The sequence below is a fragment of the Rutilus rutilus genome (genome assembly GCF_951802725.1).
Source record: "Rutilus rutilus genome assembly, chromosome: 7".
NCBI classification, from domain to species: Eukaryota; Metazoa; Chordata; class Actinopteri; order Cypriniformes; family Leuciscidae; genus Rutilus; species Rutilus rutilus.
Genome location: NC_140221.1, coordinates 8,209,091 through 8,353,269, shown reverse-complemented (window position 1 = coordinate 8,353,269; position 144,179 = coordinate 8,209,091). Strand labels below are relative to the sequence as shown.

Sequence of the window (144,179 nt, the reverse complement as noted above, 5' to 3'; positions counted from 1 at the left end):
CTGGATATTTATTAGCTAATATTAACAAAGATTATTAAATACTGTAACAAATGTATTGCTCAATGTTAGTTAAGTAATGCATTAACTAAAGTTAACAAATGGGACCTTTTTGTAAAGTGTTGCAAGCTTTTTATGACAAAACAAGGTTATACTGAATATTTGTAAATAAATAATGAATTACTTGTGAATAATAATAACTTTTTACCTTGAAAATTATTATTTTACACTTTGCCGAATAAATGGCTAATTTGTATGAATTTGTAAAATCTCATTCATATGGTTTCATACATTTGCTATCTTTTTTCTGTTTTCATACACATCAATAATAATTCATGCAAAATCGGCACCTCATAAAATAAAGTCTTCATGGAAAATAATTTGCGATGTACTGTATATATAAGTGAAACAGCTTAATCAACAACAACAAAAAAGTAGGGCGGGACATTTTGTTCATTGTATTGATTGGGTTGATTTGATTTAGTTGATGATGTCATGTGAGTGACAGGTTGCCCCGCCCTCGTGCCAGTAAACATGTCATCAGAGAAGAAAAGAGATGTCTCTGCAAGAGGGAGGGGAAGCTATTTTGAATTAAGATTACGAGGGCAGATTAATTTAAAAAACAGTAATGATGTGCATGGGTAAATCATTTATAATATATAGCTACTGCAATGTTCCATAAAAAAAAAGAATTGTCAATTTTGATTTCGTGGTTCTCATCAGATCGAGTTGGTTTTGAACCAAATTATGAAAATGTCTTTCCTTTTCTTTATGAAAATATATCAAAAATGATCCAAATATTCAACAGATTACCTTGAGAAATGTGTCAATTGTGGGGTCAGAAATAGCTACAGTATAAAGAAATGGAATTAATCAGAGCTCTGTTTTCCTGATGCTGTGATGAATCCAGCCTCAGTATGACATGAAACTCACTTAGATCATCTACTAAAGGAGCATGACATCACTGTTCAAGAATTAGCATGAAGCCTAGAGGCACAGTGGTTTCTAAGAACTCAAAGTCTCTTCTCTGAGTCCATGACCCTTCAGACATCCCGTCATGTAGCTAGCAGCATCGGTTCGCGAGGTCATACAGAGTCCACATCTGTCGACTCATCATCGGCACATCTAGCACAAGGTGACCTCGAACATGATATCCCTGATCCTATTCCCCCTCCTCAGAGACCCTCAAATCCTGAAACTCCAACATGTCTTCATTTTCATTCCACTACACTGGACATGCAGAGGGGTGATTTGACTCTTAAAAGCCAGAGTTCGTTTATAAGTCTGCAGGGTTTTATTCGCGCTGTGGATTAGCTTGTTCTAGCATGTGCTTATCGTGGAGCAGATCAGTGTTTTCCATTATGGAGGCAGGAGGAATGTTGTCAACACATAAACAGGAAGGTGTCTCTGTTCTTTAATGATTTCATTTGGTCGATTTCATGCTGCAGATTTCAACCGGGTGTAAACACAACAGATGTCAATCAAGGAAATGCACAAGGGCAATATCTGTAATGCATTATTTTACCTTATTTTCATGCTTCCATCATTTTTAACATATTTTCATATTTTTGTTATATTTAAGAAATTACCTTTTATAAATGTATATCATATTCATTTCATCATCACAAACTATGGTTCAAAACTTTAGGGTCAGTAAGATTTTTTAATGTTATACAAAAAAAACTGTAAAACAGTGAAATATGATAAGAATTAAATAACTGGTTTCTAATTTAATATAATTTAAAATGTAATTTATTCCTGTGATGTCAAAGCTGAATTTTCTGCATCATTACTCCAGTCTTCAGCGTCACATGATGATTCTTCAGAAATCTTTGTAATATGTTGATTTGCTGTTCAAAAACATTATTATTATTATAATGTTGAAAACAGCTGTGCTGCTTAATATTTTGTTTGGAAACAGTGATTCTTTATATATATATATATATTGTTTCTCATCAAAAACTTGTGATTTCTCATTCAAGAATCACTGAATCATTGAGAAACTTTTTCTCAGTCACCTCAATGGCAAAAAGTGTCCCAATCAGACTATACAATATACATACACAGACATATATATTTAAAACTGTAATCAAAATTATTCAACCCCCATTGCAAATCAGGTATATTGGCAAAATGTACAGACTTTCAGCTGTTCAAAATGAACAAATAAAAAAAAAGTCATTGAAATAGCTCAATACAACAAATGTTTCAAGTGGTTTCTCCAAAATCATCTGAAAATGCAACTTTGTATTATTAGATGTTATTTTCTGGGTTTTGAAAGGCCATGAAAGGTGTGGTCCTCTGCAACCAAGATATTATTGAAATGGCTAAATCTGGTCAATTGGGATATTGCTCATGTGCTGGATGTAAATGTCACAATGTCCACAGAATTATTTCAAAGCACAGTGACACCATGCCACTACCATGCAGAATGTAAAGTGCTGTGACTGGTCAAGGAAGATAGTGAGCATTTTGACAGGAGGATGAAAATGCCCTGAATGTGGGACCTCAAAGATCTGGGGTAAGCCAACGGCTATAAGAGGCTGGATTGAGAGGTTGTGTACCAGTTAAGAAAACATTAATAAGTTTTATCTACCACAAAAAAAAATAAAAAAAATAATAATCACCTTATACATTTGCCAAAGAATATAAGGATTGGAATGTGGAAGATTGGAGCCATGCATGTTCTGTACAGTCCAGAACCCTAACATTGGAGTCAGGTATGTTCGTAGGAGACGACTGGAGAGTTTTAATACTAAATGCATGTGTGGCACCTTTAAGCATTTTCTGAGTTTGAATGTTCTCCCTGTGTCTGCATGGGTTTCCTCCGGTGTTCTGGTTTCCCCTGCAATCCAAAGACATGCAGTATAGGTGAATTGGAGAAGCTAAATTGTCTGTAGGTGTGAACATGTGAGTCCCAATCCATGTAATGGGGAGGTTTAGGGGAAAGACCTGGCAACCTAACCCCTGAAAGGTCATTGCCGATGCAGTCTCTCGCGTATATGGCAAGAGATGGCCTATAAAATCACCAAGAGTCAGATATAATTTCAATGGTTAATGAATATATATAGTGTTTTGTTTTCAAGGTAACACTTTACAATAAGGTTCATTAGTTAACATTAGTTAACATGAACTAAGAATGAACAAAGCATTTATTAATCTTAGTTAATATTAATTTCAACATTTACTGATACATTATTAAAATTAAAGGTTGTATTTGTTTAAAATGCACTGTGAACTAATATGAATAAACAATGAACAGCTGGATATTTATTAACATGAACAAATATTAAGAAATACTGTAACAAATGTATTGCTCATTGTTAGTTCATTAATGCACTAACTAATGTAAACTAATAAACCTTATTGTAAAGGATTACTGTTTTCATTTTGTAAATGACTGAGTAAATTCCATAAGTCCATAACCATAAATGCAGCTTGGCATTAATGTGATTCAATCACGCTGTATGCCAAGGCACAGACAGATTTCACAGTGTGCTTTGCATAAAAAAGGAAGATGGATGCTTTCTCATGAACAGAACTGCTTTGTTCAGCCAGATGACAGCTCTGAGAAACATCAAATGGCGTGCTCTCGGCCTTTGACGTCCTGTGGTAAATTTCAGTCACAGCAGCATTATTATACATTTCAACACAGCATTATTTGATCAGTGTGAAGCCAGTGTATTGTGTTGCTGCTTTATGAATGCTGAACTCGCCATGAAATGACTGCTTACTGCTCTTGCAGACAAACACACACATTATTGTGTACAGGGCCGTTGGAAAGTGGACGTCAAGACCAAATGACGCCCAGACCATCTGGTGTGCATTCAAACTGCTGTTTTGGGGGAAGCGTAATGTTTTACCTAATCGTTCTGTAATCTTCTCCTAAATATCGAAGGCTTTTAGTTGGTGTTTCTCATTGTATTCTGGATGGTGACTGATGTAGTGCCCCCTGGAGTAAAGAAGAAGGGCTCTGACCTTCTTTCGCTCTCAGACTGTGTCCCTTCAGGCTGTTTGTTTTGGTCAAATGGTTCAAATCAGGGCTCAGCTTGTTTCTGGATGGGCTGTTCCCCTTATTTAATGCTGAGGATGAAATGAAGGACTATGGAAGTCATGTCATGTCATGTCATCTCATGGCAATTATGTTTTGGGAGACTCATTTGGACAGCAATTCACAATGCACTACACTGCATAAGTGTTCTATCGGGTGAATTTTACCTAAATAAAAAAAAGAAAAATCATTAAGAATTCATTAAGAACTAATGCAATGATGGCACTGTACATTTTCTCACATTGTCTGCTTTGTTTTGCACCAAATTCACAGTAAAAATACAGTATAATATTATAATATATTATGAGAAATATTATTACAATGTAAAATAACTTTTAATTTATTTATGTGATGCAGAACTGAATTTTCAGTATCATTACTCCAGTCTTTATGATCCTTCAGAAATCATTTTAATATGCTGATTTGCTGCTCAAGAAACATTTCTTATTATCAATTTTGAAAATGGTTGTGCTGCTTAATATTTTGGTGGAAACTGATAAAAAATCAGTCGTTTTTTTTTTTCAGGATTCTTTGATTAATAGAAGTTTCAAAAGATCAGCATTCATTTAAAATATAACTGTTTTAATAAATGTCTTTTCAGCAACTTTGATCAATTTAATGCATCCTTGCAAAATAAAAGTCATTTTAATTTCACTGACCCTAAACTTTAAAAAGAAAAATTGTGCAGAGTAGATTAATGCTATTATACTAAAAATATACTATTGCTCTTTGTCAATTTATGTTCATTTATAATACATTGATGTTAAACTAACATCCGTAACCGTAACCGTAAATGTCAGTATACGTACAAATGAACATTAATGTATTATTTATTTATTTAGCATTTGTATCTTCTCATATTGCTGTTGCCTCCATTTTATAAAAGCAATAAGCCCCTCGAGTGTGTTGCAGTGATTTTAACATGGCTAAGATGGTTGCATCACAACAAAGAGGTTGAGTATCTTTCAATCTACAGATTGGCCTCTGCCACTTTGAAACCTCAGATTATCCTTATCGTGTCCTGTGTCCTAAAAGCTATAAGCCTTTAAATTCAAAGGTTTCTGTTTCATTCTCTATCCTAAGTCATTCTCTATCCTTTTGACAATGTCTTATAGTAATACACACAGACAGAAAGGCTTGATGTTTAAGGGTAGATGATATATTAAAGTATAAGAGCTCATCATATCTCACTATCCTCAGGATGGGCTATGTGAAAAGATACAAACAGTAAAAATGGTTCCTTGTTTTGATGGATGTTGGGTAGGCAGACTGCTGAATGCAGTATCAGCTGCAAGGTAATGAGAAAATGAGAAGGGGGATGATATAAAGTCACCTTTGATCCCGCACTGCTTTTATCAACTGAATCGACTAGCCGCAGTGGACCAGGTTGTAAATTTGACAAGCTATATATATGAGTGTGTTAGAGAGAAAGAAATATGGAGAGAAGGAAGAATGACAAGGCCATTTATCACAAACCACTGAGGCATGTTAGATGCGATAAGTCAGATCCATCCATACTAATGTCTCTGTTTAGATGAGATGCTGCCGTTTTTGAACAATGTTTGATTAAGAGTAGTCAGGTTCACACGGCGGCCATCTTGGTAATACAAACAATACAGCCATTTTAGGAAAGCTACTTTGTAGCTCTCCAAACTACCAGCTACTCATATCAGACTGACCTCTGGTGTAGGTTAAGTAATATGCCCTCTGGCATCAGGACTGCTTACCTGAACCCCGATCGGATGACGGTACTCAGATCTGTCCGCCCTTGGCAAGGCTTCACTGTTAATGCCACCTCAATCCCCAGTTTCTTTCTTGGCCTCCTGAAACCTTTCGATGACAGCATTGACTGTGTCGCCAAAGAGGCAAGGAGGAGAAAGTAAAGTCTCTAGCAAGAATGACCTGTCCCTCTCTCTTATTCCTGAGAGGTTTAACCAGAGATGCCCCTCCATGGACGCCATAGCTGCCTTAGAACGGCCGATTGTGGGGTGTCTATTTGGTGTCCCTGGGCAGTGGCGTGCACAGACCTCTGTGGGAGCAGAGGCGAAATCATGTTCCGCAGGGCACCATGATACGACCGAAAAGAGCACTTCCGATTTCCAGATTAAAGGGGCAGGAGCTGAAGCTGTCATGGGTCCGAATTTCATTCATACTACACACATTCATACTATATAGAACATACTTTTTTAACGGTCGCAAAGTAAGTTTCAAACCAAATGTAGTACCAACTATACAGTATGCGATTTCGGACACAGTGCCTGTTTAGGTGTGTTTGATTAGGGTTGGAGCTTATATTTCTAAAGGAAAGTAGATCTTGAGATTGCCCACCCCTGGTCTATGTCATTTAAAAAGGCCAAATTAAAAAAAGTTGAGTAGCTTGCATCACCTTGTTACTTTCTGTCTTTTAACATTTCTGTCATAAAACAGTTGTCAAATATGTTTAGCTCTTACCTTGCACTCTTTCACCAATGCTGGCACAGCAAAGCCTGCCTTTTTTATTTTATACCACTGACCCCTCGATTTTGACAGAAGAAACGAGACCATAGTGCAACACGATTGTGACATCACAACAGCAACTCGCAGTGCTCGCACTTAATTTACCCACAAGTGATCAAGGGCTTCAGGCGTTCCATTTCAAGGGTTCTGTCTGTAGTGGAATGCAAGCAATGATGTACCGTACATCCGAGTAAATGAGGCGGATGGAAGTTAGCAAGGGAAGAGCATAAAAAAGTGGACTTAAATGCAGCCCTGCGAAGCTGAAACTCACGGTTATGGTAAGGAGCGTGACAAAACACACTGGAAGCGGTTGACCAATCACAAAACACTGGTCCAGTCGACCAATCAGAGCACATTGCACTACTGGAAGGAGGGACTTCATAGAGACAGGAACTAAACAGAGCTTAACTGACAGACTGGGAAAAGAGGTGCTGCAACAATGTAAAATATGTGAACATACTGTGTTTTTGAACATTAAAGGGATACTCCACTTTTTTTGGAAATAGGCTCATTTTACAACTCCCCCAGAGTTAAACAGTTGAGTTTTACCGTTTTCGAATCCATTCACTTTTAGCATAGCTTAGCATAGATCATTGAATCGGACAGGACCATTAGCATCTCTCTCAAAAAAATGATTTTTTTGAGAGAGATGCTAATGGTCCTGTCCGATTCAATGATCTATGCTAAGCTATGCTAAAAGTGGTACCGCCAGACCCGGAGATCGGCTGAATGGATTCGAAAACGGTAAAACTCAACTGTTTAACTCTGGGGGTGTTGTAAAATGAGCCTATTTCCAAAAAAAAGTGGAGTATCCCTTTAAAGCAGGAAAACCTATTCTAGTAGAACCTAAAAAATCAAGACTTGCCAAAAAAAAATTGCCATATCTGATTATAGGAACATATGGGGGACCTGTCAATGTGGTTGTTATGGCCTTGCATAAATATTGCTACTTTCTTTACTATTTTTTATTTTTAAGGCTGGTCTAGCTAATGCTATACAATAAAGAGCAAATAAACTCTGTAACAAAGGCTATTTCACCTGAAAGGCAAGACTTCCATTGCTTCAGTCGTCATATTTGTGCCATCTTGTGCCATCTTTCTCCTTCCCCTTGTACTGTTTTGATATCCGCATCAGCTTGCACATGTTAGAGTACACATAATGTGCATAGTGTTACATGATTAGTGTCTAATTGTGTTAGCATGCTTCATGCTTCTATAAGGGCACATCATTCTATAGAGCGGACGCACTTGCCCTGGAGGCATATAGTCAACACACAGGCAGTGACATGCTAGTCCTAAGAAGTGACACTATGAGCTTTTATGAGAGCAGGATTGGTTTGAGTCACATAGTGTGTAAAGAATGTGCTTTACAAGTTGACGTTCAAGGGCATTAATGAATTAAGACAGCAAGTGCACTCAACCGGCTCAGGCAGGATTCAACATCTCACTGAATGCTAACAAACACAGAAAACAAATGCATACTGAGCTACAACTGAAAGTCAATTATATATAAATAGAAAGAAAACCTTTTGTCACACTTTGTGTATGTGGCAATTTTTTATAATGGTCAGAAACTTCACTTGTACGTCAAACTTTACAGTTGCATTTAAATTTACTGTTCTGGAGGTTATATGTAATTTATAATTTGCCTGATTTATTTGCCTGATTTAATTAATGTTTTAGTCCTAAATCCCTTTTAAAAACCTTTTAATCTAAATGTCAACAACATTTTGAATCTTGCTTTATCCAATGGTCAGATATCTGGTATGGAAATGTATGCAAATTAGTGCATATTTAATTAGATAATGCCTCAATTGTCTATTTAAACACTTAAGTATGAACTTGTCATACTCAACTTGGAATTATGGTGATTTCAGTTAAACTTTTTACACTATTCATACGCAATTTTAGAAATATGTAACACTTTATTTCAAAAGTCCACTTTACACATTCTAGGCCTACTAAGTAACTTTGCACCTACATCAGCTAGCTCTCATAGACTGTCTGCTTAATATCTGCTAACAGTTTATTTTGATGATCCACCAACAGACATTCCCTGACTATAAGTTACTTTGCAACTACGTCAACTTATTCTACCAACCTGAACCCTATCGCTAACCTAACAGTCTACTAATACTCTAATGAGAGTTAGGTGAGTTGCAAAGCTACTTATAGTTAGAAGAATGTCCAAAGTGGGCCATCTAAATAAAATGTAACCTGGTATTTTACTGTAAAACAAGAGAAAAAAAAAGAAGAGACAAATGCTGTATGGGGGCAATATCATGATGCTAGCTCGCTCCAGCATGTTTGAGGAATTACCCTACACAAACCGTTTGTGATTATAATCGGAAAATCAACAGCGGCATTGTGTGGATCTGTTAGGCTGGGCCAGATCTGGCAAACACGGCCGAGTGGAGATGTGAGATACTGCTATGGTTGAATTCTGCTAAATATTTCACTGCAATGATAACTATAAAATCAAAACAGCCTCTCTCTGCTGAGATATCATGTTCAAAAAACACTATACGCGATGATTATAATGTTGCAGCCTGGGAACTAATGCATTTAACATCACATACCGCTGGCATTGCCATAATGTGCAAATTATGTCCCCCTAGCATAACAAGGACACAAAACACCTTTCTGTTTTCACACTTAATTTATTTTATTTCATTTTATTTCAAATAAAACATTCTCTGTTGCCTCACCACTCACTAATGTCTGTGTTCACTTCCTGCCACAAAAGCGGGAAAGACGGTATACGGCGACAGTTATGTCATTGTGAAAACATGTCAGTGCTTTATGAGTTGACTGTGGTGAATCACATGGTGACTATGTTGGCTAATGTGGACCATCTAATAGGCCTGTTGGGTCACAAGACATGTTGGGAGAAAAAATAGTTTCCAAACCAGTTCTGAATGATGCTGGGAGTATTTTGAATGAAAGGATTTGCAAGTGAATATGGTATTGCATGAAATAAACATACAATTATGTTCCAGTTTGGAAATACATACAGGTGGTTTTAGGATCTAAAAAAAGATGTGGCAGATATGCATCCTAATTTATATATGCATCTAAATACAACTCTGAACAAATAGGGGTGGCAACTGGCAAGCAATGGAAATGCTGATGACCTTGCCCTGCCTGTGTGCATCCTGTTGACGAAGGGTGAGGTGATATCTATAATAAGGATGATATTCCTGGATGAACTGCTGCTTCTCTGGAATGACTAGCACTAATAAAAAATGAGTAAATAAAATCATGTTTTTGGGCATATAGCATGAGATATGATATGATATGATATGATATGATATGATATGATATGATATGATATGATGAAACAAAAAGGAAATTATATTAGCAAGATTAAGACAGTGGAAAACGAGGTTTAAATCTTTAAGTGTATCACATGAACGATGTGAATGATGTTTGCAGGATTTCAGAAAATAAGTTGTGAATATGAACACTGAACACAATGATAAACATACTTTTAAAGGGACAAGATTTAGTAACTTTCTCCAAGACTTTGCAGTGTTGTGGAAGCTAAAGTCAATCAATCAACCAATCATCCAATCATCCTGTCAATCATCCAATCATCCTGTCAATCAACCAATCAACCAACCAATCAACCAATCAATAAACCAATCAATCAATCAATCAATCAATCAATCAATCAATCAATCAATCAATCAATCAATCAGCCAGCCAGCCAAACAAACAATCAATCAATCAATCAATCAATCAATCAATCAATTAGAGGACAAAGACAACATCAAAACTATAATGTACCTAATCTTGTTCTGGAACAAAAACATTTTCGAAAAGAATGATCTCTATTAGGATTAATCTGTTTATTTGCATGAACCGACCGAACAAATCATTTCAGAATGAATCGAATCACGTAATCTATCAAAATGTATTTGTAATATTTTTATTACAAAAAAACTAAACAAAGGCAAAGTCAAAGCAACTCAGGAGAAGAAAAAGCCCAGTTACAAAGACACGGGATACTTTATCCTCCATTTGCAAAGGCTATATCAAAGAATATTTTGTACATGTTAAGGAATTTCCCATTTCTTCATAAAAGAGGGAAATTAAAAGAATAGTTCACTTAAAATTTAAATTCTGTCATTATTTACTCACCCTCAAGTTGAGGGTGAATTAATTTCTTTCTTCTGCTGAACACAAAGGAAGACATTTTGAAGAATGTCAGTAACCAGACAGTTGATGGACCTCACTGACTTCTATAGGGGGGAAATACTATGGAAGTCAATGGGGTCCATCAACTGTCTTGGTTACTGACATTCTTCCAAATATATTATTTTGTGTTCAGCAGAAGAAAGAAATTCATACAGGTTTGTGACAACTTGAGGGTGAGTGAATGATGACCAAATTTTCATTTTGTTTTTCCACTATTCTTTTAAGTAATTTTTAGCCCCTGCGACCTCCACGTAGCCAAGCTTACGACTGCCGCAACGCGCCCCCTACTGGTAGTCGTAATGAACTTTGAATTTGTTTGTGACATATGCATACAATTAAATTTAATTAAACATAAACATTCAAACATAATGCAGTGAAAAGGAATAACATGATAACTATAAATTAAATAAAAACTTAATAGAGGCACTTAACGTATGGAAAGCACAGTGGATTGTCACATCTTCACTAAAGCGGAAAGTTGAAGAAATTATGAATCGGATTTTCCAAAGCTGCATAGACGAGACACAAGAACAAACCGATTCATTCGAAACAGATTTACCGACAATTTGATAGGCCTACTATTACCTAATTACATTGTTACATGTCCAAAACAAATAATAATAAAAAAACATGGTAATTTTAGTGGGGATTATGGGGATGACATCTAGAGGATGAATGGTTGATTTTCTATTTAATTTCTTGTATATGCCTACTATATGTTTATTTGATATAATAACTCAAAACTGCATAAAAAAATAATGCAAAACTACATCCAGTCATTTGCATGTGCTATTTATTTTATACCCAAAATCGATGTAGATCCACATCAGTCCAATAGGTGGCAGTATGTGGGCTCGGATATGTGAACTGCCACAAAAAAGACTCGAAGATCTTCTCGAAGAAGAAGACGCTGGAAGGATCATGGCGGAGGAGAAGAAAGATGCCCGACCAGGGAAAGCTCCTAGAAAAGAGTCTCAGCCTCTCATTATCGCCAAAACTCCAGCAGAGGAGCAGCGCTTGAAGTTGGAGAGATTGATGCGAAATCCCGTGAGTTAAAGCTTTAACGTTACATCAAACTAACGTTAGCGGGTTTCATTGGAGTAGTAATGATGCTACCGAACTGTTTGCATTGCACACCAAACAGTGCTATGTTTTATATTGTTTTTTTTAAGGATAAACCTGCACCCATACCAGAGAGACCCAAGGATTGGAATCCACGCGCTCCACCAGAGTTTGTGCGGGATGTGATGGGTTTGTGTCGTTTGTTTACTCTCTCAGATCTAGGCATGGGAATCGAAAGAAATGTAAAGGTTCGCTCTCAGAACGACCCAGATGCCTTAATAGCACCATTACCAATTCTTTTAGTACTTTTGAGTTAGAAATATATATAATATGTATAGAAAAAAACATGATTTTTGAGTTTAGTGCTCTCAGAAAATGTTTCCAATTGAGAGAACTGCAGATTTTAGCAGGACCGGTATAGCGCAAAAGAAACTTGCAAAGAGTTTATTTAATAATGATCAATTATTGGCCATAATATATTTTAAGTAAAATATCATGTAATTAAACGTGTGGTTGTGGTAACCTCATTCATTTTCAACTGATTCACTTTCATAAATTAATGACAAACATACATCTCACAAATCGTAAGTCAGGTCAGTTTAACATATTAGTACCACTGCTTGGTTCAATCATATGTGACTAAATAATTTGCAATTGGAGTTTAGTGAATGAATGAAATGAATTCAGGAACGATTCAAATGTTTCACAAACGTTTTTGATTCACTAAAAAAGAACTGCTCATAAGAATCGGGAATCAGAAACAACAGTATGTATGTTTGGCTTGAAGAAACACTTTCAGAGTATTTGGAAAGTGCATTTCAAAGAATTGGTTTTAAACCACTAGTTTTGTTTGTTTGACGTGCATCAAATAGTAACTTCCCCATATTGTCACTGGCTGCACCAACAGGTAGTCCATCCCCAAACTCATGCCTTTGGCGCTGAGCTGTCTCCAGGATTTGAGACTGGATAACACCCTCGGTTTAAACCATTTTTATTTTTATTTTTTATTAATCAACTTATGGGATAATTTGTTAGTTTAACTGCCTCTATTGCTCTCCTCATTTGTAAGTTGCTTTGGATTAAAAGCGTCTGCTGCATGATTATATGTAAAGGGTTAGTTCACCCAAAAATGAAAAAATTGTCATCAGTTACTCGTTCTTATGTTGTTCCAAACCCGTAAGACTTTCGTTCATCTCCGAAACACAAATTTAGATCTTTTAAATGTAATCTGAGAGATTTGTCCCTCCATTGCAAACTACCACTTTGTCGCTTCATAAAGAAATAAAAAAAACTTGTGCGGTTCGTGCGGAAGCTCAAATGTGATGCGTAACACGAGAATGAACCTCATTGGTTCGTGCGGAAGCTCAAATGTGATGCGTAACACGAGAATGAACCTCATTGGTTCGTGCGGAAGCTCAAACGTGATGCGTGACACAAGAATGAACCTCACTGGTTCTTGCAGAAGCTCAAACGTGATGCGTAACACGAGAATGAACCTCACTGGTTCTTGCAGAAGCTCAAACGTGATGCGTAACACAAGAATGAACCTCACTGGTTCTTGCAGAAGCTCAAACGTGATGCGTAACACGAGAATGAACCTCACTGGTTCTTGCAGAAGCTCAAACGTGATGCGTAACACGAGAATGAACCTCACTGGTTCTTGCAGAAGCTCAAACGTGATGCGTAACACAAGAATGAACCTCACTGGTTCTTGCAGAAGCTCAAACGTGATGCGTAACACGAGAATGAACCTCACTGGTTCTTGCAGAAGCTCAAACGTGATGCGTAACACAAGAATGAACCTCACTGGTTCTCGCACGTCAAGCGAACATGCTTGAGCTTCCGTTTACCACAACTGATGTGTGAGTTGATGAATGTTTAAATGTGAATAAATGCCTAAATTCAGAGGCGGACAGAGTACACAGCTTCATTACTTGAGTAAAAGTACAGATACCCCTTGCTAAATTTTACTCAAGTACAAGTAAAAGTACTACAGTCAGATGTCTACTTAAGTAAAAGTACTAAAGTACTTGTTTTTAAAAGTACTTGAGTATCAAGAGTACAAGAGTACATTTTCTAAATATTGCATTACTACTGCCACAGTGCTTACATTGGTAAACACAGCAAACACTTGAAGCGAAAACTATCATTAACTTGTTCAGAAAATTGAAATAGTCTGGTGAGGTGGGGCCACGGGTTGGCACATTCCCGGGATGGACCTGCTGCGTCTTCATCCATTGTTTCGTCCATGGTTTCGTCTCTTATCTAAATCTGCCCATGGAGTTGACTTTGGCAGAATGCTGAAGGTGATTGCTGATAGGCTGTCCCAATCAGTGGCGCCTGCACAATCCAATCACGTTTGAGAGGGAAACAACAAATTGAGGGTTTCCGAGATTTTTTTTATTTCCTTTTTTATTTTTTTTATTTTTAGAAATAACGGGTACTCACAGTTATGGATAGAAATGTAGTGGAGTAAAGAGTACAATATTTGCCTCTCAAATGTACTTGAGTAAAGTCATGAGTACTCCCCAAAAATGATACTTGAGTAAAGTACAGATCCCTCAAAATTGTACTTAAGTACTGTACTCAAGTAAATGTACTCCGTTACAGTCCTGCTCTGCCTAAATTAAATCTGTTCATCATATAAAGCGGTCGTGTCTCTTTAAAATTGCTCTTAACCGCTATGGATTAGTTTTACAGTCTCTTTATGAATTTTAAGTTTCAAAGTGGTAGTTGCATAGCTGTCAATGGAGGGACAGAAATCTCTCAGATATTATTCAAATATCTTCATGTGTGTTTCGAAGATGAATGAAAGTCTTACGGGTTTGGAACGGACATGATGGTGAGTAAATGATGACAGAACTTTAATTTTTGGTTAAACTAACCATGAATGTCCCAATATGTTTGTTGATCTATGTAACTTGTAATATCAAGTTTTCATATGGGTTCATATTTTGTCTAATACATACTCTTTACTGTCCAATGCCTGTCCATTGATTCCAACATTCACAGAATTTCTGCCCACACAAATAATGTCAGGTTACCAGAATCTATTTATTAGTAATTTAATTGTATTTAACTCCACCCCACCACTCTTCAGGGCATGTGTCTTTAGTGAGTGCTCTTATGTTTGATTTTCTCAGGTTCCAGTGCTGGCGCTGGCAGTGGTGAATTCCATGTGTATAGACATCTGCGCCGTCGAGAGTATCAGAGACAAGACTTCCTGGAACGAATATCTGAGAAGGTAGGGTTGTTTCTGCCTAAAGCACATGTGGCAGCCAAAATAAATTATTGTTCAACCACTAGATGGCGGTGTGGACCAGTGGTGTAGGTGTAGGTCACCTGTTCAATTTCACATGTTTAAAGTCCCACTCCGATCATATTTTGAGCTATTTTTAAACATTCTCAGTGGTCTTTAAATTATGATTATGCCGTTTTTAGCCATAATCACAAAACCTGTGCCGTTTTCTGGGACTTTGCTTCAGCAGAGCGGCAGTAGCTCATTAGCAATTCGCCTCTGCGTTGTGGGCGGAGCCGTTGGCAGGGAGACGACCCTCCTCTCCCTCGACTTCGCCTCGATATTTCATCCCTCCCACAGTGATCAATCAGGACATATTTAGTATCAGTGGATTGCTCGGAATTTCGGGATTATTAAGATGCTACTGTCACCGCTCTATCTGAAAAACTGACTGACTCTCTCACGAGTGATGGGCTTGACACACGACTGCGACAGGCGAAACTCGTCGCCACCCGGCGTGTGCAAGTCTAACTTACTTGAACGAGCGTGGAATTTCACATGCACGAATGTCGTCTGTTGCTTGGCTGGAGGAGGCTGGCTGCCCTCTCTCATTATGTAATGATGTAATTACTGACGGGATCAGTCTGTGTTCTCCAAACTTTAGTTTTGACAATTGATAGACGGTGAAAAGTGACTTATTTGTTACAGTATGTGTTCCAATTTCAGCGCCACTATCGGAGCTCTGTTCACAATGACATGCAACGGCTTGTGTGTGTGTATCTGACCCTGCTGCGCTGCTGAGTAAAATTAAACACAAAACACAACTTCAAAAAAGCTGAGTATGAGCTTGTGGCCCCGCCCAGTGGAGTTACTAGGTCACAACTCCAGGTCACAACTCTTTAGCGTCTGCTACTGATTCACAGCCATTTGAATGCAGAAATACTCAGAAATACAACTTTAAGCTTATTTTTCTCAAGATATGTCCTCTAACATCAGAAAAATGCCACAAGAACATGTTAACACCTAGAAAAACATGATTTTCATCAGAGTGGGTCTTTAACTGGTTGTATCAGGAGGGACAGGTGGTGGGAACGAATGGTTCTTATCATAGATTATGTAAATTATGTTTTTGTGTGGACATTGTTTATTCCAAACTATGAGTGAATAACATCTTACTACCTTGACCTGGCTTATTGGAAAACCACTACAGCATATGATTATTAACTAGAAACTGCTTTAGCGTGTATGCATGTCACTAGTGCAGTTTACACTAGGGCTGTCAATAACAATTATTTTGGCAATCGAGTAATTGGTCGATTATTTTGACGATTAATCGAGTAATCAGATGAACTACCGTTTACAAACTGATGTATTCTCCTGTGTTGGCTTTAATGTGTGCTATATATATATATATATATATATATATATATATATATATATATAGTCTGTGATATCGTAATTGTTGTTTTAACGATGTGCGATTTGACATTACCGAGTATAGCCTATCCCTCTCACACACCCTGAGAGTGCATGCATACTCTTGTAGTCTTGTAGATTAGACCAGTGCAGGTACGCAGTGCACGCTTTCACTGCGTGATTTAGTCTTTATTTATATCATTTAGTAATAAATATCACAAGAGTGCAGTTTTTCTCCAAATATCAGCATAACAAATGTGATATTGATTTTATTAAACAAGTTAATATTACGTGACTTACATTTTAGACACCATATTGCCTGCTTTTGCTCTATTATGCCAACGAAAATAGTTCAAAGCACAGTTTAGCACAGCTTTATAAATTAATCTTTTCTTACAGCTTTATGAATGAATGAATCAGTTGAAGCTCAATGATTCGCTTATTACTAGTGACTTGCTGCCACCTACTGGCGGTTTCAGTTTCACATTTAAAGTGTCTTTTCTTGTTTTAAATCATTTTAAATATCAATATTCAATATTGCAAAGATGAATTTTGTTGATACTGATTTCATTTGATTGGCAACAGCCCTGTTGTGTCTTATTTTTATAATTGAATTTGATAACATTTATGAAATTAACACAAAAGATGATGCATACAGATAATTAGGTTTAAAAAATAGCTTTATAAAGGTAAAAATGCCCATATTAGGTCAAAATCAATTAACTTATTGGAAAAAATAATTTCTGTCACTGCTGTGAACTGACCACCACACAGAGTATGAAGAATATCAAAAACTTTGAGACGGCTGTCCACAACTGTCCTAAACCTGCCAAAGTACCATCACAATAAACACACTCAGCAAAATATCGTCTAAAATATCGTAAAAATATCGAGATGTCATTTTTTTTGGGTCAATATCGCACACCCCTTGTTGGCTTAGATTTATAAATTAAGTTACAAATCTGGTGAAATGGCACACACTGTGTACCTAGATTAACTTTATAAGCAACCCAAACATATGCAGAGATGGAATGCAGTTCTACCCGTTATTTGTAGAGGCTTAAATAACTGGATTTGGGTGTGGTGTCAGAGTAGCGATGGATCTGCTCTCCTCTCAAGCTCACGGGTTCAGAGGATCTACATTTTACTGTTGCTGTGACAATCAATATTAAGTTGAGTTTGCCAGTGTAATGTTTAGACGTTTATGTGTCTCTTCAGAAGACTTTAAACCGCTCTATTAAAATAAAATGTTGTTAAATATTTGTGGGGTCTGTCTGAGTAAAAAAAAATATATATTTCAAGATGGAGTTTAACTATTATTGGTTCACATTTAATTTTTCACTTTTGCAGCAAAAGCTGGATGAAGATTATATTGCGAAGGTGAAAGAAAACCAAGAGGCTGCTGTGGAAAGAACAGCCAAACGCAGAAAGAAGAGGTTTGCAAAATACCATCTTGTGTTTGATTCAGATACTAGAATCTCAAGATAGCTCTTAATTTATCTCATGTTTCTAAATCTCAGTGGTTCTTTTGTGTCATTTAGGGAAAAGTTGAAGCAAAAGAAGCTGATGGCCAAGAAAGCCAAGATGGAGAGCCAGAAAGAAGGTTAGAGATGATAAAATAGTTTGTGTTCTGTGGTATTACTGAATTTAATCACAGTGGCCTTTTGTTTTTATTAGCAAAAGCAGGAAGGTATCTAGTAAATAAGCAAATCAATATTTTATAAATCTTATATTAATAATAGTTAACAGTTAATTGATTTGGCAGTGCCTCAGTGTTGTAACATCATGAATGTGAATATTTAATATATATATATGCTGTTTTTGATTGACAGCACAGGTTATCATCATGAGTTTAGGTCATTTTAGCTTTCATCTAAGCGGTGTTTGTGTCAGCAGGCTCTGAGGAGTCGTCGTCTTCCTCGGCTTCTGAAGCAGAGGAACGAGACGATGATGCAGAAGTGCCCAGCTTCGTCATGGGGAAGAGGTGAACGAATGAAGGGATGGCGAAATCCAGCATATATTACCATGTGATGCCTAAAACACCTCAAGCAGAGACCGATTATCAAATTGTGTTCTGACAACACTCTTTGTAATGTTTCAGAAGTGCTCTGGCATCCTTTATGGTTGATGTTAAACGCTTGAGGCTGATGTTCAACACTGAAAACATTTGGACATTTGAAAAGCTGTATGTTTTTCTTCACTGGAGTGTCGATAAAATAATTTGGTAACACTTTACTTGAAGCCTTCATATATAATGCATTATAAAAGTGTTTTTAAAGCATTAACTATGCTTGTGATGCACCTTGTGTTGTATAATCTCATTAATAATAATAATCTCAGTTATAATATACTTATCTATTCATTGAACACACCTTTAGAAAGGATAATGCATTGAAAAACACGACAAACAATACTTACTTTGGCAATTATTTTTGAAAAGATATAATTCATTATAATGTGCACTATCAATACATTTATAGTGCATTATACATAAAGGCTTCAAGTAAAGTGCTACCAATAATTTGACCAGGATTGACTTTTATTCTGTTGTAAATATGTATTTTTTAAATAAACAGCAAAGGAACTATATGTGTTTGGCGTTTAATGAAACATTTTGTGGCTGCTGGAAGTTCAGCTTTGCAATTACAGAGATAAAGACAGTTATTTTAAAATGTAATATCTTATAATATTATTGTTTAACTACCGGTATTTTTGATCAATCAAACAACAATGCGGCATTGAGTATGAGACTTTTTTTTAAACAAACAAAAAATTTAAGGGTTAAAATAAATGTATGTACATGTATACATACACACATGTGTACAGTATATATAAATGAATGTATTTATGTATTATATATGCAGTATTTTTTATGCTATTTCCAGAGAATAACTTTGACATTGATGCACCAGATTAAATATATGGATATTGTATTACTATGTCATGATTTCAACTCTCCAGTCTTTGCAAATATATATTCTGAGTTTTACACATTCACATATATGCGTTTAGCAGAAAGAGAACGTTAGAGAAAATGTCAAAGACGTCTGACTATAAACAAATTCATATGCTTCATGTCTAAGCTGGTCTGGTTGAGCTGGTTTTACCTCAGACAAACAACACAATTATGTATTTTGATTAGTTTTTGGGGTTGCAGAATATGCGTATAGTTTGTCACAGAAAATATGATGGTGTAAATAAATAGTTTTCATGCTTATGTTATTAATGTTCTTCCCTCAAGATATTAGGAATTAAGAACTGCTTGTATTATTATTGGTATATTGTATGAGTAAACTCCACGCCCCTGCTTTTGGATATCGTGTCAACGCACGTCATCTGATTGTTTTGTGGTAATGGGGTTTGTTAACTTTAACATTACTCATCCAAACAGCCTTTCGTCCGACGGCTTTATTTTCCATTCAAGCATCAGATATGTTGGTCACATGCGGTGACTACACAATTGTAGGTAACTTGAGACTGTAATTGTGGCACTGTCAATTCAAAAATATTTAAGCAGAAATCATTTTAATATGATTCAAGCCTTTTTCAAAGCTTACAAATGAACAACCTTGGAATTTGGAATTTCAAAGCACTTTTTTGTGCCCAAAGTACCTCCCAGTTTCTACACACCCTCATGAGAAACTCCACTCCCTTCAGCTTCTTTTTATACGAGTTGCTTCGTATCTGCCAGGCTGATTATTGAATTTCACCAGCTAGGTGTGATTCTACTCTGGATTTGAATAATTAGAAACTATCTGCGTCCTTGTTCCAAGATGAACACAAATGCAATGATCCGTTTGATGTCATTGCTGTCTATATGGATGTGGACCGGACAAGGTAAGTGCATTTTAATTATCAATGTTTGTTTGGTCTTTTTATATGGTGGTTGTTGTTAGTAAAGAGATCTAGAGTAAAACTTAAGATTAGGATCCAATTCTCACTATTGACCACTTATTAGCATGCATATTACTAGAATATTGGCTGTTTATTAGTACATATTAATGCCTTATTCTGCATGACCATATTCTACATCCCTTAATCCTACCACATTAAGGATTAAGGATTAAGGATTTTTTATTGTCATTCCAAAGCATGGTACATGATCTGAAACGAAATTGGGTACTGAGGTCCGGTTAAAATCACTCACAATAAATAGCTAGAATACTCATCAATAAATACAATAATATAAGTTAAAAAAAACAAATACAGATAATAATAAATCACGCAAACCCAAATATACACTAAAACCCAGAAAATTAGCAGCATGGTAAACAAATAGCAGTGTAGTTTTTAGGGCAATAAGTTCAGTTTGCCAGTTCTGGGGTTGGCATTATTAAGAAGTCTCACGGCTTCTGGATAGAAGCTGTTTTTGAACCTTGATGTTCTGGTTCTGATACTGCGCAGCCTCCTGCTTGAAGGGAGATGTTCGAATATTCTATTGGCAGGGTGGGTGAAGTCTTTCATGATACTTACAGCCCTAATCCTGCATCTGTTTTTGTGTATGTCTCCGATTAGCGGGAGACTACACCCGATGACTTTCTCAGCAGTCTTAACCACACGCTGTAGGGCCTTCCTATCTGCAACAGTGCAGCTTCCATACCACACTGTGATACAAGATGTTAGGATGCTCTCCACCACACACCTATAAAAAGATGTGAGAACTGTAGTTCCTAAGCCAGCCTGTTTGAGCTTCCTCAGAAAATACAGTCTTTGATGAGCCTTTTTTACCAGGCTACTACAGTTGGGTTTCCACTTGAAGTCATCGTTGATGTGTACTCCTAGATATTTGTAACTGGAGACAACTTCCACCTCAGCCCCCTCAATGAAGATGGGTGGGGGGTGGTACCTGTTTGTTTTCCTGAAGTCCACAATCATTTCTTTTGTTTTTTCCACGTTGATGCAAAGATTGTTATCCTTGCACCAGGCCACCATTTGTTCCACCTCCAATCTATAGGCTGCCTCGTCATTCTGAGAGATGAGTCCCATCACAACCGTGTCGTCTGCAAATTTGACAACATGATTACTTGGATGTCTGGCGGAACAGTCATATGTCAGCAGTGTGTTTTACAACATTGGACTCAGTACACAACCCTGCGGCGAGCCGGTGTTGAGAGCAATGGTGGAAGAAAATGTGTTATGGATTTTGACAGACTGTTTTCTGTTTGTTAAAAAGTCCAGTACCCAGTTACACAGTGAATAGCTCAATCCTAGAATTTCCAGTTTGTGTATCAATGTCTGTGGAATAATTGTATTAAAAGCCGAACTAAAATCCATAAAAAGCAGTCTCACATAAGTGTCTTTGCTGTCCAAGTGGGTGAGAGCCAGATGTACAACTGATGAAACAGCATCTGCAGTGGACCTGTTCTTTCTATAAGCATACTGATTCTGGTCAGTGCTGGCATCAATTTCCTCACTGATTTGAGTCATGACCAGCCGCTCAAAGCACTTCATCACTATTGGGGTGAGTGCTATCGGGCGATAGTCATTCAAACATAACACTGTGTTAGTCTTAGGGACAGGAATAATAGTTGCAGATTTGAAGCACGATGGTACAACTGCTTTTGACAGTGAGATATTAAAAATGTCAGTAAATACCTCTGAGAGCTGATATGCACAGTCTTTCAGGACCCTGCCTGGGATGTTATCTGGGCCTGCAGCTTTCCGTGGTTTGACTCTCTGAAGGACCCTCCTGACATCATCTGTGGTTACACTGTGTGGCTGCTCACCAGGTGGTACAGTGAGTCTGGTGCTAGAAGTGGTATTAGAGGCCTCAAAACGAGCATAGAATGTGTTGAGAGCATCAGGAAGAGATGGGTCTCTGGGGCATTCAGCATCTCTTCTTTTATAATCAGTGATGCTCTTAATGCCGGCCCACATTCTCTGGGGGTCATTGGTAGAAAAATGACCTTGTATCCTAAGAGCATAACCAGCCTTAGCTCTTTTAATACCGGTACTCAGGTTTCTCCTTGCTACTCGAAGTGCCTCCGTATCGCCATTCCTGAATGCTGAGTCTCGTGCTCTCAGAAGTGATCTGACCTCAGCAGTCAGCCAGGGCTTCTGGTTTGGGTGGATAGTTATTGTTTTGGTGGTAGTAACATCATCCACACACTTACTTATGTAGCAGGTGACAGAGGATGCATACTCCTCCAAATCCACCCCTCCAGCATCTGTCGCTGCCTCCCTGAAGACCTGCCAGTCAGTGCTTCCAAAGCAGTGTTGCAGCATAGAGGCAGCATCACTGGGCCACACTGTGATTGTCTTTTGTGTTGGTTTCATTCTCTTCACTGCGGGGCTGTAGGAGGGGACAAGCATAAGAGAAATATGATCAGACAGTCCGAGGTTAGGAAGAGGGACCGCTCTGTAGGCTCCGCGTCTATTTGTATACACACGATCGAGGGTATTATTCCCTCGGGTCGCAAAAGTGACATGTTGATGAAACCTTGGTGAAATGTCCGTCATATTAGCATGGTTAAAATCTCCAGCAATCACATAAAATGCGTCCGGGTGCTTGTTTTGGAGAGAGACTACGTGTTCATGTAGTTCTGCTAGCGCCTCGCTAGCTTTTGCGCTAGGGGGGATGTAAACAACAACAATGAACACCGCTGTGAACTCTCGCGGCAGATAAAACGGCCGGCATTTGATGGACATGTATTCAACATTTCCAGAGCAATAAGTGCTAATAGTGGAACAATTTGTGCACCAACCTTTGTTGATATACATGCAGAGTCCACCTCCTCGAGTCTTTCCCGACAACCGACTCCGGTCGGCCCGGTGGAGTAGCATATCGCTAATCTGGAGTGCCGAATCTGGTATGTTGTCATTAAGCCATGTTTCCGTCAATAGAAGCACACAGCAGTTCCTCATCTCCTTGTACATATTAATCCGCAGCCTTAATAAATCCATTTTATTGTCCAGCGCCCGAACATTGGCCAGAAAGAGGGACGGAATTACCAGTCTGTTATTTTTAGCCTTTAGCTTAGCCAGGAGGCCCGCTCGCTTGCCTCTCTTCTCTTTCCGAGCACACCGCTTCCTCTTGCCTCTGATCCGGCATATGTTGTACTTCCATGCCGTTGTCCTCAGAAGTCCCCTCCTGCCCAGCTCTGACTTCAGGTGCTGCGGTAATCTTGCTTCATACTTGCTATTAATCTTGTAGAGTTCAAGTGGGTTGTACCTCAAAAACTTCCTTCCACACATAACATTACACTCAGTATTCATTACTGTAGCCAGCAAAGCTGGCAAAACTTGAGTTGAACCGGGAGCTCGAGAAGCCGCTGCACAGCTGCGCGCCGCCATCTTTAGCGCATAACTATTCATAGATGAATACCTCAACTAGTAAGGTAACATAAGGTTGCTAACTATTAATTTTCAGTAATTAGGATTTTATTGAGGTAAAAGTTATAGTTATTAGTTAATAGTGAGAATTGGACCCTAATCTAAAAACCCAGATCTGGTTTTAGCATTACATCACAAATACGCTTAATTTATTCTCTAATCATGCTGTTTATATTTAATCTCAGTTTAATCCTACTCCTCTCCTCTGGCCTTTATGACCTGAAATTAATATATTTTAAAAATCAGGTCTTCATCTGAAACTTTCACACTTGAAATGGGAATGTACACACACAAAGAAAAATGACTATTCTGTGAGCATAAAAATAGTAACACATCCTTTAATCACGGGTCAATTTGACCCACATAAGGAATGAATGGGAAATATGGGGAAACTTTTTATCAATTTGTTAAATGAATCTCACACACACACACACGAATGAATATATCAGACAACTGAACAGTCCAAGAACACACACACACAGATTCTATCAGTCACAATGCAGATCTCACAGATATGAAGTGGAACAGATTTACAATGCAGAACAAATATAGAACATAACATATAGTTCATAAAATCTTTTTGAATATTTGTACTAATGCCTCGCTTGTCTATTAAGATTTTTAGACCATGAAAAAAAATTTTTTCACTTATGAATTAAAAATAAAAATAGAAAAATGTGGTTAAATATTCCAGCTGCACTTTATTTTACAGTACATGCACTTTCGTGTACTTACCTAAGAAAGTACTGGTTAATATACGGTAACTACATGGGTTAAGGGTAGGTTCAGGGTTAGTACCTAGTTATTACCCAGTTATTGCAATTACTATAATAAGTACATATGTATATGGGGGACATGACTGTAAAATAAAGTGCTGCCAATATTCCTAATAAGCAATAGATAATTTATAATATGATGAATAGGGACATACAAATTGGCTGAATGTATTTATTTAATATATATTTGCAGAATCTGCTAAATGTTCATAGTTTTAACAAAGTAAGAGGATCATAAAATCAGATCATCCAGGTAGTGACCATGACCAAACAAACAGTATTAAGAATCAAGAGTATTTTAACTTTTAAATGGAGTCATTTTTTATAAAATCAGCTATTGTCATGAAACTGCTCAGAGACACAAGGTTGAGGATCCAAACACAGAAGTTTATTGAAAAGATAATCCACAATCGTAGTTCAAAACAGGCAAGAGGTCAAAAGCACAGGGTAAACGGTCCAAACAATGACAGAGTCCAAGGCACAGGCAAAAGATCAAAACCAAGACTCAAGGATACAAGGCTCAGAAATGCAGTACTGACACATAACAAACTTCACAATGAATGACCGAATGAACCAGGCTTATATAGACAGGGACTGACAAGGTAATGAGAACTAGCTGAGAACAATCAAGAGTGATGAGACCAGGCAGAGGATTGTGGGAAGTGTAGTCCGGGACAGAATGACAATGATTAAGAGGGTTAGGGTTAGAGTGCCCACCGGTGTACATCCAGGCCACAACAGCTGGTGATCGTGACATTTGTCTGGTGGGCTATGTGTTAACATCTGTTAGTTGAAATAGTTTATTCAGAGTAGTACTAACATTTTATGATACCTTTTTTGTTAAAACGTTAACATTTTGCAGATTCTGCAAGGTGTACTTGTATAACTTATATATAAATGCATTTTTATATTAAACTAGACTAAGTCAGATCTATTAAATAATATAGTAGCCTATTAAAGGGATAGTTCACCCAAAAGGAAAAATTCTGTCATCATTTACGCACCCTCAAGTTGTTCCAAACCTGTATGAACTTCTTTGTTCTGCTGAACACAAAAGAAGATATTTTGAAAAATATGGGTAACCAAACAGTTGATGGACCCCATTGACTTCCACAGTATGAAAAAATAATACTATCAAGCCAATTGGTTTCATCAATTGTTTGGTTACTGACATTCTTCAAAATATATTTTGAAGTAAAATATATACATATACAATTTTTTTTACTGCAGAAATGCATACAGAAATTTTACGAAATACACATATCAAAAAAAAAAAAAAAAAAAACACAGATGAACAACAATATAAGAATATAAGAGAAAAAAAAGGTAAAGAAAGAGAAGAAAAGAAAGACCTTATAATTTGAAATATATAGGCTATCCTTTGGGGGTGTTTTAAGGTATTCAGTAATTTAACAGCTTTTACCCTCACTCTCCTCTCTTCCCAATCCTCCAAACAATAACAATGATAATAAAGATAGTAATATGATTTTATGATTAATATGGGTATATGTGCACACCTCCACCCAACCCCTGCACAGCATACCCGCTATTACTTATAATTCCTCTTGTAATAGATAGTTCATTTTTGGGTGAACTATCCCTTTAAGTATCATTAATTATGACCGCAGCTAGCGTAGCTAGCGAAAGCGGTCATAGGGATTGTCAAAGTTTTTTTTTTTTTTTTTTTGTCATCTACTGAATTTTTCGTCAACGATACCAGGGACACCGAAACACCGGGGAACATGAAATTAGGTGAGCATGTAGCCCCACTAGACTTTTACGGAAAAATTTCGTTTGGTCCCCGGGGGCCACTCCCCCCCCGCGCTGGGCTCCCCCAAACCCAAAAAATGCAGTTTTTCCTAAATAACTACTTGAACCGTGGCACCGAGGATGAAGACATTTTTATGGTATGTTGGTCTTAAGGGCCCACATCAACCTAGCCCATAATCACTCATTTGTGATTTGCGCCCCTTCCCATAAAAAATGAAAATGCAATATTATTCTGCTTTAATCGCCCCTATCTTCAGTGGAGATGTTCAGAACTGCACCATATTTCATGTGTATGATTAACTTGACATCCTCTGGGGGTATGCTAAGTTTCGTAGAATTTCATCCATGGGGGGGTATAAAATAAATTAATTTATGTGCACATTTAGTGACTGTACACTCATCGGCCTGTAGATGGTGCTGTTGAGCGAAGGGTTGCTGGTTTAGGATGATACTGTCACACACACACATGCAGGAATACAAACAAACGCAAGCATGCACACACACTGACATCCACACGCACAGACACACACACGCGCACACACATGTACGCACGCATACATACACGCACAGACACACACACACACACAGACACACACATACACAAACACACACACATACACACACACACACAGACAGACATGCACATACTACTACTTTTTTTAGGTATCAGCCATATACCCGATTTACCAATACCCAATGTGTTATGCTTGGGCACTATACTAATGACGTGGGTGGGACATGTTTCATGCCATGTTAGATCACATCCTGAGAGTCTACGCTTTCAGAAAATATATAGTTTATATAGTTGAATCAGTTTTCTCTTCATGGTACAGACCAAAATGTATTATGTGTACACTTTCTTCACCTAAATTAATTTCAATGGGACATTTACTTAAGTGTTCTACTAGGTACAGTGGGAATGAGTTTAATTTTGTTTGTTTTTTGTTTAAAAAGCTGTTTGTTGTTAGCAATGTAGCATGAAAAAGACTTGCTTGAACACAATAAGTGTGTTTTTGAAACTCATTTTTAAAATACATTATGTAGCGGTACATCTAGTTATAGCAATATTTTATGGATTTAAATTGAATACATTTTGTTTTCATTCTTTTTTTTCTTGGTAAAATTTTATGAATTAAACGGCTCGTAAACATACTTTATCACTTGAAAAAATTGGGGAAAAACATTAAACATGAAAGTACTATGCAATGGTTCAAGACATTTTCCCTTAATGGTTCATATGGAACCTTTTTGGCATAAAGGGTTCTTTAAAATTGAGTAAAAAACCAAGGATTCTGTATAGAAACCCACTGAACCTTTGTTCTTAGAGCGATAAAGAAGCCTTTCGAACAGGAGTGTCCAATCCTGCTCCTGGAGGGCCGCTGTCCTGCAGAGTTCAGATCCAACCCCAATTAAACACACCTGAACCTGCTAACCAAGGCCTTAGGCATACTAGAAACTTGTTGCAAGCTGTAGCTAAACTGGGTAGCTAAACTCCAGGAGCAGGATTGGACACCCATGTCATGTTCATACAAGTCATAGAAATTCTAGATAGAGCCTCAGGAGAAACACACAAGAAAGCAAGGCTGAGCCTGTATGTTCTGTTCCTTGCCCAGTTTTTCAATCAATACACCTGTACCACTGCAAATATTTGGGGTTGTTAGGTGTAACGCAATACATTTTTTTCCCATGACAGGTGCAAGTGAATTAGGGCTGAACCTGCTATTATTCTGTGACAGACTAAAGTTGGAACAATGTGGTCATTTTAAAAATGTCTCTTTGAATGATTATTTTTCTGTCTACAGTTCAGACATTCCAGCCGCAGCTCTCACCTATTGATTTACAAGGCATAATCACCAGCAATACGGTAATACTGAAGCAGCCGTATTGTGTTTTTGATCAGACATGCATTGGCTGTGAGATATGGCTGGTAGCTGCGCTGAGCTCAGGTAAAATATATTTACAAATTAAGGTCAGGGTACAATAATTTAATAGATTTATTTTATTTTGTTTGCAGGCCATAGCACAGATTTTCTCTTGCTCTGCCAACTTGTAGACAAGTAGAATTTTAACACACACACACACATGTAATATACCATTTAAAAGTTTGGGAATTGTTGTTTTGGCATGCATTAATTTGATCAAAAGTGACAGTAAAAAAGACATATAATGTATAATTGTTTCACAACTTAAATTTTCAACATTGATAATAAGAGATGCTACTTGAGCACCAAATCAGCATATTCGAATGATTGCTGAACGATCGTTTCACACTGAATTTGGTGCTCAAGTGGCATTTCTTATTTTAAATGTTGAAAATTAAACAGTTTAACAGTTTAACGATTAATCGCATCCAATATAATATATACTACAATATAAAATCCAAAATATGTGTGTATACTGTGTATAATTATTTTGTATATATAAATACTCACACATGTACATATTTAAGAAAAATATTTATATATAGAATATTTATATATATAATATAAATTGTTTAAATATATATATAAGGTATATACATGAAAATATTTCTTAAATATATAAATTTGTGTATTTGTATATACAAATAGTACACACACATATATATTATGTAAACACAAACTTTGAATGCAATTAATTGTTGCCCCAGCACTATATATATATATATATATATATATATATATATATAGCAACTGATGTTGAAAAGACATCAAATTGATGTCAAAATCAACGTCAAAAAATTGTCAAATATGCAAATCAAATTGACGTCAAAACCAATCCATGGGCCGGCTTCACAAAGCTATTTTAGACCGGTCTATAGTGTTAGACAAGTCAAAGATTTGCTCATAGACTAGTCTAATGCAAGTTAGACTGTTTCACAAAAATAAAAGACTGACTTAATTTTACCCCCAGGCTAACTTAGGTCTAAGACTCTATGTTACCTTGGCAACCAGCAGTAACAATCAGTTACATTACAAACAGCCAAAAGAAAAGGGAAAATGGCTCATAATATAAACATTTCTTCTTGTTACTACATTCTCCGCTAAATTTCCCAAGTAAAATGTCCTTGTAACTGTTATACTCCTCCAACAAACACATATTTTCCACTGGGGTAAACTGCACTGAGCGGTTGAATGCGCCTACTCGATCCGCCATGTTTTTTGTTTTGAAAAGTGTCTTAATTTACCCAGAATGCATTGCAGTGTAGTCCTACTAGATAGTCAGAGACTTAAGTGCTTTGTGCAACGGTCTGATTTAGATGTCTATCTGAAGTCTGACTATCTACTATATCTAAGCCATAGTCAAAGTCTTGTGAAACCGGCCATGGACATTGATTTGATGTAAACCGAATGTCAAAATGCACCTGCATACATAAACCAATTTCAGTGTGGGTATTAACTTTCTCTTTTCACCTAATGACCACTGGGAGACATTGCCTTTCAAACTGACCTTAAAATGATATGCAGTATCTTGATCAAGTCTTGACTAACTTTTGACGTCAAATTGATATCAAGGTGCCCGCTGGGAGGACTTAGATTAAGCCAGGAATTCAATTAGGACATTTAAGTAGCTTTTATAAATGTGCATTTGAAAAACAAAACAAAAAAAATATTACTGGTATGCATCTTGAGACAAAACAATGGCAATGACATATTTTAAGATATGTCAGAGCAAGTTTCAGTCAGTTAATACAGCTCAAACATGCATTTTAATCTGGGCCTAGACTTAAGCCTTGTCTGTGAAACCGGGGGTTAGTGTTCTAAAATGTTGCAGGTCACTGAATATCTAATGCAAATGCTTCCATCTGTTTAAATGATCAAACCTCTTTCACCTTTAGCGACCGGCACCTTTGATGCTCAACTTGATGTTACAAATGCTCCAAACGTCCTCAACCGGTCACCCTACCCAACAGCGTTTGACCCATCATCGCCGAACTTCTTTGTGACCAAAGTTGGACCTCTGTCAGGCTTCCCCTGTAATCAGGCCTCCAATGATTTCTACTTCAGAGTTGGAGCCGAGGGGAAATGTACTGGCACCAACTGTAATGGAATATTACCTGATGGATCCAGTGTTAGGTAGGACCTTTTAATGTAGGACCTGCAATGTGAACCCCCGACTTATTTTTACATAGTTTAACATTTCTAAAAACCCACAGGAAATTCTAAAGACAATTCATGTAGACTCTAAAATGCTAATTCTTTTCCAGGATTTAAGATTACAAAAGCCAACACAACTCTCCTTTCGATGCCATGTCATCATTACTTAACTACATTTAGCTCAACTGTTAAAAAAACCCCCAGCTTTTACTGCGAGTAGCGTTGACAAAACACAGTGACAAGCAAAAGTTTCTCAGTGTATATTGTCAATAGTGTACCGATGAATGAAGCATAGGTCACACAGAAGTCACTCTCAAATAAAGAAGCTTTTTGTTGGTCAACGCAACGAGTCTGCATGACCAACTGAACCTGATGCAAAATCTGCATGCAAAAAATTTGTAACACTCCCAAATCTAAAATTTCAATTGACCGATAACATCTAAATTTTTCAATTGGCCCAAGTGAAATTCTGTAAATTCTAAAATTAAATGTACAGATTTTCACTTGGGCCAATTGAAAAATTTAGATGTTATCGGTCAATTGAAATTTTTGATTTGGGAGTGTTACAAATTTTTTACAGTGTGGGGAAATTTTTCGCCCTCGCATGAAATTCCCATTGACGTGAATTCCTATGGAAATTACTGAAATAAATTTAAAAATTCTCTTAACATTGGTAAATGTGAACAAATGCGACCACATTAGCGAAATTTAGGCTAAATTCATGAATCACAGCTCACACAGAAGTCACTTTCAAACCAAGCAGCTTTCTGTTGGTCAACATGGGGACTTTGATCAAACTGAACACAAGCAAAATCTGTTTCGCTCATGGAAACTGCCAAACATGCCTATTGTAATTACTTGATTTCTTTAACAATAAATTGATCATGGATTTATTTGAGCAATATCACATGAACGAGTGCCATTGCTGAATACCTGCATTGCTGTGATGATATTCAGATCTACAGAACGATTGCAAGTGTAAGATTTCTTTTATACAACAGCTAAAGCTAATTAGATTTAGACACAACATTGGCTGTTTTTTTACTTAAACCGAAAATAGTTTTAAAAGAAGTCAACCTTTGCCATTTTCTAATCAACAGACAGTAGTTGAATTCGTTCTTGAATGTGTTAGAACTAAACATTGAGTGAATAATTCAATGATTCACTCAAAAAGACAGTCACGTGTCGCCACCTACTGGTGTAACAATGTAACCTGCAGAAAGAGTCATTGAAAAATCCCCAACATAATGCACAGACTGTAATATTTATTTATTTACAAGATTCTACAAAAATATAATACTTCTTAAATGCTGGTATTCTTCTGCAATGCTGTCCTTTTTTTAAATATTGTAGTTTGTCAGAAGACTGCAGTTTCAAAGTAGCTTCTTAAACTCTGGATTTAAGATGTTAATGTATTGCAACTGTTTTTCACTTTTTTGTTTTTCACAGTTTCAAGTATCTTCTTATCGATGTGAACAACCAGAATATTTTTAATTCGTCAAACTGGTCTGAAAGCATTCCTCTTAAGACAAGTAAGAATTCATAATATCAAATCATTTGAATTACCACTCTGCTAAGTAATATTGGAGTAATTCATATCTTAATAATCTGTTCATACAGAACAAAGCCCTGAAAGCATTAACAATGGTCTAAGTGCAAGATCTGGTGCCATGGTTGTCATTACTACCATCCTATGTGTGGCTGCGGCTCTGCTTTTACTCCTTTTCTTCATCATGTTATGCGTAGCCTAGTAAGTAAATCATTTAAATCATGTCCACCTCACAAATACAGTGGTTCCAAAATATAGACACTTGAATCACACTTTAAAATGATTAAGATGACACGCAATTGCTAGTTTATATCTCGCAATTCTGACATCTTTTCTCAGAATTGTGAGATATAAACTCGCAATTGTGAGTTATAAAGTGCAATTCTAATTCTAATTCCTCAGAATTTTGTTAGTTTATTTCTTGCAATTTTGAGTTTATATCTCACAATTCTTTTCCTAACATCTGAATCTTGTCCATCCAGCTGTGGCAAGAAAGACAAATCCCAAGCGACATCTCCCATGAGAGTCATGAACTCAATCCGTATCCCCCGCTATGACATCCACAGCCTGAGGGGGCGAGCACACCCCTACGACAACCCAGGATACGTGTCGGAAGGGAAAGATTATTCCACATCTGAGACTCTGCCCAAGTCTGGAATGCAGACACAGAAGCTGTGAGCTCCATAGACACCATCATTGCATAGCCTATTCCAATGGAAGCTAAATTACTATGCAGTATTTCCTCTTTCAACATGTCACAAGGCAAAATAGAGGAACTCTATGACACTCACATCAGAACTATTCCCTGTAGAACTGTTTTCTGTGTAATATCAAACCAGAATGGTTGTGTTGAAAGTTGATATTTTAGCCATTATCTTTTGTAAACTCTTTTGGCCTCAGTATTGTACGTGATCAAAAGAACAGATTGACTACAACATGCAAATTCACTAGATGGCGCTGTCTAGTAACCAAGCAGATGTGGAACTGTGACAGTCATAATTTACTGGTATTTACTGGTGCAGTTTTTCCTAACCTTCATTGTTTTAGGGTTCAAATAGGCTTAAATATCCTTTCATCAACACCGAACCAGGAATTTGTTCCTTTTAACTGGATATTTGGTAACTATACAATATAGTCTCAATTGTATATAACTGTTGTCAAAGCGTTCATTAACTAATGTTAACTGATAAACATTTTTATCTTAATAAATGTATTAGTAAATGTTGAGATTAACATTAACTAAGATTAATAAATGCTGTAGAGTTGTTCATTGTTAGTTCATGTTAAAGTCCCCCTGTGGTGAAAATCAAGCTTTTAATGTAAGTGTGTGTTTTTTTTTATTTATTTTTTATTTTTTTAATATATATATAGGCTACTTTAAAGTGCCCCTATTATGCTATTTTAAAGTTTCTTAATGTTGTTTTGGAGTCTCCTACAACAGGTTTACATGCATCAAAGGTCAAAAAACATTAATTTTCTCATTATATACATTTGCACATCACTACATTTTCAATGATTCCTCAAACGACTCGTCAGATGAATCAATCTCTCGAAATCCCTCTTTTTCCACGAGCTACTTTGTTGTGATTGGTCTAAGTCGAGCCATGAGTTGACATGATTTATATTATAGTTTTAGCTTAAATTTTATATTTTATATAATAAAGTACATTTCCTGAAATCTAAATATTAATCTATATTTTCTTAAAACCGACTTTTATGACAAGTATAGGCTAGCCTACTTGGAGTAGGTAGGGCCTACTAGTCACTATTTCATTTACTATTTGATTTGTATTATTGTGTATATTATTATGCAATTGATACTACATTGTATTTGCTATTATTATTATTATTATTGTTATAATATTATACCACTTGCGATTATCAATCTATTATAGTTATGCTGTTAAAATATTGTACTATTCAATAGTCACTATTTAACTTATTATTTTTATATATATTCTGTCATTGATATTTCATATTCCATTGCTATTATTATAGTATTATAAAACTATATGCTATTATCAATATATTATATTATATTGTTGTACTTATATAGCCTAATTATACTATTCATTACTATTTTATTTGCTGTATACTGTTTTTCTATTTTATTGACTATACACTAAACTATTTACTATTACTTCTCACTTAATCTTATGTTTACTATTTGCATTGGACTGTAGTAGGCTACCATATCATATGTATTACCAAAAAGGATCCATCAGTTATCTTTGTTATTGTATATATCTATCTGTAAATATCTATCATTTAAGTGCTATAAAAATACAGAAAGCAGCCTACTGGTGTGATTTGTACTTTGCCGATTTGTTTCATTTTCTCAATCGCAGTCAATTCTAAGCACAAGAAAAGCTAAAATCGGGTTAAAGACAGAAAATGCTTTTTCCACAATAAGAAAACTTTATTTCATTTAATGTGAATTTTTTTATTATATCTCAGTATGGGGGGCTTCACAATTCTTATCCAAGAATAAAAGCCAAATACACGATTGAGCTTTGACAATTCCTTATTAAAAAAATATTTTATAAGTCTAACTATCAAGATTTTAAATAACTAGAGATGGAACTTTTTGTACACCACGTACAAACCACTGAAATCGGTTGATACATGTAAACATTATTTTTGTTTTTATCCAGAAAAACACAGCTCACCCGTTTACTTGAATTTGTTAACAGCGCCCTCAGCAATATGGCGGACGCGTTGACGTATCGCAGCAACGTTCCAAAGCGGCCAAAATGGCGTCTATGTATTTATTATATGTTATATCTATGCGTCCTACACCGTAAACAGTAACGAACAATGACGTCGATTTTACCATATCAATGCGAGCACGAATCCGATGATGGAACATTGGAAGGACTAGTTATTCCAACATCCATCGCCTCAAACAGGACGTTTCTCAGTGATAAATTAATGACCTTGTACAATTAGCAAAGTTAATTTAGATTCAGATATTTTTCTGTAAAGAGTGTTGCGTAATTGTTGCAAGCAATAATCATATGAAAATGATTTACATGCAAACGGGACAGTTATCAGCAGTGTAACTGATCTGATTATGACAAAATAACCGAGTATCTGATGTCATGTGACAAGTCAGATAAGCTTTTCCACTCTTGCAAACAGAGGTACAGTATGTTATGAGGTGTGGAGAGACATCATGTATCACTGGAACATAAACAGACGGGGAAACTTTCCAAGAAGGGGCGCAACTGATTTACAAATATCGCGATAAATATGTACAGGAATTGAGGCAGTAGCCAATGACAGCACTAGGAGTAAAAGCTGCAGGATTGTGTACGAGTATACAAATATGTACGAGTATCATACGAATTTGACAACTTGTTAAATCTTGTGAATTATTAAGACTTTCAGACTATGTTTGTACTGACTGGGCTATGGGTTTTTTAAGAAACAACAAATGCTTGATAAAATGTTTGATTTAGGGTTAAAACCAACACATACATACCATTGTGAATATTTGCCTTTGCAGCTGTCCGTCTCCTCCGTTTACTTCCAGGTCCTTTTGGTCTTTTCAGCTGAAAAAAGAGAAAATAAAATATCATTATGTATAATATATAGGATTATTTAAAGGAAAAAGGACTGATTTACCTTACAAATATTGGATGTTACATTATAAAGCATTAAAAGCATGGCAAGTGTTGTGGGTAATATGCATTTACAACAAATATCACTTTAAAACTATCAATACTGAGGTAAAAGCATGGTCAGTTTTGTGATTACTGTCCTTTGCTACACCAATCACAGTAAAACTAAGGTTACTGAGGTTTAAAGCATGGTACGTTTTGTGGTTACTGTCCTTTTACCACACATATCACAGTAAAACTAGGGTTACTGTGGTAAAAGCATGGTAAGTGTTGTGGTTACTGTGCATTTACAATAAGTATCACATTAAAACTACCAATAGTGTGATAAAAGCATGGTAGGTTTTGTGATTACTGTCTTTTTACTACACTTATCACAGTAAAACTAATATTACTGTGGTAAAAGCATGGTAAGTGTTGATTTTACTGTGCTTCTACTACAAATACAACTTTGGAACTAATTGTACTATTTTTAATCTGATATGAATATCTAGGCCTATAGCACGTCACGTGACAGGCAGTGTTTAATCACCCTATTTTGAATTAGAAAGCAATGAAGCAAAGTCTCCGTGGAAATGGCAGATATAATGGCAGATTAATATCGACAAACAGAAAATACATTATATCACACATTATTAGGACAGCGTATTTAGGTATTTACTACTTACCAACATCTGACACACGAACTGATGCCAAATGATGTGTTCGGAACGAGACTTCTTCAGCGCGATTTCCTACTGATAAAATATAATTAAAAAAATATCAATAAACAGCAAAGCAATCCAGCTTTCCTGGCAAAAAGACAGAAATAATAACATTAAAAAAATACATAAACCATGATAAGATAAGATCTCGTGTACAAATGTTGATTAAACAGCTTCTCTGCTGCAGCCGACAGGCAGAAAGAATCGTGCTGTGATAACGAAAGACGCTTCCCATTGAAAATACATTAGTTTAAAAAACGTGCTGGTATTACGAAAATAACGAAATAAACGTGTCTGTGACACGAATCAATAGATTAAATTACGTGACCATATCACGAACTGACGTGAGACGATTTGCGTTGGAATTATCCGTGGTCTCACCACAGACTCAATCCGTGCTCCTGTCACAGATTTTAGATACAGCCAAGCGAGCAATAGGTGTAAAACGCCATCAAACTGGATTGTATGATGACAGGACAAGACAAAATGTCAACTTAATTACATGCCATTGCAACAAGGTCGACATACAGCTTTTAAGTGTCTAAACAAGTGAGCAACGTTACAACATGGTCAGGTTGTTGAGGTCCGTGGTGCCATCACGGGACTTCAGTTAGGCTAACAGAATCAAACTGAATTTTTATGATGGCAGGACAATGCAATAGCTACAATAACAGAGAGGTTAACATCTTTATGGTATTTGGTGTTGGAAAATAAATAAATACTTAAAATGTTGTGTTTCCAAGTGATGGCACCGCATCACGGAATTTGGGGCGATTCCGTGATGGCTCCACGGATTTTGAGTTAAGGGCCCGTGGACATTTCACGGAATCCTGTGAGACCAGGTTGAAAATGGAATACCACATCTTCTAATGGTAATTTCCCATTGAGGAAAGTTGTACCATGTGCAAGTTGAAAAAATTTGTTTAGGGTTGTATGTCTTCCATTTGAATTTGTTATTCATAGAATTTCATGTATATCACTTTTTTTATACATATAGTTTCCTATAAAGGTATCTGCCACTATCAGGTAACCCAGCTTTATTTCCTCCCCAAAGCCATATTTGGCGTTTGGACCTTGTCTGCAGGTGAATCACATGCTGATTCTTTGGGCTTCAAATATTAAATGGAGGGCCTTATAGAGTAACTCTACTTTGAGATGTCACTTACCTGTTATTACTTACCTGGTGAAACTGGTAAAACGAGAGGCTTAATATCTCTAGAACTGAAGCATGATAGGAATGGTTAATGTTTCCAAATTATCACGTTTCCCTGATAAAACAACACATTGTGTTTATTTTCAGAAACATTTTGTTTTTAATGTGGCACACGGGTGTATATATAAATTGGCTGGAACTTCTATGGCAACTGTGGCATGAACCTCTGCACCATTGGGAGGAAACTTTGTGGTCATGTCAGGAACCTCTGGAAAGCTAAGCAACCTGAGCTTCTTTGACACGGAGCTCTAGAACCGAAGCAGGGACTGGAGTTGCAGCAGAATGAACCTTCACAGTGATTTCTGTGGGGCCTCGGCGGGTTTTGGAGCAGCAGTGACGGGAAACTTTATGGCTGTCTTCACTGGGAATTCTGGAGCAGCCCTGACAAGATCTCTGGGCCCAAGGCAGCTGAGAAAGAGAGCTATGTGAAACCCCCTCTCTGGGACCCGGATGCCAGTGGTAGAAACTTCTAGTGTGGCAGGGCGAGGAACTTGTGGGACGGGCTGAACAGAGAGCTCTGGGTGACTCCATTGTTAAAAATATGATTGGATGGAGCAGTACTTAACTAAAACTAAATGAACTATTTACAATATACATCACTAGGCGAGTAGTTCCGCAAGACGCTAAAACTACCACCTCAAGCCAAGGCGCCAGACGCAACCGAGACCTGCCAGCCCCGCAAGACGCTGAGGCTGGAGAGATGGAGGGGCTAACTTAACTAAGTAAAACTAAACTAACTATTTACAATATGTACATATCCCTAGGCAAGTAGTTCTGCAAGACGCTAAAACTACTGCCTCAAGCCAAGGCGCCAGACGCAACCGAGGCTTGCCAGCCCCGCAAGACGCTGAGGCTGGAGAGATGGAGGGTCATCTGTGTCAGCCCGCCAGACGCAAGGCTAAACCCTCTTCATGACCTGAAACACAATTAGAAAGCATTTTTCATTAGGTATAAAAATACATCTGTGCCATGTATAAGGATTCAGTATATGACAGTTACAGCAGGTACTGAATGGTAATGTAAAGAAGCTGATAGCCTTCAAAATCATTTTAGCTTAGTACCTTGAACCAGTCATGGGAGAGCATCTCATCCAGATGGAGTCTCCGCTTTGGGTTCCTCTTCAGGCAACCTCGAATAAAGCGACAGCATTCTGTGCAGAAAGATTGAGAGTTGTCTAATTATTTCCTTCAACTTTACACTTGCTCTCTAAGCTGTAAAAATGATAAAGATTCCTGCATTATCCATAAGAACATCTTTTTTGTTCTAACCATCTGAGAAGCCCGGCTGGTACCAGACATCAGGGTCCATCAAAGGTGGGAAACGGCCGGTGACCATGGCATACAGCAGCACCCCCAGCGACCACACCGTTGCCTGCTTCCCATAGTACTTGCCCTTCTCAAAGTACTCAGGAGGGCAATACCTTTCTGTGCCTGGAGATAGGAGTTTGCCACATGTGTAAGCTTGCTTTTTCTCACTTTAACTGAAATGGCATTTAATTTTAGTCAACAAAAATAATATTAGTATTGATTATTCTTTGAGAGATTTGTTAGTGTATTGTTAATATCTCACTGTGTGATGTCTGAGACGTGGTGTAACTGGTCACTAGAGTTTAAATCCCAAAATGTATGTTTTAAAGATAACACATACCAGAGTAGCTTTTGTAGGATGACCTTTTCATGAGGTCTCCGCAGCCGAAATCGATCAATTTGACCTCCAGGGTCTCTGTGTTGACCAGGAGGTTCTTCATTTTGATGTCTCGATGAAGCACCCCCCTGGAACAGCACAGGGCAGCAGCGGAAATCACCTGCTGCATGAAGTGACAGGCCAATTTCTCGATGAAGCAGCCTCTGTTATGCTGCCAAAAGCTGTGCATGTCCATGCAGGGTAAGGGCCGTTCTAAGACCATGATGTACTGGTCGAGATGGTCCTGCCAGTCCAGCACCTTTATAATGTGGCCACAGTTTGGGCCTTGATTGGCCATTACTGTCAGGGCCACCTCAAGTGGAACTGGTTTGGGATGGTCAGGCTAGAAGAATGACAGTTTTTATTATTGTTAGACATAGGATTGGTTTCTCAAATAAGGATTTAGCCCAGTCTGTCTATCTATTGAAATATTTGCACTCTGTGATTTACATTAAAATGTTATAAATTGCAAACATAGAGAGCACAGTCTACGTACAAGGCTGATGTATTGCTGGTTCTTTGTCTTCGCTGTGTATTTCACAGCTACCTTGAGGCCGTCCTTGCAACGGGTCCCTTCAAAGACAGAGCCAAATCCTCCTTCCCCCAATTTCTTGCCAATGGCGTATTTCGAGATGATGTGATCTATTAAAACATTATTATTTGTATTTGTTTATTGTTTGATAAAACAGTGTCCTGCAGTGAGGCCATACTGTCTGATGAAATGTTAATAGGGAAATATATTTGTAATATTTGTACTTTTAAAAATTCATTTGTCACATGACTATTTAAGTGAACTGCAAAAAAAGCCAAATGGTGATTTCAAATTATGGAGGAAAAAAAAAAACTAAAAGAAACCTTACAGCAGTATCAGCTGTATTATTTAAAACATATGCTTCCCTATATACATATTCACTTTCAGAGAGTGTGTGTGTGTTATATTTCATGTCAGACAGTAAACTTGCAGTAAACTCACCCTCAATCCTCACGATCTTGTCACAGTCCAGCTGTCTCAGCAGATGTGATCCAGTGTCACCTGGTGATGAACCGGCTGGACTGTCCTGATCTTGAGGCTTGATGTCCTCCACTTGCTGGTTTTCGGAAGTGTGGGGGACTTCAGGACTACTGGAAGGAGGTTCCTGATGATCATTATCCTCTGCAGTAAAGATTATGTCCTGTAAAGAAATCTGATCTAAAGAGAGGAATATCAACCACAAGCTTGTTTTAAAATCATCCACCACATCTTCAAACTATATTTCATCTATATTCAAACATTCATCACATCGTGGAATAAATTCATTTATCTGTCTTTTTATAATGTGTGATGTGTTTTTTTATATATTGTGTGTAAATGATTGGCCCCGAGCACACGTGACGCGTTTTTTGCAGTGAGAGGCCTTTTTTCAATTGGTTTCCTACATGGTTTTCTATGGCAGTGAGCGTTCTGCGCGTTGTTTAAGCGTTTTACCAGGTTACCAGGAGCTTAACGACTTCACGAACCAACTACCACAGTTTTAACAGAAAGTAAATAAAGTTAATAAAAGGCTGATTTGAGGTTTACTTGACTGACAGCACAGCTGTTTCGGTGGTTGCCTAGCAACATACATTTTTTTTAAAAAACACAACACAACAGAGCGCACTGCTCGTGTGATCAAAAGAGTAAAAAAAGAGAATAAAAGAGTGTTTTACAAGAGTGTAAAAGAGAGTTTGTGTTGTTCAGAGCTCATAATTTACCATCAGTACACCTCCTGGATGGGGCTTCATCAGTGTCCTCCTGGTCCACCTCACACTGCTCCACCTGCTCACCCTGAGCTTTGGTGGATTTGGGGCGAGACGAACAAAAGAAAAAAGAGGCAAACTTCCTAACTGTCCTCTTTTCCTGCCCCTTATTCTTTGTTTTCTCTGTCCATGCCTCCTTTCTCTCCGCCTCACCGATGCCCACAGGCGTCTCGTCGGGACGAGGATGGAGTTCCGCCTTGTGGTCGGTGGGTGTCAGTGTTGTTCGGGGATTTATCCCGTGCACACACTCACCTCCTCCCTCAACTCCCACTCTACGAAATTGTCGCTGTCCCATAATCAACACGATAAACCGCTATCAACAACTGCAAACACACCGCAAAAACTGCAAAAACGCTGTTGATATCTGTACTCCTAACTCGCTACAAAGTGATCAGGGAGTTTCACGCTTTTATATTGTCCTCAAGATGATGTCATAAGGGCTTATACAGGCTGAGAGCAGCAGATTCTCACAAACATTAAAGTAATGTCTAGTGATATCATTGACATATGTGAAGAGATGGGCATACATACATGGAAATGTAATGTATTTAAAATACAAATACAAAATACTGTGTGAATTTTTATTTATTTAAATACAAATACAAAATACTGTGTGAAAAAAATGTATTTAAATACAAATACAGTATTTTGTATTTTGAAAATACACAAAATACATGTGAAATTGGCCATCCAGTGCAGGTATTGAAGTGAATTGAGAAACTACATAGACCTACTGACTTTATATTCCTAACCTCATCTCTGCCCTCTCTTTCTTTCTTTCTTTCTTTCTTTCTTTCTTTCTTTCTTTCTTTCTTTCTTTCTTTCTTTCTTTCTTTCTTTCTTTCTTTCTTTCTTTCTTTCTTTCTTTCTTTCTTTCTTTCGGCAATTACAAATAAACTTATGCAAAATAGCAGCCATTTATATAGGCTACTTATTTCTGGTTACAATGTAGTCTATTACTTGTGGTGAACACTATTTAAAAAATTCATACTGTATGTAAAACTGTGGGAACCTTTTCTGCTATCTAGCAAAGAATATGGATGGTCAATATGACCAAAATCTCAATTTTACTTCACAGTAACAATATCATGGTTTCACAATTCTCAATATCAGTTTTGATTCCACAGCATAAACTGAATTTCAAACTCTTTTGAGTTTTCTTTTTTCTTCTTTTTTTGCAGGTAGTCCAATGCTTTTAAAGTATTTGTATTAAGTAATTTATTTGTTTCTATAAGTTTATTAAAATTAGAAAGTGTATCTAAAGTTTTAAATTAGAATTAATTTAGATTCATTTGACACTATTTACCCCTTTTTGATTATTATTTTTTTATGTACAATAAAACTAAAAGCTGAAGATTTTGGTGGTGATTCATCAGTGCTTCTTTTTCCACTCCAACGTTCCAATAATTCCTGCCCACTAAAAGCTGCAAGGATAAATTTGCTTACCCCACAAATAGGCCCATCTATGTAAAAGAATTAGAAAAAGTTCCATCAATTCAAACTTTATATCATCGCTATGATATATTATAGTGTCATATCACCCAGCCCTAACATGCAGTAATGCTGAAGTGAATAATGCACTATTTTAACTTTAATCAACAAGTAGAATTGATTATGACATTATCACCTTAAATTATTTTTACACAAGAAGTTACTGTCAGTGGCATAATTTGTCACCAACCATTTTGCCCCTAGTAAACAATTTTGTTTTTAATAGTACTTGTTTTCTAAGGAGACGACACGTCAATATCAGTAGACTATAGATAATGCTTGAAATGAGACGTGAAGAACCGCTGAATAAGTTGTTAGCTACTAATCCCGAGTCTTTGAAATGAACTGTTCAAAAGAACCGATTCGCGGGATGAGTAGGACTTCACAAGTGCACGAGCAGCAGGCCTCGCGCCAAAATGATTTCGACGCAATAAACAAATATTTTTATAATGCTAAAGAGTTAATACGGGATAAAACCACAGATACATCTTAAACAACCGAATGAGCGCTTCTAATTAACATATTTCTCTTCATTGACGCAATTTTGTACTGGTAAGTTAAGCACAATTTGATACGTAAATGAATGACCTTGTATAATTAGCAAAGTTAATTTAGCCAGCAAATCTTAAAAAAAAAACAGCTTGACTATTACATAGAAACTCATTATAGAAACATTTTAGTTCATATTTCTACCATACTTATCTTTTTGAGCTGAGTTGAATGAGTGAGAACAAACAAATTGTCATCGAGTCGACGCAATAAACACTGAATAGTAACATCAAATCTTTATGAGAAACCAGACTCGCCAATACAGCTGATATACATATACAAGATTAATTGATAGTAATATTTTTCATTTTTACACAATACTATTGCTACACCTCTCAGACAGTGTGAGGAGTGAGTGTGTCAAGATGTGGAGGAATCAAAACCAGAAACCAAATGCAGGTATGATTTACTGTCATATTATGAATTCCTACGTTACTTGTTTGGAAATACCTAAAAATAAGAGTTGGGTCAGTCTTAGTCTAACATCTACTATCTAGATAATACAATTACTTGCCATTTATTATTTCCAGAGAGCTTCATGTATATAAATCTGGCTAATAATTGAAAAACTGCTTATCTGCTAATACAACACTTTGCTGCAGTTATGTTATTCAGGTTGCTGGAGCCTGAAATCAAAGCAGACATTTGTCTCTCTGTGTTTCTGCAGGCTGTCTCTCCGTGCCTCTGTTTAATCAAAGGAAGAGGAGCAGGCTGCCTTTGACATCTAATCCCTCTGAGAGTGAGCTCTTCACTGCCAGTGCCAACCACTACAATGAGAGACAATCCTCCTCCTCCTCCTCCTCTTCTGCTCTTCCCAGTATGTGTTTCCACTGCGTCAGTCTCGTATCTAATGCTGAATAAACATGTACCAAGTTCTGATGCAGCACACTATGCATCAGATGTTCTTCCAATTCATTTTCCAACTCCATTTATTCTGTCATTATGTTACACTATAATACACTGAATAATCTTTGTCATGTAAGTTTAATTTGTGCAGCATTATAAAGTTGTTTCAAGTTAAATGAGTTATACAGTGTACAGAAAACAATCAATAGACAGATCATAGATTATATTTACAGATCATGTCAAGTAAATTTTATTATAGCGCCGTTTACTCTGTTTCAAAGCATCTTTACAAAAAGTCATGATGTTAATTTTGCACATTTAAATTAGCTCATTTTGCAGTTAAGAGCTGGGCGATAGGATAGTGTTTCATACGGTTACGATATAAACAATCAAGCATTTGAGCTTTTCTATATAATATATATCACTTTTTGTGAGTGTACTGTATGAATATAAAGCCACAGATATATTTATCAGGGTTTCTGTGGGTATTAAAAAGTCTTAATTTGCTCTTGCTCAAATTAAGCCTTTAAAAAGGTCTTAAATCAGAGCTGAAAGTCTTAAATTCATAAAGTTGTGGCATTACATGTTGCATGCATTGCAAAAAAAAATGCAATCCTGTTTTCTAATACAAATATCTAAATACCTTGAAATGAAGATGCAAAATAAAGTCTTGAAAAACTCAACAAAATGAAGCAAGTTTATAATAAAAACAAATATCTGTCAATGACTTGTGAAAACTTACCTTTAAATTACAGTAAGTTGGAGTAATTCATTCATTATTGGGTGATATGAAAATCTGTAAGGTTTCACACTGAAAGTTATGAGCTCTGCAGGGTTTTGTTCAATTTATAACAATTTGGTGTTATAAATTAGTGACGAGCCTAATTACAGTACGCTTGTTTGCAGACAAAGCTTATGATCTCTTGTCTTTTAATGATCATGTCTTATAAAATATAACCCTAGAGTTTTTTTTTGTTGTTTTTTTAGCTTTAGGTCAGAGTGGTCAGTGGAAACAGCAAGCCTATCTTTCACCTCAGCAAGCCAGCATGAGATCTGCTGCTTCACCTGGTGTGGCAGGACGAGGATATGCACCTTTACCTCACCCAAAAAAACCTGTCTATGCCCGGTACTAAACTGATACTCATACAGTATATGAAATAATGACTACACACCCAGAAGGGTCTTGAAGCTGCTGGGTCCGAATATGTGCATTATTTCTTCAGAAACGCAAGATTGCTAGATCAGTTGCCTTCCATAATTTGAAACAGTAAAACCAACATGAATGAAAATACCAAAATAAGATTTGCATTTTGTAAAAATAAAATAAAAACTGTAAAGGAGCTATTTCTTTCTGACCTGAGCCTTAGGAATTACTTTCATTTAAGTAACCTTAGTAAACACTTAAACTACATTAGTAAACATGAACTAACAATAAACCATTCTTAAAAATTATTTATTAAGCCTAGTTTATGTTCATTTCAACATTTATTTATACATAAAAATCAAAAGTTGTATCTATTAATATTTAAAGGTATAGTGGAGGATCTTTCCGAATTTTAGATAAGACCCGCCCTCTCCACTTTTTGAATAAGTTTGATTGATTTACCAGAATGATTGACAATTAGGAGGACCAATAGTATAGGTGATCCACCCGGAAGTAAAAAATCTTCCACTATACTTTTAATAGACCTGAGCTAACATGAACTAACAATGAACGGTTGTATTTTTTATTTAAGTAACTTTAACAAAATTATTTAGTACTGTACAGTAACAAATGTATTGGTCATGTTAGTAATGCATTAACTAATGTTAACTAATAGGACCTGATTGTAAAGTGTTACCTAACCCTACAGTACGTAGTCAAGTTGATTCAGTTTATTCGAAGGTGAATAAAACCAATTTCGTTCTCATCCTATTGCATTAAGCACATTTTATTTGTTATCCTGCAAAAGATTTGTGACAGTATATTTTGTATTTGTCACTGTTTTACCTCCAGGTCACAGGCAGAGCAACAAAGGCCTCCAGTGAGACAGGATTCATTGCCAGCGTTTGGATCCCAGCTTCATCGTTCGGCCAGCCCACATGGTCCAGCGGCATTCAGAATCAACAGTCGATTAGTAAACTGACAACTTCTCCCAGAATGCCGTACCGTTCCCAACAGTGTACACCCCCAGCAGGAAGCACTCAGAGTCAGAGCGGAAAGTGTATAAAAATAGTTTATCTGTGTCTGTTTGTGTGCAAATCATTTCTATTTTTGCCTTATTTTTAAGCTAAATATTGAAAACATGACAAATTTTAAAACAGGAAACCAATTTTATAGTAAAGGCAATGAAATGTGCTATCCAAACACATTAGTAGGGTTGTAGGTCTGCATCACTGTTGTGTCTAAAGGATGCACCTGTGTCATCAATCCTCAAATTTCTCATCTTCATAAAGATGGTTTATTTCACTGTGCCGTCTTTGGAATTTTTTATTTTAGCAACTCACTTCAAATGTAGTTTATCTTCCTTTTATGGAACACAATGTTGTTCCGACAGTGTTTTCTCTCTTGGTGCATTAGTGCCTGCCCACTTTTTAAGTGGCGTTGGTTCTGGAAGTATTTTTTCCATTCATTTTTCCCTTTGGGATTTTTAAAAAGTTTCTGTTAAAGTATTATAAGCAATGAACCAAACCAACCAGCTATGAGGTGAATCATAACATCACAAACTTTGAATTAAAGCAAAAAAGTATTTTAAAATTAGACAAAAATGCAAATGTACAAAACCGTGTACTTAACGGCTTTAGTGAGGAAAAGAACTACAATCCCACAAAGCATTATGAACAAATATTTAAGTATTTTGAGGGCCCTTATGACACAGCAGTTTTGACTCTCCAGTCAAAAGATTCCTCAAGGAAATGAATTATAAAGAAACAAGCAACCACTGTATTCTGAAGGCATATTGTTATACTCTATTATACAGCGAGTATTTGTTGTAAATTAGTTGTGTAAAAATGGTAGCTTGAAGGTTGGAGATAGGCTATTTCTGTCATTTAGAGATTTTTTTTTAATTGTATGTGTAATAAATTCAGACTCAGATTATGTAAAAAATAAAGTTTATTTGAAAATACAGCAAAATATTAACGATATGTGTAAAACTGGAATAATTAGCAAATGAACAAAATGGTCGAAAGACTGATAGAGAAGTTAACAAGACTGACTTTGTTCTGCCTTAATTCATTCTCCATTTTCACAATAGCAATTTTACAAAAAGGCAACAGAGTTAAAATAATTCATTTTTACATTATGACTGTCTGCCATCTCCTGGAGGGATATAAAATGGAATACCACATCTTCTAATGGTAATTTCCCATTGAGGAAAGTTGTACCATGTGCAAGTTGAAAAATTTTGTTTAGGGTTGTTTGTCTTCCATTTGAATTTGTTATTCATAGAATTTCATGTATATCACTTTTTTTATACATATAGTTTCTTGTAAAGGTATCTGCCACTATCAGGTAACCCAGCTTTATTTCCTCCCCAAAGCCAAATTTGGCGTTTGGACCTTGTCTGCAGGTGAATGCTGATTCTTTGGGCTTCAAATATTAAATGGAGGGCATTATATTCAATTCAATTCAATTCAAATTTATTTGTATAGCGCTTTTCACAATACATATTGTTTCAAAGCAGATTTACAGAAAGAGCATTTCAGAAATGTACATAGAGAAATACAGTTAGTTAATCATGTATTGATTTAGGGCATAAACATATCGCCAGCGTCGAGTCGTCTCTTCACAGGCGTCGAGTCGTCTCTTCACGGGCTTCGAGTCGTCTCTTCACGGGCTTCGAGTCGTCTCTTCACGGGTGTTGGGGCATCTGTAGTTTCCATGGGAGGCTGGATACAAACTGGAGCTGACGATCTGTATTTACCTCGGGACTAGCGTCCCGAGATAACAACAGAAAAGCAGATGGGAAATAATTAGCGTAGCTGCTGTTCATAATATTAATGCATTCAATCTGATTCAACTGTAGTATAAAAGGTAAGTATTATGTGAATGCTTGGCTAAAGAGATGCGTCTTTAATCTAGTTTTAAACTGGGACAGCGAGTCTGAGACTCGAACAATATCAGGAAGGCCATTCCAGAGTTTAGGAGCTAAATGTGAAAACGCCCTCCCTCCTTTAGTGGACTTAGATATCCTAGGAATGACCAGAAGCCTCGAATTTAGTGATCTTAAAGAGCGCGATGGATTGTAGGGCGATAGAAGATCCGTTAAATACCCAGGAGCTAAACCATTTAGGGCTTTATAGGTCAATAGTAATACTTTGTAATTGATACGGAATTTTATAGGTAACCAATGTAGAGACGATAGAATTGGTGTTATATGATCATATTTTCTTGATCTAGTAAGAACTCTAGCGGCTGCATTTTGCACTAACTGTAGCTTGTTTATTGAGGATGCAGGACAACCAGCTAATAAGGCATTACAGTAATCTAGTCTCGAGGTCATGAATGCATGAACTAACTTTTCTGCATCAGAAACAGATAGCATATTACGTAGCTTAGCAATGTTTCTAAGGTGGAAAAAGGCTGTTCTTGTAACATATGAAATATGATTTTCAAAAGACAAGTTGCGGTCTAATATAACACCCAGGTCTTTTACTGTAGTGGATAAAGTAACAGGACACCCTTCTAAATTAAAGTTGTATTGTAAGAGGTTTTGTGGGCAGTTTTTTGGACTAATAAGTAATACCTCCGTTTTATCTGAATTTAATAGCAGAAAATTACAGGTCATCCAGTATTTTATATCTTTAACACACTCTGTCAATTTAGATAATTTATTGTTTTCATCTGGTCGTGATGAAATATATAATTGAGTGTCATCCGCATAACAGTGGAAATTAATTCCATGTTTTCTTATAATATTACCAAGTGGCAGCATGTATATTGAGAATAGCAGAGGGCCTAACACAGATCCTTGCGGCACTCCATAGTTTACTGACGTTATCTTCGATTTTTCCCCATTTAAACAGACAAAATGGTAACGGTCTGATAAGTACGATCTGAACCAGTTTAATGCCTGTCCCTGAACACCAGTGTAGTTTTGTAGTCTATCTAAGAGTATTTTGTGATCTACAGTGTCGAACGCAGCACTAAGATCAAGTAAAACTAGTATTGAGATACAGCCTTGGTCAGAAGCTAGAAGTAAATCATTTGTAATTTTAACGAGCGCAGTTTCTGTGCTATGATGCGGCCTGAATCCTGACTGAAATTTTTCATAGATATCATTTTCTTGCAAGAAAGAGCCCAGTTGGGCGGACACAACTTTTTCTAGTATTTTAGACATAAATGGAAGATTTGAAATCGGTCTGTAATTTGCTAGATTATTATGATCTAATTGACCCTTCGCTAAGCCCCGCCCTCCTTAGTTACTGTTGCTACGCCTGTCAAGCTTTTGCGCCTGGCACGTCTATTACAGTATGTATGCACCGGTTTCAGACATTCCCAAGGAGATAATTAGTCATTTTTGGCGAACAGGTGAAAATCTGAGAGAGCAAGACAAAAGGGACTGCAGTATGCATTCGAGGGATATATCCACGACATAATATGCAAACGATTAGAGAATAATTTCATCAAAATTGAAGCTAAAGCCTATAACGTTAGGTCCCAACGCAAGCAGCAGCGCCTCATACGCTGACCATTCAAATGGGAAACACACAAATTGAGGAACAGCTATGTGCATGCACAGCAGGGTGGGTGAAATTTTTAAATCTAATATTTATAAATCAAACAGCTTATACATAAGTATTGTGGAATAAACACAAGACATTAGCCTGACCACTTTGCAATGATAACATTCTCCCGCTTATATTTTTAGTGCGCCAGGCTACAGCTCACACGTCGTGGGTCACATAAGTGACTAACGTTACTGTTATGAACTGATTAAGTTTGCATACCAACCTTTTCCTTGGAGATCTCCGGCAAGCCCCCTGGTTTACTTTTACTAGAACTAACACCGGGAGAGTCGCGATCGGATTGGGGTACTAGTTTAGCCGTCGATTAACAAAATGCTGAAATATATTTTTAAGTAACGTTAAGTTATGTCAGTGAGCCTCCGTCTTGCCTTTAATCACACTGCTTGATCCACGAGCTGGACAATAACTTTATTCTAGAGCTGCTATAAAGCCAAAACACTTTACTTTTAATTTCCTATTATTAATGTAAAGCTGCTTTGGAACAATCTACATTGTTAAAAACGCTATATAAATGAAGATGACGCCCGGCATTTCTCCCCTTGGGTTTTAGGTTTCGGGAAGGGAACAAAATCCACCACCCCGTCCAAACTTTTAGGATACCGGGTATCAGATTTGCACAATCCATACGCATAACGCATGGACATGTTTCCCTCGCTCGAAAGCTTGCCAGACCTCCCGCGCCTAGTTACGGTTGCTAAGCCACGATTGGCCAGTGGCGGTTTTCGGGCGTGGCTTAGCGAAGGGTCAATTGTGGTTTCTTAATAAGAGGTTTTATAACTGCCAACTTGAATATTCTTGGAACATGACCTAAAGATAAAGACGAGTTAATAATATTGAGGAGAGGCTCTGCCACTACAGGTAACACTTCTTTCAGTAGTTTAGTGGGTATTGGATCTAATAAACATGTTGTTGTTTTAGATGAAGTGATAAGTTTATTTAGCTCTTCCTGTCCTATAGTAGTAAAGCGGTGTAGTTGTTCTTGAGGGATAATTGAGGCTGAATCATAAGACACCATTAAAGATTGTACATTTACAATTGTGTTTCTGATGCTTTCTATTTTCTCAGTGAAGAAATTCATAAAATCATTACTACTAAACTGTAACGGAATATTTTGCTCAGGTAACGTCTGTTTATTTGTTAATCTAGCCACGGTGTTAAATAAAAACCTTGGATTGTTTTGGTTGTTTTCTATTAGTTTGCGGAGATGCTCAGCCCTGGCTGCTTTTAGGGCCTTTTTATAACGTGACATACTGTCTTTCCACGCGATTCTAAAGACCTCTAAATTAGTTTGTTTCCATTTACGCTCTAAATTACGAGTTTCTCTCTTGATAACATGCGTAGCACTGTTGTACCATGGTGCTTTCGTTTTCTCTCTAACCTTTTTTAATCTAATTGGTGCAACGATGTCTAATGTACTAGAGAAAATGGTGCTCATAGTGCTAGTCATTTCCTCTAGTTCATCTGTTTGTTTGGGTTCACTGAGCAGCTGAGATAGATCAGGTAAGCTATTTGAGAATCTATCTATAGTTGTTGGAAGGATTGTTCTGCCTGGTCGATAACGTGGCGCAACCTGACAAATTTTAGCAGTACGTAGTATGCAAGTGACCATGTAATGGTCAGTGACTTCATCACTTTGCTGTATAATATCTATATCGGTTGGATTGGTTCCATGTGATATAATTAAATCTAGCGTATGATTAAGACGATGAGTGGGACCAGTGACGTTTTGCTTGACCCCAAAGGAGTTTAATAAATCTGTAAACGCAGCCCCTAACGCATCATTTGTGTTATCTACGTGTATGTTAAAATCTCCAACAATTAATGCTTTATCAACATTGACCAATAGATCTGAGAGAAAGTCTGCAAACTCTTTTAGGAAATCAGCGTAAGGCCCTGGCGGTCTATATACAGTAGCCAAGGCTAGAGATAATAGGGATTTCTTTCTTACATCTAAGAGAGTAACATTTAGCACAAGTACTTCAAACAAATTAAACCTGTGACCTGTTTTCTGGGTAACATTAAGAATATCTCTGTAGATTGTTGCAACACCACCGCCACGACCAATCAGACGGGGCTCATGCTTATAACAGTATCCAGGAGGAGTAGACTCATTAAGACCGAAATAATCATTTGGTTTAAGCCAGGTTTCAGTAAGGCAAAGTACATCGAAACTATTATCTGTGACCATTTCATTTACAATAACTGCCTTAGGTGTGAGTGATCTAATGTTTAGAAGACCTAGCTTTATAAATTGTTTTTGTACACTAATATTGAGATTTTCTGGTTTAATCACAATTAGATTTTTCCTAGATTCTACAGTAGATTTAATGTTTGACCTCACTAAACGAGGAATAGACACAGTTTCAATATAATGTTCTACATTGGTACTTATATCAATTAAGTTTGGACAGCAAAGAGTGTGATTTGGACTTTGACTTACTAGTCATATGGTGTGTAGCGTCTTGGAGATGTTGTCCGACAGAATAGCCGCTCCGATTCTGCTGGGGTGAAGGCCATCAGCGCGGAAGAGCCTAGGTCGCTCCCAGAAAAGATTCCAATTATTTACAAAGAGCAGTCTCTGTTCATTACACCATGACATTAACCATTCATTTAGAGCAAATAATCTACTGCACCTTTCATGTCCTAGTCGGTACGTGGGAAGCGGTCGAGTTATAGAGTAACTCTACTTTGAGATGTCACTTACCTGTTATTACTTACCTGGTGAAACTGGTAAAACGAGAGGCTTAATATGAAGCATGATAGGAATGGTTAATGTTTCCAAATTATCACGTTTCCCTGATAAAACAATACATTGTGTTTATTTTCAGAAACATTTTGTTTTTAATGTGGCACACGGGTGTATATATAAATTGGCTGGAACTTCTATGGCAACTGTGGCATGAACCTCTGCACCATTGGGAGGAAACTTTGTGGTCATGTCAGGAACCTCTGGAAAGCTTAGCAACCTGAGCTTCTTTGACACGGAGCTCTAGAACCGAAGCAGGGACTGGAGTTGCAGCAGAATGAACCTTCACAGTGATTTCTGTGGGGCCTCGGCGGGGTTTGGAGCAGCAGTGACGGGAAACTTTATGGCTGTCTTCACTGGGAATTCTGGAGCAGCCCTGACAGGATCTCTGGGCCCAAGGCAGCTGAGAAAGAAAGCTATGTGAAACCCCCTCTCTGGGACCCGGATGCCAGTGGTAGAAACTTCTAGTGTGGCAGGGCGAGGAACTTGTGGGACGGGCTGAACAGAGAGCTCTGGGTGACTCCATTGTTAAAAATATGATTGGATGGAGCAGTACTTAACTAAAACTAAATGAACTATTTACAATACACATCACTAGGCGAGTAGTTCCGCAAGACGCTAAAACTACCACCTCAAGCCAAGGCACCAGACGCAACCGAGGCCTGCCAGCCCCGCAAGACGCTGAGGCTGGAGAGATGGAGGGGCTAACTTAACTAAGTAAAACTAAACTAACTATTTACAATATGTACATATCCCTAGGCAAGTAGTTCTGCAAGACGCTAAAACTACTGCCTCAAGCCAAGGCGCCAGACGCAACCGAGGCCTGCCAGCCCCGCAAGACGCTGAGGCTGGAGAGATGGAGGGTCATCTGTGTCAGCCCGCCAGACGCAAGGCTAAACCCTCTTCATGACCTGAAACACAATTAGAAAGCATTTTTCATTAGGTAAAATAATACATCTGTGCCATGTATAAGGATTCAGTATATGACAGTTACAGCAGGTACTGAATGGTAATGTAAAGAAGCTGATAGCCTTCAAAATCATTTTAGCTTAGTACCTTGAACCAGTCATGGGAGAGCATCTCATCCAGATGGAGTCTCCGCTTTGGGTTCCTCTTCAGGCAACCTCGAATAAAGCGACAGCATTCTGTGCAGAAAGATTGAGAGTTGTCTAATTATTTCCTTCAACTTTACACTTGCTCTCTAAGCTGTAAAAATGATAAAGATTCCTGCATTATCCATAAGAACATCTTTTTTGTTCTAACCATCTGAGAAGCCCGGCTGGTACCAGACATCAGGGTCCATCAAAGGTGGGAAACGGCCGGTGACCATGGCATACAGCAGCACCCCCAGCGACCACACCGTTGCCTGCTTCCCATAGTACTTGCCCTTCTCAAAGTACTCAGGAGGGCAATACCTTTCTGTGCCTGGAGATAGGAGTTTGCCACATGTGTAAGCTTGCTTTTTCTCACTTTAACTGAAATGGCATTTAATTTTAGTCAACAAAAATAATATTAATATTGATTATTCTTTGAGAGATTTGTTAGTGTATTGTTAATATCTCACTGTGTGATGTCTGAGACGTGGTGTAACTGGTCACTAGAGTTTAAATCCCAAAATGTATGTTTTAAAGATAACACATACCAGAGTAGCTTTTGTAGGATGACCTTTTCATGAGGTCTCCGCAGCCAAAATCGATCAATTTGACCTCCATGGTCTCTGTGTTGACCAGGAGGTTCTTCATTTTGATGTCTCGATGAAGCACCCCCCTGGAACAGCACAGGGCAGCAGCGGAAATCACCTGCTGCATGAAGTGACAGGCCAATTTCTCGATGAAGCAGCCTCTGTTATGCTGCCAAAAGCTGTGCATGTCCATGCAGGGTAAGGGCCGTTCTAAGACCATGATGTACTGGTCGAGATGGTCCTGCCAGTCCAGCACCTTTATAATGTGGCCACAGTTTGGGCCTTGATTGGCCATTACTGTCAGGGCCACCTCAAGTGGAACTGGTTTGGGATGGTCAGGCTAGAAGAATGACAGTTTTTATTATTGTTAGACATAGGATTGGTTTCTCAAATAAGGATTTAGCCCAGTCTGTCTATCTATTGAAATATTTGCACTCTGTGATTTACATTAAAATGTTATAAATTGCAAACATAGAGAGCAGTCTACGTACAAGGCTGATGTATAGCTGGTTCTTTGTCTTCGCTGTGTATTTCACAGCTACCTTGAGGCCGTCCTTGCAACGGGTCCCTTCAAAGACAGAGCCAAATCCTCCTTCCCCCAATTTCTTGCCAATGGCGTATTTCGAGATGATGTGATATATTAAAACATAATTATTTGTATTTGTTTATTGTTTGATAAAACAGTGTCCTGCAGTGAGGCCTTACTGTCTGATGAAATGTTAATAGGGAAATATATTTGTAATATTTGTACTTTTAAAAATTCATTTGTCACATGACTATTTAAGTGAACTGCAAAAAAAGCCAAATGGTGATTTCAAATTATGGAGGAAAAAAAAAACTAAAAGAAACCTTACAGCAGTATCAGCTGTATTACTTAAAACATATGCTTTCCTATATACATATTCACTTTCAGAGAGTGTGTGTGTGTTAAATTTCATGTCAGACAGTAAACTTGCAGTAAACTCACCCTCAATCCTCACGATCTTGTCACAGTCCAGCTGTCTCAGCAGATGTGATCCAGTGTCACCTGGTGATGAACCAGCTGGACTGTCCTGATCTTGAGGCTTGATGTCCTCCACTTGCTGGTTTTCGGAAGTGTGGGGGACTTCAGGACTACTGGAAGGAGGTTCCTGATGATCATTATCCTCTGCAGTAAAGATTATGTCCTGTAAAGAAATCTGATCTAAAGAGAGGAATATCAACCACAAGCTTGTTTTAAAATCATCCACCACATCTTCAAACTATATTTCATCTATATTCAAACATTCATCACATCGTGGAATAAATTCATTTATCTGTCTTTTTATAATGTGTGATGTGTTTTTTTTTTATATTGTGTGTAAATGATTGGCCCCGATCACACCTGACACGTTTTTTGCAGTCAGAGGCCTTTTTTCAATTGGTTTCCTACATGGTTTTCTATGGCAGTGAGCGTTCTGCGCGCTGTTTAAGCGTTTTACCAGGTTACCAGGAGCTTAACGACTTCACGAACCAACTACCACAGTTTTAACAGAAAGTAAATAAAGTTAATAAAAGGCTGATTTGAGCTTTACTTGACTGACAGCACGGCTGTTTCGGTGGTTGCCTAGCAACATAAAAAAAATAAAAAAAACACAACACAACAGAGCGCACTGCTCGTGTGATCAAAAGAGTAAAAAAAGAGAATAAAAGAGTGTTTTACAAGAGTGTAAAAGAGAGTTTGTGTTGTTCAGAGCTCATAATTTACCATCAGTACACCTCCTGGATGGGGCTTCATCAGTGTCCTTCTGGTCCACCTCACACTGCTCCACCTGCTCACCCTGAGCTTTGGTGGATTTGGGGCGAGACGAACGAAAGAAAAAAGAGGCAAACTTCCTAACTGTCCTCTTTTCCTGCCCCTTATTCTTTGTTTTCTTTGTCCATCCCTCCTTTCTCTCCGCCTCACCGATGCCCACAGGCGTCTCGTCGGGACGAGCTATGTGAAACCCCCTCTCTGGGACCCGGATGCCAGTGGTAGAAACTTCTAGTGTGGCAGGGCGAGGAACTTGTGGGACGGGCTGAACAGAGAGCTCTGGGTGACTCCATTGTTAAAAATATGATTGGATGGAGCAGTACTTAACTAAAACTAAATAAACTATTTACAATATACATCACTAGGCGAGTAGTTCCGCAAGACGCTAAAACTACCACCTCAAGCCAAGGCGCCAGACGCAACCGAGGCCTGCCAGCCCCGCAAGACGCTGAGGCTGGAGAGATGGAGGGGCTAACTTAACTAAGTAAAACTAAACTAACTATTTACAATATGTACATATCCCTAGGCAAGTAGTTCTGCAAGACGCTAAAACTACTGCCTCAAGCCAAGGCGCCAGACGCAACCGAGGCTTGCCAGCCCCGCAAGACGCTGAGGCTGGAGAGATGGAGGGTCATCTGTGTCAGCCCGCCAGACGCAAGGCTAAACCCTCTTCATGACCTGAAACACAATTAGAAAGCATTTTTCATTAGGTATAAAAATACATCTGTGCCATGTATAAGGATTCAGTATATGACAGTTACAGCAGGTACTGAATGGTAAAGTAAAGAAGCTGATAGCCTTCAAAATCATTTTAGCTTAGTACCTTGAACCAGTCATGGGAGAGCATCTCATCCAGATGGAGTCTCCGCTTTGGGTTCCTCTTCAGGCAACCTCGAATAAAGCGACAGCATTCTGTGCAGAAAGATTGAGAGTTGTCTAATTATTTCCTTCAACTTTACACTTGCTCTCTAAGCTGTAAAAATGATAAAGATTCCTGCATTATCCATAAGAACATCTTTTTTGTTCTAACCATCTGAGAAGCCCGGCTGGTACCAGACATCAGGGTCCATCAAAGGTGGGAAACGGCCGGTGACCATGGCATACAGCAGCACCCCCAGCGACCACACCGTTGCCTGCTTCCCATAGTACTTGCCCTTCTCAAAGTACTCAGGAGGGCAATACCTTTCTGTGCCTGGAGATAGGAGTTTGCCACATGTGTAAGCTTGCTTTTTCTCACTTTAACTGAAATGGCATTTAATTTTAGTCAACAAAAATAATATTAATATTGATTATTCTTTGAGAGATTTGTTAGTGTATTGTTAATATCTCACTGTGTGATGTCTGAGACGTGGTGTAACTGGTCACTAGAGTTTAAATCCCAAAATGTATGTTTTAAAGATAACACATACCAGAGTAGCTTTTGTAGGATGACCTTTTCATGATGTCTCCGCAGCCGAAATCGATCAATTTGACCTCCATGGTCTCTGTGTTTACCAGGAGGTTCTTCATTTTGATGTCTCGATGAAGCACCCCCCTGGAACAGCACAGGGCAGCAGCGGAAATCACCTGCTGCATGAAGTGACAGGCCAATTTCTCGATGAAGCAGCCTCTGTTATGCTGCCAAAAGCTGTGCATGTCCATGCAGGGTAAGGGCCGTTCTAAGACCATGATGTACTGGTCGAGATGGTCCTGCCAGTCCAGCACCTTTATAATGTGGCCACAGTTTGGGCCTTGATTGGCCATTACTGTCAGGGCCACCTCAAGTGGAACTGGTTTGGGATGGTCAGGCTAGAAGAATGACAGTTTTTATTATTGTTAGACATAGGATTGGTTTCTCAAATAAGGATTTAGCCCAGTCTGTCTATCTATTGAAATATTTGCACTCTGTGATTTACATTAAAATGTTATAAATTGCAAACATAGAGAGCACAGTCTACGTACAAGGCTGATGTATTGCTGGTTCCTTGTCTTCGCTGTGTATTTCACAGCTACCTTGAGGCCGTCCTTGCAACGGGTCCCTTCAAAGACAGAGCCAAATCCTCCTTCCCCCAATTTCTTGCCAATGGCGTATTTCGAGATGATGTGATCTATTAAAACATAATTATTTGTATTTGTTTATTGTTTGATAAAACAGTGTCCTGCAGTGAGGCCATACTGTCTGATGAAATGTTAATAGGGAAATATATTTGTAATATTTGTACTTTTAAAAATTCATTTGTCACATGACTATTTAAGTGAACTGCAAAAAAAGCCAAATGGTGATTTCAAATTATGGAGGAAAAAAAAAAACTAAAAGAAACCTTACAGCAGTATCAGCTGTATTATTTAAAACATATGCTTTCCTATATACATATTCACTTTCAGAGAGTGTGTGTGTGTTATATTTCATGTCAGACAGTAAACTTGCAGTAAACTCACCCTCAATCCTCACGATCTTGTCACAGTCCAGCTGTCTCAGCAGATGTGATCCAGTGTCACCTGGTGATGAACCGGCTGGACTGTCCTGATCTTGAGGCTTGATGTCCTCCACTTGCTGGTTTTCGGAAGTGTGGGGGACTTCAGGACTACTGGAAGGAGGTTCCTGATGATCATTATCCTCTGCAGTAAAGATTATGTCCTGTAAAGAAATCTGATCTAAAGAGAGGAATATCAACCACAAGCTTGTTTTAAAATCATCCACCACATCTTCAAACTATATTTCATCTATATTCAAACATTCATCACATCGTGGAATAAATTCATTTATCTGTCTTTTTATAATGTGTGATGTGTTTTTTTTTATATTGTGTGTAAATGATTGGCCCCGAGCACACGTGACGCGTTTTTTGCAGTGAGAGGCCTTTTTTCAATTGGTTTCCTACATGGTTTTCTATGGCAGTGAGCGTTCTGCGCGTTGTTTAAGCGTTTTACCAGGTTACCAGGAGCTTAACGACTTCACGAACCAACTACCACAGTTTTAACAGAAAGTAAATAAAGTTAATAAAAGGCTGATTTGAGGTTTACTTGACTGACAGCACAGCTGTTTCGGTGGTTGCCTAGCAACATACATTTTTTTTTTAAAACACAACACAACAGAGCGCACTGCTCGTGTGATCAAAAGAGTAAAAAAAGAGAATAAAAGAGTGTTTTACAAGAGTGTAAAAGAGAGTTTGTGTTGTTCAGAGCTCATAATTTACCATCAGTACACCTCCTGGATGGGGCTTCATCAGTGTCCTCCTGGTCCACCTCACACTGCTCCACCTGCTCACCCTGAGCTTTGGTGGATTTGGGGCGAGACGAACGAAAGAAAAAAGAGGCAAACTTCCTAACTGTCCTCTTTTCCTGCCCCTTATTCTTTGTTTTCTCTGTCCATGCCTCCTTTCTCTCCGCCTCACCGATGCCCACAGGCGTCTCGTCGGGACGAGGATGGAGTTCCGCCTTGTGGTCGGTGGGTGTCAGTGTTGTTCGGGGATTTATCCCGTGCACACACTCACCTCCTCCCTCAACTCCCACTCTACGAAATTGTCGCTGTCCCATAATCAACACGATAAACCGCTATCAACAACTGCAAACACACCGCAAAAACTGCAAAAACGCTGTTGATATCTGTACTCCTAACTCGCTACAAAGTGATCAGGGAGTTTCACGCTTTTATATTGTCCTCAAGATGATGTCATAAGGGCTTATACAGGCTGAGAGCAGCAGATTCTCACAAACATTAAAGTAATGTCTAGTGATATAATTGACATATGTGAAGAGATGGGCATACATACATGGAAATGTTATGTATTTAAAATACAAATACAAAATACTGTGTGAATTTTTATTTATTTAAATACAAATACAAAATACTGTGTGAAAAAATTTATTTAAATACAAATACAGTATTTTGTATTTTGAAAATACACAAAATACATGTGAAATTGGCCATCCAGTGCAGGTATTGAAGTGAATTGAGAAACTACATAGGCCTACTGACTTTATATTCCTATAACCTCATCTCTGCCCTCTCTTTCTTTCTTTCTTTCTTTCTTTCTTTCTGGCAATTACAAATAAACTTATGCAAAATAGCAGCCATTTATATAGGCTACTTATTTCTGGTTACAATGTAGTCTATTACTTGTGGTGAACACTATTAAAAAATTCATACTGTATGTAAAACTGTGGGAACCTTTTCTGCTATCTAGCAAAGAATATGGATGGTCAATATGACCAAAATCTCAATTTTACTTCACAGTAACAATATCATGGTTTCACAATTCTCAATATCAGTTTTGATTCCACAGCATAAACTGAATTTCAAACTCTTTTGAGTTTTCTTTGTTCTACTTTTTTTGCAGGTAGTCCAATGCTTTTAAAGTATTTTTATGTTTATTTTATGTAAAATTTATTTGTTTCTATAAGTTTATTAAAATTAGAAAGTGTATCTAAAGTTTTAAATTAGAATTAATTTAGATTCATTTGACACTATTTACCCCTTTTTGATTATTATTTTTTTATGTACAATAAAACTAAAAGCTGAAGATTTTGGTGGTGATTCATCAGTGCTTCTTTTTCCACTCCAACGTTCCAATAATTCAAAGCTGCACGGATAAATTTGCTTACCCCACAAATAGGCCCATCTATGTAAAAGAATTAGAAAAAGTTCCATCAATTCAAACTTTATATCATCGCTATGATATATTATAGTGTCATATCACCCAGCCCTAACATGCAGTAATGCTGAAGTGAATAATGCACTATTTTAACTTTAATCAACAAGTAGAATTGATTATGACATTATCACCTTAAATTATTTTTACACAAGAAGTTACTGTCAGTGGCATAATTTGTCACCAACCATTTTGCCCCAAGTAAACAATTTTGTTTTTAATAGTACTTGTTTTCTAAGGAGACGACACGTCAATATCAGTAGACTATAGATAATGCTTGAAATGAGACGTGAAGAACCGCTGAATAAGTTGTTAGCTACTAATCCCGAGTCTTTGAAATGAACTGTTCAAAAGAACCGATTCGCGGGATGAGTAGGACTTCACAAGTGCACGAGCAGCAGGCCTCGCGCCAAAATGATTTCGACGCAATAAACAAATATTTTTATAATGCTAAAGAGTTAATACGGGATAAAACCACAGATACATCTTAAACAACCGAATGAGCGCTTCTAATTAACATATTTCTCTTCATTGACGCAATTTTGTACTGGTAAGTTAAGCACAATTTGATACGTAAGTGAATGACCTTGTATAATTAGCAAAGTTAATTTAGCCAGCAAATCTTTAAAAAAAAACAGCTTGACTATTACATAGAAACTCATTATAGAAACATTTTAGTTCATATTTCTACCATACTTATCTTTTTGAGCTGAGTTGAATGAGTGAGAACAAACAAATTGTCATCGAGTCGACGCAACAAACACTGAATAGTAACGTCAAATCTTTATGAGAAACCAGACTCGCCAATACAGCTGATATACATATACAAGATTAATTGATAGTAATATTTTTCATTTTTACACAATACTATTGCTACACCTCTCAGACAGTGTGAGGAGTGAGTGTGTCAAGATGTGGAGGAATCAAAACCAGAAACCAAACGCAGGTATGATTTACTGTCATATTATGAATTCCTACGTTACTTGTTTGGAAATACCTAAAAATAAGAGTTGGGTCAGTCTTAGTCTTCCATCTACTATCTAGATCAGTGGTTCTCAATTCCAGTCCTCGTGACCCACTGCTCTGCACATTTTGTATGTCTCCCTTATTTAACACACCTGAACCAGATCATCAGCTCATTAAGAGAGACTCCATGAACTGAACTGAGTGTGTCAGATAAGAGAGACATACAAAATGTGCAGAGCAGTGGGTCACGAGGACTGGAATTGAGAACCACTGATCTAGATAATACAATTACTTGCCATTTATTATTTCCAGAGAGCTTCATGTATATAAATCTGGCTAATAATTGAAAAACTGCTTATCTGCTAATACAACACTTTGCTGCAGTTATGTTATTCAGGTTGCTGGAGCCTGAAATCAAAGCAGACATTTGTCTCTCTGTGTTTCTGCAGGCTGTCTCTCCGTGCCTCTGTTTAATCAAAGGAAGAGGAGCAGGCTGCCTTTGACATCTAATCCCTCTGAGAGTGAGCTCTTCACTGCCAGTGCCAACCACTACAATGAGAGACAATCCTCCTCCTCCTCCTCTTCTGCTCTTCCCAGTATGTGTTTCCACTGCGTCAGTCTCGTATCTAATGCTGAATAAACATGTACCAAGTTCTGATGCAGCACACTATGCATCAGATGTTCTTCCAATTCATTTTCCAACTCCATTTATTCTGTCATTATGTTACACTATAATACACTGAATAATCTTTGTCATGTAAGTTTAATTTGTGCAGCATTATAAAGTTGTTTCAAGTTAAATGAGTTATACAGTGTACAGAAAACAATCAATAGACAGATCATAGATTATATTTACAGATCATGTCAAGTCAATTTTATTATAGCGCCATTTACTCTGTTTCAAAGCATCTTTACAAAAAGTCATGATGTTAATTTTGCACATTTAAATTAGCTCATTTTGCAGTTAAGAGCTGGGCGATAGGATAGTGTTTCATACGGTTACGATATAAACAATCAAGCATTTGAGCTTTTCTATATAATATATATCACTTTTTGTGAGTGTACTGTATGAATATAAAGCCACAGATATATTTATCAGGGTTTCTGTGGGTATTAAAAAGTCTTAATTTGCTCTTGCTCAAATTAAGCCTTTAAAAAGGTCTTAAATCAGAGCTGAAAGTCTTAAATTCATAAAGTTGTGGCATTACATGTTGCATGCATTGCAAAAAAAAATGCAATCCTGTTTTCTAATACAAATATCTAAATACCTTGAAATGAAGATGCAAAATAAAGTCTTGAAAAACTCAACAAAATGAAGCAAGTTTATAATAAAAACAAATATCTGTCAATGACTTGTGAAAACTTACCTTTAAATTACAGTAAGTTGGAGTAATTCATTCATTATTGGGTGATATGAAAATCTGTAAGGTTTCACACTGAAAGTTATGAGCTCTACAGGGTTTTATTCAATTTATAACAATTTGGTGTTATAAATTAGTGACGAGCCTAATTACAGTACGTTTGTTTGCAGACAAAGCTTATGATGTCTTGTCTTTTCATGATCATGTCTTATAAAATATAACCCTAGAGTTTTTTGTTGTTGTTTTTTTAGCTTTAGGTCAGAGTGGTCAGTGGAAACAGCAAGCCTATCTTTCACCTCAGCAAGCCAGCATGAGATCTGCTGCTTCACCTGGTGTGGCAGGACAAGGATATGCACATTTACCTCACCCAAAAAAACCTGTCTATGCCCGGTACTCAACTGATACTCATATATGAAATAATGACTAAACACCCAGAAGGGTCTTGAAGCTGCTGGGTCCGAATATGTGCATTATTTCTTCAGAAACGCAAGATTGCTAGATCAGTTGCCTTCCATAATTTGAAACAGTAAAACCAACATGAATGAAAATACCAAAATAAGATTTGCATTTTGTAAAAATAAAATAAAAACTGTAAAGGAGCTATTTCTTTCTGACCTGAGCCTTAGGAATTACTTTCATTTAAGTAACCTTAGTAAACACTTAAACTACATTAGTAAACATGAACTAACAATAAACCATTCTTAAAAATTATTTATTAATCCTAGTTTATGTTCATTTCAACATTTATTTATACATTAAAATCAAAAGTTGTATCTATTAATATTTAAAGGTATAGTGGAGGATCTTTCCGAATTTTAGATAAGACCCGCCCTCTCCACTTTTTGAATAAGTTTGATTGATTTACCAGAATGATTGACAATTAGGAGGACCAATAGTATAGGTGATCCACCCGGAAGTAAAAAATCTTCCACTATACTTTTAATAGACCTGAGCTAACATGAACTAACAATGAACGGTTGTATTTTTTATTTAAGTAACTTTAACAAAATTATTTAGTACTGTACAGTAACAAATGTATTGGTCATGTTAGTAATGCATTAACTAATGTTAACTAATAGGACCTGATTGTAAAGTGTTACCTAACCCTACAGTACGTAGTCAAGTTGATTCAGTTTATTCGAAGGTGAATAAAACCAATTTCGTTCTCATCCTATTGCATTAAGCACATTTTATTTGTTATCCTGCAAAAGATTTGTGACAGTATATTTTGTATTTGTCACTGTTTTACCTCCAGGTCACAGGCAGAGCAACAAAGGCCTCCAGTGAGACAGGATTCATTGCCAGCGTTTGGATCCCAGCTTCATCGTTCGGCCAGCCCACATGGTCCAGCGGCATTCAGAATCAACAGTCGATTAGTAAACTGACAACTTCTCCCATAATGCCGTACCGTTCCCAACAGTGTACACCCACAGCAGGAAGCACTCAGAGTCAGAGCGGAAAGTGTATAAAAGTTTATCTGTGTCTGTTTGTGTGCAAATCATTTCTATTTTTGCCTTATTTTTAAGCTAAATATTGAAAACATGACAAATTTTAAAACAGGAAACCAATTTTATATTAAAGGCAATGTGCTATCCAAACACATTAGTAGGGTTGTAGGTCTGCATCACTGTTGTGTCTAAAGGATGCACCTGTGTCATCAATCCTCAAATTTCTCATCTTCATAAAGATGGTTTATTTCACTGTGCCGTCTTTGGATTTTTTTATTTTAGCAACTCACTTCAAATGTAGTTTATCTTCCTTTTATGGAACACAATGTTGTTCCGACAGTGTTTTCTCTCTTGGTGCATCTGTGCCTGCCCACTTTTTAAGTGGCGTTGGTTCTGGAAGTATTTTTTCCATTCATTTTTCCCTTTGGGATATTTAAAAAGTTTTTGTTAAAGTATTATAAGCAATGAACCAAACCAACCAGCAATGAGGTGAATCATAACATCACAAACTTTGAATTAAAGCAAAAAAGTATTTTAAAATTAGACAAAAATGCAAATGTACAAAACCGTGTACTTAACGGCTTTAGTGAGGAAAAGAACTACAATCCCACAAAGCATTATGAACAAATATTTAAGTATTTTGAGGGCCCTTATGACACAGCAGTTTTGACTCTCCAGTCAAAAGATTCCTCAAGGAAATGAATTATAAAGAAACAAGCAACCACTGTATTCTGAAGGCATATTGTTATACTCTATTATACAGCGAGTATTTGTTGTAAATTAGTTGTGTAAAAATGGTAGCTTGAAGGTTGGAGACAGGCTATTTCTGTCATTTAGAGATTTTTTTTTAATTGTATGTGTAATAAATTCAGACTCAGATTATGTAAAAAATTAAGTTTATTTGAAAATACAGCAAAATATTAACAATATGTGTAAAACTGGAATAATTAGCAAATTAACAAAATGGTCGAAAGACTGATAGAGAAGTTAACAAGACTGACTTTGTTCTGCCTTAATTCATTCTCCATTTTCACAATAGCAATTTTACAAAAAGGCAACAGAGTTAAAATAATACATTTTTACATTATGACTGTCTGCCATCTCCTGGAGGGATATAAAATGGAATACCACATCTTCTAATAGTAATTTCCCATTGAGGAAAGTTGTACCATGTGCAAGTTGAAAAATTTTGTTTAGGGTTGTTTGTCTTCCATTTGAATTTGTTATTCATAGAATTTCATGTATATCACTTTTTTTATACATAGGCCTATAGTTTCTTGTAAAGGTATCTGCCACTATCAGGTAACCCAGCTTTATTTCCTCCCCAAAGCCAAATTTGGCGTTTGGACCTTGTCTGCAGGTGAATCACATGCTGATTCTTTGGGCTTCAAATATTAAATGGAGGGCCTTATATTCAATTCAATTCAAATTTATTTGTATAGCGCTTTTGACAATACATATTGTTTCAAAGCAGATTTACAGAAAGAGCATTTCAGAAATGTACATAGAGAAATACAGTTAGTTAATCATGTATTGATTTAGGGCATAAACATATCGCCAGCGTCGAGTCGTCTCTTCACAGGCGTCGAGTCGTCTCTTCACGGGTGTTGTGGCATCTGTAGTTTCCATGGGAGGCTGGATACAAACTGGAGCTGACGATCTGTATTTACCTCGGGACTAGCGTCCCGAGATAACAGAAAAGCAGATGGGAAATAATTAGCGTAGCTGCTGTTCATAATATTAATGCATTCAATCTGATTCAACTGTAGTATAAAAGGTAAGTATTATGTGAATGCTTGGCTAAAGAGATGCGTCTTTAATCTAGTTTTAAACTGGGACAGCGAGTCTGAGACTCGAACAATATCAGGAAGGCCATTCCAGAGTTTAGGAGCTAAATGTGAAAACGCCCTCCCTCCTTTAGTGGACTTAGATATCCTAGGAATGACCAGAAGCCTCGAATTTAGTGATCTTAAAGAGCGCGATGGATTGTAGGGCGATAGAAGATCCGTTAAATACCCAGGAGCTAAACCATTTAGGGCTTTATAGGTCAATAGTAATACTTTGTAATTGATACGGAATTTTATAGGTAACCAATGTAGAGACGATAGAATTGGTGTTATATGATCATATTTTCTTGATCTAGTAAGAACTCTAGCGGCTGCATTTTGCACTAACTGTAGCTTGTTTATTGAGGATGCAGGACAACCAGCTAATAAGGCATTACAGTAATCTAGTTTCGAGGTCATGAATGCATGAACTAACTTTTCTGCATCAGAAACAGATAGCATATTACGTAGCTTAGCAATGTTTCTAAGGTGGAAAAAGGCTGTTCTTGTAACATATGAAATATGATTTTCAAAAGACAAGTTGCGGTCTAATATAACACCCAGGTCTTTTACTGTAGTGGATAAAGTAACAGGACACCCTTCTAAATTAAAGTTGTATTGTAAGAGGTTTTGTGGGCAGTTTTTTGGACTAATAAGTAATACCTCCGTTTTATCTGAATTTAATAGCAGAAAATTACAGGTCATCCAGTATTTTATATCTTTAACACACTCTGTCAATTTAGATAATTTATTGTTTTCATCTGGTCGTGATGAAATATATAATTGAGTGTCATCCGCATAACAGTGGAAATTAATTCCATGTTTTCTTATAATATTACCAAGTGGCAGCATGTATATTGAGAATAGCAGAGGGCCTAACACAGATCCTTGCGGCACTCCATAGTTTACTGACGTTATCTTCGATTTTTCCCCATTTAAACAGACAAAATGGTAACGGTCTGATAAGTACGATCTGAACCAGTTTAATGCCTGTCCCTGAACACCAGTGTAGTTTTGTAGTCTATCTAAGAGTATTTTGTGATCTACAGTGTCGAACGCAGCACTAAGATCAAGTAAAACTAGTATTGAGATACAGCCTTGGTCAGAAGCTAGAAGTAAATCATTTGTAATTTTAACGAGCGCAGTTTCTGTGCTATGATGCGGCCTGAATCCTGACTGAAATTTTTCATAGATATCATTTTCTTGCAAGAAAGAGCCCAGTTGGGCGGACACAACTTTTTCTAGTATTTTAGACATAAATGGAAGATTTGAAATCGGTCTGTAATTTGCTAGATTATTATGATCTAATTGTGGTTTCTTAATAAGAGGTTTTATAACTGCCAACTTGAATATTCTTGGAACATGACCTAAAGATAAAGACGAGTTAATAATATTGAGGAGAGGCTCTGCCACTACAGGTAACACTTCTTTCAGTAGTTTAGTGGGTATTGGATCTAATAAACATGTTGTTGTTTTAGATGAAGTGATAAGTTTATTTAGCTCTTCCTGTCCTATAGTAAGATAAGATAAGATAAGATAATCCTTTATTCGTCCCACAGTGGGGAAATTTCAGTGTTACAGCAGCAAAAATTTAGAAATAAAAATAAATAAATACAAATAAATAAAAAGAGAATATACACATACTATAATAATAACAGTATATACAGTATATACACAGTATAATGTATAAATACAAAAAGGGGGTGGGTCTACTGGGAACAGCTTTGGTTGTAGAATCTAACAGCAGCAGGGAGAAAAGACTTTCTGTACCGCTCCTTCAGACACTTAGGATGTATCAGTCTGTGACTGAAGGAGCTGCTCAGTGATGTAACGGTTACATACAGGGGGTGAGAGGCATTCTGCAGCAATGACGATAGTTTTGCTACCATCCTCCTTTCTCCCACCTCCTGTACAGTATCCAGGGGAATCCCCAGGACTGAGCTGGCCTTCCTGATCAACTTGTCTAGTCTCTTCCTGTCTGCAGTAGAGATGCTGCTGCCCCAGCAGACCACTCCATAGAATATGGCTGAGGCCACTACAGAGTCAAAAAAAGTCTTCAGTAGCTCTCCTTGCACTCCAAAAGACCTTAATCTCCTCAACAGAAAGAGTCTGCTCTGCCCTTTTTTATAAATTGCCTCAGTGTTGTTTGTCCAGTCCAATTTGTTGTTTAGGTGAACACCCAGGTATTTATAAGAGTCCACTCTCCCAATGTCCTTTCCCTGAATGTTCACTGGTGATAAAGTTTGTTTGTGCCTACGGAAATCCACTACCAGTTCTTTCGTTTTCCCCGCATTTATCTGGAGGCAGCTCCGTTGGCACCAGTCCACAAAGCTCTGAACAAGTCCTCTGTACTCCCTGTCATCATCATCCGTAATCAGACCGACGATGGCAGAGTCATCAGAGAACTTCTGTAGATGACAGGTTGCTGAGCTGAACATGAAGTCTGCCGTGTAGATGGTGAAGAGAAACGGGGCAAGAACCGTACCCTGCGGGGCTCCAGTGTTACAGACAATCATGTCAGACTCACAGCCACGAGTCCTCACATACTGTGGTCGGTCTGTGAGGTAGTCCAGAATCCAGGCAGACAGATGATGGTCCACTCCCATGCACACCATCTTATCCCTCAGGAGCGCAGGTTGGATAGTGTTAAAAGCACTAGAGAAGTCAAAGAACATGACTCTCACAGTGCTCCCAGCCTTTTCCAGGTGTGAAATAGCCCGATTTAGAAGGAAGATAATTGCATCTTCCACTCCAATGCCAGGCTGATAGGCAAACTGAAGTGGATCCATTGATGGACTCACCAGAGGTCGGAGATGAGTAAGCACCAGCCTCTCCAATGTTTTCATCAGATGAGAGGTCAGTGCTACTGGTCGATAGTCTCCGAAGTCTTTTGGGCGCGACGTCTTCGGAACAGGCACCACACAGGATGTTTTCCATATCTGTGGCACTTTTCCCAGCTTCAGGCTAAGGTCAAATATGTACAGCAATATGCCGCACAGCTGGTCTGCACAGGTCTTAAGGAGCCTGGAGCTGATACCGTCTGGGCCTGCAGCCTTCCTCGCCTTAATCTTCCTGAGCTCCATTCTCACCTGAGCTTCTGTAAGGGGCAGTGTGTATTGGATGGAGTGTTGACTGGAGGGAATCGACAGGGGGGAGAAGTTAGGTGTATTGTGTATTGTCTGCGAGCTGATGGCTGTGCAGAGAGAGGTGGGGCTGGAGCTGCCTGCTGTGTAGGCAGATAGTGGTGATTGCAGCAGGGGGGACTGGATGGGGGCAGGGGAGGGTAGCTGATCGAATCTGTTAAAAAATAGATTGAGATCATTCACCCACTTCTGGTCACCCTCAGCCTGGAAACTGGACTCCTTATGACCCGTGATGGTTTTGAGCCCCTTCCACACACCGATGACATTGTTCTGCTGTAGCTGATCCTCCATCCTCCTCTTGTAGCATGCTTTTCCCTCCCTTATCTTCTTTCTCAGTTCTCTCTGGACAGTTTTCAGCTCTTCTTTGTTTCCTGATCCAAACACCCTCTTCTTCTCTTTAAGTAGAGTCTTTATATCACGGTTAATCCACGGTTTATTGTTGGGAAAACACCGTACAATCCTGGTGGGTACAGTATTCTCCACACAGAAGTTAATGTAGTAGTAAAGCGGTGTAGCTGTTCTTGAGGGATAATTGAGGCTGAATCATAAGACACCATTAAAGATTGTACATTTACAATTGTGTTTCTGATGCTTTCTATTTTCTCAGTGAAGAAATTCATAAAATCATTACTACTAAACTGTAACGGAATATTTTGCTCAGGTAACGTCTGTTTATTTGTTAATCTAGCCACGGTGTTAAATAAAAACCTTGGATTGGTTTGGTTGTTTTCTATTAGTTTGCGGAGATGCTCAGCCCTGGCTGCTTTTAGGGCCTTTTTATAACGTGACATACTGTCTTTCCACGCGATTCTAAAGACCTCTAAATTAGTTTGTTTCCATTTACGCTCTAAATTACGAGTTTCTCTCTTGATAACATGCGTAGCACTGTTGTACCATGGTGCTTTCGTTTTCTCTCTAACCTTTTTTAATCTAATTGGTGCAACGATGTCTAATGTACTAGAGAAAATGGTGCTCATAGTGCTAGTCATTTCCTCTAGTTCATCTGTTTGTTTGGGTTCACTGAGCAGCTGAGATAGATCAGGTAAGCTATTTGAGAATCTATCTATAGTTGTTGGAAGGATTGTTCTGCCTGGTCGATAACGTGGCGCAACCTGACAAATTTTAGCAGTACGTAGTATGCAAGTGACCATGTAATGGTCAGTGACTTCATCACTTTGCTGTATAATATCTATATCGGTTGGATTGGTTCCATGTGATATAATTAAATCTAGCGTATGATTAAGACGATGAGTGGGACCAGTGACGTTTTGCTTGACCCCAAAGGAGTTTAATAAATCTGTAAACGCAGCCCCTAACGCATCATTTGTGTTATCTACGTGATCTCCAACAATTAATGCTTTATCAACATTGACCAATAGATCTGAGAGAAAGTCTGCAAACTCTTTTAGGAAATCAGCGTAAGGCCCTGGCGGTCTATATACAGTAGCCAAGGCTAGAGATAATAGGGATTTCTTTCTTACATCTAAGAGAGTAACATTTAGCACAAGTACTTCAAACGAATTAAACCTGTGACCTGTTTTCTGGGTAACATTAAGAATATCTCTGTAGATTGTTGCAACACCACCGCCACGACCAATCAGACGGGGCTCATGCTTATAACAGTATCCAGGAGGAGTAGACTCATTAAGACCGAAATAATCATTTGGTTTAAGCCAGGTTTCAGTAAGGCAAAGTACATCGAAACTATTATCTGTGACCATTTCATTTACAATAACTGCCTTAGGTGTGAGTGATCTAATGTTTAGAAGACCTAGCTTTATAAATTGTTTTTGTACACTAATATTGAGATTTTCTGGTTTAATCACAATTAGATTTTTCCTAGATTCTACAGTAGATTTAATGTTTGACCTCACTAAACGAGGAATAGACACAGTTTCAATATAATGTTCTACATTGGTACTTATATCAATTAAGTTTGGACAGCAAAGAGTGTGATTTGGACTTTGACTTACTAGTCATATGGTGTGTAGCGTCTTGGAGATGTTGTCCGACAGAATAGCCGCTCCGATTCTGCTGGGGTGAAGGCCATCAGCGTGGAAGAGCCTAGGTCGCTCCCAGAAAAGATTCCAATTATTTACAAAGAGCAGTCTCTGTTCATTACACCATGACATTAACCATTCATTTAGAGCAAATAATCTACTGCACCTTTCATGTCCTAGTCGGTACGTGGGAAGCGGTCGAGTTATAGAGTAACTCTACTTTGAGATGTCACTTACCTGTTATTACTTACCTGGTGAAACTGGTAAAACGAGAGGCTTAATATGAAGCATGATAGGAATGGTTAATGTTTCCAAATTATCACGTTTCCCTGATAAAACAATACATTGTGTTTATTTTCAGAAACATTTTGTTTTTAATGTGGCACACGGGTGTATATATAAATTGGCTGGAACTTCTATGGCAACTGTGGCATGAACCTCTGCACCATTGGGAGGAAACTTTGTGGTCATGTCAGGAACCTCTGGAAAGCTTAGCAACCTGAGCTTCTTTGACACGGAGCTCTAGAACCGAAGCAGGGACTGGAGTTGCAGCAGAATGAACCTTCACAGTGATTTCTGTGGGGCCTCGGCGGGTTTTGGAGCAGCAGTGACGGGAAACTTTATGGCTGTCTTCACTGGGAATTCTGGAGCAGCCCTGACAGGATCTCTGGGCCCAAGGCAGCTGAGAAAGAGAGCTATGTGAAACCCCCTCTCTGGGATCCGGATGCCAGTGGTAGAAACTTCTAGTGTGGCAGGGCGAGGAACTTGTGGGACGGGCTGAACAGAGAGCTCTGGGTGACTCCATTGTTAAAAATATGATTGGATGGAGCAGTACTTAACTAAAACTAAATAAACTATTTACAATATACATCACTAGGCGAGTAGTTCCGCAAGACGCTAAAACTACTGCCTCAAGCCAAGGCGCCAGACGCAACCGAGGCTTGCCAGCCCCGCAAGACGCTGAGGCTGGAGAGATGGAGGGTCATCTGTGTCAGCCCGCCAGACGCAAGGCTAAACCCTCTTCATGACCTGAAACACAATTAGAAAGCATTTTTCATTAGGTATAAAAATACATCTGTGCCATGTATAAGGATTCAGTATATGACAGTTACAGCAGGTACTGAATGGTAATGTAAAGAAGCTGATAGCCTTCAAAATCATTTTAGCTTAGTACCTTGAACCAGTCATGGGAGAGCATCTCATCCAGATGGAGTCTCCGCTTTGGGTTCCTCTTCAGGCAACCTCGAATAAAGCGACAGCATTCTGTGCAGAAAGATTGAGAGTTGTCTAATTATTTCCTTCAACTTTACACTTGCTCTCTAAGCTGTAAAAATGATAAAGATTCCTGCATTATCCATAAGAACATCTTTTTTGTTCTAACCATCTGAGAAGCCCGGCTGGTACCAGACATCAGGGTCCATCAAAGGTGGGAAACGGCCGGTGACCATGGCATACAGCAGCACCCCCAGCGACCACACCGTTGCCTGCTTCCCATAGTACTTGCCCTTCTCAAAGTACTCAGGAGGGCAATACCTTTCTGTGCCTGGAGATAGGAGTTTGCCACATGTGTAAGCTTGCTTTTTCTCACTTTAACTGAAATGGCATTTAATTTTAGTCAACAAAAATAATATTAATATTGATTATTCTTTGAGAGATTTGTTAGTGTATTGTTAATATCTCACTGTGTGATGTCTGAGACGTGGTGTAACTGGTCACTAGAGTTTAAATCCCAAAATGTATGTTTTAAAGATAACACATACCAGAGTAGCTTTTGTAGGATGACCTTTTCATGAGGTCTCCGCAGCCGAAATCGATCAATTTGACCTCCATGGTCTCTGTGTTTACCAGGAGGTTCTTCATTTTGATGTCTCGATGAAGCACCCCCCTGGAACAGCACAGGGCAGCAGCGGAAATCACCTGCTGCATGAAGTGACAGGCCAATTTCTCGATGAAGCAGCCTCTGTTATGCTGCCAAAAGCTGTGCATGTCCATGCAGGGTAAGGGCCGTTCTAAGACCATGATGTACTGGTCGAGATGGTCCTGCCAGTCCAGCACCTTTATAATGTGGCCACAGTTTGGGCCTTGATTGGCCATTACTGTCAGGGCCACCTCAAGTGGAACTGGTTTGGGATGGTCAGGCTAGAAGAATGACAGTTTTTATTTATTGTTAGACATAGGATTGGTTTCTCAAATAAGGATTTAGCCCAGTCTGTCTATCTATTGAAATATTTGCACTCTGTGATTTACATTAAAATGTTATAAATTGCAAACATAGAGAGCACAGTCTACGTACAAGGCTGATGTATTGCTGGTTCTTTGTCTTCGCTGTGTATTTCACAGCTACCTTGAGGCCGTCCTTGCAACGGGTCCCTTCAAAGACAGAGCCAAATCCTCCTTCCCCCAATTTCTTGCCAATGGCGTATTTCGAGATGATGTGATCTATTAAAACATAATTATTTGTATTTGTTTATTGTTTGATAAAACAGTGTCCTGCAGTGAGGCCATACTGTCTGATGAAATGTTAATAGGGAAATATATTTGTAATATTTGTACTTTTAAAAATTCATTTGTCACATGACTATTTAAGTGAACTGCAAAAAAAGCCAAATGGTGATTTCAAATTATGGAGGAAAAAAAAAACTAAAAGAAACCTTACAGCAGTATCAGCTGTATTATTTAAAACATATGCTTTCCTATATACATATTCACTTTCAGAGAGTGTGTGTGTGTTATATTTCATGTCAGACAGTAAACTTGCAGTAAACTCACCCTCAATCCTCACGATCTTGTCACAGTCCAGCTGTCTCAGCAGATGTGATCCAGTGTCACCTGGTGATGAACCGGCTGGACTGTCCTGATCTTGAGGCTTGATGTCCTCCACTTGCTGGTTTTCGGAAGTGTGGGGGACTTCAGGACTACTGGAAGGAGGTTCCTGATGATCATTATCCTCTGCAGTAAAGATTATGTCCTGTAAAGAAATCTGATCTAAAGAGAGGAATATCAACCACAAGCTTGTTTTAAAATCATCCACCACATCTTCAAACTATATTTCATCTATATTCAAACATTCATCACATCGTGGAATAAATTCATTTATCTGTCTTTTTATAATGTGTGATGTGTTTTTTTTTTATATTGTGTGTAAATGATTGGCCCCGAGCACACGTGACGCGTTTTTTGCAGTCAGAGGCCTTTTTTCAATTGGTTTCCTACATGGTTTCCTATGGCAGTGAGCGTTCTGCGCGCTGTTTAAGCGTTTTACCAGGTTACCAGGAGCTTAACGACTTCACGAACCAACTACCACAGTTTTATCAGAAAGTAAATAAAGTTAATAAAAGGCTGATTTGAGGTTTACTTGACTGACAGCACAGCTGTTTCGGTGGTTGCCTAGCAACATTTTTTTTTTTTTTTAAAACACAACACAACAGAGCGCACTGCTCGTGTGATCAAAAGAGTAAAAAAAGAGAATAAAAGAGTGTTTTACAAGAGTGTAAAAGAGAGTTTGTGTTGTTCAGAGCTCATAATTTACCATCAGTACACCTCCTGGATGGGGCTTCATCAGTGTCCTCCTGGTCCACCTCACACTGCTCCACCTGCTCACCCTGAGCTTTGGTGGATTTGGGGCGAGACGAACAAAAGAAAAAAGAGGCAAACTTCCTAACTGTCCTCTTTTCCTGCCCCTTATTCTTTGTTTTCTCTGTCCATCCCTCCTTTCTCTCCGCCTCACCGATGCCCACAGGCGTCTCGTCGGGACGAGGATGGAGTTCCGCCTTGTGGTCGGTGGGTGTCAGTGTTGTTCGGGGATTTATCCCGTGCACACACTCGCCTCCTCCCTCAACTCCCACTCTACGAAATTGTCGCTGTCCCATAATCAGGGACGGATTGACAATCTGTGCGTTCTGGAAAAGTCCAGAACGGCCGTCCAACCGAGGGCCGTCGGCACAAAAAAAAAAAAAAAAAAAGTCTAATAAAGCAGTAGGCCTATTAACAGCCAACAGCAGGGGCACTAATATGATCACTTATGCTACGTGTAAAAAACAACAACTGAGGAAGAAGAGTCGGCCTATAGCCACTGACATTTTATAAGGCTGCACTTTTAAATTTGCTTACATTAGGCTATATTTGAATAGCAGTGGTCTCCAACGTGGTAACTGTGAGTTGCCCGCTAAACACATTCTATAAATAGCCCCAATTTGCCGTCGGGGTTCTAGACTTCGAATAAATGGTATAATTTTGCGACCTTTTCAACTAAACGTTTCAATTTGAACTTTTGCCTCTACAAAATTACCCAACTCTCTTTGATTGTACGCTGTCATTTGCGTTGCGTATGAGAAACATCAAATGGCAAACGCTTAAAAAGCGGAACAAAACTTGTTTGATCTGAGCAGCGCATTATCAGCTCGGCCCAAAAAACAGCGATCGCGGACAAAGCTGATCTCGATCACGCGAACATTATTACACAGAGCTGCGCGATCCACTGAGGTCTGAGTAGCATTTCAATTCAGCGCAGAATTCTCTATCTCTATTATAAACCACAAATGACTATGTGATTTAAGCTTGTAAAAAGCCAGATGAAACAGCGCTGATATTCTCAACATATTGACGCAAAAAACAAACAAAAAAAAAAACAGGCGAAACATTGTTCCGAGAACAAACCAGTTAGAAGACATTACACACCAAAACCTATGAATTAACTAATAAAAATGCTGTTATATTAATACAGTTATGTATAAATGTATTAAATGTAATGCAGTAATGTTTTTGTTTAGAAGTTATGGCAGTTTATTTTATTTTATTTTCATTATTTTTTTTCATTTATATTTATACTAAATGTTTGGGCTACTGTTTTTGATAACACCTACAATAGGTTTATAGAAAATCAACCAAAAAAAACTAAAAAAACTAAACAAAAAAATTAATTTTCATAAGTTTTCAGGATTTTTTTTAAACGCTTTTAAGTCTGAACCAGAATATCAAGATATTTTATTATTTCCCATATGATGGTGAAAAGTAAAAAAGCTTCACCATGTTATGTATAATAAATATTGGAGTATAACAAATAAAAATTCCTTCTAGATGTAGCCCTTGCACACAAAAAGGTTGGAGATCCCTGGTATACAGTAGCCTAACTATATGTTTTATAATTACAAGTTTGTGTAATTTGGGTTACTGTAGCCAGTGACATTTCATTATTTGTATTTTATGGCATTGTACATTTTTTGTTTTTATTTGAAGGCTGAGGCTTCATTAATAAGCACAACCCTAATTATCATCATTGGTTTTGAGATGTTACTTGCTGTGAATACCTGTCTGATAGGCTACAGTATTGTGGCATAGTATCAGGACATCCTGGCTAGTGTCTGTCCCACACGGCTAGAGGCGAATGGCCGGATGATGGGCCTATTTGGGAGAAAGTCCAGGGCTGTTTTTTAGCCCCAGTCCGTCCCTGCCCATAATCAACACGATAAACCGCTATCAACAACTGCAAACACACCGCAAAAACTGCAAAAACGCTGTTGATATCTGTACTCCTAACTCGCTACAAAGTGATCAGGGAGTTTCACGCTTTTATATTGTCCTCAAGATGATGTCATAAGGGCTTATACAGGCTGAGAGCAGCAGATTCTCACAAACATTAAAGTAATGTCTAGTGATATAATTGACATATGTGAAGAGATGGGCATACATACATGGAAATGTTATGTATTTAAAATACAAATACAAAATACTGTGTGAATTTTTATTTATTTAAATACAAATACAAAATACTGTGTGAAAAAATGTATTTAAATACAAATACAGTATTTTGTATTTTGAAAATACACAAAATACATGTGAAATTGGCCATCCAGTGCAGGTATTGAAGTGAATTGAGAAACTACATAGGCCTACTGACTTTATATTCCTAACCTCATCTCTGCCCTCTCTTTCTTTCTTTCTTTCTTTCTTTCTTTCTTTCTTTCTTTCTTTCTTTCTGGCAATTACAAATAAACTTATGCAAAATAGCAGCCATTTATATAGGCTACTTATTTCTGGTTACAATGTAGTCTATTACTTGTGGTGAACACTATTAAAAAATTCATACTGTATGTAAAACTGTGGGAACCTTTTCTGCTATCAAAGAATATGGATGGTCAATATGACCAAAATCTCAATTTTACTTCACAGTAACAATATCATGGTTTCACAATTCTCAATATCAGTTTTGATTCCACAGCATAAACTGAATTTCAAACTCTTTTGAGTTTTCTTTTTTCTTCTTTTTTTGCAGGTAGTCCAATGCTTTTAAAGTATTTTTATGTTTATTTTATGTAAAATTTATTTGTTTCTATAAGTTTATTAAAATTAGAAAGTGTATCTAAAGTTTTAAATTAGAATTAATTTAGATTCATTTGACACTATTTACCCCTTTTTGATTATTATTTTTTTATGTACAATAAAACTAAAAGCTGAAGATTTTGGTGGTGATTCATCAGTGCTTCTTTTTCCACTCCAACGTTCCAATAATTCCTGCCCATTAAAAGCTGCAAGGATAAATTTGCTTACCCCACAAATAGGCCCATCTATGTAAAAGAATTAGAAAAAGTTCCATCAATTCAAACTTTATATCATCGCTATGATATATTATAGTGTCATATCACCCAGCCCTAACATGCAGTAATGCTGAAGTGAATAATGCACTATTTTAACTTTAATCAACAAGTAGAATTGATTATGACATTATCACCTTAAATTATTTTTACACAAGAAGTTACTGTCAGTGGCATAATTTGTCACCAACCATTTTGCCCCAAGTAAACAATTTTGTTTTTAATAGTACTTGTTTTCTAAGGAGACGACACGTCAATATCAGTAGACTATAGATAATGCTTGAAATGAGACGTGAAGAACCGCTGAATAAGTTGGCTACTAATCCCGAGTCTTTGAAATGAACTGTTCAAAAGAACCGATTCGCGGGATGAGTAGGACTTCACAAGTGCACGAGCAGCAGGCCTCGCGCCAAAATGATTTCGACGCAATAAACATATTTTTATAATTCACTAGACTCTGGATCTACAGCCATCATATCTACAATAAGATGAAGAGGAAGAACATTCTGTTCTGAATGGGCAAAGGAGCAGAACCTTTCTGAGTTCAGTATGCCGGGAAAGCCTGGTATTGTGTGTGTGGAGGGTCTGCAGTCTGCATCTGATGAGTTCTGGGCCAGGTATGAATTGAAATCTAAACCAAATCAATAGGGTCTACTCTTACTCTTTTGTGAACACGCCTTTTGTGTGCAAACTCAAAATACCAAAGATGAGTTTAATACCTAATTTAAAAGAGGGTTTGTTTGTGTGCCTGTGTGTGTGTGACTATACTTGTTAGGTCCAAAATAAGGATCTCATTTATTATGTTAGGGGCCTGTGTGTGTATGTGTTTCATGGCTGTTTATAGTGTTTAGATGACTATAAAACATTTCTTGAACTTTTACATATGTTTAAGTGCTTATATTTGCTAATATAAGTTTGAAAACCCCTGATCTCCCAAATTCATATACAGTTGATTAACTTTTAAGTTTGATGTTTTTATGTTCACTGCAACTAATAATTGACCGTACTTTATGGCTGACACAAACAATCTTAATTTAATTTTCAAATGGTTTTTTATTATTATATTATATTATATTAAACTACCAGTCAAAAGGAGATTTTTTTTAATGTCTTGAAAGAAGTCCCTTATGTTCACCAAGGCTGCATTTATTTGATAAAAAAAAACAGTCATATTTGTGAATCAAATATTACAATTTAAAATAACTTTTATATTTAAATATATTTTAAAATATATATTCCTGTAGTGGCAAAGCGGATTTTTATTATTGGTGCATTTTTTAAAAATATATATTTTAGGGTGAAAGTTTTAACATGGAAAAGAATTATGATTCGTCATCGTCACAGAGAGGATGTCCCTTTGGAAAACAGCTCGATAGAGGAGAGAACTGACTCCCTTCGCAAGTTCATTGGATTTCATGAAGCCATTTTTTACCCTCACGGGACCAGAGGAAAACTTGACTGTTGCTCTCTATTGCAAGGATTCTGGAGATCACTTAAATGAACAATTGATAAAGTTTGGCTTGCCGAATATTAGATCCCTTTCTACTAAAGCACTTATTGTTAATGACATGATCACAGATCACAACCTAGATGTGCTCAGTTAGACAGCTAATGTGTACCTGAGTGCTGCCTAAATTACTGCTCCACTCATAAAAGCATCTCTCTGCACCTCAGGCGCCCTACTGTCCTCACTCGAGGCACGCAGGTGTAGACACCCATTAATGAAGACATGCCAATTACTATAAGCAGGCAGTCACAGACCCTGACCCATCAACATTGTACATACCAGAATGAGTTTTATGCATATCGAACGCTCTTATGACACAGCAGTTTTGACTCTCCAGACCTTTATACTGTCTCTTAATCAAAAGATTCCTCAAGGAAATTAATTATAAAGAAACAAGCAACCACTGTATTCTGAAGGCATATTGTTATACTCTATTATACAGCGAGTATTTGTTTTAAATAAGTTGTGTAAAAATGGTAGCTGGAAGGCTGGAGACAGGCTATTTCTGTCATTTAGAGATTTTTTTTATTGTATGTGTAATAAATTCAGACTCAGATTGTGTAAAAAATAAAGTTTATTTGAAAGTACAGCAAAATATTAACTTAAATGAGTTGTGTAAAACTGGTTGTGTAAAACAAATTAACAAAATGGTTGAAAGACTGATAGAGAAGTTAACAAGACTGACTTTGTTCTGCCTTAATTCATTCTTCATTTTCACAATAGCAATTTTACTAAAAGGCAACAGAGTTAAAATAATTTATTTTTACATTACTGTCTGCAATCTCCTGGAGGGTTATAAAATTGGAAATACCACATTTTCTAATGGTAAATTCCCATTGAGGAAAGTTGTACCATGTGCAAGTTGAAACATTTTGTTTAGGGTTGTTTGTCTTCCATTTGAATTTGTTATTCATAGAATTTCATGTATATCACTTTTTTATATATATAGTTTCCTATAAAGGTATCTGCCACTATCAGGTAACCAGCTTTATTTCCTCCCCAAAGCCAAATTTGGCGTTTGGACCTTGTCTGCAGGTGAATCACATGCTGATTCTTTGGGCTTCACATATTAAATGGAGGGCCTTATAGTGTAACTCTACTTTGAGATGTCACTTACCTGTTATTACTTACCAGGTGAAACGGGTAAAACGAGAGGCTTAATATCTCTAGAACTGAAGCATGATAGGAATGGTTAATGTTTCCAAATTATCATGTTTCCTTGATAAAACATTGTGTTTATTTTCAGAAATATTTTGTTTTTAATGTGGCACACGGGTGTATATATAAATTGGCTGGAACTTCTTTGGCAACTGTGGCATGAACCTCTGCACCATTGGGAGGAAACTTTGTGGTCATGTCAGGAACCTCTGGAAAGCTAAGCAACCTGAGCTTCTTTGACACGGAGCTCTAGAACCGAAGCAGGGACTGGAGTTGCAGCAGAATGAACCTTCACAGTGATTTCTTTGGGGCCTCGGCGGGTTTTGGAGCAGCAGTGACGGGAAACTTTATGGCTGTCTTCACTGGGAATTCTGGAGCAGCCCTGACAGGATCTCTGGGCCCAAGGCAGCTGAGAAAGAGAGCTATGTGAAACTCCCTCTCTGGGACCCAGATGCCAGTGGTAGAAACTTCTAGTGTGGCAGGGCGAGGAACTTGTGGGACGGGCTGAACAGAGAGCTCTGGGTGACTCCATTGTTAAAAATATGATTGGATGGAGTAGTACTTAACTAAAACTAAATGAACTATTTACAATATACATCCCTAGGTGAGTAGTTCCGCAAGACGCTAAAACTACCACCTCAAGCCAAGGCGCCAGACGCAACCGAGACCTGCCAGCCCCGCAAGACGCTGAGGCTGGAGAGATGGAGGGGCTAACTTAACTAAGTAAAACTAAACTAACTATTTACAATATGTACATATCCCTAGGCAAGTAGTTCTGCAAGACGCTAAAACTACTGCCTCAAGCCAAGGCGCCAGACGCAACCGAGGCCTGCCAGCCCCGCAAGACGCTGAGGCTGGAGAGATGGAGGGGTCATCTGTGTCAGCCCGCCAGACGCAAGGCTAAACCCTCTTCATGACCTGAAACACAATTAGAAAGCATTTTGCATTAGGTATAAAAATACATCTGTGCCATGTATAAGGATTCAGTATATGACAGTTACAGCAGGTACTGAATGGTAATGTAAAGAAGCTGATGTCCATAATCAAGCCAAATTAACAAATAGCCTTCAAAATCATTTTAGCTTGTCTTAGACTCAGTACCTTGGAACCAGTCATGGGAGAGCATCTCATCCAGATGGAGTCTCCGCTTTGGGTTCCTCTTCAGGCAACTTTGAATAAAGCAACAGCATTCTGTGCAGAAAGATTGAGAGTTGTCTAATTATTTCCTTCAACTTTACACTTGCTCTCTAAGCTGTAAAAATGGGAAAGATTCCTGCATAATCCATAAGAACATCTTTTTTGTACTAACCATCTGAGAAGCCCGGCTGGTACCAGACATCAGGGTCCATCAAAGGTGGGAAACGGCCGGTGACCATGGCATACAGCAGCACCCCCAGCGACCACACCGTTGCCTGCTTCCCATAGTACTTGCCCTTCTCAAAGTACTCAGGAGGGCAATACCTTTTTGTGCCTGGAGATAGGAGTTTGCCACATGTGTAAGCTTGCTTTTTCTCACTTTAACTGAAATGGCATTTAATTTTAGTCAACAAAAATAATATTATAATAATAATAATTCATTACATTTATATAGCGCTTTTTCTGAGACCTCAAAGCGCTTTACATATGGAAGGGGGGAATCTCCTCAACCACCACCAATGTGCAGCATCCACTTGGATGATGCGACAGCAGCCATATTGCGCCAGAACGCCCACCACACACCAGCTTACTGGTGGAGAGGAGACAGTGATGAAGCCAATCAGTGTATGGGGATGATTAGGAGGCCATGATGGACAGAGGCCAAGGGGCAGATTTGGCCAGGATGTCGGGGTTACACCCCTACTCTTTTTCGAAGGACATCCTGGGATTTTTAATGACCACAGAGAGTCAGGACCTCGGTTTTACGTCTCATCCGAAGGACGGTGCTCTTTTGGCAGTATAGTGTCCCCGTCACTATACTGGGGCATTAGGTCCCACACAGACCACAGGGTGAGCACCCCCTGCTGGCCTCGCTAACACCTCTTCCAGCAGCAACCTAGTTTTCCCAGGAGGTCTCCCATCCAGGTACTAACCAGGCTCAGCCCTGCTTAGCTTCAGTGGGCAACCAGTCTTGGGCTACAGGGTGATATGGCTGCTGGCTGACAGGCTATTAATATTGATTATTCTTTGAGAGATTTGTTGGTGTATTGTTAATATCTCACTGTGTGATGTCTGAGACGTGGTGTAACTGTTCACTAGAGTTTAAATCCCAAAATGTATGTTTTAAAGATAACACATACCAGAGTAGCTTTTGTAGGATGAGCTTTTCATGAGGTCTCCGCAGCCGAAATCGATCAATTTGACCTCCAGGGTCTCTGTGTTGACCAGGAGGTTCTCCATTTTGATGTCTCGGTGAAGCACCCCCTGGAACAGCACAGGGCAGCAGCGGAAATCACCTGCCGCAGTAAGTGACGGGCCAATTTCTCGATGAAGCAGCCTCTGTTAAGCAGCCAAAAGCTGTGCATGTCCATGCAGGGTAAGGGCCGTTCTAAGACCATGATGTACTGGTCGAGATGATCCTGCCAGTCCAGCACCTTTATAATGTGGCCACAGCTTGGGCCTTGATTGGCCATTACTGTCAGGGCAACCTCAAGTGGAACTGGTTTGGGATGGTCAGGCTAGAAGAATGACAGTTTTTTTTATTGTTAGACATAGGATTGGTTTCCCAAATAAGGATTTAGCCCGGTCTGTCTATCTGTTGAAATATTTGCACCCTTTGATTTACATTAAAATGTTATAAATTGCAAACATAGAGAGCACAGTCTACGTACAAGGCTGATGTATAGCTGGTTCTTTGTCTTCACTGTGAATTTCACAGCTACCTTGAGGCCGTCCTTGCAACGGGTCCCTTCAAAGACAGAGCCAAATCCTCCTTCCCCCAATTTCTTGCCAATGGCGTATTTCCAGGAAATGTGATCTATTAAAACATAATTATTTGTTTATTGTTTAATAAAGCATTGTCCTGCAATGAGGCCATACTTTCGGATGAAATGTTAATAGGGAAATAGATGTGAAATATTTGTTCTTTTAAAAAATCATTTGTCACATGACTATTTAAGTGAACTGCAAAAAAAGCCAAATGGTGATTTAAAATTATGGAGGAAAACCTTACAGCAGTGTCAGCTGGATCATTTAAAACATATGCTTTCCTATATACATATTCACTTTCAGAGAGAGAGTGTGTGTGTGTGTGTGTGTGTGTGTGTGTGTGTGTGTGTGTGTGTGTGTGTTATATTTTATGTCAGACAGTAAACTTGCAGTAAACTCACCCTCGATCCTCACGATCTTGTCACAGTCCAGCTGTCTCAGCAGATGTGATCCAGTGTCACCTGGTGATGAACCGGCTGGACTGTCCTGATCTTGAGGCTTGATGTCCTCCACTTGCTGGTTTTCGGAAGTGTGGGGGACTTCAGGACTACTGGAAGGAGGTCCCTGATGATCATTATCCTCTGCAGTAAAGATTATGTCCTGTAAAGAAATCTGATCTAAAGAGAGGAATATCAACCACAAGCTTGTTTTAAATCATCCGCAATATCTTCAAACTATATTTCATCTATATTCAAACATTCATCACATCATTGAATAAATTCATTTATCTGCCTTTTTATAATGTGTGATGTGTTTTTTTTATATATTGTGTAAATGATTGACCCCGATCACACCTGACACGTTTTTTGCAGTGAAAGGCGCCTTTTTTCAATTGGTTTCTCCTATGTTCTGCGCGCTGTTTATGGGCCCCAGGCGCCTCGCGTTTTAGCGCGGGTTACCAGGAGCTTAACGACTTCACAAACCAACTACCACACTTTTAACAGAAAGTAAATAAAATTTAATAAAAGGTTGATTTTACGTTTACTTGACTGACAGGACAGCTGTTTCGGTGGTTGCCTAGCAACATAAAAAAAGCGCACTTCTCTTTCTGTGTGATCGAAGGAGTAAAAAAAGAGAATAAAAGAGTGTTTTACAAGAGTGTAAAAGAGAGTTTGTGTTGTTCAGAGCTCATAATTTACCATCAGTACACCTCCTGGATGGGGCTTCATCAGTGTCCTCCTGGTCCACCTCACACTGCTCCACCTGCTCACCCTGAGCTTTGGTGGATTTGGGGCGAGACGAACAAAAGAAAAAAGAGGCAAACTTCCTAACTGTCCTCTTTTCCTGCCCCTTATTCTTTGTTTTCTCTGTCCATCCCTCCTTTCTCTCCGCCTCACCGATGCCCACAGGCGTCTCGTCGGGACGAAGATGGAGTTCCGCCTTGTGGTCGGTGGGTGTCAGTGTTGTTCGGGGATTTATCCCGTGCACACACTCACCTCCTCCCTCAACTCCCACTCTACAAAATTGTCGCTGTCCCATAATCAACACGGTAACCCACTATCAACAACTGCAAACACACCGCAAAAACACTGTTGATATCTGTACTCTTTACTCGCTACAAAGTGGTCAGGGAGTTTCACGCTTTTATATTGTCCTCAACATTCTATGTCGTCTTATGACATATAAGGGCTCATACAGGCTGAGAGCAGCAGATTCTCACAAACATTAATGTCTAGTGATGCCATTGACATACAGTAGCCTACCAGTCAAAAGTTTGGAAACACTACTATTTTTAATGCTTTTGCAAGAAGTCTCTTATGCTCATCAAGCCTGCAGTTAAAAAAAAAAAAAAAAAAAAAAAAAAAAACAGTAATATTATGAAATATTATTACAATTTAAAATAATGGTTCTCTTTTTTAATATACTTTAAAATGTAATTTATTTTTGTGATGCAAAGCTGAATTTTCATCAGCAAGTACTCCAGTCTTTGGTGTCTTATGATCCTTCAGAAATCATTCTAATATGATAATTTGATACCCAGTTATTATCAATGATGGAAACAGTTGTGCTGTTTAATATATTTTTTTGGAATACTTTTTTCAGGATTCATTGATGAGTAAAACGTTAACAGCATTTATTCATAAAAACAGCATTTATTCAAAATAAAAACATTTCTAACAATATAAATCGTTACCATCACCTTTTATCAATTTAACACATTCTTGTTGAATTAAAGTACTAATTTCTTAAAAAAAAAAAAAGTTATTGTTCCCAAACTTTTGAACGGTAGTGTATATTGTTACAAAAGATTTCTATTCTAAATAAATACAGTTCTTTTTAACTTTTTATTCATCAAATAATCCTGAAAAAAGTATCTCAGGTTATAAAAAAATATTAAGCAGCACAACTGTTTCCAACATTGATCATAAATCAGCATATTAGAATGATTTCTGAAGGATCATAAGACACCAAAGACTGGAGTACATGCTGATGGAAATTCAGCTTTGCATCACAAAAATAAATTTCATTTTAAAGTATATTAAAAAAGAGAACCATTATTTTAAATTGTAATAATATTTCATAATATTACTGTTTTTTTTTTTTTTGTTGTTTTTTTTAACTGCAGGCTTGATGAGCATAAGAGACTTCTTTCAAAAGCATTAAAAATAGTAGTGTTTCCAAACTTTTGACTGGTACTGTATGTGCAGAGATAGGCATAAATACATGGACATTTATTTAAAATACAAATACAAAATACTGTGTGAATTTTTATTTATTTAAATACAAATACAAAATACTGTGTGAAAATTTTTATTTAAATACAAATACAGTATTTTGTATTTTGAAAATACACAAAATACATGTGAAATTGGCCATCCAGTGCAGGTATAGGTCAGAGTGAATAAAGATATACATAGGCCTACTGACTTTTCATTCCTAACCTCATCTCTGCCCTCTCTTTCTTTCTTTCTTTCTTTCTGCATTTATTTGATAACAAAAAAACTGTAATATTTGTGAATGAAATATTACAATTTAAAATACCTTTTATATTTAAATATATTTTAAAATATATATTCCTGTGATGGCAAAGCAGATTTTTATTATTGGTGCATTTAAAAAATATATATATATATTTTCAGGGTGAAAGTTATGATTCGTCCCTTTGGAAAACAGCTCGATAGAGGAGAGAACTGACTCTCTTCGCAAGTTCACTGGATTTCATGAAGCCATTTTTGACCCTCACGGGACCAGAGGAAACCATATGGACCTTGGACAGCTTTATCAGTTCCTTAATGACAAAGGATGTGCTGATATCTTTCAAATGTACTTTGGGATTGAGGGGAGATAATAGTTTGTCTGTGTCTGTTTGTGTGCGCTTCATTTCTATTTTTGCCTTATTTTTAAGCTAAATATTGAAAACATGACAAATTTTAAAACAGGAAACCAATTTTATAGTAAAGGCAATGAAATGTGCTATCCAAACACATTAGTAGGGTTGTAGTTCTGCATCACTGTTGTGTCTAAAGGATGCACCTGTGTCATCAATCCTCAAATTTCTCATCTTCATAAAGATGGTTTATTTCACTGTGCCGTCTTTGGAATTTTTTCTTTTAGCAACTCACTTCAAATGTAGTTTATCTTCCTTTTATGGAACACAATGTTGTTCCGACAGTGTTTTCTCTCTTGGTGCATTAGTGCCTGCCCACTTTTTCAGTGGCGTTGGTTCTGGAAGTATTTTTTTCCATTCATTTTTCCCTTTGGGATTTTTAAAAAGTTTCTGTTAAAGTATTATAAGCAATGAACCAAACCAACCAGCTATGAGGTGAATCATAACATCACAAACTTTGAATTAAAGCAAAAAAGTATTTGAAAATTATTTGAAAATTGACAAAAATGCAAAGGTACAAGACCGTGTACTTAACGGCTTTAGTGAGGAAAAGAACTACAATCCCACGAAGCATTATGAACAAATATTTAAGTATTTTGAGAGCATGGGGATATTGACTTGATTACATCATTCATAGTGCTTCATGGGAGTGAGCAGAGCTAAAGAGCTCTTTTGGCGTGTTTTGCTTGTCGCGGCTCTCTGATTGGTGGAATTTTCTGTACAGAAATCACCCTGAAATTATGGGTAATGTAGTTTTTCCAACACAAAATCCGCTGTTAAACACGGTTATTTTAGAAATAATTATTTTAGATACCAGTTGCAATATTGCAGGATGATGGTTTCAACAGAAGCAATACCATTGATTAACAACGTTGCAAACAGTAGGGCTGTTTTTAAAAGTTTTGCCAAAGTTCGTAAAGGTTATCGCCAATTTCCCTATGGAGAGTTTTACTTCCAAAACCTGACTGTTGCTCTCTATTGCAAGGATTCTGGAGATCAGTTAATACAATTGATAAAGTTTGGCTTGCCGAATATTAGATCCCTTTCTACTAAAGCACTTATTGTTAATGACATGATCACAGATCACAACCTAGATGTGCTCAGTTAGACAGCTAATGTGTACCTGTCCTGAGTGCTGCCTAAATTACTGCTCCACTCATAAAAGCATCTCTCTGCATTTTGTCATAAGGTGATTCTCACAAACATCTATCTATAAATTACAGAAACGTCTGTGTGTGTCTGTCTGTCTGTCTGTTATTCGCATATCTCTCGAACCGTTAGTCCGATGGATTTCAAACTTGACAGGTGTCTCGCTACGGGCACAAGTAAGTTTGGATTAGAAATGCAAAAGATATCGTTAAATATATCGGTAAAAGAAGCACTTAGAAGGTTGTGGTTTAAAAATAAACATTCTGACATTAAGATTGTTGTATCAGTCAAAGAAGCCCCTAGAAGGTTGTGGTTAAAAACTGTTTACTTCTGAATATTATAGTTTGGTTCCAAAACGTGATAAATCCATTTTGATTAATTTGAGTAAAAATGTGTTTTCTTTACCAAGAAAGTGGCAAGATGAAAACAACTATTTTCTGTTTCAAACTTTCACATAGCATCTTTAGGTTATAATAACATTAAAAATTCAAATCCTGATTTTTATTTTCAAAGATTTATTATAAAAACGGTTTATTTTTTTTATTTTTTTACCAAAAATGCAATAAATTCATGACCCTTTTTTTTCCAAAATGCAATTAATCCATTGAATCAATATAAAAGTTATTTTTCATATTGAAACTGTTGAAAATACACAACAAAGTAAGTTGATTCACAAATTACAGCCTCTGAACTCGGTCAATACTAATCTTATAGGATACAGGCACTGGACTAAAATACATTCAATCAGCCATCACTAAACTGAACTTTTTAATTTTTTTCCTGAACTCCTGAACCTCCCGAACTTACCTCCTGAAGGCGGATGTCTTTTTAATTTTTCTTTTTAAAACGACAGACTTTTCAATACCGACCCAATACTATAGGCTACTGATTTTTGCAGGAACTAAATTTTTTGAAAAATGGCGTTTTGGTTTATCGCGTTTTGGAACCAAACTCTTCATTTGCTTTCTACCATGCAGAAAATAAAAATGTCACTGAACTTTTGCTGTGTAATTGTAACAATGAGCACTCAAATACACCAAACCAACAATTATTAAAAACACACACAAAAACTGATTTTGCACAGACACTTTGCACCGCTCCCTGAATCGACACGCTTATTCATTTGTGGATGTTAACTGAATCTGTAAGTCAGCTATGCTGTTTACTTCTGAATATTTTATTCTGGTGCGCTTAACGTTATCGCTACTGTGTAATAGTAGCCTATGTTCACCAACTAAACATATCCTATTCAATGCGTTCACAGTCTCTTTCACGGGCATCATTTGTAGTAGCCTATATTCACAAACTGTTTGCTCAAGCATATAGCGTTTTCTCAGAGTTCACTGTGTGCTTTCTACCATGTCACTGAACTTTTACTGTGTAATTGTAACAATGAGCACTCAAACACACCAAACTAACAAAAACAGATTTTGCACGGGCATTTTGCACTAGTTAAAGTAATGTCTAGTGATGCCATTGATAGATGTGAATGGGTTTGTAAAGTATTTAAGTATTAAGATCGCTTTAAAACATGCATAATGCATACAGCAGTTAGCATAATGCATACAACCAGTTAGCAGGAGACCTACACAATATAAAACTCAAAACTACGTTTTTTTTTTTTTTTACTTATATTTTTATTTAGAACCACAGCATTACATACAATACAGTATGGCATCGGGTTTTAACATGTTAGTCCATTATGTTTCCATAATATTGACAATTCTTCAAAACTTAATTATATCGTACACATTATACAGAGAATGAAAACAAATACACCTAGTACAGGGGGAGGAAAAAATTAATAATAATAAAAAACTAAGTATTTTGAACACCATCTTTCAAGGGCAAGCAGTTTGCGAATCCTTCTGTGAACTCTCAGATTTGAGAAGCAGTTGTCAGTAAAATAAAGGGAACACAGCAAAAGTTTAGGATACACTGCTGTGGTATCGTGGTAAAGATGAATTTTAACCACTGATTCTTCACATGCTTGTCCTTGGGCTGTAAAAAAAAAAAAAAAAACTGGCTTACCTTAACATTGTTGAGCACAGCATTTTCTCAACATGATGCTATCCAGACCAGTATCCACAGGAATCAGCTGCAGAGTTTGAGGTTCATGTTTTCCCTGGTGTCTGTGTGCGCAGTAAGTGGGCGGCCAATATGTTTGGTCATGGTTTGGTCACAACTAAATGACTTATGACTCGTTTGAAAAACGATTAATTTCATTGACTCAGAGTCGACTCTTTCTTTTGAAAGACATTAACTTTATATAAGGTGCACTTTCAGATTTAAAACTTTGCAGGATGTTTTTAGTCACTTAGCTATGTTACACACTACATGAAAGGTCATTTTCAAAAATCCATAATAGGGGCACTTTAAGAAAAATCATGTCCAAATTCATGTCAACACCATTGCTGAGTATTTTCTCAATCTCTTTAAAACTGCAGTGATAAAAAGACAGTCTCAAATACGTGGTTTGAAACCTTGAGCTGGTGTGAGTGAGTGTGGGGCAAATTTGCATATTCATAGAACTTATTCAAGCTATTTTAAGGCATGAAGAAATATTTTCAAGGAAAAAAAACGTTTAAATATGTAATTTTGGTGATCAAAGATGAGTTTTAAGGAATACAATTATTAAATGATAACTACATGACTACAGGGGGACTTTAACTAATGAAGTTAACTAATGTTAACATATAAAAACCTTTCAGTAAGTGCTAGATATCTTTTATATTAATATTTATTACATTTTTATTACAAAAAACTACAGAAGAAAAATCACATTAGATAAAAAAGACTCTCCAAATGGAGATGCTATAAAATATACATATTGCATATTGTCTTTCATGTTTAACGATTTGTTCTAATCTGTTCATTCTAGTAGTTTTATAAGTAATATTTGACAGCCCTAATATTTTTTTGTATTTGTTTCATATGCTTACAAAGGAATTACCCCATGGTCTTAATCATTATGATTAACAATTAAATTAGTTATTAATGTATGTTTATTGCATGTGCTGTAACTGGTCACTAAGTTTTTCATGATTGTTAATCAGTTTTTATGCAGATTGCTTTAATAGTCTTATTGTGACAAATACATTTAGCAAAATGCAGCCGTTCCATGTAGTTTCTCAATTAATATCATAAAAACATTTAATAATTTAAAAAAAAATATCATTAAAGCATCATACAACCTTATTATAGCTGTAACGGTCACCAGCTGGAGTGCCCTTGAGAGCCACCAGAGGGCACTCCACATCAGATTATTCCTCACAAACTACATCTCCCATAATTCTCTGCCTGGACTCCTATCCCCCTGTATGTCATTATCTTGTTTATTCACCCCATATAAGCCTGGTTTTCACATTCGTTCCCAGCGAAGTCTTGTATGTTGTTACACTGCATCTCTGAGCATTCTCACTGTCTCATGGATTATTGCCTGTTTCTTGGATTCCCTTTTTGCCTCTGACCCTTGTTTGTTTGTTTGACTCCCTTCCTGTGCTTGATTACGATTCTGGATCACTCAGATAAACTGCATTTGGATTCTCAATCTTTGTGTCTCAGAGCAGTAGGCTACGTAACAAAAGACTTAGCCAAATATGGATCCAGCAGTTGAGTTAGTCAGCAAAGCAAAATGTTTCTGAACTGCCAGATTGTGCTCTCATTTACTTTTTCTGTTACGGGCTTAACCGTCCGCTCAAGGACAAACTAATACACAATGCTCCTCGAGGGTCGTTCAGTGACTTTTTGGAACATGCCCTGCTTTTGTGTGGTTCCTCCTTCACTGTTGGGGAGGTTGAGGAGGACATGTTCCCTAAACGTTTTTTGGGGAGGGGCATCACACTCCAAGGTCCAGTGGCCACTGAGCTTGGCCCATCAGTCACCAGCATGCCCAGGTCTGATAATTGCTAGTCCTGTGTTTTATGTACCTCCCTGTCCTTTGGTTCCCACACCAGAGCCTGAGCTTCTTCACGTCATGCCTGCCGAGCCCGAGCTTCTTCACGTCATACCCGCCGCGCCTGAGTCAGCTCCGGAAGATACAGCACTCATCATAGTTGCCACGGCTATTTTGAGTGTGTGGGCAGTAGGGCTGCACGATATTGAAGAAAAACGGTCACCAACTGGAGTGCCCTTGAGAGCCACCAGAGGGCATCCACATCAGACTATTGCCAGAGAATGTCTAATATGGCGAGAAGTTTCACTCTCACTACACTTCCGGCTTCTGAACTGGTTGCAGTTCCACTCTGATTCCATATGAGGGCGCTCACAGGACGAGTGCAGAATGAATGGAGGTCAATGGCGGTATACCCCTCAAAATCCACTTTTCTCAGGATATAATTTTTTGTCTAGTAATTTGAATGTTGTATTCGAAAGGAGATGCAAAGAAATTACACATTGCTGGGTGTTAGATTTTTTAGAGTCACTTATTTGCTTTAAAAAAGTCTTTCAAAATGTCAATGACGTCAGAATGCTGACGTCATTAGCAGAATGCTAGCGTGTTATGGGCAACAACAACTCAACCTGTAAGAAATCAAAACGACATAAGTACTCGTTCATTCAACTTTCGACCTAAAACCCATGTTGAACTTGCAAAATCTACAATCACATTTGAGATTTCTCAACGGCAATCGGGTGAAAGAGACAAATTTAGCCGTCTAGCCCCATTGACTCCCATTCATTTTGCACTCATGGCGAGCGCCCCCAGTGGAACTCTGGTGGTACTACAACCAAAATTTGGTACAATAGGGCTTAATAGGGAGTGGACAGGCTCTCCGTAGACGGGCTCTGCTATTGCCATTCCCTCACAAACTACATCTCCCATAATTCTCTGCCTGGACTCATCAGCACTTGTATCCACCTGTATGTCATTATCTTGTTTATTCACCCCATATAAGCCTGGTTTTCACATTCATTCCCTGTGAAGTCTTGTATGTTGTTACACTGCATCTCTGAGCATTCTCCCTGGCTTCATTGTCTCTTGGTTCTTGGATTTTTGCCTGTTTCTTGGATTCCATTTTTGCCTCTGACCCCTGCCTCTTTGTTTGGACTGCCTTCCTGTGCTTGACCCTTTGCCTGTGTTTGATTACGATTCTGGATTACTCAAATAAACTGCATTTGGATCCTAAACCTTTATGTCTCAGAGCAGTACGTAACAATAGCAAGTAGAGTTTAATTAATGTTAGCATGTTTCCAAGCTAATAAACATAAAAATTCATAGCACAGTACAGTAAATTTGGCAATTTGGTTTAATTGATACTTCTCTGTAGGCTATTGAATGAAATTAAAAGTTTCTTGTATTCAGTGTTTCTCTCATCCATCAGATTTATTTTAGTTTGATTTATTTTATTTTAATCAACTCATCGTAGTGCAATCTGGGATTGTCTTAAACAGATAGTTCACCCAAAAATGTCAATTCTGTCATCTATCAATTACCTTCAAATTGTTCCAAACCTTTGTGAATTTCTTACTTCTGCTGAACACAAAAGAAAATATTTTGCAGAATGTTCTTTTTTTTCAATAGTACCCATAGTATTTTTTTCTCTATGGAAGTCATTGGGGGCCTATCAACTGTTTGGTTACCCGTATTCTGCAAAATATCTTCTTTTATGTTCAGCAGAAGAAAGAAATTCATACAGATTTGGAACAACTTGAAGGTAAATGATAAATGATGTTGCAATGGAACACACTCTAATGGCAGTTTATAAGTAGACTACTTTACATTTTGGTAAATTGGTGGCGGATTCGTCAAATCTTATTCTTACGCTTTCGTATGATCTGATATGACCTACTGATGGTTAAGTTTAGGGGTGAGATTATAGGTGGACCTTCATGCTGTTTTTAATAAAAATCCTGTTTCCATACAAATCACATCGTATAAATTCATACGAAATAACCATCTCACAAAATAGTTCTGTTTTCTCATGAGCCTCATATCCCACATGAAAAGCCTCTGCTAAATGGCGGCTTATAAGCATACATTCAAACACACTATATAAAGAGAGGGTTGCGCTCTGGTAACTCTTTGATAAACTGGTGAGTCACAAGAAGCCCACACAGCGTATCCCTTCCTCTGGTCACAGCTCTAAAGGTGCAGGATCTCACGTCTGTATTCCTGGATCAATGAGTCACCCGTGCCCACACTCACGCATTAGAAAGCCTATATTTTGTAAAAACGCATCATTTGATGGAAAACCTCACTGGAGCCTAAACAGCATTGGCATTTTACCTGAGAATGTTTTAGAATCAAGATTCCTATTGCATGAACTTCCCTTTCATAAATAGTGGAGGTGGTCAATTTGTCTGTCTGGAAAGAAACTCTGTTGTGACTGGACAGTGAATCATCTTCCTTTTTCCATGATAAAGGCGCACTTCTTGTTCTTTTCCAGACGTTGACAGCACTTGTGTAGCCTAAATCAGAATCTGTTAGTGCATTCGGCTGACATTACGTGAGAGTCCATTTCCATCAAAGACCATAATCAAGGAGTCTTTTTTTAACCTTGTTTATTCAACTGCATGCATTCAGCGAGGCTTTCAGTTTTCAAAAACAATTACGACTGGTGAGCTTAGAGAGATATTTTCTTTCATATTTTTTTATGTGAGTCATTTCAGTAAGTGTGGAGTCTCTTCCCATTATTATAACAGACTGGGGTTATTTGGTTATACATCATGAGCTTATCAGTCTGTGCAGAGGCAAAAGTCCTCGGTGAAAAAGGAAGTACACAGTCATGCTGCAGCTCTCGGCTATTCTGAATCACCCCTTTGAATGTTTTTGATACTGCGTTTTCACACAAAATAACATTGAATCGTTAGAAAAAAGCCATTTCCCTGCGGGCTTGTTCCCAGTAAAAAGCAACGCCAGACAGATATTTAGAGAAATGAAAGAGAAGTGGATAGCTGTCCTCAAATATTTAAATGCACGATTATAAGCAAAGAAGTCGCAATGAGTGTTTTTGTTGGCAATGGTTTTACATGTTGATGTACATCCATTTCAAACCCTCTTAAAGCTACACTGTGTATTTTTTTTAGTTGATTCTTAGCAAAAAACACTTAGTTCTTTCAAAAATATATGTGCTCATTAATGTATATTTACTTCTTTCAAGTAATAAAGTATTCTCGTAAGTTTATAATCTGCCATTGAAAGTACATACGGGTGAGGGGTTCGAATGCCGGTCGCCATGTTGCCCCTCCATCTTGAAACTACATTAGCCAAAGAGGGACATACCTGTAAATTCAAGCTTCGCCTTTCGTGCTTTACACTCAGTGACTCAGAGACGAATGCGAAAGAGAGAATTAAACCGTCAACGCGACAGGCAAATCAGCAAGACCAAAGTCAATACTGGAGTAACTTTTCCCAGATGGAAAGAGCTCATGAGGAGCAAAGATTTTAAAACGGACGCCGAAGTTGCCTACTTTCTTCTCGACAGGTAATTCAGCCTATTTGTGTAAATTCAAAGTTTTATAGTTGCTTGTCTAACCATAGCATGGTTGTGCATAACGCCAGAACGACCTCTAGTATAACTTGCGTTACTTTTCCTCACGTCAATGGTGAAAAAGTATTGTTTACCTTGAAACATAAATCTGTGCTGCGAAGGATCACAGGTGATAGTTTTAAAGGCGCAATTGGACGAAGTCGAACTGGAAGCCATGTTAATCTTGGAATAATACGGTCACCGTAGGAGTTAAAACGCCCTCGAAATTGAAAGGAACAGAAACTAATAGTCATATACAATTTCACCGCTAGATGGGGGAAAATATCACACAGTGTAGCTTTAAATTGGAGCTTTTTTTTCTCTGAATTCTGCCCTCCAATATCATCATATCTTTAATTAGTGAGCACAATAAAGCCACACTGACATACATACAGAGAATTGTCAACAAGAAAAGGAATGGAATTCTAGTGGACTGTAAATGTCAAGTCGGGACAGGTTGTCATTTCATGTGCGCTTAACATTTTTGAATAATTAAGTAACACTTTATTTTACAGTGTCATTGTTACATAATGTTGCATGTAGTTACTATAATAATAACTATTAATTATGCATAATTACATGCAACTAACCCTAAACCAAATCAAATCCTAACCCTTAAGTGAGTACATGTAGTTAATATTACTCAGTACTTAAATGTATAATTACAGTGTAACAAAGACACCTTAAAATAAAGTGTAACCAATAATTATTAATAAAACATTGTGAAAACGTACCCCATATAGTATCATGTGTGTTCAATTAACTGTATATTCTATCCTAAACCAGGGGTTTTCAATCTTTTATGCCACAGACCCCCATATATTTGGTCATTCTCATGCGAGGTACCCCAATCCTAAGATTTAAAAGGCAGATCAAATGTATAAAGATCCAATTTATAAAGTGAAAAATAAGTATGTATAAAATATTATTTGGAAAATATGTAATTTATTACGTTTTTTTCTAATAATATACTGTGTACAATAGCCTACTTTTTTTTTTATTATTATTATCAAATTTGTATTTTAATCTATTTTTATTTAATGGAATATTATAATTGAATTGAATAGAACTGAATTTATTTTAATCTTATTATTCTTTCTTTTTTTACAGTATTTTTATCTAAAAATATCCACGGACCCCCTTCACTTCCTTGCCCCGTCCTCCTCCCTCTGGGTGGGTTTGAAAACCCCTGTCTAACAGCTTTTAGTAGCCAAGCCTTCAAGATGCACGTCTAAACAAATATTGACTTTCAAAACATGGAATAAAAAGTGTAACCCTATTAGTTTTTCATGTGTTTAGTATCGAATAGTCTACCAAGGCTGCTTATCTCAGGTATCTCTTTCTCTCGAGGTTGAGAACGACGCCTCTTTCCCTCACACGGAGAATTCAATTTACCCGTCGCGTCGCGCCACACCTCGTCTCCACTTGACGCGACACAACAAAAGTACAATATTCATCAAAGCCGCTTACAGTCGCGTAGCTGCTACTTTAAAATCAGTTGCGATGATTCTGAAAGGAGCGTTGTAGTTTTGTCGCGTCGCGTCTGCCAAACCGTCTCTCTTCTAGTGTTTGTTCTAGTCAGTCAGTCACTCCTCCATACAAACAACCCCCAGAGATCAAACCCGCCTGTGTGTAACGCGTGGATTGTGTAGACGACCGCTGGACTGAACGGAGGTGCCGCTTCTCAGCACAGGCTTTACCTATGAGAAGCTTTATAGACAGAACGCACATTATCATTTCTGCAATGCTTATAGGCATGCGTGTTATTGAAGGAATAAGAAGTGACGGCGCGTGATATAGTCACTGAATGACAGCATGGCTAAACGAAGCACACTATTCATCAGGATTGTGGAAGGAAAGAACCTGCCAATCAAGGACATGTAAGTGTTGATGACTTAACTATGTGGAAATTATACTATGATTTACACAGAAATATGTGGGATGACATGTGCTTAAGTGTACATGATGATATACTGAAAGCAGTATATGTGGGATTTGACAGATACAGCATATAATAATTTCACAGATAGCCTACCTTATTAGAGAGCATTTCAGTTTAAAAAAGCAAGAAAAAAATCATTTTGCATTACACTTTTTTCCCCCACAATGAAACGTATAAAACAAATAGGATTTAGGGATTTTTAAAGAACAGTTCTGGCATTTTAATAAACATAAATATATCCTATATTTGAAACAAATCAATGAAAGTGCATAACTGTAGCCTACAAAATGATAACCTGTTCTGCATTACCATGAATGAGCATTTATCATATAAATATGTGTGATATAAATTTCTAAATGATGGTTTTAGTATAAATGAATGCAATTTAAAAAGCTGTTTTATTGTGTAATGTGTTACTGATGCTGCCCGTATAGAGAATTATAACAGAAACATATAGTGCATTTATCTCAATCAATATTATTATTAGATATTACTCATCAGTGTATCAACCACATCATCTGATTCATCAATCACATTCTAATATTTTACACTCAGAATTCTCTCTCTCTCTCTCTCTCTCTCTCTCTCTCTATATATATATAGTTATTTTGGAAGCAAACTGCTGTATACACACTCTTTTCAAACCATTAATGAGCAGTATAAATTAATTAAGCTCGTTAATTGGTTCCCTGTTTGAAATTGGCAGCATTCCATTGTGAATTCATTTGGCACTCGTTTGTCTGGTATGAGGTTGGAAAATCACATGTCTATGATTTTGACCACAACAGCCCAGATGACGACAGTTCATATGCTTCTATTTGTGAGGAGGACAGTTCTCCCACATTCTGTGAGGAAATTACTTTATTGGCTAATAAGGTCATCTGCATTAACATTTCAACAGTGTGGTCATGTCAATGTGATTCGCTGCCCTTCTTTTCCTGAGTTACTGATTTCGCTTCCTTGTAAGATTAAATTAAATGACTAGTGAACTAGTCGGTGGGCCGAACCGTCGGAGCAGATGTTACGTGGCGTGTTTGTATTGACGCTGTGATTGAGAGATTGTACACGTTCTCCACTAACCCATCCCTCTTTATGTACACATGCCCTGACTGAGCTTTAGTAAATAGTATGAACCTTTCTTTAAATGATTGCAAGGCTCTGGAAAGATTAGTAGATTTTGGACTGTTTAAGATATGCTAATTATAATCAAGCAGCTGGTGAGTAATCAGCACCTGGGAAAAGGGAATATGAGCACTTGTTTTGTGAGATAAATGTTCATTGATTGGGACTTTTAATTACAAGATCATTATAAATAGGAAGTGCAATCAGATATTGTTGACATTGTTGCTGTCAGGAGTGTGTGGCTACAATGAAGCGCACGACGATCAAGATTCAAAAAAACAAACAGTCTTTAATAATTAAATCCAACGGGCACAGGAAAACTCTGGAGAAAGATTATACAACCATGAATAACACAAACGAGAACAAAGAACTGAGGAAACTAAGGGTACGTTTACACGGCATGATATGCTTGAACGGAGAAGTTTTTCCTTTGAGTTTTCCGTTTACAGACGACACCATTGTCAAAACGATACGATATGCGAAAACGGCCAAAGCAATGTATTTTGCTGCCAGGCCATTAGACGCCGATGAAACACTTTAGATTGAACACGTACTGCGCACGTGCATGACGTCATGGTCTTCAGAGATTCGTGTTTTTGTTGTTTACAAAATCAACTTTGCACTGCTGCCCATGATCACATCAAGGATCAGGCAAATTTTCACGTGCATCTTGAAAAGCGTATGTTTTGGAAAGTGCTGCGGCAAGTTTTTGTGCCATCTAGTGGTTTAGAGGCACCTTTTACCCTGGTGTTCCTTTAACCCTTCGGGGAGAGATAATTAACCAGAACAGAAACAGGTGCAGGATTAATTAACAACCAAGGAAACTAACTAGGGAACAGAACTCGATCAAAGTAAAACAGGGAACAGAATGAAACCGTTACAGTTGTCAGTAATCATTGTTTTTTTTCTAAACCCTTAACCCTGCATGTAACTCACCCTGCATTGTTTGATATTATCCTAGCAACACCATAACAACCATCCATTACAACATAGGAATCACATAACAACACCCTGGCAACCACCTAACCCTAACCTAGCGACCTTATTTTTAAAGTAGTATATCTGCAATCGATTTTGAATATATAGGCATTTTTAGGGCTAAAAAATTAAAAACATTTTGATAAAAATTGCATTTGTGATTTAAAATGCGATAAAACGCTCCAGGTTTGCTGTGCGTGTTTGTATGGCTGCACAATATCAATCATATGTATTAATATGAGTATAATAATGAGTATAATTGTTGTTGTTGCTGTTATTATTATTATTAATAAAAAAATATTAAACAAAATAAGAAATTAATATTAAAATATTTCACTCTAAGATAAAAAATGTTTTTAAGAAAAACAATATAACGACAACAACAATATTGTTACAGTTCAACTCTATATTACAATGCTAATATTTATAGCTGTCTTCATTTCTTCATTTTCAAACGTTAAACTATCAAGCCTTTTTCGGCCGAAACAGCCCGTGGTTCACAATAAGTTTGGGACATGCCTTTCTTATGTAGGCTATGTCATATCGTGATTTTGATTGTATTTTGAATAATGGTGCAGCCCTAAGCCTGGTTGTAATCTGAGAGCATAATTCATTTTATTCTTGTAGCTTCTCAGATTTCAATTGGCAGTTATATTTGTGTTCAGAATGAGGATGCTCAGTATTAGTTACAGATAAACTGTACAGTTGACATGGTTGTGTGATCCAACAAGAGATGATAGTCTAAATGAACCCACTGGTCCAAGTGTAGCGCATGCAGACAGATGAAAGTGAAGCTTGCTAAAGAGCTTCCGTTGTAACACGGGCCTGGACCCTGTCAAGCCAGATTCATGTATTTGTGACACAGAACCCACTTAACCCTCATGTTCTCTTGAGATGACTTTAATGCTGTTAGGTCTTAGATCCCAGAGATACCAAAGGTGTGTGTGTAATCAATCAATTCAAATCAAATCAATTATGCTGATTATACAGAATATTTCCATATACACATGCAGCAAACCAAAAACAGGACGTGATGTCACAAGATGGGACCCTAAAAGGACCGAATGCTCAAGCATACCTGGTTTATCCCGTCATATAGGAGCTGCGTTGCCCATTACAGTTCAGTACAGGCGTCGGAAACGCCATCACCTTGCAGCAGATCTTCATTTGTGTGTGTAACGGAGGAATTCCTGCCACTGTTTGGACTTTACACTTTACATATTTTATAAGCTCTTTATGAGTTCTCAGCTGGTAAAAATACCATCATATGTAGGGAAGAGCTTACCAATTTTCTTGATTTACCACAAAAGAATGGAAGTGAAATGTGACAACATTCCCCATTGGTGGGGCATGTTGTAACATGTGAGGGGCACATTGTAACGACCATATAAAAGATTAAAATGTTATCTGATCAAAACAATATACAAGACAAACTAAAATATTTTCTCAATAAAATACAATTATTAACTTTTTCATATAAAATAATGCCATTTTATTTTAATCATTAAAAATAAATTATTTTTTAAAGTTTGACAACAAACACACTGCAAAACACAGCTATACAGCATAGTTCAAAACATAATAATAATTTCTGAACATTGACTCTGTTTTTATTCACCTCTTTCTCATGGTTTCTCAATAGAATTCATAAAAGTATAGAATAGAATAGCATAGTTCTAATAGCGGCACATTGTAGCGCTAGTGTTACAACTTTCCCAACTTTCACAATTTAAACCCTGCTAGTGTCTTCTGCTAGTTAGATCAGAATTAAAGAACTATCTCAACTGTTAAATAACAGATATTAAGATGAGATGATTATGATCAGATTTGTCTAATTTTAAATAAACACAAAAAACAGAGGAGAAAAATTGACATTGGTAAGAAAGTTTGCTATGGTTAAATAAATGTTCAGTGATATCTTCCAAAGATTTCTGAATTCTGGTGCAATTGTTTCTCTATATAGTGTTGATATGGCAACTAGTAAATACACTAAGTTTCGTTGTCCTTGCATGTGTGGAAGTATTTAAAACAAGTGTGTTACAACTAGCCTCACGTTAGGTTGTGCCCCGCTCACCCCTACACACATACGAGAGCAGTTAGTTCAGAACACAGCATTGTTTTGGATGTTTGTTAAATTCTGTCGTAAAATAGGCCTTTACATCATAAAAGAGTTTTTTTGTTGCTGTTGTGTTTGTATCTTTAGGTTCAGTCTTAAAGGGGTGGTTGATTTTGATTTCACTTTTCTAACTTTAGTTAGTGTGTAATGTTGCTGTTTGAGCATAAACAACATCTGCAAAGTTACAACGCTCAAAGTTCAAAGCAAAGGGAGATATTTGCTTTTAAAGAAATTGCTTTTTAAGGACTACAACAAACGGCTGGTAAGGACTACACAAGCTTCCTCCCGGGTTAGTGACATCACTAACCCTAAGATTTGCATAAACCCCTCCCCGTAACACATTTATAGATGATCAAGACAGAATATGCTAATAATCAATGACTAGAAGATAACTACACATAAGCTACATAAATTCATCAACTAACCATTCAGAAATGTTGTCTACATGTTGTCACTTCTTCTTGAGTCTCTCCATCTTTCTGACTCCAGTTTGAACATAAAAGGCTAAAAGTTTTAGAAATTTTCAGTGTATGTCTGTGTGAGGAGGTAATTGAAGCTCCGCCCCCTGTACCGGGAGCAGCAGCTCATTTGCATTTAAAGGGACACACACAAAAACTGTGCGTTTTTGCTCACACTCAAAAAGTGAGAATTTGAACATGATTTAAAAATATCTGTGGGGTATTTTGAGCTAAAACTTCACATACACACTCTGTGGAGATCAAAGACTTATTTTACATCTCGTGAAAAGGGCATTATACCACCCCTGTAAAAATGACTGTGTGAACACTAAGCGAACAGTGCATCATTTTCTTTTTTTGGTCCCGACCAAAAAAGAACTGAGCTAAAAGTGTGAACAAACACACCTTTAGTGGCCACTGCGTTATGTTTTTCAGCATCTTACACCATAAGTAGGCTACCATCCCAGCAAGCATTTTTGCATTTAAAAGTCGTCTAATAGCCGTCCAAACACAGCCTAGACGTCTAGGCTAAAACAAGGCAAAATTTGGGCTGTCAGTGAAAATGTAATAGACGTCTAAACCATAGCCCAGGAATAGACTATAGTCATCAATTAGATAAAGAAATGAAATGAGTGAAGAAATGAATCCAAACACCTTGTAATCACTGTTTATTTTGCCTACATGATGGAATATCATACATCTCGCAAGTTATTTAGGCAAAAACGACATGTAACTACAGTAAATTCAAGGTTATTTTGGGTAGAAGTGGGTTACTCATAGCCAGACTATATCGGGTCTATAGTTAACCTAGGCGGTGAAATGACGGCTATTGCTTGCTGGGATGTTTTTAAGATGTTTTTATGAAGGTGCATGATTAATTGCGGTAATATTATTATCGCAAAGTCAAGAAGTAACAGCCTTATTTTTAAAGTCACGTTAAAACGGTCCTTGTAATCTAGATCCAAGTTTAAAGTCGACATGAAATGGAAGTTGCGATTTATGCCTATTTTGATGTATATCCGAGTGAAACGACTTCTCGAACAAGAAGAATGTAGGCAGTGCTTGATTTTTTCGGTAATTGATTGGATCGTTGGCTGCTGTGAAATCATTACAAGGTCAAAAATATACACACACAAAAAATCCGTAAACATAGGGCACAATGTACTGTATTCATTTGACATAATTTTTTACAGGTGTTTTACCTTTATTTTGAACTTCATTGCGTTGTGTTTAAGGGTTACCAAAAATTACAAGATAATGCCCCGGGTAATAAGCTGCCTGTACTTTTTCTGTTATTTTACAGATTTCTTTTTCAGTGTACTTGGGTGAATAATTCAGAATAACATCTATAACATGCATTTACAAAATAGATAGTTGAATTTTCATTTCATGTCAACTTTCAATTTCAAGTATGTGTTTAACTAGTAAAATGACTCTGGGGTCTCTCAGTCCCCAAACAGAACATCATGGTTACAGAAGATAAGAGAAGCAGCGAGAACGAGAGAGGAATCTCTCCTCTTCCTTCTTTTGTCATCATCTCTATCCTCCTCCTGCAGGTGGCATGAGGATGATAGTATGTGGTTCAACTGCCAAGTCTCAGTGCTGTTTGATGTAGCACCTGATTCTGACAGCCACAGGTTTCCCTATTACACTGATAACAACAGGCGAAGATGAATCACCGCACGATGCACTCATTCTCCTCTCTCCGCACACACACACACACTCAAATACTCATACAGCTCACCAAAGTTGCCCAGAGCAGTCATTACCTCCACAGAGGAATTTCAATATCCTCACAGTGACAGCAGACATCTCTACAAATGCTCTGTGTCAATTCACAGCTCATCTGAGACAGCCTGCAACGAATAAATGTTCACCTATCAGACAGGGGATGTCGGAATGAAAATGGGAGTTCTCTCATTTTAGAATATTGGAAATGGTATATACGCACTAAAAAGTATTTTTGTTGTTGTTGTTGGACAAAGAACAGGAAGATATGATTGTACCTGTAATTTAAATCTAAAGTGTGTAATTTACGAGGAGGAGTATATAATACCTGGAGAAAGCCGTGTGTTAGCATTTCCCTTTCATCCCATAGAAATGTCCTTAATTGGCGTGTGCAGGATGAAGTTAGGAAATGAGCTGCAAGGAATCTGGAACAATTTTTTTTATTATTACTTCTTAGAAAAAATATAAGCATTGAAGCAGTTTTGTTAAAATATTCGAAATATGTATTTTTAATGGCAAATCAAAGTCATGTTGCGTGACCGACAAAGTTATGTGGAGAAAAAGAAGCAGGAAATGACATCATAGACAAGAATTCTGTCTTATGATTGTGTCAATGTCAATGAGTCTCTTAAAATATGATGTCATTTTTATGATCCTTTTAGGACAAAGTTTGTTCAGGTTTTAAAATGTCATGATATTTATAAAAATAAAATAAATAGAGTGTTCATAATAATATATAAGTATATATTTCATGCATACTTTTCTTTAAAATAATATAAAAACCAACATGAGTACAAAGACTACATTAATACATTAATTTGGCACATGCTTTAAACTAGATTTAAATATATATATATATATATTTATTTACCGGTATTTATCTTGGACAGCCTTGTCATTTACCCTCTTGGGTCTCATTGATCTCATGGTTGGATTGATAAAGGTTGTTTGAAGTGAAAGATTAATATAATTCTTTCAAAGCTCCTGTACATCAGGAAGATTCTTTGTGGATTCGTCTATGGAAAAAGGCTCTAAAATCCTTCTGGGTCATAATTAAAACCTTATGAATAAAAGAATATGATTAAGAAGATACATTTTTCATTGATCCTTGCAAACTATACATTTTATCTTTATAGATTTAAATAAGCCTCGATGCCGATATGAGAGAGCAACAGCATCATTTTTAACATGCAATTAAAATTCTTGATTGCATAAGCCAATCATGTGTGATCATGAGATTAATAACTATTGAGTTTTTGCCATTATGCAATAACATTATTGTTCATTTCATTTGCAGAACTGGAAGCAGTGATCCATACTGCATCGTGAAAATTGATAATGAGGCGATAATTCGGTAGGTATGATTTTTTATTTATTTATTTTCTGCACATTTCAATTGGAGCACAAGTGTTCGGTGATCTAATATTGGTCTGTGTTGCTATACAGCCTATAATAAGTAAATTATCATAAACTGAACAGATTAGAAATGAAATTTTCTGTGAAGCAGAACTAATTTAATTTGTGCCACATAATTGAAATCCCTCCTGCACCATAGATTGCTGTGTGGTTGTACCTCCACACTTGGCAGCAAATATAAAGGTCATACTAAACAAACCTCTCCTCTGATTTGAGTTTGAGTACAGTACAGTGTGGGCATATTGATTCCTGGTGCTCTATGAAGATGAAATGAAAATCCATTTTATATGCACAAAAACTGTAGAAACCACTACCACAGTGAGAGAAGTGGAAACTCTGGAATTTTTAACTGAACTCATAAAGTTTATTATATTCTTTTATTTGTTATTCACTCTACCGTCTCTTTTGTGACTCACTTTATTTCCAGGGCCTATAAAAATAACTTATAACCAGCCAACTGAAAGGTTTAACTGTGAATGTTACTGACACAATGATTTCGTTGGTCAATAAGTCACATTTTTTTCCCTGGTATACCAAATCTGAAGGTAAATACATGTTAAGTATGGATCGTAGTCTGATGTTTGTTTCGTCAGGTTAGCTTTATGCTAACGCAGTAAATAAGCCTTGTGAGTCTGTTGATTGACAATGTGATATACAAAGCACACTTGCATTAGACGATTGACAAAATGCTAATCTTTGTTTAGAATTTCTGATTTGGTATTGACATTTGTAAACGAACCAGCTGTCTATCACTGCAGTTAAAGAAAAACTGCTGTCTGGTTTTGTTAATGTTTAAATAGAAATCAATGTCTTTTTGCTTATTCTCCAGAGATTTTTTTTATACCATTATAGGGGGCTTTACCAGACATCCCATTTATTTCAAGATGACGTATGTTAGTTCGACCAGGGTGATTTTAGTATGTATATAGTATTATAGTATTTATTAATATTTTGAATTTATTTTATTTTTATATGTTCAGTTTTCCTTTTAATTTTACAATTTTTTTTTTTTTTTTTTTTTTTTTTTAGCTTTAATTTTTTTTTTTTTTAGTCTAATTTTTATATCTTAAGTAAAAAAATTTCATCTAATATTTATATTTTATTTTATTTCAGCTTTAATTCAATGACAGAAAACTATGGATGCTTGTCTACACCACAGAATAAAACATTTTAAAAGATAATTGCAACTTTTATCTCACAATTGCGAGTTTACATCTCGCAATTCGGACTTTATTTCTCAGAATTGCGAGATGCAAAGTCAGAATTGCGTGATATAAAGTCGCAATTGCGTGTTATAAAGTCAGAATTGCGAGATATAAGCTCACAATTGCGTGTTATAAACTTGCGTGTTATAAACTAAAAAAGTAAAATATATATATTTATTTTTATAACTAAATAAATGTTTTTTTCTCGCAATTGCGAGTTTATTTCTCACAATTGCGAGTTAATATCTCACAATTCTGAATTTATAACACGCAATTTCGACTTTATATCACGCAATTCTGACTTTATAACACACAATTGCGACTTTGCAAATATATTCTGTTTCAGACTCAACAATGAAATTGTTTTGTACTGAACGAGTAACACATTTGATGTCCAAAATGTCACAGGGTTAAATTTGCCATTTATCGGCATACCAGGATGAATTTAGCTTCTTTTTTTTTTTACATTTACAACTTTTCACATTTATTTTTTAATCTATCTCTCAGGACAGCAACAATATGGAAGACACTGTCTCCGTTTTGGGGCGAAGAATACACTGTCCATCTTTCTCCATACTTTCGGACAGTGTCTTTTTATGTGCTGGATGAGGACTCTCTCAGGTCTGAACCTACATACTACTACTACATACTACTACTTAACCTACATACGACATGGTTGAAGGTGAAGTGTGTGATATTTTTTTGTTAAAATACTTTTTTCCTGTTAAAGTTTGATGTGCAGAGTCATCCATGAGTAAGCCATTCGTTAAGGCTGACTTCTCCTAAAGTGTCGCTTTCAAAACATTGCTATGGCTGTTTGAGCAGTCCGACATGGCGACTGTAGCTCAACCACAGAAATGGAAATTGGAATGCACAAGCTAATGAAATGAATACTGTTGTTGCACTGTAAGTCACCCTTGTCAAAATTTCATTCATACTACCCTTATTCAGAGTATACTGTATAGAATGTACTTTTTAATGGTTCCGAAGTAAATTCAAATTCAAATGTAGTACATACTTAGAATGTGATTTCGGACACACCGCTTGACTCTCCCACAACACGCTAGCATCATTTAAGTGACTTTTGCATGGGTATTATCTTCATAAAATGTAGAAAACTAATTATTTTCCACTTCACCTTCAACTACTGACATAATTAACATGATAAATTGTTACAGCATTATAATTGTGATTCATGTGAGACAATCACACTTTATATTAGGTGTCTTTAACTACTATGTACTTACATAAAAAAAAAAATGATTAGGTACAACGTGTGACATTTTTTCTGTGTTCATGCGGTATTGCAAAACACTTGCTGCTATTAGTCTAACTAATACTACAAGTATTACTTGCTGGCTAAGGTTAGGGACAGGTTTGGTGGTATTGGTGGGTGGGTTAATTGTAGTGTAATTATAGATGTTATTACAGAAATTAAGCTGTAATGACATGCAGCTATTTTTATAAAATAAGTACAATTTAAAAAACATGTACATGTATGTACACAATAAGTACACTTTATCAAATTATTAATTAAAATGTTAGTACATAGTAGTTTAAGACATCTAATATAAAGTGAGACCCTTATGTCTGCTCAGTAGAAACCTACAGTCTCAAAAACTGTTCTGTTCACAGCCGAGATGATGTCATTGGGAAGGTGTCAATCAGTAGGGAGGTTCTCACTGCTAAACCTCAAGGTAAGAGAGTATTTACAGTCTTTATTCAGTCGCTGTGGTGAAATGGGAAATCAATATCCAGAGCCAACAAGACATTTCTCAATGTCAACAGATTATAAGACGAACGTTGCAAGAAAGTCGTGACAAATAATCAAATCTGACCCTGACACACAATCATAAATGTGGACTTGAAACTAGACTTGAGTTTCATGTGACTGTGAGAAGCCACAAACTTCCTCAAGTCATTTTTACCTCTGAAAAAAGACGAGACCAGTTATTTTTGTTTTGCCGCTGGCCTTACTGCATATGCATTTGTAGGAGTTTCCCTTTCAGACTCCAAATTTTAAGGGAGGAGGGTATTTAAATGAATCACACAAGGTGATTGACTAAGGCTTGTGCTAGTCAATTTACTGGTATTTGCACCATTATGTAACGGCCAAAAAAAGCATGTCTTCAAACCATACGCTAATTTGCGCTGCTCTTGATAGATTGCGTTGGTCTTTATGGAAATGATCCGGCTGTGTCTGTGTTCTTTAATTTGTCAGTAGATCATTAGTAGATAACATGCAGAAATTTCCACTCCCATCTGCGCTTTTTTGGGATTGCGCTCACGCTAATTTGCCCTGTTTAGGAAATCTGGCCCTATATGTGCTATGATACGGGACTGTTAGTATCTGATTCTGCAAATAGTTTGTTTCTGAATATAAAAATGTCGACACAATGTAATGTACTTGCTCTGGCACTAGTTTTGGATGGAGATATGTTCATGTTGTTGCCGTTTGTAATCGTTGTACAAGCAGGATGTGACGGTTGGTCGGTGTGTTATTTGTCCCGCCCCTCCTCCACTGTGATTGGATGGCTTGGTAAAAAGTGACCGTGATGATTGCTGCATTTTACCCAAAGTTAAAACATTCTTCAACTCTCTACAAAACCAGATAAAAAATTAAAGCTGCAAGCAGCATTTATCGGGGTTCAAGCAGTTAAGGCCTTTAAGGCCTTTAAGCACAATAGCATCAAAAGTTATTAAGTTTTATTTAGCAAGCATGTAACCACTGACATACTAGATGGAAAAGACCATTTACAGCCAATACAGGCAATTTACCATAGGAAATATATGGTTTTTAATCTTTTTAACAGTTATAGCGCCACCTATGGTCCGGTCTCCATGAAACTCTGCATGCTTCTTCACCATGTTATGACACATATGCTCATCAATTTTTGTGAAGTTCTGAGGTTTCCTTTAGGATTTATAGGCTTTTGAGTGTATTTTGTCACGCCCCTTTTCTAAATGACCCGGTTACAGCCACCCAAATGCAAAAGTTCAACTTTTTTTCGATAATTATTGATCTAGAGATTCCACAGAATTGTCCTAGACTGGTTTGGTTCACAAATGTAGCGCCACAATGGGCCAATCGGGGTCATACTCTGATAGGTTCTCCCCAAACTGAGGCCTACCATCTGGCCAGGTTTCAAGTCTCTAGGCCTTACGGTTTGGCCTGCACGATGCGTTTTACAAATCCTTACAATTACAATAGGGTTTCAGCATTTCATGCTTGAACCCCTAATGAATCATGCAAGCTGATTTACTAGGGTTTGCACTAGTCAATTTACTAGTATTTGCGCCAATATATAACGGCCCAAAAAAAAGCATGTCTTAAACCAGATGCTAATTTGCGCTGCTCTTGGTAGATTGCGTTGGTCTTTATGGAAATGATCCAGCTGCGTCTGTTCTTTCATTTGCGTGTCGTTCACCCGCAGAACTTTCCACTCCCATCTTTTATGGGATTGCGCTCTCACACTAATTTGCCCTATTCAGTGTTTCTGACCCTTAATATCTTACATCATTTTGCTCAAAATGTTTCTCAAGCAAATGTATTTTTTTATTTGAAATAAGGCAACAATACTGATAAGGAAAATTGGGCATGAGATGACTTTAAATCAACATAGTTGTAGTAGAAAACTCCCTCGTGTATATGAGCACACAATCTGGTGGGGTTCCTGAGGTGGTGTTTTGAGTGCTGGTGAGTCATTGTGGTTGTCTAGGCTTGTAACTCATGTCTATTGGGCCTGAGGGGCAAGGACACGGCAGGGTTATCCATTATCATGACACAAAATGGAACAAAATGGAACAAAGCATCACTCATTGTACCCCCGTGACGTGTTGATGACTAGTCATACAACGCAGTCTATCCGTAATGGAATAGAAAAGCTAAATCTTTCATTAACACTGTGTTGGTGTCTCAGATAGATAGGGCATAATAATGATTGTTTAGGAATAATTGGAGTAAGGGCTTCTGAATATTCAGCTCTGCCATCACAAGAATATATTATATTTTTTAAATGTATTTAAAAAGAAAACAGTTGTAAAATTATTTCACAATAAATACATTTTTACTGTATTTTTGATTCAAATAAATGCAGCCTTTGTGAGCATAAGAGACTTCTTAAACAAAACATTAAAAAACCTAATTATTCCAAACTTTTGAACAGTAGTGTACATGTCTTTACCAGGCATGATATGATAAAAATGAGCCACAGAGTTTGTAAAATGCTTCCAGAAGAAGTGGTTCTTACAGTAACTATAACACAAGTCATCCTTCATTGACTTGTGAATGAGTCTTTATGCTGGCTCTTTCCCTCTCTCTGTCGTCCTCTTCCCACCCTCACCCCTAACGAGCAAATGGCCTCACATAACCTTTTTCTCTGAGGGCTCTGAAACAGCATTTAGCGAAAGGACATGTTCTGCAGAGCACAAAAATAGCCATGTGCTCAAGTTTCCCTTGGTTAGACAGGGTGTGAACATTCAAGTTTGCTATAAGTCAAATCATAGTCTAACCACACCGATAACAGTGCGAGATGCTGTGTAATTAGCTGACGGCGGAATGTTGGCGTATTATGCAGGTTGGCATATAGACCCTAATGATGACATTCTTAGAAAGGAGATGTGTGGAAGAACGTGCAAGCACTGAGGATAATAGTTAATTCACTTTATCTGCATTTCCCCCCTGCATTGTAATGACGTGTATCTTGTTTCAAAAAAAAAAAAGGGAGAATGCTAATTTTAAACTAATTTGTGGCAAACTAATTTAAACATAAGTCCCCATGTGGTGATCAAGCTTTTAATATTGTTTATATGTCTATGCAGTGTTTTTAATATGCTTTAAGACAAACCATGTGCAAATTCATAAGTCAACACCATTGCTGAGTATTTTCTCCCTAAAACTGCAGTGAACCAAAATGTGGGTTGAAATCGCTGGTGTTTCTGACGTCACAAACTACCTTGTAACCAATCACGTCAACGTGTGATCGTCAACGAGTGGATCTCTGAGCTGGTGTGAGTGAGTGGAGGCGGGGATAATTTACATATACTAATTGAAGCAAGGGTGTAGAGTTAAATTCAAGTTATTTTAAGGCGTGAATTATTTTTTTTCAAGGAAAAAACTTTCAAATTTGTCATTTTGGTGATCAAAGATGAGTTTTAAGGGATACAATTATTGATTAAAGGGGGACTTTAAATGAAAGCCGCCATTTGCCACAAATGTGACCCTGGACCACAAAACTAGTCACATGGGTCAATTTTTGGAACTTGAGATTTATACACATGAAAGCTGAATAAATATTCTTTCCATTGATGTATGGTTTATTAGGATTGGACAATATTTGGCTGAGATACAACTATTTGAAAAACTGGAATCTGAGGGTGCAAAAAAATCGAATCATTGAGAAAAATGCCAGAAGTTGTCCATGTATGTTCGCGATTGTGCTGCATTCACGCACATCTTCTCTTTACTTAATATCCAAATGATTTTTGGCATAAAAAAAAACTATAATTTTAACCCATACAATGTATTATTGGCTATTGCCACAAAAATACCTGTGCGACTTGTGACTGGTTTTGTGATCCAGGGTCACAAATGTGTGCGATATGTACGAAAATGGTTCCAACAGACATAAGTATTTTAGCATTTTTTTTGGACAGATTCCCTTACAAAAACAAAGCTATTTCACTGCGTCGATGTCACGGTTGTTTCATTTCTCTTGTCACAGTCATGCCACTGTCTTGTCATGTGATTCCCTGGCCCTCATGTGATCCTGCCATGTGTTCTGTGTTTGATCTTGCTTTTGAAGAGTATTAGTAAACTGCACTTGGGTTCTACAACTTGCCTCCAGTGGATCACCTGTGACAGTCTTCAACAATAGAACATTTACATTGTTTAACACATAGCCGCTGAGATATTCTTGTGTTACACTAGCAGCTCTAGCGAGGAGATAAACATGGCGGACTCATTCAGAGAAGAGCAGAGTCCGTCACTAGACGTGGGTGAGACCTGTTCCACTGTGACGTCACATTGAATAAAAAACATGAACAAATCATTTTGAGACAGTTGCTGTGTTCGAAATCTCCCCTATACCCTCATTCACTATTCCCTACATTACTCCACTAAAATAGTCCACTTGAAGGAGTGAATAAAAACGAGTGAGTGAAATTGAAACGTAGCAAACTGGCAGCTCCAGTAGTAATGAAAAGATTTCTGCTCTGCTATGGAAACAAGCATGTATAAACTAATTAAACAATTTAATAATCAATTAAAAAGGAATTTATGCCTGTATGATATTACGGTTTGGAAAATGGATGGATAGGTGATTCAGCTGCGGCGCCATCTCCTGGCGAGACGCGGGAATTCATTCAGCGCGCGACTCTCACAGTGTATTATGGGTATTCTCTTGCAGTTGAGCGTGCATTAGTTGTACACTTGTTATTGCTGTGTATTGTGGGATTGAATAAGTGCACTCAAAAACGTCCACTATGGGTTCGGACACCACTACAAATGGCTGTCCCCTCAAATAACGGCCTATTTAAGGGTAAGGGGACGATTTCGGACACAGCCACTGTTTCTGATTTATGGTGAGTGGGAGAAGAAGTGGGCTGGGTTTTACCATTGTAGGTTGGCTGTGGACACAAAGTTATGTTCAAAAACAATTTAAAAGTGAATTTTGCATAATGAAATAGTTTCATATTTCAATATCCAAAATTAAGCAATAAACATTAACAACAAAACAACAAAAATAAACATTAATCACATAGTTTTATTTACACTGCAATTGCACTCCGCTGTGGGCCTACATCCGGGTCTTCCTGGTGGGGGTTACTCCCTGGTGTAATAAGCTGTGTCCCAATTCAGGGGCTGCATCCTTTGAAGGCCGCGTCCTTCGAAGTGCGCGGCCGACGCGGCCTTCAAAGGCGACCGAGACTCGTTTAAAGGGGAAAGTATAGCCGATTGCATCAGCGCGGCGAAGGCTGTCCCAATTCGAAGGTTCATCGAAGGCTCCTTCAAAATGCGGCAACATTTTTTACCTGTGGCAACAACTTAAAAGTAGCCCAATTCCGGAGCAAAACCTCGGACTTGGCAACACTGACAGTAGGCCGCATTAGAAGGATCCTTCGACTTGGGACAGCCTTTGTCGCACCGCTGTGATGCAATCTGCCTTAAAATACGGCCTTCTGAGGATGCAGCCCCTGAATTGGGACACAGCCATAGACTTTAGCGTCCTTGTTAGCATGCCTGCCTCCCATGCCAGAGACCCTAATTAGAATCCCGCTCGGAGCAGGTACACTGGCTTCTCCGCCGTTGACTCCTCCCTGGCTCCTCCCTTGTCCGGGGTTGTCCCGTGTACCAGTTCTGCAAGTCTCCTCCCGCCATCTCCTTGTCTGGGTTTTAGTTTTGGTTTTTCCCGGTTTGCATGCTTGATTGATTTCCTTGTCTTTTTCCAGGGTTTTTCATTGACTGATTAAATTGTAACACCTGTTTCTCGTTTCTTTGATTGGTTTGCGTTTATATATATAGCCCCTTTATTTGTTCTTTTCATTGTCTATTTATTGGTTATACTGGTTGTTCTCTTTGTATTTTGATATTCTGAGTGCTTATGTTTCATTCAGTTTGCCTTTAATAAAATAACTGCTGCAAATAGATCCTGCTCAAATCATATTTGCTGTTGCTGCAACTGGCCATTTGTGACACCTGACAAACCACCCATAACAATTTAGCATCTTGGAAGCAACGTTTGCACAGGGCATTCATTTTATGAAGTGTATTTTATATCTTGTTATTATTATTTACTTTTTGTTTGTGTATTCTAAACATTTAGCCTGTGTGTGCAGGTGAAGGAAAAATGCACTCTGTTGTAAAGAATTTTGGCTAGTGGCTCAGCATCTGTTTGATGCAGAGACCTTGGCTCTTTAAAGGTTGGCTGTGTGTGTGTGTGTGTGTGTGTGTGTGTGTGTGGGGTCACTGTTTTGAACATATTTATGAGGCAGACCTTTAACTGTCCAGAGACTGTCAGTCAAATCTTTCTAACTGGTGTTTCATTTCTTATTGTATGAATACTGTATCTGTAAAAAGACTGCTTCTAGAAAATGTTTTAGCTGTTTAGTTTTATTTGGTTCACTTTAGCTTTTTTCTTACATGGTTCAATTTCCTTTCTTTAAATGGATTTCATTTGTGTTATTTGTTTGTGTACAAATTCATCTGCATGAATGTCATGTTTTGTCATTTAATTTCAGAGGTTGGATGATTGAACTGAAGAATGGGCTATTTCAGACTATTTGCTGCTTATTATAGTTATTTTGGATTCCATTTTCTTTTCAACGTATTTCTTTTGAGCAATATCTTGGAACAACAAAGAGCATTTTCCTGAAATGCTTGATGTCTGCTTTAAATTCGTGTTTTTTAAATCAGTCTGTATTGTATGGTATATTTAAGATACAAATTTCACTGAACTTCAAACAAAAATATGAAATGTATGCATAATCAGATGCTATAATCACGTTCAGTTCCACAAAATGTATTGAAAGCATCCGCATTCAGCTAAATGGAAAAGTTTTCCTTGGCAGACTGAATTTGTTTTTGTGCTACTCACCAGAGCAATAAAGGAAAATGGACCTTGACGAGTGACACGCTGGAATACTAATCGAGAGGAAAAACTACCTACTAGACCACAGGAATAAACAAGCTTTATGTCCACATCAGCGAAGCCAAAATAACTAGTTTTACAATTTTAGACATAGCCACTGCAAAATCAGAGTGGTTTGGTGGTCCTTGAGTCAAGCTTTCAGCAAAATACTAAGAATGGTCCTTAACGACTGCAGCCGTGGTTCGAATTACGTGGGAGCCAGTGGGAGCTGAGCTCCCATAGAGAGAGGTTGAGCTCCCATGAAAGCAGTAAAATCATACACCTGTGGGGGTCTCTAAAAATCATCAGCACCATTATTTTAAATTACAAATAAAGCAATTTTTCCTTCAGACTACTGTAGCGATAGGACAGATTGCCAAACATGGATCTCGCGGGATCTCGGATCGTCATGACACTCCATCCTTATGCTTCACTTTCTGCCAGGACTTTTACTGACTTTTGTGACTCAACTCACAGAAGTGACGTCAACGTCCGATCTAGCAGTAGCATAACCCATCAGGCAAGTGTTATTTTAACATAGGCGTAATTTGCGGGTGGGACATGTCCCCAACACTTTTTGCTAAGGTCGATATTGTCCCCACCACTTTGGAAACATCTCGCGGCACTAATATACCAATACAAATAAAGAAAACATCTTCAGTTAACTAGCAGAGCAGTCATTTAGTTCGTTTGTTAAATAAGAGGCGATCTAGCTGAAATGTGTTGTTAAATCAAGTGATCAAAGTGCTCGTTGCCGCTGCGATCTGTGGCGCGGATACTGTGTTCTCTTGTGGCTCGCGCACAGTCTTCACTCGGACGCGCGATTCAATCCGTTGTGGAGACTCTCTATTCGTTCCGGTGAAATTACAAAACAAAATGCACACAAACGTGTCCTTGCCTGATATACAACCACTGATAAACATAATCGGTTTTGATGAAAAAACAAAAAAACAAAACCTATACGAGTGCGGATTAGAATCCAGAACCTCTGACACGCTTGGCAAAAGTTCTGCCACTGGACCACTTAACCACACGCTTAGAATCGTCGAAAACTTTTTTCACAAAGATGAAATCATAATTCGAACCCTGACTGCAGCCCTCGATTTCCTAAATACAGAAGGTTACTAAAGCATGGAGCCCAGCATTAACATTAGATGGACTTCAGGGAAAGAAATACAATTCTATGAAGCATGCAATATAGCTTGTTTTATACCCCATTTAAGTCGATATTTCTTTCTCTAAAACTCTGAAATCTTCTTTGCATCCTCGTTCTTGTGTGTCACCTGACCGATTGCAACACAGCAGAATGGAGAATGAGAATTAAGAGCTACAACGGAGCATATTTTCATAGAATAATAGCTTAAATCTCAGTCTGTTCACATTTTAACATAATTATTGAACATCCAACATGTCAGTAAATACTCTTGGTCTACCATAAGCTTATTCAGTAGAAATACAGCAAGGCCATTAATTCTATTACCGTAAGCCTCTTAAATCTAGAGTTACTGAGGAGGGACATGATATATTCAATTTTTATCCCAACTGTAGGCCTACTGTGTGTGTTTGCAGATACGGGAATACAGAAGCCATAATAATACTGCTCTTAATCCTGCTCTCTCCCACTGTGCACTAGGCCGTTTTAGGGTCCCTGTTCTTCAACTTTGCCCACCATAACTTGATTGGCCACTAAATGATTTATTTCAACGTCAATGTCAGACATATAAATTCTCATTTTGCGCTTCTTGTCATTTTTATTTAGGTGTTGATGGATGGATGAATTTAACAGAGATTGACCCAGATGAGGAGGTGCAAGGGGAGATTCACCTCCAGATCTCTGTGCTGGGAGATGGAGATATCCCACGGAAACTGTGCTGCCAAGTCCTAGAGGCAAGGTGAGGAACTATGATTTGTGACAGGAAACTTGTTATGTTTTCGTGATTAGTAGCCTATATCAATGCATTTTATCAATTCATGGATGGGAATCGTAAATAATTAAATAATAAATGTAAGTTCCGGTTCTGATTCCTAAGCAATTCTGGTTCATTAATGGTTTTTAAAGTGTCCCTATTATGCTTTTTCAGATATGACCTTTTATGTAGTGTTTAATATAACTGTTTGTGAATGGAAAAGGTCTGCAAAGATCAAAGTGCAGATAAATTAAGTTATTCAGGGGCATAGCATTCATTTTAAAGTGACATAAATGTGTAATTCAAAGTTCAAAGTGTAATAAAAAAAACTTCTGACCTTATTCTAATTAATTAACAATTAACAATCTCTTGCTTTTAATTGGCTAAGAAATCAAATACAATGCTGAACAATAACCAATCATTTGTATTCTTTAATATGTTTACCTATATTTTCCTTATGACAATGATTGGTTTATGTACTACAAACAATGTAAAATATATACAGTGTAAAAAAGAAATCATCACAGAATAAGGCAGAACAAATTTTTTGTAGATTCTGTACTGTAAATAAAGGCTTAATCAATTAGCACAGCATTATTCACATACTTTATTGTTATGAAAATACCCAGAGATGGCTTGAAAAACACACATAAAACATATTCTTGCAATTGTGTGTTTATAGTTTTCATGGTTCATCATTCATTCAGCGACAGCGATAACTGGATACCTTTGTCCATATAAGGAATTTCCTGTAACGTTATAACTTATTACTTCTATGAGTCCGGTTTGGGCTTTCTGCACGAGAGCGCTCTCCGGGTTTGAGTATGAATGACTATCACCTGTAGACTAGCTTGTCTCTTTGAATTTAAATCTAGATTTATTCACATTTGCCTATGAAAACACACTCGCCCGAAAAATGTCCCCCGTGTAATAAATAATTAAATAAACATTTATAATTAAAATATTTTAAAATAAATTAAAAACAATTCTTGCAAAAGGGGTTTGCTTTTTAATGACTTTTCAGATGGCATAAAGGCAATCCATTAGTTGATCTTAACTATATTGAACAGCAATACAAAAAAACAACACAAAAAATATACTTTTTTTTAATATTTCATTGTAATATATTTCATTTACTTGTTGTTTTTGAAATACTAAAATGACAAGATGCATAATGTTCATCATGTTATGATGCACATTATGCAACCATTTGCATAATGGTTGCATAATGGTTAAAAAGGGAAACTTTTTTGTTTTATTTTTAGACAAAGCATTCCATCCGCATTGGTGAAAGAATGCACTTGCGAGATTCATTAATGGAACCGAAAGTCATTTAGATAGACAATTAGCAGCATCACAAAAACCCTGGATTACCCTTGGTAAAATATAAATGGTGTGAAAAATGGAACTAGATACTCCAGGATTACATACAAAAGTCCTGGTTTATCAATTTGAAGTTTAAATGCTAGGTCAATGTATTCAGAGACTTTTTAATTGAAAATAAGTCTGTGAATCAGACTGTTGGAATGGGGCTTCAGAGATTTTATCTTCATAAGCTACATTTGGATTTGTGTCTAATAGCTTCATACTTTCGGCTTTGTTTCTAGAGATCTTGCAAAAAAGGATCGCAACGGAGCCTCTGATCCTTTTGTCAGAGTGAGGTACAATGGCAAAACCCATGAGAGTGCGGTAAGTACGTTTCTCTGTAAGTTTCTGCTTTGCTCTGCCGCACAGTTAGAACTGACTGTCTGTTACTGATTTCCATGACCCTGCTTCCTCCAGGTGGTTAAGAAGTCCTGTTACCCACGCTGGAACGAGAGTTTTGAGTTTGAGCTGGACGAGGGCCTGGCTGACAGCCTTTTGAGTGTGGAGGTGTGGGACTGGGATCTGGTCAGCAGAAACGACTTCCTTGGAAAGGTGACTGCACAGAATAGACATTAGCAAATCCTAGAGTATATCCTCATGCTCTGAAGCTGACCTTTGTCTTAGTTTAAAATAAAACACAAAGCATTTAAAGGTGCTGTATGAAGCTTTTTCACTCTACTAAAGCATAAAAATACCATAATATGTTTGCAGATATTTAGGAAACATGCTTAGTTCACATACTCGTTTCTTTGGAAAACAATGCTACAGCCAGTTATTTTACTGTGAAATGTGCCGTCCGTGTTGGAATGTCTATTTTTGTTTTGGTCTGTGTGATCCCGCCCACTGCCAGTTCACCCAATTGTATTTCGACACCCGGGGATGCCAGTTGGCAGGAAACACAGTGTATTGCAGCCAGCAAACAAACTGGGTCAGAGATCGCAGATTCTACCCGACCTAAAAGCGTTGAGTCTGAGAAGGAGGGGGCGGGGGAAACAACGATTTTGGACTTCAGTACCCAAGGGCGAAATTGTCAATCACACATTGGGCAGGACAGCTGTGGGACTTTTTGTGTTGGCGCATGCACACATTTTTTTAATCAAAATAAAATAAAAGTCAGAGTCCGAACACTTACCAGCATACAACAGTCATGCTGTTAAGTGTACTTGATACTTCTAGGGGGGTCCGGGGGCATGCTCCCCCGGAAGATTTTTTTTTACATTTTAAAGGTGAGTTCATTAATCTGGTGCACTTTGAGTCACCCGAATCCACTGTTAAAAATAAATAATCCACCCGCAAACCGCCCGAACCTATGATATTCTCTGATTTAGATATCTGCATCTGATCATCACATTACAATTATTCAAATTCTTACTGTCAAGCATGATAATATGGTAACATATTACACTGACATAGGCTGATTTAAAATGAACATTTATTTAAAATAAAAGTTCTTCTTTTGCCAAAATTATATTTCCTTAATAGCCTAAACAGAGGCTTTACTCAGTTTGGGCCATGCAAATTATGGGAGTTTCCCGGGAGAAATAACAAATTTGGTATGGCCAAATGTCTGTCAGATTTCGCGCTCCTCTTCTTCGGTTTGGTTTTTCCTAATTTACTGGCGGTGCACGAGCTACTAAAGGTATAGGGAAAACATGACATGGATTTCAGGAGAAATAGGTTTTGTTAATGTATAGTGTAAGGCCAGTCGAATGGATTTGGGAAATGGACCGGCCGGGATTTTATATTTTCGGAGCTGGAAAGAAAGACGTATTTGCAATCACATCGATATTGCCCGCATAATCATACAGTATGATCAAATATTGGGGGGGACAAATTGTCCTTCTTTGAATATTGGGGGGGACGTGTCCCCCTGACCCCCCATAGAATTACGCCTATGTCAGTACCTATTTCGACCACTAGCTGTCATTTTTACAGACTGCACCTTTAATTAGTAAGACGTAGCGTGTTAAATATTAGTTTAACAACATAGATCAACACTCGTCTGCTCCATTTTTGTCATGCTGAATTGTCATGCAGCTCTTTTAAGTTTTTATTCACTGATAATCTTCACCTTCAAAACTCTGAAATCTCATCATGAGTAACTTAAATGACAAGATAATTTGACATTTTTGCACTGAAATAAAAAAGAGGTTTTTGACCAATAAGCACAGCAGGTTAGATTAATGTATAGTTCTTTTTTATATAAGAGCCAATGACCATGAGAGTGAGAGTTCCCATTCGAAAGGGAACCAAACGTATGGAGCTGGTTATGTGCTGCGAACGTCAAAATGTATTAGCTTACAAATCATGCACTATGGTAAAAAAGTGTTTTGAGGTCATAATATAATATTGTGCAAGGAACCGCATGAAAATACGTCTTTATTAATTGATAATCTGCCCCAGTAATCATCATTTTGTATGAAAAGACCTAAAAGCGCTTCATTTGAGGTGAAAACTGCAATGCTTTGTATGTATTGGTAAATATTTTGCATTTCACAAAAATGTAGGTTTTTCTAATGAGCCTGTGTTTATTTTTTTAACTTGTCAATTCAGCATATCCCAAAGTTAACAAAATAATTCAAGCGTAGTCACTGTTTCATAACATTGCGTTTGTGCCTGTTTGACAGCTGTTCACTGTGACATTGCCTTTGTCACCCAATAATAAATGTTCCAATTACTGTGTTTAGCTTCGGTTGCTTTGACAGCTAATTGTCATGGCGATTGATATATGCGGCCTCTGTTTTCCTTCAGGTCCTGTTCAACATCAACAAGCTTCAGTCTGCCCAGCAAGAGGAGGGCTGGTTTCGCCTGGGGCCTGACAAATCTAAACACAGTGAATATGAGTGAGTGTATTTTGAATTGTGGCAAATAAGCACACCACCTAAGCAAACCTTAAACTTTGGTGGCACAGCAACAAGTATTCACCTTTAACGGTTGCCTGTGGCAGAGAACATTAAGCAAATGGCACAAGGACAATAAAGTACAAGGGAAAAAGTGCAACTTTCCCTAGTCTGTTCCTGGGAATTAGTCTGAGCTAACATTGGAGGATTGTTACGCACTCTTCCCACAAGCTCTCACGGCGTTACGCTTGTGTGTTCCGGACCATGTGTTGACAGGAAGTACTAATCCTTTCCCTGGCTAAATCCTGGGATTTTTTCTGTTCATTCGCTCTGTCTCCCCCTCCACCCGGCCCTCCTCTCCACCCATAAGAGATCATTTGGCCACGTGGATTGACAGTGGGGATTATATCTCAAGCTGGCAGGAGGAGTGGGATGGAAAGGCTTATGTAAAAACTCCAGTACGGGGGATTCGGTTGGGTGGTGACAAAAGCTATGCGTCATCTGAGAGCTTGTGCGAGTATGTAGGTAGATTAAGGCAGGAAGTGTTTTCGGGTACACGGCGTGTCAGTGTGACAGACTTGTGTCCACATGGGCAAAGGAGTCATTGACATTGGTTCTGTCGTTCGTTTATTTATACACTTGAGTTGATTGAACTTACCGTCCAAATCCTTTGATGAGTCATGTAGTTCAAGCTCCACATCTACACGGATATATGGATCAGGCTTGAGCACTTTTTACACAGTGTTATGTAGACAAGGTGTATTATTGTGTAAATGTTGGAGGCAGATAAGGGAAAACGGTTTCAGCATTTGAGCATCATAAGTACATTCTTTTTTTTCAATATTAGTAAAAATTGTTCCATAATCGTATCTTCTTAAAGGCCAAAGGATTGTATTTAGGGCATACATGGACTGACTATCCATGATTTCTGGATTAACCCTCATGTACTGCCGAGATGGACTTGTTTGGGGTCACAGATTGACTTTATTGTCCTAAAATGCAGGGATGCAGGGACAAAAAACAAAAAAAAAAATCCTAAAAAAATTAACATTCTGTCATCATTTACTCCTTTTTTTTCTTCCTTGGGGACTGTTCGTTTTTTATTTAAGGGGCTACCGGAGGAGTTTTGAGATCTATAGTCAAAATAGACTTGACCCTCCCTTCGCCAGCAATACATTTTTCTATGACCCTCCAAAATGATTCCATGACCCTCCCCGATAATTTATTGATAACTTCTGTACTGGTTTGCGCTTGGCAAAGATGTTCAGATAGCCATTGTTTTTTACAACCATGACAAACGACTTAACCTCAGCTTTCTCATCTTACACATCCCACTCCACTGTTATGATGAGTAGATTTACTCACTAAGGTTGTTGTGGAAACACAATAAACATGGAAACTAAAATATGGTAGTACCGTGCTACAGCGCACATTCTATCAGCTGCAGTTCTGGCGCCTCAGTCCCAATACTGTAAAACTCGACGTACATTCACATCACATGTTAATGCAGCGGTAGAGTTACACTCACAGGACACTGCACTTATTCGCAATCACAAAAGGTCATTATTTGCTCGTGCTTTAAAGCTTTGCCGGGTAAACATTTCATTGCTGTTCTGTTCTGACGTGAAGCGCACGCACACTGTCAAACAGCGCCAAACTGGATTTTTGTTGGGTCAGACCCATCTGCTAGCGATGGGGGGGCCGAGACTGAGAGAGCTACATGGAAAAATATGCACCAAACAAGCCACTTTGAAATTTTGCTGTTTTCATGAATACAAAAGTTGGGTGACCCTCCCCCTAGACTAAAAAAAGTTGGATGACCCTCCCCTCAACAAAGAATAAAAAGACATGACCCTAAATAAACCATAAATACTGAACGGTCCATTGGAACATAAAAGAAGACATTTCGAAGAATGTTAGTAACCAAAGATTTTTGGTTCCCATTTACTTACATTAATTTTTTTGACCAGTAGAAGTCAAAACTAACATTCTTCTAAATATATCCTTCATGTTCCAAATAAGAAAGAAAGTCATACACGATTGGAACAACATTATGAAATTTATGACTATTCACTTTAACCTCTTTTTTCTCTGCAAACTCTTGTAATTTAATCCTCTTACCTGATCTAAACCAATTTGGATGATATTATTAAGCCACTAAACCAAAATTACTTTGATTAATTTGACTTAATATGAACTATAACTTCAAATTAGTTATAAACTTATAATACTACTATTACTACTACTATTAATACTACTAAGTATTAATATAATACTTCAATGTTAAGTTGTTTGGGCTATTCAAAGGACCTTGAGCTCTCTAAGACCTCTAACAGAACATGCAGGTTAATTTTGTACAAGTATTTTATCAAAATGCTTTACAGTGGTATACAGTACATGATGGTAAATGCATTGTGAATCTAATCTGACAATGACAATTCATTGCAAAACGCAAAATTGGAGCTAAATCTACACTGCCGTTCAAAAGTTTGGGTTTGGTAAGATTTTGTTTGTTTGTTTTCTTATGCTCACCTAGGCTGTATGTATTTGATCAAAAATACAATAAAACAGTAATATTGTGAAATAGTATTACAGTTTAAAACAACTGTTTTACATGTGACTATATTTTATGTAAATATTCTAAACTATATTATATAATAGGTTATAGCAATTTATTCTTCAAAATTGGCAGATTTCGTCTGCCATAAATATGCTGATGCACAACCGTCTGTTCCTTCATAACAGTTTTTACTTTTTTTTTCTACTCTGACCAGATTTAAAAAACAAGATGGGAATTAAAATGTCACGGCCAATCCTGAACAAAGGATTATTTGACTCTAGGTTTTTGCCCACATGCAATAAAAAAAGCACTGTTTGATAATCATCTCTGAGTACTCATGTCCCTATATATATTTGCATCATCTGAGATATTGTTATGAACTTATTTTTATATTTCGTGAGGATTTCCTAGAAGTAATTAGTGATTTTTCTGTAAGAATTTTTTTTATTTTTTTATTTTTTTATTCTGATGTCATCCTGATGAATGGAGTTTTCCATTAAGCTCCTATAATCTCTCGCTCCCCTTGGGTGATCCGCTCTCATCTCAGTGAACAAATCAAGCTGTTGTTGTTTTTGTTTATTTTCTCTTTCTCCTCTTTTCACTCCCTCACCGTCTTCTTCCTGATTGGATTTTTGACGGCCCACCATCTGTTGCCTGCTGTTCGGTGACTGGCTGTTGTGGTGGCACTCGCCACACACACACACGTACTCTCTTCCAATTCCCACCTTCCCTCGAGTATTTCCCGTCTTTACAGTGAGAGAGCATGTGGCGTATGGAGAGACTGAATGTATAAGTTACGAAAAATGTATGCTAATATCATCTCCATTGCAAAATAATATTTAGATGTTTGGAGCGGCACATGGATTTAAGTGAGTCATATCGTGACAAATCTATTTTTCTTTATCTTTCGATATATAAAGTTCCCACAGTTCTTCAGATCCTCCAGTGAACAGAAATGTTAGCAAAAAATAGCTTGTTTAATTCTAAGATGATAGATCTTAAACATGGTAGTGCCGTATTTAAATTGACAGGAATAAAAATAAGGCTGTGAGAAATAGAAGTATAGTGTGTTCAATTGATTGTACTGTAGTTTAACAACTTTCCGATTGTTTATTCCAGCTGATGAGACATCTTACTAAAAATCCCAAAACTCCATAAAACAGTTTTGAAAGTTAAAAAAATTCCACCATCTAGGACCTTCATGTTGTCTGTTGGTCAAAAATGGTCATAAAACTTAAACATAAAGGGAAAGTTTGCCCAAAAAATGAAAATTCTGTCATCCTTTACTCACCCTCAAATTGGGTGAACTATCCCTTTAAAATTGGAGATTTTGGTCAATTTTTCTTCCATAATATGTCTTCTTTTTAGACTAGTAGAAAGAAAACATCCAGTACACACATTTAAGTGTTTATTTTATTACACCTTATCTATTTGCATCTGTAGAGTTCAATTACAATACATATATTTAAAGGCCATTTTTTCTAAATGAGTTTTTTTTTTCCTCGTGCACTGAGCCAGAAATCTCCTCTTCAGTAGCACTTGCATACTTCAGATCAGACTTTACAGTTTTATTCATATCTATAATCTGTGATAGATATGAAACAGAGTGATAAACAGAGATTTCCAAATAAATATAAATCCAAATAAATCCAAATATAAAAACATTGAACTCTAATATATCAACACAACAAAAACAATAATTTTGAACTTGGCTTTATCCAATGTTCAGATCATCGTTCTTATTTCTTAGTGCATATTGAGTTTTTCTTTCTCATCTTGAGTAATTCTCCCGTATTAATCAGAGCAGTGTCTTGATTTCATGGGCCCGGGGACACATTTCACCCCATGAGTAGACTATACCACAATGGATCTTAGTGGAACCCCCTTTTCCCAGGGTTAGTCACATTCTTGGTTGCCCCCCTTTGTATCCTGTACCCTTTGCCAATTAAACAGGTACAACTCTTGCAACCTTCCTCCAGCCACACCTTGTGGTTTGTGAGTTCTACATGTAAAAGGAAGCAATTAAAAGAAACAGACAATAGGTCAACATTTACATTACAGCACCGATTAGGCCGTTCAGAGAACTGATGGTTGAGTAAACACATTATCAGTTTATGCTTGTGTTGTGTGTAAACAAAACACTGATGCTCAACAAACTGAAACTCTGATTTAAAACCTAGTGAGCTGTGCAGAATCATAGGCCTATAAAGATGTAACTTTGAAAGATAGTTCACCCAAAAATGTATATTTATATTTTTGGATGAACTATACCTTTAATTGTGCCATTTTCTAAGATAACATATTTTGGCCATATTCTAACACAGCATCATATATGTATCCTTCATGGAGAAGTGAATCCCAGAATGCACGTGCAGGTTGCGGATGAGACAAGCAAAATGTTAATTATAAATACATTTATGAATAGTAATAAATTAACTTATCATTCACTTTATTGCAACATGAATACTGTTAGTAAAATTGTTTAATTAAACGCATTAATAAAAGTATTCAGTATTTAAATATCTTGTTTAGTCATGAAACTATGCCGTTCTTTACATGCAATCTGCTAGCAATCATTTATTACACGGCACATGCTGATTGGCCTCTGCTGATTCTCAGCCAATGAGATTGCATGCTCAGTTTATAAAAAAGTCTGGTTCAGTGTTCGCTGTAAGCTGGTCCTGCTGGTTCAGAGTTCCTCTGAAACCCCCCAGCTCCACCTGCCTAACACGCTAAAACAGTTGTCAAGAACCGAATATATTAATATTACTCCGAAATTAATTAAATGTATATTTAACTGCTACCTAATATTAGTATTTAATATGTAAAATTGAGTATTTTACCATTACCTCATCATCATGCAGTTAGAGTCTATTGAAATCAGTTGAGTTGTGTATAAATAAAACTGTGGATTGTTTTATTTGTGTAGTCATTCTGCTTTACGAGTTTCTGAGCAGTCGGATGCTGCCTACGTGAACAGTAGTGTTTGCGAGCAGAGCTCGTATAGATTGTACAGCTGTAGCCGAGAGCCATTTTTACTTCATCCGTTTCTGAAGCCAAATTGTCTCTAAATGCTTGCCTCAATATTGTGTTTTTCAGTTGGGTCGCCAAGGTGTCCTCATTTTCTGTTCCATCATGACAGAGTTAGAAAACACAGCCACCCACATTTACAGTAATAACATTTTCTGTTTGTCTTTTTACGTATCGCTGAACAGAACAGGGTCCTTAATGGAGTCATTCTGCCTAATATTGTTTGTCTCCCATGCTGTGCTTTACTTCCTGGAAAGATTTCACTGTGTTATCTTCCTTATGAGTAATGTTTTCTTAAGTGAAACTACAGGTTATGGGTATAAAAATCCCAGCATGTCTCAGCTGTACAGCATGTCAGTGACCTAATATTGTTTTCTTTCATGATTCCCGAGTTCTCCTGCGTTTTTTTTCCGAGTTATATTGTAATCAAGAGTTTTTCCTGTTTCCTGTTATTTCCCTATAGACGTGCGCATTACTACAGCCACACCAGCAAACCGTTACAACATTTTTGTTTTTTTAATATACTGTTCAGTATGCTGTAAAGCTGGGGTGAACTCTAGGGAAAGAGGATCCAAATTCATACATACATTTAATAATAATAATGACTGAAATATACAAAGCATGGGAACTAGTAAACTACGAAAACAGAACTGAGCAAACCTAGCAAACCACCATAGATTAGAGGATTAGAGCCAACAAAAAAGGCACTGGGGCACACAGGAACTGCAGAACACTATTATTATAATTAATAACTATTAAGATGTTTTTGGGACATAATGACCCTAACTGGTTTTAATACAATTAAATTCACCAAAATCACACTATGAAAAACAGTAAATAGAAACCATTGCAAAACAGTATTTTATTATAACAAAATTATGACTTTACATAAACTGCAGAACACTATTATTATAATTAATAACTATTAAGATGTTTTTGGGGCATAATGATTATATTATTGCGTTTCTCTTATTCTTTCCTAGAGGAACTCTGGGTTCTCTGCGGCTTCAGCTACGGCTTCGAGACGAGGTCGTGTTGCCATCCAGCCATTACAAGCCACTCACAGAGCTACTCAGCCAGTCGGTCGGCTCTCAGCTCAACGTGAGTCTGATGCCATTTGGACTGAGCCTTATCTCAGGGAATATGCCTGTGCATTATCTCTTGAATTCACATGGCATATTCCTCATAACAAGATAACAAGACATAATTCGCTGTATGGATTGCGAAATGCAGCACTCGTTGTTATCTGATCTCATTTGTATGCATGTGATGGATACTCTACTCGTGCCTGCAAATGATAAAGAGGCAGGTCACCTAAAAAAAATTCTCACATCATTTACTCATCCTTACTGTGTGTTGTTTCAAACCAGTCTGATAATATTCTGTAAAACGTTCTCTTCTCCATATGTTTTGTGTTCCAAAGTCATACAGGGTGTAAACAAGAGGGTGAATAAATTATGACAGAATATTCTATTTTGCAAATTAAAACAAACAATAAAGCATGTTCACTATGACAAACGGGTTATTGTTTGAGCTCACAGTGTTGTAGATATTTAAAGCATAACCTCATTTGACTGAAATGACTGTGTTAATTGTAGGGGAACTGGCCTGATTTCATCATGCTGATTGATGAGACCACTACAGCTGAGAGCAGACAGGAAGTAGCTAATAATCTGGTGAAGCTGTTTTTGGGTCAAGGGCTTGTCAAGGAGTTCTTGGATGTTCTGTTCAAACTGGAGCTGGATAAGACTAGTAAGCAAATAAGAAACATATACACACAAATATATGTGTATGTATATATATATATATATATATATATATATATATATATATACTACCGTTCAAAAGTTTGGGGTCAGTACGATTTTTAATGTTTTTAAAAGAAATATCTTCTGCTCACCAAGGCTGCATTTATTTGATAATAAAAAAAAAAAAAAAAAAAAAACAGTAATATTGTGAAATATTATGACAATTTAAAATGACTGTTTTCTATTTTAATATATTTTAAACTGTAATTTATTCCTGTGATGTCAAGCTGAATTTTCAGCATCATTACTGCAGTCTTCAGTGTCACATGATCCTTCAGAAATCATACACGACTGTTTTCAACATTGATAATAATAATGCATGTTTCTTGAGCATCAAATCAGCATATTAGAATGATTTCTGAAGGATCATGTGACACTGAAGACTGGAGTAATGATGCTGAAAATTCAGCTTTGCATCACAGGAATAAATTATTTTTTTAAGTATATTCAAATATAAAACTATTATTTTAAATTGTAATAATATTTCACAATATTACAGTTTTTTTGTTTTTTTTTATCAAATAAACACAGCCTTGATAAGCATTAGAGACATCTTTCAAAATCGTAATGTTTCCAAACTTTTGACCTGTACTGTATATATATATATATATATAATTATCTGTTTATTTTGAATTATTTTGGTAACACCTGTATTAGCAAAAACCTTTCTACATCTTATGTGCACTGTGATGCCTATTGATGGTATGATGTTGTTGTTGTTATCCTTCAGCTGAACCCAACACACTGTTCCGCAGTAATTCATTAGCATCCAAGTCTATGGAATCATTTTTGAAGGTAAATATACTTATTAATATACATATGTTAAAGTGACCTGATTTCTGAAATGGAAACTAGGGACATTTCCTAGTTCAGTGGTCAAAATATAATTGAAATCTCACTTGTTATTATTCATTAATTCAAAAAACAAACAAACAGGGAGAATTTGTCAGGACTATGTTTGGTTCATTTTGTTCTGTTTTGGTTTCGTTTGCACTCTGTTCCCTGTTACGGTTTGCCTGAATTTGTTCTGCTAGTTTGTTTCTATATCATTAGTTTCCACACGACTGTTGTTAGTTCTGTTAATCACACTGTGTATTTAAGCCCTTAGTTCCTCTCAGTTCTTTGTTCAGTCTCGTCTTCTATTATGTGGTTGTTTTCTTTCATGATTCCTGAGTTCTCCTGCGTTTTTTTCCGAGTTATATTGTAATCAAGAGTTTTTCCTGTTATTTCCCTATAGACGTGCGCATTACTACAGCCACACCAGCAAACCGTTACAACATTTTTGTTTTTTTAATATACTGTTCAATATGCTGTAAAGCTGGGGTGAACTCTAGGGAAAGAGGATCCAAATTCATACATACATTTAATAATAATAATGACTGAAATATACAAAGCATGGGAACTAGTAAACTACGAAAACAGAACTGAGCAAACCTAACAAACCACCATAGATTAGAGGATTAGAGCCAACAAAAAAGGCACTGGGGCACACAGGAACTGCAGAACACTATTATTATAATTAAGAACTATTAAGATGTTTTTGGGACATAATGACCCTAACTGGTTTTAAATTCACCAAAATCACACTATGAAAAACAGTAAATAGAAACCATTGCAAAACAGTATTTTATTATAACAAAATTATGACTTTACATAAACAAATTACAAAAGTAAAACAAAATAAATATGAGAAGATATGACAAATACAACTTTTTTCAAAATTATGTTTCTGTATCCCAAATTAGGCTCATTATTTTGTATTTTAAGTTCATTTTGAGCATAAAGTTTGGGCTTTCTGCAAATGTAATTGTTGCAATTGTAATTATTATTATTGTTTTTTTATTATTCATATCAGGGTGTACTATCACTCTTGAAGTTAAGATGTGTATGTGGAAATTACTGCATTTAAAAGCGTGTGCAAAACAGTCCCACACCCTATTCAGGCCCTGTTATATGGCAAAAACCGAGACTGTTCCCGGAAAACAAGGAAGTCTGGTCACCCTGATTTGTGTTGCATGTGTTATAATTGTACAGAAATCTTTTTAACTAATTTAAAGTGAATATGAAAGCCAGACCTTTGACTTGCAGCATAAAGTTTGATCCTCATCATTTATTCTAGCCAAGAACTGCCCACTTAGACAGAAAGGGACCATCTTACATTTAGAGAAAAGATTGCAAAGACACACATAAACACATTGATGAATAAATATTCAAGACCAGAATCAAGACCAGGAGCATGCATTGAGAAATAAAAAAGGGGCTTCATTTGGATTTATTGTTCAATTTAACTTTATTGTTAAATTTAACCAGCTTAAACCTCCTGCTGTTTTATTATTTTTTATTCAAGGTTTCATGATTTGATTATGTGCAATATTACACAAAGGCACCTTTGACTTTTGTCTTCATTTTTCTCACTGCAGGTGGCTGGCATGCAATATCTGCACAGGCTTCTGGGCCCCATAATAAACCGAATATTTGAAGAAAAGAAATATGTAGAACTGGACCCCAGTAAAGTAGAACTGAAAGAGGCAGGGTAAGGCAACTATGACTCATGGGTTACATTTGACATTTTTATGGTTCAAAAAGTCAATTTCTCCGAATTTTTCCTGGGTCTTCTGGTATTACAGGTGTGCAGGTTTGCACCGTCAGCAGACTGAGTCTGATATTATTCAGCAGAGCTCCAGCCTCCTGCAGTCGTACCTGTCTGAGCTGCTCACCTCCATCCTGCAGTCGGCCTCCTACTGCCCGCTGCTCATCTGCCAGGCTTTCCATCAACTCTACCTCAGAGTGCAGAAACGCTTCCCTGACCCAGAGTACCGGGTCAGTGATATTCATTTTTCATAAACATTATTTAAAGGGTCATTCACAAGGTGTGTCCTAGTGTCCCAACAGTTAACTACAAATGTAATTATGTCCAGGTTTCATCTGTTATACCATCCCATTTTTGCCTGGTAAAAAAAAAAAATGTCCAAAAAAATCCCATAGGCTTACAAGGACAGGAAGGACAGGTTCAAACTTTAGAATATCACGCAGACTCAATGGGACTGTTTTGGACCATTTTAAAATTAGACATTAAAGGGTTAGTTCACCCAAAAATGAAAATTCTGTCAGTAATTACTCACCCTCATGTTGTTCCAACCCCGTAAGACCTTCGTTCATCTTCGGAACACAAATTAAGATATTTTTGATTAAATCTGAGTGCTGGATCTCTCCTCCATAGGCTTCTAAGGCATTGTAACTTGCTGGCCCAGAAAATGTATTAAAGACATCGTTAATATAGTCCAAGTGACTACAGTGGCTCAATCTTAAGTTTATAAAGTGACGAGAATACTTTGTGTGCTCAAAAAAACACAAAAATAATGACTTTATTCCACTATTCATTTCCTTCTCTCTGGGCCTCGAGTCTTTTCACGTAGTGTTTTAGCGCAGCGCGTCTGTGTTGTACGTCACACGTAGGCTCACTATTGGCCGACGCTGGTCATGTGTGTGATGCGTGTGATGTACAACACAGAAGCGCTGCGCAGTTATACTACGTGAAAAAACTCGAGGCCGAGAGAGAAGGAAATGAATAGTGGAATAAAATTGTTATTTTTGTTTTTTTTTGCGCACAAAAAGTATTCTCGTCGCTTTATAAACTTAAGATTGAGCCACTGTAGTCACTTGGACTATATGAACGATGTCTTTAATACATTTTCTGGGCCAGCAAGTTATAATGCCTTAGAAGCCTATGGAGGAGTGATCCATCTCTCAGATTTAATCAAAAATATCTTAATTTGTGTTCCAAAGATGAACGAAGGTCTTACGGGGTTGGAACAACATGAGGGTGAGTAATTACTGACAGAATTTTCATTTTTGGGTGAACTAACCCTTTAAAGGCATAGTTCACCCAAACATAAAAATAATGTCATCATTTGCTCAACCTTATGTCATTCCAGACCTGTATGACTTTCTTCTTGCATCTGCAGAACAAAAAAGCTGATTTTTTTAAAAACAAATGTCTCTGTTTTGTATCCATATAATACAATTCAGCGGTGTCCAGTGTTGTTTTAGACCCCGTTGACTTTTATTTTGGAAATAAGTTAAATGAATCTGCATCGGTTGAGTGAATAATTCAATGACTCACTCATAAAGATATGCACTTGCTTCATTCCTGAATGAATCAGCCAATTTGAACAAATTGGTTGAGTAAATAATTCAATGACTCACTCATAAAGACAGGCACTTGCTTAATTTCTAAATGAATCAGCCAATTTGAACAAATCGGTTGAGTGAATAATTCAATGACTCACTCATAAAGACAGGCACTTGCTTCATTCCTGAATGAATCAGCCAATTTGAACAAATCAGTTGAAAAAATTATTCAACTGCTGTGTCTTATTTCAAAGGCTGTGTCCTCCGGAGGTCGCATTTGTCGGCCGCATAAGTCATAGAGGCTGCCTCATTTCAGTAAAGTATATTCCAAAGTCATAAAGAAATGACAATTTACACTTCACAAGGAATAACGGTCAATTTTATAATGGTTACTTTTCGGAAATGAGACATCCTTGATGACATATGCAGCCAACAAATGGGACGCAGCCTTCAAAATGAGACAGCTAATGACTCACTCATTAAGACAGCGACTTGCCGCCACCTACTGATGGTTTTAGTTTGATATTTAAGTATAATGATGAATCATTTCAAATTTTTATTTTCAAAATTTTATATTTAAAACATTATTCTCGTAACATTTATGAGAATTTATGAGTATTATTTCATGCATTCAAAGATGGATTTTGTAGGATACTGGTTTCATTTGACTGGTATCAGCCCTAGTCCCTAGTGTCTTAATATTCTAATATAATTTATTAATTAAATTGAACAATTTGACAAATGATCACACATACATTTAATTAGGTTAGAATTACAACATTTAGATCATAGTTTTTTTATCACCTGGTTGTATATTTTTCCTCAGAAGGTGAAGTTCATTGCTGTGACCAGCTTCCTGTGTCTGCGGTTCATCTCACCTGCCATCATGTCTCCAAAATTATTTCACCTGCGTGAGAAACATGCTGATGCCCGTACGAGCCGCACACTCCTGCTACTTGCCAAAGTATGACCAGTTTTCAAGGAATCCATTGTTGTGAATACTAGTAACATATCAGCTGAAAAGACATATTATCATTGTCCAGCTGTTATATGTCTTTAACGTAAAACAAATCAAGCTCAGATTCTTTCAGTTAATTGAGAATAAGGTTTTGCACACACTGTCGCAATAACATTAACTATTTAGGTCACAGTATAGTCGTGGATTATGACCTGCATACATTCATAGACCTAATTATGGTAAACATAATCCCTCTTTCGTCATTGTGACTACCTCGTGTGTTCCCTCAGGCCGTGCAGACCATTGGGAATATGGATACTCTCGCATGTTGCTCTAAAGAGCCATGGATGGTCTGTTTGCAGCCCGCCATACAGCAAGGCATCACCCAGCTCAAAGACTTCATCACAAAACTGGTCAACTGCCACGAGTCAGAGGGTGAGCTGCTCTAAATTAGTCATTAGATGAAAAATTGAGTGGATCCCCATGCATGGCTGGACACTCATTCATACCTGTCATATCTGATCAATCTTTTGATAATTCATCTCCATTTTTTTTATCCTTTTTAATTTTCTTGTTGAAGCAGCAGGTTTAATCGTGTAATTCACCCAAAAATGAACAGACCCTTAAGAGATGGAGCAGACACTTGCACTTCACTTGTCTTGCTCTCTCTCTTTGCTTTATATTTAAAACAGATCTTGCGCTTCAGACACGGATGAGCCTACAGTGTGGTACTATGGAGAAAGACGGCTTTCTCTTACTCCACAGGACTAAGGACAAGTGTATGCCCATGACATCACCCTTTAAGAAGTACTATGTCACGCTCAGTAAAGACACTCTGTCCTACTCGCGGACGCAACACTCTAAGGTAGGTAGTACTGATGGCTTGACTTTAAAGGGATAGTTCACCCAAAAATAAAAATTCTGGCATTAATTACTCACCCAAACCCGTAAGACATTTGTTCATCTTCAGAACACAAATGAAGGTCTTTTTTATTAAATCCGAGAGGTTTCTGTCCCTCCATTGACAACCGCGCAACTACCACTTTGATGCTTCAAAAAGTTCATAAAGAGATCGTAAAACTTATCGATATGAATTGAGCAGTTTAGTCCAAATTTTCTGAAGACTCAATCGCTTTATATGATAAACAGATTTAATTTAGTCTTGTATTCGCACATAAACATTCATCAACTCACACATCCATTGTGGTAAACAGAAGCTCAAGCATGTTTGTTTGACGTTTGAGAACCAATGAGGTTAATTTTTGTGTGTTTATCCAGCACGTTTGAGCTTTCGCAAGAACCAATGAGGTTCATTCTCACGTGTTACGTTCTCGTGCGTCAAGCAGGTTTGGTTGAGCTTCTGTTTGTGTTCGCTGATCAGTGTTTATATGTGAATTATAGAGCCCCTACAACAAGGAAGCTGTATTCCCTAAAATTGAGATTCTTTGTAACTTGGTGTGAGAGCGCCACCTGAACCCAGTCAACTGTCCTGTTGGTTCAGTGCTGGAGTTCCTTCAAGAACGCTTTTCAACGTTTCACCTCTAAGAGTTAGGGCCCACTTAACTAGGAGTGTTGCATCCTCCAAAGCTCTTGCTAGGGGTGCATCCTTGCAAGATGTTTGTGCTGTCCTCCACACACACAGTCTTCAGGTTTTATAGTCTGGACAGGGATTTAACCCCAGGGTCTCAAGTCCTTCAGGGTTGATCCGGCCTCAGGTCGGTCTGTGCAGATACATAGCCTTGTGGGTCAGATGCTGTCCCATGTGATCACATCCACTGTTGAGGCAAAGTCACATGAGGTTTTTGTTGCGCTTTGAGGGATTTGTTTTTCCATCGCATGTCTTCTTATCGGATAAAAAAATTGTCCGTCTCGGTTGAGTGCATACGTTTTTTAATGCTCATCTTTTTAATTAATGCGCATCTTAGCGTTTCATTCCAGTATTATTTATGCGATATCCCAAAATGCAAAAATAGGTGGACGGAAACATAGCTAATGTCAGTGAAGAGCATGATTTAGATGAAATATAAGCTTATTTTGTAAAAGTGCCCTAAAAAAGTCTATAGAAACACCCATATATACAGTATATACGATATGTTAAGCAGGCTCTGGTTTCTGAATCTGTAGAAGAGCTCGTCTATTTCGCTGCCAAAGATCCGTGCGGTAGAGAAGGTGGAGGAGAAGTGCTTCGGTAATGCCAACGTCATGCAGATTATCTCAAGCGAAGACTCGGGCCAGCAGGAAACCCTGTACCTCGACTGCAAAGTTAGTATTGCACTGGATTCACAAATAAAATGTGACTCAGATATGTGTTTGTTGTTGGTGAAATTGTAAGAATGGGCCCTGAAAAACCTCAAATGGGTTATTTGATGTCTCGTTGTTTCATTGTTTTATACTCTTTGACTCTTTGTCTCTCTGTGTGACTGTAGAGTGTAAATGAGTTGAATCACTGGCTGTCAGCTTTGAGGAAAGCCTGCAGTCACAACACAAACACTATGAGCTGCTATCATCCTGGCATCTATAAAGCAGACAGATGGAGCTGCTGCCATCAGAAGGAGAAATCAGGTACTACAAATATTAGATTATGTACAAGCAAGCCAGGCTTGTGATCTGTTTGGGGTTGATAAGATGTTTTTGAAAGTCTCTTATGCTCACTAAAACATTCAAGATTCTCTGATGAATAAAAAGTTTAAAAGAACAGGATTTATTTGAAATAGAAATCTTAAGATTATAAATGACTTATAGTCAGGTTTATGTTGTTTTATTCATCACGTTGTTTCTGAATTCTAAGGTGTGCACAGACCGATCTGTCTATGACATTAAAGTACCGCGAGAACAATTAGAGAGCAGGCGGCTCTGTATGCTTTCAAATCGCTCTTGCGGTACTTTGATGTCATACAAAGATCAGTCCGTGCAGAGCTGCTTCAAGTTGAACACACCTCTTGTTTTGTTGGGTTTAAATTTCGGTCTCATTAGTTCCCTTGCTTTCTGATTGTTTTGTTAGTTTCCATGGCTACTGATTATGCTTGCCACCTGTTTCTTGTTTAGTTTCTTGTATATATAGGGTGCTTCTCAAAAGGAAGGCTGCATCTCAGGGGCTCTTTACACAATACTGTTTTCAACTAAAAATGTAAAACTTTTTATGTGTTTTGGCCGTTCATTTACACGACAACAGCATTTAGGGTGGCTAAAAAACGTGAACTTTTGAAAATGCGTTTTTTAAAAACGGTCTCCGTGTAAACAATAAAGAACACGAGTCATTCACGTGCGTATTACATGTTCAGTCTATAGTGTTTCATCGCCATCTAATGGCCCACAATCCTTTGCATACATTCCAATTCACGAAAAGAAGAACTGTCGGAAAAAAGAGTCTGCACTGAGCTCGTCTGAGTTCATTATGAAATGCAAGACAAAAATAATGTTTGTAAGCCCCTGGGAGCCCATACACAAAAGAATTGTATTTGAAATATATTTTCTGGATATGTTTTGGAATATATGCAAATATTTGAAATTGGCCCAATAAATATATTTCATACTTATATTTCATATATTTTTGTTATATTTCAGAATATATTTCAATGTATTTGGAATATATGCCACATATATTTTTGACACTTTTGGGGACCCGTACAGAAAAAAATACATTGAAATATATTCTGAAATATAACAAAAATATATGAAATATAAGTATGAAATATATTTATTGGGCCAATTTCAAATATGTGCATATATTCCAAAACATATCCAGAAAATATATTTCTTTTGTGTATGGGAGAACACAGACAGTTGTCGTTAATATAAAGATTTTTAATACAAAGTATTTTTTTCAAAATTAAGTTTAAATAGTATTTTCATGCCGTGACCATGGGGGCGGGAACATGTGTGACGTCGCCATGCGCACTTACTAGAATAGACTGTCTCATTCTAGTGGTCATTGCTGAGGAGGATTCTAGCCTAAGAAGCCTCAAAAGGACTGGTCCTCAAAATGGACGCAGTCTTCTGTTTGAGAAGGACCCATAGTGCTGTGTTGGCCTCCTTGGTTTTTCGGTTATTGGTCTTGTGTTAATGCAAGCTGTTATGCTCTCTTTTGTTTCTCCTGTTGATTCTTGTGAGCTATTCAGTTAAACTGCTGTTTTAAGGATCCCTTTCGCTGCTCTCTTTATTAATTTCCACTGCTACGTAACAATTATAGACTAATTTTAAATGTCTTTACAGTCACTTTTGATCAATGTAAGGCATCCTTAAAAGTGTAAATAAAAGTGTTAAAAAATAATAATCTTACTTAAAGGTGCATTGCGCAACATTTCATGTTAAAAATACCCGTTTTTCTAACCCATACATGCTTAAACAATTGCCTGATGGACTGAATGAGCCCTTCTATGATCACTGCGATTGCCTCTATAATCCTGTACAGTAAAATAAATAAGAGGGATTCGGAACGGAATCGACTGGGTGTGACGTCATGCGCGTTCACGCTCACCTGGCTATGTCTGGCAGGTTTGTGTATTCGCCGCCATAATCCGCATCAGCGAAGACAACTCAAGCGACTTTTGCAAAAGTAGAAGATGGATTCAAAGAGACCGGCTTCTAGTTCATCCCAAACCCCAACGCAAACTCCACGTAACCGCGTGCACAACTCTGGTTGTAGTTTCGCGTGTCGTCAGAAGGGGGCATAGTTCTGCAAAAACTCAGAGACTTGCGCAATGCACCTTTAACTGCACTGATGAACTTTTTGTTCATAGACCAAGGCTGTGATAAAACCAGACATGGAGTAACTCTGCAGGAGTGGTATGACCCACTGGACCCAGACCTGGAGGCTCAGCTCATCTACCAACATCTCAGTAGTGTCCAGCATGCCATGCGGTAATGTTGCATTAACATAACGGGCCTGTGTATTTAATTATGACAGCTGAAATGATTGATTCAAGCACATAATTTTATACAATAATAATTCAAATAGAATTAAATTATACAAAGCAGTTCAACCTACATGTCAGCTTGGTAATAACTTCTAAATTTGTGTAAAATCCATGCAAATTACCTATAGGTCCAGGCCATCTATAAATGATGTTTTGTACATTTTTGCAGAGATAAGTATTTTAAGTTGAGAGAGCAGCAGGGAGTTCAGGAGGCAGATTCAGTAAGAGGTAAGTTATCAAGCCTGCCGGACACCTCGGTGGCATGTCCCTTCCTGCTTTTCTTTCAGCAGTGTTATCATTAAGTATAAATATTAGATGAAAAACTTAAAGTGCCCCTATTATGCTATATTAAAGTTTCCTAATTTTGTTTCGGAGGTCTCCTACAATGGGTTTACATGCATCCAATGTCCAAAAAAACACATTGCAGCATCACCTCTTTTCTCACAGTGTCTGAAAAAGTTAGATAAAGAATTCAGTCTCTCTAAACCCATCCCTTCTGAGAGCCTACTCTGCTCTGATTGGTCAGATGACCCAGTCTGTTGTGATTGGTCTACCGCTTTCAGGATGTATTGGAAATGAAACAGCACTTACCATATCTGAATTTCAGCTCCGGAGGCTTCCTCTGCACTTGAATACACAGTGATATAAACAGTAATGATGGCTTCGGTTTTACCGTATAGATTTGAGCACAAGTCCTCATCCTTTGGAAGTGCATGCTAAGTGGATTTCTTTCCACAGCAAACTTTTCCAGGCTTCAGCTACAACTTCAGTGTTTGAGGGTCAAAGTAGACGTTGTTCACTGGCAGCCAATGAAGACCATAGACTGACATTTGTTACAAACCTATGTAGGTTCGAGCAGGAAGTAAGACTGGAATTACTGACGACTCGTTTCAGGCAGTTCAGAATCGGTTCTTTCTCTTGGGAGACAACAACTTTATTCGTTGTGCACTTTGATCCTTGAAACTTTGCAGACCTTTTACATTCACAAACAGCTATATAACACATTACATAAAAGGTCATATCCAAAAACGTATATTAGGGACACTTTAAAGGAACACGCGACTTTTTGGGACTTTAGCTTATTCACCGTATCCCCCAGAGTTAGTTAAGTCCATACATACCCTTTTCATCTGCGTGTGGTTGCCGTATCTCTGTCTGACGCACCCACCGCTAGCCTAGCTTAGCACAAACACTGGAGGTAAACGGCTCCAGCTAGCATACTGCTCCCAATAAATGACAAAATAACGCCAACATTTTCCTATTTACATGCTGTGATTTGTATAGTCACAGTGTGTACAAATAACAAGGTCACATGAGACACAGCCATCTTCTAACCGTATACATACTGGGAACTATATTCTCAGAAGGCGAAGCACTGCTACTTTTGCGGAGCAGAAAACTTGGAATTATTTTGTCACTTATTGGGAGCAGTATTAGGGTGACCATATTTTAGTTTTCAGAAAACAGGACGGGGGCGTGGTTGATGGACGGGGGCGTGGTCTGGGAGGCGTGGTTAAGGGGTTGGGGGCGTGGTTGGGGTGAATGCATAAAAAAATACTTGACAAATGCATTCACAACCTTGCAACTATGTTATTGTACATTAATACATAAAGTAATACATCCTTTCCATTCAATGTTTGGACCGAAACAATAGAATAGGCCTACTATTAAAAAAAAAAGTTTAGCTTTTAGTTTTAACGCCTTTTACATGACACTATTTCTTTTCATGGTCATAGGTTAAAAATCTACCACTAAAATAAAAAATCTACTACACTATTTCAGTATAAAAAAAAAAAATATATATATATATATATTTCAATCCTCCTGATGTTCTCTTGTAGCCTATAATTTCTTTATGTGGGCTTCTAGATCGCTAGCACCTTTATTTGACACTGACACGTACGTGCCAGCTTTGCAGTTCAAGCATTCTGCTTTACACGGATCCCGACCGAAACGAAAACACGGGAATTTTCTCTGTAAATCATCTGTGAATTTACATTTGGGCTTTTTTTTTACGCTGTTAGCTACTTACATATAAACTGAAGCGTCGACCGTCGAGTCCTGGTCAAGTCACGCTGCTAAAATTGAAATTCTGTGTCTGTGAACGTAAAGTCCGCCTACTTTGATTTGATTGGTCATTTCAAATATTCTGACACTGAAGAGCAGTGTGACAGACCAATGAGGCTGAGATGAACAGTGAACACACACAGGCATCTGTATTCTGACGTGCGCTCTGCTTGCCGCTGCGGATTGAATTTGAGGAACGCGCTGATTATAAGACGGGGCGAAGCCGAAGTCGGTTTCATATGTTTTGTGTGCAAAGGCAAGCATGTATTTAAAGTACACGCTTAATGGCCCAATGAAAAATAATGAAAACCAGGACATTTTCACCACTTTACAAAAAACAGACAGGACGGCCAGGACAGGACGTGAAAACAGGACATGTCCTGGGAAAACAGGACGGTTGGTCACCCTAAGCAGTATGCTAGCTGGAGCCGTTTACCTCCAGTCTTTGTGCTAAGCTAGGCTAGCAGTGGGTGCGTCAGACAGAGTTACGGCACGCACAGAGATGAAAAGGGTATGCATGGACCTGTAAGGGTATGCATGGTGAATAAGCTAAAGTTCCTTTAAGTTGGAGTACTCCTATATAGTGCCATGCACACCTGAATCAATTGTATGTGTGTTGGATGAAATTGCGATATAAAATAAAAATGTATAATTTTTACAAAAATTTACCCCCATTACAAAAATACTTTAATGAGCAACATTTCAGTCAAGTACAAGCACATTTAAAAACATAGAGTACAATCATCTATTAGTAATAATAATCCCCACAAATAAATCGTGAATTGCTTTCCTGGATTGAACCTCTTCAAACTTTTTTATCTATGGGACTTAATGATATATTTTTGCTTAATGTGATGTTATAAAAATTTGCCTATTACGAGCATAGTTCATATTTTTTGGTAATATAGGTTTATTTGTGTCTCGATGTTAATTGTTTTTGTGAAATGTGAATTATTATGTGGCTATTATTATTATTAACAAATTGCGTTGCTAAAATGTTTAAAAATGAAATTAAAATAAAGCTAAATAGAAATGTAAAAAAAATGATAAATATTAAGTATGACAGAACCACATAATGGAAGTATTAAAGTCTCCCTGTGGTGAAAACTACTGCTTTTAATGTTGTTTATATGTCTATATGGTGTTTTTAATATGCTTTAAGACAAGCCATGTCAAAATTCACAAGTTTACGCCATTGTTGAGTATTGTTTCTGACGTCACAAACTACCCTTTTAAAGGGGTCATATAATGCCATTTTTATGCTTTTTATGCAGCTAATATGATTCTTTAGGGTCTAAATTAAAAGTTTGTAATATACTTTAATTAAAAATTCTCATTAGTATTGTAAGAAAACACTAATTTTACCTGGTCAAAAACAGCTCTGTTTTCAGCACGCCATTTAAGTGCATGTGTCTTTAAATGATAATGAGCTTTGCTCACCCCGTCCCTCTGTTCTGTGCGTACACCGTTTGTAACAATAACACAATAACCATAATGCATTGTTCATTATAAACGTGGGATTATGAATTATATTGAGAACGTCGTACATAGAAAACATGCCGTAATGTACCCTGAGTGTAAACCTTCACTCCGCATTCATCGTGAAGCGTGCAGCAAGCGATTTGCAAAGATTAATATAAATATTAATATAAAGGTTAATAAAACGTTACACTCACTTCTTCTGGAGGTGCAGCAGGAACACGAATAGTTGGTACTGATCCTTTTTTCAGGAGCAGCTTCTTAGCAAAACCAGCTTTATACTGACCCTTGTTTGTAAAGCAGTCTGGAGTGTGAAATGATTCACGCAAACATGAAAGCATTGACGTTGATCGTGGGGAATATTCCCTTCGAAAACAAACTCAGCCAAAAATGACTGCTGTGTTCGTTATTACACCCAAGAACAGAACACCACAACCGCTTAGACGCCATTCTGCTCCAGCGTATCAACAATGACCGCGTGGACTATGATGACAGCTCACTCACAAGCGAGGGCGGGTCTGTGTTGAAACGCTGCTGTCAATCATCAATCGTGGGAGGGGCGTCCGATCTTGTGACGTCACACTGTCGAACGGCTTGATTTGAGACGGGGGAAAACATATAAGGAGATTTAAAAAAAAACACTGGATGGATTTTTATCATTATATGATGGTTGTGCCAACACACAATTCAGTACAATCAACTTGTAAAAGTGCATGTACCATTATATGACCCCTTTAACCAATCACGTCAATCACGATCTCTGAGTGAGTGGAGGCGGGGCTAATCTGCATATTCATAGATCCGCCTATACTAAATGAGGCAAGGGTGTAGAGTTAAATTCAATCTATTTTAAGGCACGAAGAAATATTTTTCAAGGAAAAAAAAAAAGTTTAAATATTTTGGTGATCAAAGATGAGTTTTAAAGGGTACAATTATTGACTGCAGGGGGACTAAAATGAAATTTGAGAAAAGTACTATAATAATATATAAACAACAGTAATTTCCATTTAATGAACCATTTGTTCTCCTGATATCAATACATTGATCTTACAGACCAGAAGAAAGCAGATGGACTATCAAATCTCTTCAGTATTCTCCAAGACCTACATGATGCTCATGCCGCGGTGGAGGAAGAGGAAAGACTGAAGAATAAAAACTTTTTCTTGGAATTACAAACGTAAACAAAAGGACTTTTTGATTTGCTTTTCATTATTCACAGTGTCATTCAGTCACTGAGCGCATTAACGCAGGATTCAGAATTTGACACGTAGACAAGAAATCGAAAAAAGAGCTGTAAGTTGGATTAGTTCACGTGTTCTTGAACTTTTGAACCGATTTTTGGTGCATAGATGGATATTTAGAGGGCTGTGATCACAATCCCTTTATTAAGGATAGTCGTGGTGTGTGTTTGGTATTAAAGTAAGCTGAATTTCTGCATAGTTTTAACTCACTGCAATGATTCCAGTAGGTTGGTAACTCAAAAACAGTGTCTTGTTGGCATTTCTGCAGGTTTTACATGCATTCAGGCATGCTATATTTGTTTTAACTTTGATTTTCCTTTGTAATGGTATTAATCACCATTCTTCTTCAATTTAATTTTATGCATGCCAGCTCTTCCTTTGTAAATTTTTTACATTAAATCAATTTTATTAAAATGTTAATAGATTTTAAAGATGATTTTTTTTTTAATCTATAGGGGAGAAATAGTTTATTCTTGGATCTAAATGCCATACAACACTGCCATTCCTGCTGTCTCAATGCCTTGTTCGTATCATGTGTCATGTTTTGGATGTATTGATGTTCTGTCTTTTTATGATATGTACCCTAAACAAGTATGCATTGTGCATTTCACAAACACAGTGTAACACAAAAACGTGGAAAATGATCATAGTGTTTTTTATTATGAAAAAAAAATATATATATTCTTCTTAAAATATGGCGATAGTAATTCTCCACTAGGTGGCAATACAGTGTTACTTATTCGAAAGCTGAATTCAGCCCATGGTCACAGTATAGCAGTGCTTGTAAATACAAGACTGTTGGAACTAGTTTTAGAAGATTATCATGAACTTCTCTATTGGATGGTGTTTAAAATTCTTCTCCAGTCGTATTTAATTATGTGCACTACACAAATCTCTAGCAAACACAATGCATAATGTAAGTTCAGACTTGTTATTCAATTGTTTAACTATCAACGATGTAGTAAGTAAATTTACAATTCTTATTGCTTGAAACCTGTATGATTTTCTTTCTTGCACAGAAAACAAAAGCTGA

At 37.4% G+C, this 144,179-nt stretch overlaps 8 protein-coding genes and 1 pseudogene across 14 annotated transcripts; 6 read left to right on the top strand and 3 right to left on the bottom strand.

Annotated features, from left to right (window-relative positions):
* Nucleotides 1-2,677: 2,677 nt before the first annotated feature.
* On the bottom strand, nucleotides 2,678-23,757 carry LOC311293532 (uncharacterized protein). 4 transcript variants are annotated; one of them, XM_084413888.1, is made up of 2 exons: nucleotides 22,055-23,757; nucleotides 2,678-2,842 (listed from the first exon to the last, which is right to left on the bottom strand). In XM_084413888.1, the coding sequence occupies exons 1-2, from the start codon at nucleotides 23,750-23,752 to the stop codon at nucleotides 2,774-2,776; spliced, it is 1,767 nt and encodes a 588-aa protein (XP_084270014.1). In that variant the 5' UTR covers nucleotides 23,753-23,757; the 3' UTR covers nucleotides 2,678-2,773. The 4 variants fall into 4 exon arrangements, with proteins under 4 accessions (XP_084270014.1, XP_084270015.1, XP_084270013.1 ...); XM_084413889.1 differs by lacking the exon at nucleotides 2,678-2,842 and adding an exon at nucleotides 20,429-21,459; XM_084413887.1 differs by lacking the exon at nucleotides 2,678-2,842 and adding an exon at nucleotides 21,309-21,459 and having other exon boundaries at nucleotides 21,749-23,757.
* Nucleotides 11,594-19,400, top strand: prkrip1 (PRKR interacting protein 1). 2 transcript variants are annotated; one of them, XR_014627940.1, is made up of 7 exons: nucleotides 11,594-11,790; nucleotides 11,916-11,994; nucleotides 14,949-15,049; nucleotides 17,810-17,895; nucleotides 18,001-18,062; nucleotides 18,356-18,664; nucleotides 18,964-19,047. XR_014627940.1 is itself a non-coding variant. In XM_084413891.1 (6 exons), the coding sequence occupies exons 1-6, from the start codon at nucleotides 11,665-11,667 to the stop codon at nucleotides 18,445-18,447; spliced, it is 546 nt and encodes a 181-aa protein (XP_084270017.1). In that variant the 5' UTR covers nucleotides 11,594-11,664; the 3' UTR covers nucleotides 18,448-19,400. The 2 variants fall into 2 exon arrangements, 1 of the variants encoding a protein (XP_084270017.1); XM_084413891.1 differs by having other exon boundaries at nucleotides 18,356-19,400.
* On the top strand, nucleotides 20,147-32,754 carry upk3b (uroplakin 3b). The gene is made up of 6 exons (XM_084413894.1): nucleotides 20,147-20,296; nucleotides 28,140-28,283; nucleotides 30,155-30,392; nucleotides 31,863-31,945; nucleotides 32,034-32,163; nucleotides 32,445-32,754. Exons 1-6 carry the CDS (start codon nucleotides 20,233-20,235, stop codon nucleotides 32,638-32,640), a joined length of 855 nt encoding a protein of 284 aa, XP_084270020.1. The 5' UTR covers nucleotides 20,147-20,232; the 3' UTR covers nucleotides 32,641-32,754.
* Nucleotides 32,755-38,397: 5,643 nt separating this feature from the next.
* Nucleotides 38,398-41,253, bottom strand: LOC311292944 (serine/threonine-protein kinase pim-2-like; the record flags this gene model as incomplete). Its single annotated transcript, XM_084412777.1, has 7 exons — nucleotides 38,398-38,415; nucleotides 38,561-38,649; nucleotides 38,768-38,929; nucleotides 39,147-39,525; nucleotides 39,679-39,824; nucleotides 40,156-40,371; nucleotides 40,914-41,253. 7 exons carry the CDS (start codon nucleotides 41,251-41,253, stop codon nucleotides 38,398-38,400), a joined length of 1,350 nt encoding a protein of 449 aa, XP_084268903.1.
* Nucleotides 41,254-42,827: 1,574 nt separating this feature from the next.
* LOC311294479 (uncharacterized protein) lies at nucleotides 42,828-46,296 on the top strand. Its single transcript, XM_084415389.1, has 5 exons — nucleotides 42,828-43,001; nucleotides 43,338-43,397; nucleotides 43,666-43,815; nucleotides 44,832-44,970; nucleotides 45,841-46,296. Exons 2-5 carry the CDS (start codon nucleotides 43,364-43,366, stop codon nucleotides 45,968-45,970), a joined length of 453 nt encoding a protein of 150 aa, XP_084271515.1. The 5' UTR covers nucleotides 42,828-43,001; nucleotides 43,338-43,363; the 3' UTR covers nucleotides 45,971-46,296.
* Nucleotides 46,297-53,213: 6,917 nt separating this feature from the next.
* On the bottom strand, nucleotides 53,214-56,407 carry LOC311292943 (serine/threonine-protein kinase pim-2-like; the record flags this gene model as incomplete). Its single annotated transcript, XM_084412776.1, has 8 exons — nucleotides 53,214-53,231; nucleotides 53,377-53,465; nucleotides 53,584-53,745; nucleotides 53,963-54,341; nucleotides 54,493-54,623; nucleotides 54,969-55,184; nucleotides 55,728-56,037; nucleotides 56,357-56,407. The coding sequence occupies 8 exons, from the start codon at nucleotides 56,405-56,407 to the stop codon at nucleotides 53,214-53,216; spliced, it is 1,356 nt and encodes a 451-aa protein (XP_084268902.1).
* Nucleotides 56,408-60,766: 4,359 nt separating this feature from the next.
* Nucleotides 60,767-65,049, top strand: LOC311293238 (uncharacterized protein). The gene is made up of 5 exons (XM_084413352.1): nucleotides 60,767-60,953; nucleotides 61,290-61,349; nucleotides 61,819-61,965; nucleotides 62,982-63,120; nucleotides 63,986-65,049. The coding sequence occupies exons 2-5, from the start codon at nucleotides 61,316-61,318 to the stop codon at nucleotides 64,113-64,115; spliced, it is 450 nt and encodes a 149-aa protein (XP_084269478.1). The 5' UTR covers nucleotides 60,767-60,953; nucleotides 61,290-61,315; the 3' UTR covers nucleotides 64,116-65,049.
* A 13,140-nt stretch (nucleotides 65,050-78,189) lies between these two features.
* On the top strand, nucleotides 78,190-86,595 carry LOC311292942 (RWD domain-containing protein 2B-like; annotated as a pseudogene). Its single transcript has 3 exons — nucleotides 78,190-78,354; nucleotides 79,034-79,138; nucleotides 86,409-86,595. The product of its transcript is annotated as an RWD domain-containing protein 2B-like (transcript).
* A 9,856-nt stretch (nucleotides 86,596-96,451) lies between these two features.
* Nucleotides 96,452-143,208, top strand: rasa4 (RAS p21 protein activator 4). Of its 2 annotated transcripts, XM_084414126.1 has the most exons (21): nucleotides 96,452-97,132; nucleotides 104,894-104,950; nucleotides 106,725-106,838; nucleotides 107,853-107,914; nucleotides 116,604-116,736; nucleotides 118,359-118,440; nucleotides 118,534-118,668; nucleotides 120,868-120,959; nucleotides 127,530-127,647; nucleotides 128,145-128,298; nucleotides 129,085-129,149; nucleotides 130,775-130,887; nucleotides 130,982-131,174; nucleotides 133,312-133,449; nucleotides 133,734-133,878; nucleotides 134,136-134,308; nucleotides 135,568-135,705; nucleotides 135,870-136,005; nucleotides 138,183-138,303; nucleotides 138,529-138,587; nucleotides 142,959-143,208. In XM_084414126.1, exons 1-21 carry the CDS (start codon nucleotides 97,068-97,070, stop codon nucleotides 143,084-143,086), a joined length of 2,421 nt encoding a protein of 806 aa, XP_084270252.1. In that variant the 5' UTR covers nucleotides 96,452-97,067; the 3' UTR covers nucleotides 143,087-143,208. The 2 variants fall into 2 exon arrangements, with proteins under 2 accessions (XP_084270252.1, XP_084270253.1); XM_084414127.1 differs by lacking the exons at nucleotides 96,452-97,132; nucleotides 104,894-104,950; nucleotides 106,725-106,838 and adding an exon at nucleotides 107,042-107,123.
* The last annotated feature ends 971 nt before the right edge of the window (nucleotides 143,209-144,179 follow it).

What these genes read in the sequence shown, in the direction of transcription:
- prkrip1 (XM_084413891.1), top strand. Translation starts at nt 11,665, where the DNA reads ATGGCGGAGGAGAAGAAAGATGCCCGACCAGGGAAAGCTCCTAGAAAA. An exon ending in GCCAAACGCAGAAAGAAGAG is followed by an intron (nt 17,896 to 18,000) that starts GTTTGCAAAATA and finishes TGTGTCATTTAG; the next exon opens with GGAAAAGTTGAAGCAAAAGA. An exon ending in GATGGAGAGCCAGAAAGAAG is followed by an intron (nt 18,063 to 18,355) that starts GTTAGAGATGAT and finishes TTGTGTCAGCAG; the next exon opens with GCTCTGAGGAGTCGTCGTCT.
- upk3b (XM_084413894.1), top strand. Translation starts at nt 20,233, where the DNA reads ATGAACACAAATGCAATGATCCGTTTGATGTCATTGCTGTCTATATGG. An exon ending in ATGGATGTGGACCGGACAAG is followed by an intron (nt 20,297 to 28,139) that starts GTAAGTGCATTT and finishes TTCTGTCTACAG; the next exon opens with TTCAGACATTCCAGCCGCAG. An exon ending in GGTAGCTGCGCTGAGCTCAG is followed by an intron (nt 28,284 to 30,154) that starts GTAAAATATATT and finishes TTTCACCTTTAG; the next exon opens with CGACCGGCACCTTTGATGCT.
- LOC311293532 (XM_084413887.1), bottom strand. Translation starts at nt 23,752, where the DNA reads ATGGCGGCGCGCAGCTGTGCAGCGGCTTCTCGAGCTCCCGGTTCAACT.
- LOC311294479 (XM_084415389.1), top strand. Translation starts at nt 43,364, where the DNA reads ATGTGGAGGAATCAAAACCAGAAACCAAATGCAG. An exon ending in AAACCAGAAACCAAATGCAG is followed by an intron (nt 43,398 to 43,665) that starts GTATGATTTACT and finishes GTGTTTCTGCAG; the next exon opens with GCTGTCTCTCCGTGCCTCTG. An exon ending in CTCCTCTTCTGCTCTTCCCA is followed by an intron (nt 43,816 to 44,831) that starts GTATGTGTTTCC and finishes TTGTTTTTTTAG; the next exon opens with CTTTAGGTCAGAGTGGTCAG.
- LOC311293238 (XM_084413352.1), top strand. Translation starts at nt 61,316, where the DNA reads ATGTGGAGGAATCAAAACCAGAAACCAAACGCAG. An exon ending in AAACCAGAAACCAAACGCAG is followed by an intron (nt 61,350 to 61,818) that starts GTATGATTTACT and finishes GTGTTTCTGCAG; the next exon opens with GCTGTCTCTCCGTGCCTCTG. An exon ending in CTCCTCTTCTGCTCTTCCCA is followed by an intron (nt 61,966 to 62,981) that starts GTATGTGTTTCC and finishes TTGTTTTTTTAG; the next exon opens with CTTTAGGTCAGAGTGGTCAG.
- rasa4 (XM_084414126.1), top strand. Translation starts at nt 97,068, where the DNA reads ATGGCTAAACGAAGCACACTATTCATCAGGATTGTGGAAGGAAAGAAC. An exon ending in CAACTGCCACGAGTCAGAGG is followed by an intron (nt 133,879 to 134,135) that starts GTGAGCTGCTCT and finishes TATTTAAAACAG; the next exon opens with ATCTTGCGCTTCAGACACGG. An exon ending in AGTGTCCAGCATGCCATGCG is followed by an intron (nt 138,304 to 138,528) that starts GTAATGTTGCAT and finishes ACATTTTTGCAG; the next exon opens with AGATAAGTATTTTAAGTTGA.